Genomic DNA, 143,062 nt, shown 5'->3' with positions numbered 1-143,062 from the left:
ATTCTTGGTAAAACGTACCTACAAATAGTCATGGCAGTTAAATCAGTTACCACTATCCACAAAATATGGATAATTTGGATCTCAAAATAGAGTTCGGATTTGTGACCCTGACATCATTGCTCCTCCGGAAAAAATCATCTGTTGTGCACATCAAAGTGTAGATATTTACGACATAACAGGCTGAGATTTAAAGTTTGATTTTAAATTTGAATAATCCAAAATAGCCTTCTAGTTTCTTTGTTTTTTGGGCAAATTATTTGGCATATATGTGTAGTGTTGTGCATAGTAGATGATGTTTTTCCGTATTCCATAGATGCTTCTACCAACCCTGCATAATAAAATTTATATTTTTTTTTGTGTTTGAGGTTCATCTAGGCTAGCTTGCGCGCACCTCGATTACATCCTCAAAGGGAGCTCCATGACCTTTCTACTAAGAAGTATGGATCTTATTACTCTACCAACCCTGCATTGACTATATTTACTAGCACACCTCTACACTTTTAATCTAAACCGTTGGTTGCAAACATGATTGATTTGGTTCGAGTTAAACACTAGATGATTTAGATTCATTTGAAACAAAAACAATATACTCTCACTCAACTTGGTATTTACTATTTAGTATTTACTATTCAATGTAAATGGTGTTTTCCATCCAACCAAGGCTCCTGAATGACTTCCATGATTCCATCTAGCTGGTGTTCGGACGTGGCACTGCTCCATAGCAAAATCCAATGGAGTTGCGGTTCAAAAATGAATAAATTTTTGAATTTTATTTTTGTTTATTATTTTTTGGTAGAAAAATGATTGAATTTTATAATGGAAAATATATAAATAATAAATAGATAAATTACACTTTTCCATGAATATATGTTGAAATAATAAATATGCATTAAAATATTAGAGCTTTTCGAGGCAGATTCACAAAAAAACGTGCACTATAATGAAGTTCTAGAAGCTGAATTTTTGAAAGATGGATTGGTCATTGTTTTCAATATGGAGGCATGACTTATTGAAATGGAATCGGACTCCTGCCAAGCTATCTTGTTTTTTCATCCTTATTCGAAGATTCAAGGAAAGTTTGGGAACATTATTAATGACATCTGTTAAAGATTCATATCAAATGGACATGTGTGTTTCACCAACATTAGACGGGAAAGAAACCAAGTAGCCGATTGGTTTTCAAGGAAGTTCTGTGATGAAATGTAAATCTTGAAAATCCTACAAAAGCCACCTTTGAAATTAGAGGATTTTCTTCAGTTTGATATGTTAGTGTGGTGGGGCCAAATTAGTTTTTGTTTTGTTTTGTTTTCTGCTATGTCCTGAGTGACCCCGTTCTTTCTACCAAATAAAATTGCATTGACAGGAAAAAAAAAGGAAAAAAAAAAACATGGTTGTGAAATCTTTATTCTTTTTGGAAAACCAAAGAAAGACAGTTTTTGTTACAATTTCTTTCATGTAACTGTAGTGCAAAAGAGAAAAGCTCAGAAGTGGGTTGGACTCTGCTCTCAATGAACTAAATTTATATGAAAATAAAAGATGATTATTACTATGAAGGGTAGATAATCATAAGAGAGACAAATATTTTAATAGAAATATTAAAATAAAATAAAAATAAAAAGAGGAAAATTTTCAGAGCTACTTCTTGAGGTATCCTAGAATTAATGTCACCCCTTGAAGTATATAGTTTATTAGTCAAATCCCCTATTACTAAGAAGGTTAGTCTTCCCTTAAATTTTATTTTTAAATTTTCAATACTATCCTCACATTCTAATCAAATTTATTTTTTGAACCATTTTTGTGGAGAAGGGAAGATCAATGCAGGGCACTAATATATTTGAATTTCTAAACCCTACACCCATCGAGATGCATCGAACACACATATTTAGTAAGAGAAATAACTTTTATGCAATTGAAATGGAAGTAACGAAAAGAAAGATGAAGGATACTGCTTCGGTGTTGCGCATTAAACGTATAATACTGAGATGCTGAGATGTTTATGGTGAGGATAGAATGAGTGGTCGAGATTTTACCACTCATTTCATATGTTTCTCATCACTTAGGTTCCAAAGATGGGCGTTATAACATCTATGGTCACTTCTTCTTCTTCTTTTTCTTTTCTTATTTATATATTTTTTTAATATATATATTTATCTAGGGTCACTTCTTCTCTTCTTTTCTTTTTTTTTTGGGTAATTTTCATATGAACCCTCTGAGGTTTGGTCTATGTCATTTTTAGTCCAAAAAAATTGAGACTTTGCATATTCCTCCCCTGTGCTATATAAAGAGTCAATTTAAGGACAAATTATCGTTTCTATGACCAATTTGCCCTTTTTTTTTTTTTTTTTTTTTTTGGACAACTTTCATTTAAACCCCCTGAGGTTTGGTTTATGTCATTTTTAGTCCAAAAATGCTGAGATTTTGCATTTGTCTCCTCTATACTATAGAAAAGGTCAATTTAAAGACAAATTATCACTTTTATGACCAATTTGCCTTTATTTATTTATTTTTTTTAATTTAATTTTTTTTACATATCCATCCTACCTGTCATGAAACTCGTGACTCCCTTTTAATCCAAAAATTATAGAAAATAATAAATTTTAATATATGACCAAAATACATTTATATGTTAAAATCACTCAAGTACCCCTTAGCTTAAACCCTATTTTTGTACTAAAAGGGGAGTCACGAGTTTCATGGCACGTAGGATGTATATGTAAAAAATTAAATTAAAAAAAAGGGCAAATTGGTCATAAAAGTGATAATTTGTCCTTAAATTGACATTTTCTATAGTACAGGGAAGACAAATGCAAAGTCCCAAATTTTTTGGACTAAAAATGACACAAACAAAACCTCAGGGGGTCTAAATGAAATTTGCCCAAAAAAAAAAGAATAATGGCAAATTGGTCATAGAAACGATAATTGGTTATTAAATTGATTTTTTCTATAGCACAGGGAAGGCATATGCAAAGTTTCAATTTTTTTGGATTAAAAATGACATAGACCAAACCTCAGGGGTCCATACGAAAATTACCCTATTTTTTTTTTCAGTTTAAATAACATCATTTAATGGTGATTTCTAATGGTAATAATTTTAAGAGTAACTAAGGGGTATGTGAAAGTTTTCCAACGAAAGAACGTTTATAGAAATTGGTTTTCAAAAAAAAAAAAAAACCGTTTATAGAAATTGATTAAATGGAGCATTTGCTCGTTACAACTTCCAAGTCACAACATCTCTCTCCTATCTCTGTGAATGAGAAACAATGGGGGTGGTGGTGGCACTTAGCAAAAGAAGAAACTGGCTGCAACTGCGGTAAACCCGGTGACGGCAGAGAATCCCATGGAAGATGCACTACTCTTGCCGGGAGCAGGTGCGGGTGTGGCGGTGCCAGATGCGGCAGTGTTGGCTTCGGGGGTGCTGGCACCGTCCACACTAGGAGACAATGCACCTCCGGCAGGGGTGTCGGCGGTGGCAGCACCTTTGGCAGGAGCTGAAGCATTGCTACCCTTAGAACCGGCAGGAGACTTAGGTGCTGCCACGGCGGCGGCAGCACCTTTGGCAGGAGCTGAAGCATTAACGCTACCCTTAGAATCGGCGGGAGACTTAGTTGGTGCCGTAGCAGAGGATGCAACACCAACAATAGCGACGAAGATGAGAGCCAAAACAATGAACAATTGCCGTGCCATGCTGATGAAATTGATTAATGGATATGAATGAATTTAAAGTGAAGAAGAACAAGAAGAAGGGAAGTGTTGGTTATTCTGATTGAATATGAAAACCACCCGATTCCTTCAGCAGTTCTCTAGAAAGATGTAGAGAAACTATGAGAGGAATGAAGAGGTGTTTGAAGGATGAAGGTATTATATTGGCTGGGTAACCCAAGATCCTTTCTTTTCTCTATACCTAAAAATAGTCTTTTTCCTATTCTTGGTAAAACGTACCTACAAATAGTCATGGTAGTTAAATCAGTTACCACTATCCACAAAATATGGATAATTTGGATCTCAAAATAGAGTTCGGATTTGTGACCCTGACATCATTGCTCCTCCGAAAAAAATCATCTATTGTGCACGTCAAAGTGTAGATATATACCACGTAATAGGCTGAGATTTAAAGTTTGATTTTAAATTTGAATAATCCAAAATAGCCATGTAGTTTCTTTGTTTTTTGGGCCAATTATTTGGCATATATGTGTAGTGTTGTGCATAATAGATGATGTTTTTCCGTATTCCATAGATGCTTCTACCAACCCTGCATAATAAAATTTATATTTTTTTTGGTGTTTGAGGTTCATCTAGGCTAGCTTGCGCACACCTCGATTACATCCTCAAAGGGAGCTCCATGACCTTTCTTTTGAGAAGTATGGAGCTTATTACTCTACCAACCCTGCATTGGCTATATTTACTCACACACCTCTACACTTTTAATCTAAACCGTTGGTTGCAAACATGATTGATTTGGTTCGAGTTAAACACCAGATGATTTAGATTCATTTGAAACAAAAACAATATACTCTCACTCAACTTGGTATTTACTATTTAGTATTTACTATTCAATGTAAATGGTGTTTTCCATCCAACCAAGGCTCCTGAATGACTTCCATGATTCCATCTAGCTGGTGCTCGGACGTGGCACTGCTCCAAAGCAAAATCCAATGGAGTTGCGGTACAAAAATGAATAAATTTTTTAATTTTATTTTTGTTTATTATTTTTTTTTGTAGAAAAATGATTGAATTTTATAATGGAAAATATATAAATAATAAATAGATAAATTACACTATTCCGTGAATATATGTTGAAATAATAAATATGCATTAAAATATTAGAGCTTTCCGAGGTAGATTCAAAAAAAAAAATGTGCATTGTCATGAAGTTCTAGAAGCTAAACTTTTGGCATTGAAGGAAGGATTGGACATTGCTTTCAATATGGAGGCATGACTTATTAAAATGGAATCTGACTCCTGCCAGGCTATCTTGTTTTTTCATCCTTATTCGAAGATTCAAGGAAAGTTTGGGAATATTATTAATGACATTAGTTAAAAATTCATATCAAATGGACATGTGTGTTTTACCCACATTAAACGGAAAAGAAACCAAGTAGCCGATTGGTGTTCAAGGAAGTTCTGTGATGAAATGTAAATCTTGAAAATCCTACAAAAGCCACCTTCGAAATTAGAGGATTTTCTTCAGTTTGATATGTTGGTGGGGCCAAATTAGTTTTTCTTTTGTTTTGTTTTCTGTTATGTCCTGAGTGACCCCGTTCTTTCTACCCAAAAAAATTGCATTGAAAATAAAATAAAATAAACAAAAAACAATAAAACAAAACAAAACAAACCTTAGTTGCGAAATCTTTATTCTATTTGGAGAACCAAAGAAAGACAGTTTTGTTACAATTTCTTTCATGTAACTGTAGTGCAAAAGAGAAAAGCTCAGAAATGGGTTGGACTTGCTCTCAATGAACTAAATTTATATGAAAATAAAAGGTGATTATTACTATAAAGGGTAGATAATCATAAGAGAGAGACAAATATTTTAATAGAAATATTTTTTAAAAAAATGAATAAAAGAGGAAAACTTTTTAGAGCTACTTCTTGAGGTATCCTAGAATTAATGTCACCCCTTGAAGTATATAGTTTATTAGTCAGATCCCGTATCACTAAGAATGTTAGTCTTCACTTAAATTTTATTTTTAAATTTTCAATACTATCCTCACATTCTAATCAAATTTATTTTTTGAACCACTTTTGTGGAGAAGGGAAGATCAATGGAGGGCACTAATATATTTGAATTTCTAAACCCTACACCCATCAAGATGCATCATGAGAAAAGTTAAAGCATATTTAGTAAGAGAAATAACTTTTATGCAATTGAAATGAAAGTAACAAAAAGAAAGATGAAGGATACAGCTTCAGTGTTGCGCATTAAATGTATAATACTGAGATGCTGAGATGTTTATGGTGAGGATAGAATGAGTGGTCGAGATCAAAATCTCGACAACTCATTTCTTATGTTTCTCATCACTTAGGTTCCAAAGATTGGCGTTATAACATGTATGGTCACTTCTTCTTCTTCTTCTTCTTCTTTTTAATTTTTTACTTTTTTTAGTTTAAATAACAGCATTTAATGGTGATTTCTAATGGTAATAATTTTAAAAGTAGCTAAGGGCCGGGTATGAGAAAGTTTTCCAATGAAAGAAACTTTTATAGAAATTGGTTTACCAAAAACAAACGTTTATAGAAATTGATTAAATGGAGCATTTGCTCGCTACAACTTCCAAGTCACAACATCTCTCTCCTATCTTTGTGAATGAGAAACAATGGGGGGGGTGGTGGCGCTTAGCAAAAGAAGAAACCGGCGGTAACTGCGGCAAAACTGGTGACGGCGGAAAATCCCATGGAAGATGCACTACTCTTGCCAGGAGCAGGTGCGGGTGTGGCGGTGCTAGATGCGGCATCGGCGGCAGTGTTGGCTTCAGGGGTGCTGGCACCGTCCACGCTAGGAGACAATGCACCTCCAGCGGGGGTGTCGGCGGTGGCAGCACCTTTAGCAGGAGCTGAAGCATTGCTACCCTTAGAACCGGCGGGAGACTTAGGTGCTGCCACGGCAGCGGCGGCACCTTTGGCAGGAGCTGAAGCATTAACGCTACCCTTAGAATCGACGGGAGACTTTGTTGGTGCCGTGGCAGCGGATGCAACGCCAACGATGGCGACGAAGATGAGAGCCAAAACAATGAACAATTGCCGTGCCATGCTGATGAAATTGATTAATGGATATGAATGAATTTAAAGTGAAGAAGAACAAGAAGAAGGGAAGTGTTGGTTATTCTGATTGAATATGAAAACCACCCGATTCCTTCAGCAGTTCTCTAGAAAGATGTAGAGAAACTGTGAGAGGAATGAAGAGTTGTTGGGAGGATGAAGGTATTATATTGGCTGGGTAACCAAAGATCCTTTCTTTTCTCTGTACCAAAAAATAGTATTTTTCCTTTTTTTGGTAAATCGTACCTAAAAATAGTCATGGCAGTTAAATTTGTTACCACTAGCCACAAAATATGGATGAATTGGATCTCAAAATAGAGTTCGGATTTGTGACCCTGACATCATTGCTTCTCGGAAAAAAATCATCTGTTGTGCACATCAAAGTGCAGATATATCCCAAATAACCAGCTGAGATTTAAAGCTTGATTTTAAATTTGAATAATCCAAAATAGCCTTGTAGTTTCTTTGTTATTTCGGCCAATTATTTGGCATATATGTTTAGTGTTCTGCCTAGTAGATGATGTTTTTCCGTATTCCATAGATGCTTCTACCAACCCTGCATAATCAAATTTATAATTATTTTGGTGTCTGAGGTTCATCTGGGCTAGCTTGCGCGCACCTCGATTACATCCTCAGAGGGAGCTCCATGACTTTTCTACTGAGAAGTATGGATCTTATCACTCTACCAACCCTGCATTGACTATATTTACTCACACACCTCTGCACTTTTAATCTAAATTGTTGGTTGCAAACATGATTGATTTGGTTCGAGTTAAATTTCAGATGATTCTGGTTCGTTTGAAACAAAAACAACATACTCTCACTCAAGTTGGTATTTACTATTTAGTATTTACTATTCATTGTAAATGGTGTTTTCCATCCAACCAAGGCTCCTGAATGACTTCCATGATTCCATCTAGCTGGTGCTCGGATGTGGTATTGCTACAAAGCAAAATCCAATTGATTTGCGGTTCAAAAATGAATACATTTTTGAATTTTATTTTTGTTTATTATTTTTTGTAGAAAAATGATTGAATTTTATAATGGAAAGTATATAAATAATAAATAGATAAATTACACTATTCTGTGAATATATGTTGAAATTATAAATATGCATTAAAATATTAGAGATTTCCGAAGCAGATTCACAAAAAAATGTGCACTGTAATGAAGTTCTAGAAGCTGAACTTTTGGCATTGAAAGAAGGATTGGACATTGCTTTCAATATGGAGGCATGACTTATTGAAATGGAATCTGACTCTTGCCAGGCTATCCTGTTTTTTCATCCTTATTCGAAGATTCAAGGAAAGTTTGGTAACATTATTAATGACATCAGTTAAAGATTCATATCAAATGGACATGTGTGTTTCACCCACATTAGACGGGAAAGAAACCAAGTAGCCAATTGGTTTTCAAGGATGTTCTGTGATGAAATATAAATCTTGAAAATCCTACAAAAGTCACCTTCGAAATTAGAGGATTTTCTTCAGTTTGATATGTTGGTGGGGCCAAATTAGTTTTTGTTTTGTTTTGTTTTCTGTTATGTCTTGAGTGACCCCGTTCTTTCTACAAAAAGAAATTGCATTGACAGAAAGAAAAGAAGAAAAAAAAACAAAACTTAGTTGCGAAATCTTTATTCTGTTTGGAGAACCAAAGAAAGACTGTTTTGTTACAATTTCTTTCATGTAATTGTAGTGCAAAAGAGAAATTCTCAGTAGTGGGTTGGACTCTGCTCTCAATCAACTAAATTTATATGAAAATAAAAGATGATTATTACTATGAAGGGTAGATAATCATAAGAGAGGGACAAATATTTTAATAGAAATATTAAATAAAAAAACGAATAAAAGTGGAAAATTTTCAGAGCTACTTCTTGAGGTATCCTAGAATTAATGTCACCCCTTGAAGTATATAGTTTATTAGTCAGATACATTATTACTAAGAAGGTTAGACTTCACTTAAATTTTATTTTTAAAATTTCAATACTATCCTCACATTCTAATCAAATTCATTTTTTGAACCATTTTTGTGGAGAAGGGAAGATCAATGCAGGGCACTAATATATTTGAATTTCTAAACCCTACACCCATCGAGATGCATCATGAGAAAAGTTAAAGCATATTTAGTAAGAGAAATAACTTTTATGCAATTGAAATGGAAGTAACGAAAAGAAAGATGAAGGATACAGTTTCAGTGTTGCGCATTAAATGTATAATACTGAGAGTTGAGATGTTTATGGTGAGTATAGAATGAGTGGTCGAGATCAAAATCTCGACCACTCATTTCATATGTTTCTCATCACTTAGGTTCCAAAGATGGGCGTTATAACATTTGTTGATACGAAATCCTGCTCGTCCTTCCTTGTCACGTTCCTGCAAAACATGTGCTTGACCTTGGGGGGTGTAGGTACGTCTCCGACAAGCAAGTCAATACCAATGATATGATCTCAACTACTTAATAGAGAATTCAAGTAATTGATCACATAGAATATGAATACTTACTACATAAAGCCTACCTTATATAGCTTTAGATATCAGAGTTAGACTCCGAATATAACTCTAAGAAGAGTTTTGTTAGGAAAGTAACTCTAGAAAGAGTCTTTTACCTGACTTATCATTTCTAGGAAGTTGGCAGATGATAGAAGTTTATCCTGATCGGGTACTTTTGACACGATGGTCAGACCGCCCATTAACACTATGGTCGAGATAACTGTATTAAACCCGTTGGTCGGATCGATTAGGGTAGAATGACTATTTTAGTCATTAACAGAAGCCCCCCAGTCCATTGGAGTAGAGGACAGTGTGTTCGACCCAAGGGATTACATTACTCCCGTGCAAGGTGTCCTTGATTGATCCGAACAGGTACCTCCTTTATTTCTTCTTCTACATTTCTTCTTCTCTGCTTTTTCATTTCTGCGTTTCTTGAGAAAACAGAAGTTGCTATTGCCGCTACGGAAGCTCTTTCTTGCCTCTTATCTTGAGGTTTCTGCTTCGCTTTCCCATACCCAGACAAGTAAGTCCTTTGTTCTTATCTTTTTTCTCCACATTTTTCTGTGGTCGAAAAGTGTTATATACTTGTTCGAGAAGTCATCGTGTTTCTGTGGCTGAGAAGTAATGCTAAATAGCGAGGCGAAGAGTTGTTCAGCAAGCGAAATATTTGCATTAATGCTTGGGTTGGATCGACCACTTTTGTTTGCCAATCTTGCCCTTGGTCCTCTAATACTTTATTTAGTTGTAAAATTCCTTGATTAACCTTGATCATGATTTTCACATTTTTTGCAACTTTATCGGAGACTCCTTTGCTTTGTCTTCTTGACCCTGGTCGGTCTATTTGAGGTCGACCATAAGTCACTTGGTAACGGTGTTCCATGTTCGGACCAAGGGACTAGATTTTCCTCTTAATCAAGCTTTGATTTGGTTTGGTGATTTTGCTCTACCAAGGTTGCAAGTGGTGTATTTATGGGGATAAGATCTTTTGTATCATCTCTGTTTAAGCCATTGTTCTAGTTGAAATGCATCTTAATTTTCATAGTGCTCAAACCATTGATTTGGTCGTCGAACTGGTTGTGGTCGAGAAGAATCACCAACCTGGTCGAGCTCTTGAGCTTTCATTTGAAGTTGTTTGGTTGACCATGCATTGGCCAAGGATTATGCTAATTGTCTCTTCGGCTATTGAATTATCATTGATCGTCCTCTTCTTTAATTGAAGATTTTGCCAATTGCCATGGTTACCTGCCCGGTATATGTAGATATATGTTCGACTACTTCCTCCGAGCATGGTAACTTGTTGTATTTACACACCACGGTGTTCGTGATTTATTTGGACATTACGGTGTTCGTGACGTATTTGCACACTATGGTGCTCGTAACGTATTTGCAAACTACGATGCTCTTGACGTATTTGCTTACTATGTTGCTCGTCATAGATGTATTTGCACACTATGTTGTTGGAAGCCTAAATTTAGGTCTTATACCTTTTTTATTTTCGGAAGCCTAAAGTATCTTAGGTCATACACCTTTTTTGGAAGCCCAAAGTATCTTAGGTCTTACACCTTTTTTGGAAGCCCTTAGGTCTTACACCTTTTTTGGAAGCCCTTAGGTTTTACACCTTTTTTATTTTTAGAAGCCTAAAGTATCTTAGGTCTTACACATTTTTTGGAAGCCCTTAGGTCTTACACCTTTTTTGGAAGCCCTTAGGTTTTACACCTTTTCTGGAAGCCCTTAGGTCTTACACCCTTTCTGGAGGCCCTTAGGTCTTACATCTTTTTATGCCTATGGAACTTAGGTCTTTTTCTTCCCAATGCTGGTCAAGTAGAGTTATTGATCTGGTCGAGCAGTGTTCTTCCAATGTTGGTTGAGCAGAGTGATTGTTGTTGACTCATATGTTTCTAATATAGTAGTCTTTTAGACTTGTATATATAGACCTCTTTCGTCGAGCATGGCTACTTGTCACTTTTCAAGCCTTTTATGCTTTATGTACGAGGAGGTCAAGATGTGAGATGTTTATATCTCTCTCTACTCCCCCGAGCATGATAGGTCAAGTCTTTGTTGAGTTGTTATGCTTCATCCAGCTGAGAACTTTTGCTTATATATAGAACTCCTTTCTCTCGATCATGTATGGTCGATTATATCTCGAGCTTCGATACTTGTAATTTTGATGATATTTTGCTATCCACAAGCTCAAAGGCTTTGAAAATATTGTATATAAGACTTTTGTTATTGAAGCTAAATATACTGTTGAATTCCAGTGCTATATAGCTAGCTTAAAAGTAATATTGCTTGATATTCCACATTCAACTCTAGGTTGTATATGGCGAATAATTTCGATCATGCATTCTTCTAACGATCATATAGATAAATATGAATCTGAGAGAAAAAGTAGATCAGTGTGAGAAAATCAATTCAAAGATGAGCGACAATCATACTTATCTCGAAACCACAATCTATCGTGATTCGAGGAGTCTGGGCGGAAAATCTGCAGTTAGAGTTCGAATTGATCCATGATGTAATTGCCTGGTATCAACTCATCTCTATTTCAACTGAATCTTATATTCCACCGTTTCTTTGATATAGGAATCCGTAAACACCATGCTGAAGTAAATTAAATATTGAGAGGTAATTTTTTCTCTTCTGGGAAATCTGTGTCTTCATGATTCAAGAGATATGTCGATCATCAAAATTGGATTTTTCGCCATTTAAACATCTTCTACTTTGGAGGTCTTACCATTGTACTCCCATGATGAACTTGTCTCTTTTGGAGCGATATATTGCAATTCTCCGACTAAAATAAGCTGGGATGCTTCTTCGCAAGCAAGGACAAGCTGCTTTTGTTCTTGATTTTTTATGATTTCTTGGATCCAAACTGGTACTAATGTCATTAAAGCCTCAGACAACACTTGGGTTCAACGTGAAGTTCTTCTTGGAATGGTAATCGAGCAATGTTTGGTCTATTTGCAGGAGCGATAAAATCCTTCTGTTCAAATCATCTTTGGGCTTTTCAATCCGATTTATGATTAGTAAAACCCGTTTCTTGTGCTGCAGCAGCTTGTGACTGGCTTCAAGCCTTGAAATTCAACCTCCCCTTCCAGCTTGGTTCCTCGCTGCAACCTGGAGAGCTTTGGTAATCTGCTTCCTTCAAAGAAAAATAATTCTGATCGCGAACACCCTTTAACGTCATATAATGGAGCATGATGGTGAAGGACTGCTTAATTAGAATCGCCTGAATTGGAGTTAGATTGCAGCAGTTGCTCTCTCTTCTCTAGGTGCATCCCCTTTTTGCTTCAATTGGCATGGAATACATTTGTTGATGCCCGAACGAGTAGATTCATTCTTCATCGTTGTCTCTATAAATCTTCGAGCGATGATCATTGAAAACTCGGAGGCCCGAGCTTGTTTGAGTTTAGAGATGCATGATTTGCTTTCTAAAGATCTGGCTGCAAACTCAGATTTATTGTGGTTTCACCTAAAGAAGATGAAGGAGAATGGCGATTCTACCTTTGTCCTCCTCCAAAACGTGGCTGTGGTCTTCCATAGGAAATCCTAAAGCTCTTTGCCGCCTGGTCATGTTCTTTTATGCATGCAGTGCATTCGTTGTTCAAGATGTGGAATGCTTCGTCTTCAGAAAAAGAAAGAACCATGATTTCTTGTACATGAGAAATTTGGTTTTCGCTTTCTCTTTCTCTTTCTATTTCATTAAAGAACTCAAAATTGTTCAAAGATCTGTCAATGCCACAAGGAGCAAGGTCACAGTGTCAGTTAACAATCTATGATCTCCTACTCAGAAAAGCTATGTTTTCAGATTCCAGTGTAAGTGAGATAAGACTTTGTGACTTGCAGGCCTGTAAGGAGGCGATTGGTGGGCGGAAGAGCTTCCGAGCCTTGAGGTCGGCCTGTTCAATAGAATACTTTCTGCTATGAAACCCGGCCCGTGGAGCTAAAATCCAAACCTTGGCATCCGCTTTGATGATATACACTGAAATACTTCATACCGTCAATTTTACATCTTCTGATCCAAACGATTATGAGCTCAAGAATCAGCAACGTTATCTACAAGAGAAAGTGGTATTTTCAGTGAACTTCTTCTGCTGCTTGCTGGGTCGGCGATCTTCATGAGCATTTTGATAAGTTGCAGGAACGAGTTGGAGAAACGGATCTCTTCCGTAATGAAGCATGCATGTCATTGTAGACTGGTTTCTTAATGCAGGAATATTTCCTTGAGTTCAGAGTATTTAAGAGATCCCAATTTGCAAATAATGTAAACCATCATTTGAATCGCTCATTGAAAGAGGGCAACAACAAAGATGAAATTGAAATCAGTTTGAACTCATTTCACAGGTAAAGTGCAGAAAGACTGAAACATTATGTACAGATGATCAAAGAAGATGTCCTCTTCACAAACTTTCTCTACAGTTTTTTCTCACTGAAACAGTGATCGAGGGGATCCGGTTCCAGGGAAGTAAAAGAAACCCAGGCGGTAACCCAGTTAACGAGTATAGTGGACTTTTTTGATTTGCTAAGCACTCGGAGGATTTTCTCCGATTTTGTTGAGGAGGAGAAGAGCTTAACGATCTTCAACGCCGCCGGTGATCTCAGTGAGATTTGTTCCCAGGTCATTCAAGGGGTTGTGAAGACGGTGGATGCCTATCTTGATAAGATTGCAACCTATGGAGAACTCAGTACTTCCTTGAATTCGTTTTTGTTTTTGTTTCAGCCAAGTTTGATATGGTCAGAATAAAATTCGTAAATAAGAACGTTAAAACAAGATCAGTAAAGAACCTTCATTAAAGATATTCAGTTCTCCTTTCTCTTGTTTTTATCAGATCATCGCTAAGATTGAAATAATCAGGTATCTTTCGATCAGAAAACTAAAGAACAAACTAGACCTTGCCTATGGTTTTGGCAAGATCAGAATTTATAAATATCAATACGACTATAATGATGGCGATGCCGATCTCAAAAAAATCATTATAAAACCAAACAATTTTGGTTGAATGCAATTTCATCTGTTTACGGCACGTTGTTTCTTTATTGCATTAAAAGGAAACCAACTAAATTCATTGTGTTTTCCAAATCATTAGGCGACACCACAATGCACAGTAAATTAATCATGTTCTGGTGAATGAAAAACAGCTAGACCGTATAGTTGAATTACCCATAGAACGGGATTAAACGAATATACCTTTGAATCGCTGAAGAATTCGTCAATTGAAAAATAAAAATACCATAAGGTTGGTTTAGTATTCTTGATCTGATTTGCGCGATGGCTTTTTGATCAAAATTACCACAGACGGCGCCAATTGTATCATACGAAATCCTGCTCGTCCTTCCCTGTCTCCTACGAGCAAGTTAATACCAATGATATGATATCAACTACTCAATTGAAAATTCAAGTAATTGATCACACAGAATATGAATACTTACTATATAAAGTCTGCCTGAGGTGCTTACATAGCTTTAGATATCAGAGTTAGACTCCGAATATAACTCTAAGAAGAGTGGTGTTAGGAAAGTAACTCTAGAAAGAGTTTTTTACTTGACTTATCTTTTCTAAGAAATTGGCAAATGATAGAAGTTTATCTTGACCGGGTACTCTTGACACGATGGTCGGACCGTCCATTAACACTATGGTCAAGACAACTTTATTAAACCCGTTGGTCGGACCGGTCAGGGTAGAATGACTATTTTAGTCATTAACAACATCTATGGTCACTTCTTCTTCTCCTTTTTATTATTATTATTATTATTTTATTTATTTATTATCTAAGGTCACTTCTTCTCTTCTTTCCTTTTTTTTTTTTTTAAGTTTAAATAACAGCATTTAATGGTGATTTCTAATGGTAATAATTTTAAGAGTAGCTAATTAGGGGTATGTGAAAGTTTTCCAATGAAAGAATGTTTATAGAAATTGGTTTACCAAAAAAAAAAAAGTTTATAGAAATTGATTAAATGGAGCATTTGCTCCTTACAACTTCCAAGTCACAACATCTCTCTCCTATCTCTGTGAATGAAAAACAATGGGGGGTGGTGTTGGCGCTTAGCAAAAGAAGAAACCGGCGGCAACTGCGGCAAAACCGGTGACGGCGGAGAATCCCATGGAAGATGCACTACTCTTGCCAGGGGCAGGTGCGGATGCGACGGGGCCAGATGCAGCACTGTCGGCGGTGTTGCCTATGGGACCATCGGCGGCGGGGCCAGCGCCTTTACTGGGAGACAATGCGCCTTCAGTGGCTTGTGTAGGTGCAGTTGATGATGATGAGGCGGCAGTTTTATTTCCGGCAGGAGCTGAAGCATGGCCACCTGTGGAACCGACAGGGGACTTAGCTGTTGCGTTGGTGGCGGATTTATTTCCGGCAGGAGCTGAAGCATGGCCATCCGTGGAATTGACAGGAGACTTAGCTGGTGCTTTGGCGGCGGATGCAACACCGACAATGGCGACGAAGACAAGAGCCAAAACAACGATCATTTGACGCGCCATGTTGATGAAATTGAACTTTAAAGTGAAGAAGACGAAGGAGAAGGAAGGATAGAAGGGAGGTGTTGGTTTTATTTGATTGAATTCGAAACCCACCCGATCCCTTCAGCAATTCTCTAGAAAGATGCAGAGAAACTACTTAGGAATGAAGAGATGTTGGTAGGGTGAAGGTATTATATAGGCTGGGTAGCCCAACATCCTTCTCTCCCAGTACCCAACAATAGCCATGGTAGTTAAGTCTATTACCACAATCCATGGGATGGCCAAGTCTGCCGCATTAATTGCGTAGCACCTGCTGTCAAGATTGACCCAAATTTCAATCTCAATAGTCTGTCTCACAGGTGGTTGAAAGCTAGACAAACGACCGTTAGCAGCATAGTGTTGCGCATTAAAATAGAACTTGTCTACCGCACGCTCTTGTTTTTTCGGTTAATTTGAAAAGAGTAAGCTACATGTGAACCCCTGCATTTGCAATCAATTACATCTACAACTCTTGAAAAAATTCAATTACAAACTTACCCTTACTGTTAAAGATTAAATTTAAATAACAATCTCATCACTTACAAATGTTCAAAATTTAATTTTACCCTTCATTATCCAAGTACTTTTTACAATACCAGGTTTACCCTCATCACTCTACCCTATTTTGAATCCAGATCAACTCACCTGATAGCTATTCACCACAAATTATAGGGTAGCCCACAAGGTTTGGATGATGGTTTTTATTTATTTTATTTTTAAAAAAAAAATTTATGTTTTATTATTTTTTACCTGTGGATACTACACGATTTGTGGTTGTAATACCATTAGGGGAGCACAGGTATTTTTTTATGTTTTATTATTTTTTACTTGTAGGCCACACATGATTTGTGGTTGTAACACCGTCAGGGGAGCACTTTCCCTGACAGGGAGATGATCCACACTCCCCTATTCTATCTCTGCTTTCCATTCTCGTTTTTTAGTCCTTTAGCCATCGCTCACCATTGGGTTTAGGACAGTTGCATCTACACCCATTGGATTGCGTCCATTATGTACTCGTAGGCCGACCGGGAGGAATTCTTGAGCCATGTGGACGAGACTATGATCCAACTACCCGATACAATGATCTATTAGATCTTGTCCTTAGGCATCGTGATGCAATCATATCACATCTCAACTGGGCATGTATATTTTTAGGCTTTCACAATTTTGGTTTGTATATTCATAATGATACCATGAGTGCTTTAGGGTTCCCCAAGATATGTTTTCAGATACATAGAGGAGTCTGAAGCACCTACTCTGTTAGGGAAGAACAATGTGTTTTCCTGATATTTTTCACCACACAATATTAGTGGGGCCCACAAAAATTAAGTTTTAATGAGACCCACGTTGAATTCCACTCCTATTGTATGATTCAAAAGCGTCAGGGGAATTACCAAAAAAAAAAAAAAAACGTCAGGGGAGAACATCGGTTGCCAAAATGTCAGGGACTTCAAAGATTAAAGTGATGGTACTGACAAGGATTCGGACGAGTTTGAGTTGTTCTTAAAGGATCAATGGACTGAATGGAGCTTATTGGTGCTGATTGATTCGTCATCATCTATGTCTGATTCATATTTCAGACGCTCTGGTGAACCCAAAACTGATCTTTTTGGACCATTTGTAAAATAAATTTGCTCCAGTGAGTTGCAAATGTCAGACTGTTATACAAGCTGCTGCCACTGTTAAATACGGTTGTTTACCCAAAAATAAAAACAGAAAAAAAAAACTGTTAGTTACAATTGGTTCTTTGATCCGTCGACCCAAACCGATAAACACAACTTATCTCATCAAGACTGTTCAGCAAGTTAGTTGTGGGAGACAGGGAAGGATAAGGCGAAAGAACTGGAAGAGGACTTAGGAGAGAAGAAAATAAAGAGATGAGAGAAAAGTTGGTATTGTGAAAAAGTACTTTGGATGGATAAAGAAGGATAAAATTGATATTTTAAATATTTATTTCGTGATGATATAATCATTTAATTATTTTTTTTTTTACAAAGGGGCTTTATTAAGCCAAGGGATGGGGATATTAATATGCCTCGAGAGTCGAACCTACAACCTCTTCACTAAGAGATGTTGGTTTCAACCACTAGAACAGTTCTGTGTTGGCCATCATCATTTAACTTTGATCTTTAACATTAAAGATGAGGTAGTAATTGATTTTTTTAAAGATAGTAAACGTAATTGATTGCAAATGCAAGGGGTCAACATGTAATTTGATCAATTTTGAATGCTTGAGTGGATCGATTGGGCCAAAATTCTTAAAATCTCCTTCACGAATAAATATTAGATCAACTAAGCCCAAGTCAGGATATCGTGGCTCATGCCAGCCCAGTCTTGATTACTTTTGTCTTAAGGCAGGCTGGATTTTGGAGACGGTTGGTTCACCTGATTGGCTCTAGTTTCCTCTACTATTTTAGTATTATAATTTTAGGGTTAGGCCGATGTGAGTGAAGCTAAAGCAATTGCAGTAATATTTATATCATTTGTAGGCACCGGTAACTCTCTATGAAGTAACTGTATGATTTTCCAAGGCAAAAAAGCCGTTGACCAATTTAAATAAGAACATAGTTTCAATAAAGGGAACCCAATGACCATATTCTTCTCCAATTTGAGTTTTGTTAAAGTCTCGCATGAATTCAAGGACATATTCAAAGAAATTCTTACCATCGAACATAATGGTTTGTGGATTCTGAACAACCATAATGGTTGAACCTAATAAAGATAGCAACTACAACCCAATGAACTTGAAAACTTCCTATTTGCGAATAAAAATGTGAGCCTACTTTTATACTAGATATATCGCATAACCCTTTTAGTGTATTGACTAAACATAATAGAACATTCAAAAATAGAAGTATAGAACTAAAAAAGAATTATTTTGATTCAACGCTCTCTTTTTCAACTCACTTGATTTGCTTGAATAGTTGGAATTGAAATATTTGCGAGATCTAAGTCACAATTAGTATCAGTTAAACAAATTGTTGGAATTCCCAAAGTGACATTCTCAAAGAACCCTATATTCTTGTTCCTGTTCAATGATGATTACAATATTGGACAACCTAGTCATATATTGGATTCCACCCCAAATATGCTTGCAACTGAGATAGTTGTCTCTTCAATATTGCCACATCTCTTTTTGAAAGACAATTGAGTCTTTATGCCATTTGTTCTGCTTTCAAGTCTCTAAACTTATGAAGTCTCGTTTCTGTAATGGATCCAATTTGTTAACATACCACCGAACTATTTTTTATTAACATAATGATACAGAGTCCTCTTTGTGACCGATGCTATGAAATCACAAGCAAGCTTCTGATAAAAAGGGCACTTCTAGTAAGATTTGTAATATGAATAGCTTTACGCTTTGTATAAATGTAAGATGCCATTATAAGATTCAATTTTCCGAGTACCATGGCCAAAATGAACTCATGCTTGGATCATCTCTTCCAAATTGATGTTCTAATATCTTTTTGTCATTTTTCTATCGGATTTTTGAAATTTCATTTATTTTTATCTTTTTGTAGAAACATCTGAAATCTTATTAATGCATTTGAAATGTAGAGACTGGTGGATGTGTTTCTAAAAGAAATGTGCAGGGCAATTGAAAAATTATGATAAATAAATTTATTAATATGATAAAAAAAAATCATAAAAACACAAAGAATGATGTTTTATACATGTAGTGTATGATTCATTCGTGTATTTATTCTTGTAGAATTATCATATATGTTGGGAAGTTGGAAAGTATTTGAATCTGATATCTGATGAGCTTTTATAAAATAAAAGAATGTTAAAATGAAATTTTGAAATAAAATAGAAATAGATGAAACGGAGCATGCTTGCATGCCGCGTTACAAAACACAACATCTCATTTCTCTCCTATGATCTGTGAATTGGAAAAAAAAAAAAAAAATGGAGGTGGTGGCACTTAGAAGAAGTAACCGGCGGCAACTGCAGCAAAGCCGATGACGGCGGAGAATCCCATGTAAGATGCAGTGATCTTGCCGCTGGCACTAGGAGCAGGTGCAGGTGTGGCGGGGTCAGATGCAGCAGCACCGTCGGCGGCGGCGCCGGTGCTGGGAGACAATGCAGCTTCGGTAGGTGGGGATGCTGAGGCGGGGGTGTCGGCGGCTGGTTCATCTCCGGCAGGAGCTGTAGCATTGCCACCCTTGGCGGGGGTGGTGGCGTTGGCAGTGGAATTATCTGCAGGGGTGGTGGCGTTGGCAGTGGAATTATCTGCAGGGGTGGTGGCGTTGGCGGTGGAATTTTTTGCAGGGGTGGTGGCGTTGGCAGTGGAATTATCTGCAGGGGTGGCGGCGTTGGCGGTGGAATTATTTGCAGGGGTGGTGGCGTTGGCGGTGGAATTATCTGCAGGGGTGGTGGCGGCGGATGTGGAATTACCTGCAGGGGTGGCGGCGGTGGAATTATCTGCGGCGGATGCAACGCCGACGATGGCGACGAAGATGAGAGCCAAAACAACGATCATTTGACGTGCCATACTGATGATATCGAATTTGAAGTGAAGAAGATAGAAGATAGAAGATAAAAGGGAGGTGTTTGGTTTTATCGATAAAATTCAAAAACCAGCCGATTCCTTCAACAGTTCTCTAGAAGATGTAGAGAAGCTGCTTGAGGAATGAAGATATGTTGAGATGGTGGAGGTATTATATAGGCTGGGTTATCTAACAACCAAGATCCTTTCTTTTCTCTGTACCCAAGAATAGCCATGGCAGTTCAATCTGTTACAACGTTGTCCACAAAATATTGCAAATCTGAATCCCAAAATAGTTAATAACGATGGATGGAGCTGCATGAGGTTCAGAAATAAATTAGACGTAGGGAGGATGGAGGATTGGTTTGGAGAAAAAAAATTTAAAAGTTAGGTCATTAGGTGGATGATTGGAAGACAATTGTCCATTTTCTACTATTCTTTTTGATATTCTAAATAACGTTATAAAATCTTATTTAATTTTTAATTTTTTTTGAAAAATGCCCACACATTAGGTTGGTTGATTAATTCTTTTTTGAGTTTTGAAGAATTTCACTCTAATTATTACTTAGACCTTCTAAATTATTATTGCTATTAAAAATTCCTTTCTTTCAAGTTTATCTTTGGCAATGATTTTTTTTTTTTTTTTTTTTTGAGGTTTTTCCTAATTATATTTATATCACTTCAATTTCAGTTCTGTGATATTTATAGATTTATCATTCTTTTCTTATATTTGTCAAAAACTCCTTGAAAAATCCTAGTTTATTATCATATTGCTATTATTCCTTTAAATTGAGCTAATTTGATGATAATCACATGTAAAGCACATGAGGCGGAGATTAAAGATGCAAAAATTCAATGTCAATAAATATTGTCTACATTTTATGAACTCAACAGTGAGTTAAGTTGTTGCTATTGAAGTGTCTTTCTTCAGAGTTGTTAGAACTTGAATTCTGTCACCTTCCAAATTTTGTTTTTTACTATTGGCAATCTTCCAGATTTGGAGACTTAACACTATGCAGAACCTGATCTCTATTACCTTTAGAGATTAATTACCCATTATATTGATAGTCTTACACTTTAGAGATTTAACCTTGTTGTGGATTTGGCATTTGACCTATGCAAAACCTAATCTCTAACATTTTTGGAAAGTGTCCCTTGCTTTAGAAAAAATTTCCTTATCTTTGAAGATTTGTCATTTACCTTGGCAAAGTTTTCCTATGGAGATCTAAGATTGCAACAAATCTGAGTTTTATTTTTTACTGTTGTACCATGAGAGTTTTACCCCCTTAAATATATTTCTCCTAAGCTAGAGCAGTAATCGGCCTTCTCAATATTTGAAGATTTTATCTTCTTTTTTTGTTGTTCTTCCTTGGAGACCTAAAGTTGCAATGGAGATGATGATAAAGCAAGTGAAAAGTCCATCTATATTTTATCAAAAAAATTTGGAGGCAGACATAATCTATATGACATTAATGAAGGTTAACGGTCAAGTTGCAGATGTTTATCTGGACCATAGTAAATCCGCGTATTGATATGCATACTAAATGTCCAATTGAAAAGATGAACTTTTCCCAAGTATTAAGCCTACAATTGTTGCCGTACCCAACTTTGAAACCAACTTGTATCGATTTTCTTATTAATTGTTGTTTTAATTAGCTGTTAATTGACATATTGATCACTTTAATGCTTTATTTAACAAATAGAAATCCAAAATGTTCATGAAAAATCATTAATTTTTATATGTAGTTCGCAAAATCGTCATTCTTATTGTTTTTCATTGTTTTCTTCACTCATAAGTCACGAGATTTGCACCTTGCTCATCATCAACCGTCACCTTTGTTAGATGACTCAATCCATCTAAGTTATGTACATTTTTATAAGATGTCTTAAGTTAAAAAAAAAAACAAAAAGTTGAAATAGTTATGCAAAACATGATTTACTTCACATTTTAATGCTTTAAGCCCATTCATAATGTATAATTGTGGCATCATTAAAATGGAGGGCTTGTAGGCATTACAAGTCTCAATCGGGTGAAATGGTCACTAAAATAATACAGAATTCATGGTTTAGGGCAAATAAAAGGAATGTACTCAAGTTAGTCCATATTATAGTCGGTTGATGGTTTTTTTACAGTCTCTCGGGTGAAATGGTCACTAAAATAATGACTAGGGTTTCCCCAAGAACCTTTCATGGTTTAGGGCAAATAAAAGGAATGCATACTCAAAGTTAGTACCATTGATTATAGTCCTTCTCTTGATTGATGGTAAAGGAATAACAAGTCTATTTTCGTATGACGATATGCAAAAGGTAAGAAACATTATTATGGAACTTTACAATAAAGACATTGAAATTGTTTGATAGTAAGATAAAGAATTAAACAAAAAAAAATGCATCATGTACAAAAGATTTTTATATTTTCTTGTTTAAAACAATGCTTTGTGGATTATTTTAATGAGTTAAATGACAAATATTTTTTTATACATTTGTTTATCTTTGAAGTAGAGATACAAAAGAATAAAAAAGGGTCTCAAATTAGGCTTTTGTGTTATTATTATTTTTTGTGTGGAAGGTTTTGTTTATGGAGGCATGAAAATTCTGAAGTTAATTACAAAAAATCACTTCACTCTTGATTTTTACGGAGGCTAATCCTCCTCTCTTCCCGCTTGCTTTTTCCTCTGTACTTATTCAAATCAATCATATTAAACGCATAAAGTATAATTTCCGTACACGACTTATTGGGCCGAATTAATTGAAACGTACTACTTCATGTATGAATTGATTAATTGTCGGACGTATTCATACCCGAATTATTGTTGCACCTGAACTTACTAACTATGATCTAGACAAATGTTTTATCATATTTTGACCAAGTTGGACATATACAATATCTTAACCTCAACTTGAAGGGGAGTGTTGGAAGTATGATTGAGGTTCCTAATTAGAATAAGACTCTTTTAATTATACTTTTTGTTTTCTTATATTTTCTGTTTGATTGGTTTCCAATCGCACGTGCATATGCATGTGGACTTCTTACGGTAGAAGATGTTAGGATAGGTAGGAAACACTGAGAGAATTAAGGGGTGGTTCTTCCAAGCGAACAATACATTAATATTCTTTTTTATGTTTCTATGATAATGCTAGTATATCTCAAGGATGCGATCTTGAATGTGGAATGAAATGTTGGAGATCACTGGAGGAGATATAATCTAGAAGTCTCTAAGACTCATAGATTCCCCTTGTAACCTGTATTATCTTAGTCGAACAATAGATTTCTTCATTTTTCTATAAGACAATACCTATTACTTATTGGGTCTCACATTTTCTTCTGTAGTGGATACATATTATTTTAAAAATCAATGTAGCTACCCTACATCTGTAAGCTAATTCATTTTGCTTTAGCTTAAATGCTCAAGGTATGTGGAAGTTATATATTTGGTGCATAGAAACTCTTCTTATTAGAATAAGAAATCATAAAAATACATTCCCATGGTAAATCGTATGTTTAAAAATGTGAAACTGAAGTTCCAAACCAAGCAACATAGTATCACCACAAGACTTGACTAACATATATAGGATATTAATAGTATATGAAGGGAAGAGTTACTTAATGATGTTACTTTTTCTTGATTAGAGTTGTTTTGTAAAATTGCTTGGGTGCTACGCAATTCTTATAGCGAACAATCGAGGTCTCGATCTCAACCGCCCATTTTCAAAAAGTGTATTATCACACTGATACGAAACAGACAGTCAAGATCTCAATCTTGACCATTTGTAGCACAATACTGCATATCAAATGCGCAACACTGAAGTCGAGCTCAATTTGAAATATTACTTTATATTGTTTCAGGTAAGGTGGACATTCTAGTTCTTTATTGAAAAGAAAGAAGAAAAAAAAGGAAAAAAAGAAAGAAAAGAAAAAGAAAAAAGAGAAGAAGAAGAGAGAGAGAAAGAAAGAGAGCACCTTGCCTTCTACAATTTTTTTCACAGCATTCGAAAAAGACATCATCACGGATTATTGTGTCTTTATTTGTAATTAGAGTTGCAAATATATCTCCTCGTCGGTTGGAGTGCCATCTTCATTTCTCTGTTTTTCTTCTCTTGCAATTATAATATGAAGAACGGAAATAGCCACACTGGTTTTTCTTTAAATATTAAGAGTTATGCCTTTTTCATGGAGTTACGGATTTGTTTTGAAGGGATATGTTGTTCGGAGGGAGGGTATTTTGGTCTGTTAAGAAAACATACTATAATGAAATTGAAGTTTAATTTTTATACAGTAGTACTAATATTTAGTATGATATGATATGATATGTTGAAATAAGAAAATTTGCAAAAAGTAAAATTAATGACAGAACGCTTGGAATAAGATAAGATAGAAGACGGAGCATTGCCCGTTACAATTCACAACATCTCTCTCTCCTATGATCTATGATTTTTTAAAGAATGGGGTGGTGGTGGCGCTTAGAAGAAGAAGTAACCGGCGGCAACTGCGGCAAAGCCGGTGACGGCTGAGAATCCCATGGAAGATGCGCTGCTCTTGCCGCTGCCATCAGGACCAGGTGCGGGTGCGACAGGGCCGGATGCGGCATCGTCGGCGGTGTTGCCTACAGGACCATCGGCAGCGGGGCCAGATGAGGCGGCTCCACTGGGAGACAATGCACCTTCGGCGGCTTGGGGTGAGGCTGATGAGGCGGGGGTGGTGGCGTTGGATTTATCTGCGGCAGGAGCTGAAGCATTGGCACCCTTGGAAGCGGCGGGGGCGGGGGCGGGGGGGCTGGCGGTGGAATTACCTGAGGCGGGGGTGGTGGCGTTGGATTTATCTGCGGCAGGAGCTGAAGCATTGGCACCCTTGGAAGTGGCGGGGGCGGGGGCTGGGAGTGGAATTACCTGCGGCGGGGGTGGTAGTGGTGGAATTACCTGCGGCGGGGGTGGGAGTGGTGGAATTACCTGCCGCAGGGGTGGCAGTGGTGGAATTACCTGCGGCGGGGGTGGCAGTGGTGGAATTATCTGCGGCGGCGGATGCAACGCCGACGATGGCGACAAAGATGAGAGCCAAAACAACGATCATTTGGCGTGCCATTTTGTTGATGAAAATTGATGATTTCTGAATATAAAAATGAATTAAGGTGGAGGGAGGTGTTGGTTATTCTCTAGTTGAATCTGAAAACCACCCGATTCCTTAAGCAATTCTCTCGAAAGAAAGAAGATGCAGAGAAAATATTGAACTGCAAAAGGAATGAGAGAAACGTTGGGAGGATGAACGTATTATATAGGCTGGCTACTCCAAAATAGGCATGCCAATTTGTTAAGTCTGTTATAACACTATCCACAAATAGAAGAAAAAAACAGAAGAAAAGGAACCCAAAATAATAGAGTCCGGATCTGTGCTCCCCTGACAGCTTTACCACCATAAATTACAAGAGGTCAGGGATTGGGTAATGGTTTTTTTTTTTATATATATTTTTTTATGTTTTATTATTTTTTACCTGTGGATTCCACTGAATTTATGGTGGTAAAACCTGTGCTCCCTAACAAGGTGATGATCTGGATTTCAAAATAACCTAAAACTTCGTATCAATATTCTTTCACTTTATATTATTTTCGCAACCTTTGATAAATCTTTATTTTTTGGTAAATAAACTTCATTGAAGAAAATAAATGAAACAATCATGAACACCAATCTTGGAGAGATGTCAATCCATCAGACACAACCGCTCATACAACCTTCCTAACAAGAAAATTTAGCAAACCTATTGGCATTCCTTCGAGAAAAAAACAAAATTACATTGATCATATGGGAGAATAAGGGAAGAACATCATCCAAAATAAATTGAACCTCTTAGAGAGATATCTCCATGGTTAGAAGAGAGAAAGTCAGCAATGGTTAAAGCATGTGGCAAAAGCCTACCATCCCTTTGAGCTGGTTCGTGTAGGAGGCGATGGCATCCGCAAGGATTGAGACTCATAGGTACAAGGGATGAAAAGGAGAGGGTGTGGAAGGACAGAGGTTTGAACTTAAGACTTCCTTGGATGTACTATCTCTACTGCCACCATTGTGCTAAGAACACATTCGCATATAAATTTCATTATCACACTTGTGAATTGCATGATATATATATATATATATATATATATATATATATATATATATATATATATATATATATCACAGACATCTCAAAAATATATCAACTTGACAGAAACACCCCAAAATGTCTCTTAAAATTGTAACCGCCACATTTTTTCATTAGAATGGTAAATTGAATTAGAGGGGAAGACAAATACATCTTTAGTAGTATTTTTGTACTAAAATTTAAAATTACGACTCTACAGTAGAGTTATATTATGACTTTGAAGACCGATATATTGTTTGAGATGTCTAAAGATGTAGTCAAGGTGCACGTAAACTAGTCCCCCAATGAACCTCAGCTAAAAAATTAAAATAAAAAAAATTTCTTCAAAGTATTTTTTATTTTATTTTTTCTAAAAAGGTAAATTGAACTACGTAAAACAATTCCAAGCAATTTTTTTGGTAGACATACCATTCCAAGCATGAAACACAAGTAAATCAGATTGAAATTATTGGAGGAAAAAAAAAACCAGATTGAAACTAAGGTATCCATTTAAAATGGAGAATTCCAGTTCAATTCCAGAGAAAGCCAAACAAAGAACTCATCCAGATCCTGAAACCAAATGAGAAAGAAGAATAGCAAGTTAGGAATCATCATCTGAGTTTCTCCATCCCCCTTGATTTTCTCGACATGTCATTCAACTGGAGGTGTTAATGTTTCTTCTTCGTTTCTTGGAGGTATATGCTTCCCTCGAATTGAAGCTGCTATTTCTTCTTCTTCTTCTTCTTCTTCCTCCCTTGTTCTCTTGTAGCCAAGCAAAGACGTAGAATCCCGGAACACCCGTTCAACTGGTAAGAAAGAGGAGCTCCCTTGAGGAGGAGGAGGAGGAGGAAAAACCTGTTGGGTGAGGGTGAGGACCTGATCATGCAGGTGGTGCATTTTCCACATTTTCTTTCCCGTAAAAGCAAAGTTCTGCAGACGAGGGAGACAGAGAGAGATATAATTATTACACCGGAGAGATGAAGTAGAGAGCGATCGGCGGGTGAGGGAAGCTGAAACACGAAGATGACATGAAAGATGGAAGATGGAAGATGGAAGATGGAAGATGGAAGATAGGTGTTTTTCTATTTTTCTTTCAAAGGAGGAAGATTTTGGATAACGGACATCTATTAATTAATTGAAATTTATTGAATTAGGATGAAAATTCTAGTAAGGGCAACATTGTAAAATTATAATTAAATAAAACAGGTAATACTGTCAAGTTATGAGACATTAAGGACAATTTAGGAATTATGAATTATTTAAACATGACTTAAGGGAGTGTGGATCAGTGTACATTGTGTCGGTGATACATCGCCGAGACACATCACTGGGGGCGACACGATTCCCCCCAGCGACACAAAATAAACATAAAGTCGGCGATATTCGTCGATGGTTGACATGTCGTTTGATTTCTCCGACGCCAGCACCACCCACTATGGCACTATCCCGACAGGTCGACATGTCATTCATTTCTTCATCTATTTCTGCATCTTCCAACCCAGTTTCTCTGAGAAAGCAAGCATCTTCTCCTTCTGCTCCTGACTGAATTTCAACCTAAACCTCTTTCATCCATTAGGAGTTGTACAGCAGTCACTTGATGATTGTAATTATTAACCGGTTGATGGGAATCTGATGGAGCAGAGAGACCCGAGCTAAAATGTGAGGCATTGATGGGTAGTAAGAAGAAGAAAGTGGAGGTGGGGAAGGTGAACTGGGGCTTGGAGCATGAGTGGTGTTAGAACTTAGAAGGTGGTGGAGGGTGGTGGTGGTGGTGGTAGTGGAAGTCAAAGGGAAAGGAGGATTCTTCAGGTTCATGCACGGCGGTGGAAGTTGCGATGGCAACCACAAGCGGCACATTCGAGGAGAAGAAAAAGAAAACGAAACCTGCATTTGATATATCTTCAAAAGTCGCCCGACATGTTGACATGTGTCACCGTGTTGGGCGTGTCGTCGCCAGGCACCGAGAAGGCGACACAGGTCAACATATCAGACCTTGGTGTGGATCATCTCCCCGACTTGTGCTCTTCCAACGGCCTTACAACCACAAATTATGTGGGGGCCACAAGTAAAAAATAATAAAATATTAAAAATAAATAAATCCCATCACCTTAACCCTGTGGATCCCCTTGGAATTCATGGTCTAACATCAGTCAAGGGAGATCATCCGAAGGGCCTATTTGGTTACATGAATATAAAATCTCTGGATTCATTAATGCAAGATTTATACCCATTTGGTTGTGAAAATCCTGGATTTATGAAATCATCTGGAGATTCATCTTTTTACACTAAAAACATGAATCAGTAAAATTTATAGATATGAGGTGATTTCACCCCATACTATAAAAGCGCTAAACATTTGCACATTAACAAAAATCACAGATGAATCTACAAATTTCATTCCACATATTAGGTTAACCAAACAGTTAATTATATAAATTATGATTTCATAGATTTGAAATCTATAGATTTGAACTTATCTAGATATTTGAAATCTCCAGACTCATGTAATCAAACGGAATCTACTAAGAGAGCGTGTATCATTATGCCATTTTAAGAGACATTTTGAGATGTTCTTGAAATTTTCTCTTTTATTTTAAAAAGTATTAGACTAAAAAGATAAATAAAAAATTCCATGAATATATATATTCAGATAAATAATTTGCATTGGAAGAAAGCCCATGTTCCAACTTAGAACCCTTTTGATATATCATTGAAAAGTAGTTTCCAATATTTCTTGCTTCGAGAAGTTAAAAAGTTGCTTGAAAACCGTTTTGTTTCGCATGATTTTTGCAACATAAATTGAAACTTTTTGAAAGTTTTTGCCTTGAGAAACACTTTAGATGCAATAGTCATTTGTTGTTATGTATGTTTCTCCAAGGAAAATATGGTGCAGTTGGGTTTAAGTGAGACAATTTTAAAATGGGTATTTATGGAATTTGGCCTTCTAAACATAACAATGGTAAATTTTGTTAATTTCATTATAATTTTCAAATATTCTACTTCTAAATGCAAGTTTTATGAGACACCTAAAAAGGTGTTTCTGCTCTAGAACACACTAAGAACTGTTTATGGTGTTTCTCGAAACAAAAACACTTGGTGAGTTATTAAACGGGTTATTAGATCTCTTCATTTTGAGAGAAACAATTGGTGAGCTTTCAAACGGATCCTTAATTTTTTCATTTCTCACTCTTTGGAGAACCAAGAAAAAGATTATTGTCACAGCTTCTTTCATATAGTATTGTAGTTCAAAAGGAAAGAGAAGCTCGTAAGTGGACTAGGCTTTAATATCAATTTGGGCGCTTTTTTATGTCAATCTTATTCCTTATTTTGCTTATTTTAAAAAAAATAAATATAAGAATTTCCTTTTTATTAAAAATGAAAAATGATTTGGTTACTTTCTTTTAAAATATATTATGAAACAAAAAAAAATTTGGTATGTTTAAATTAAAAAGAAAAAGTGATTAAAAAATATCATAAGGGTGATTGTTTTGGGGGTTCTAATTTTTTAATAAAAAAATTCAAAAAATAGATACGAAACACATAATAATAATAACATAAAAATTATTAAAAATGAGAATAAGAATGGATACAAAAAGGCCCTAAACTAAATTTAAATGAAAATAAAAGGTGATTATTTGTAATAAGGGTGGATGAGCAAAAAAAAAGAAAAATTAGTAATAAAAGATAAAATAGAAATGGAAGAAACGGAGCATTGCCGTTACAAATCACAACATCTCTCCTATATATGATGATCTGTGACTGAGGAACAACGGGGGTTGGTTGTGGTTGTGGTTGCGGTTGTGGCGCTTAGAAGAAGAAGAGACCAGCAGCAACTGCGGCGAAGAATCCCATGGAAGATGCGGCGGTGATCTTGCCGCTGGCACTAGGAGCAGGTGCGGGTGCGGCGGGGCCAGATGCTGCAGCACCGTCAACAACGGGACCATCGGCGGCAGCGGGGGTGCTGGCGGGGGTGTCGGCAGCGGCGGTGGAATTACCTGCGGCAGGAGCTGGAGCATGGGCACCCTTGGATCCACCGGCAGGGGTGGTGGTGGTGGAATTACCTGCGGCGGTGGAATTATCACCCTTGGAACCACCGGCGGGGGTGGTGGTGGTGGAATTACCTGAAGCGGTGGAATTACCTGCAGCAGCGGTGGAACTACCTGGGACCATGGAATAATCAATGCCATTATCATGGCCACCATCGGAACCACCGGCGGTGGAATTATCTTCGGCGGCGGATGCAACGCCGACGATGGCGACGAAGATGAGAGCCAAAACAACGATCATTTGGCGTGCCATTTTGTTGATGAAAATTGATGATTTCTGAATATAAAAATGAATTCAAGGTGAAGGGAGGAGTTGGTTATTCTCTGGTTGAATCTGAAAACCACCCGATTCCTTGAGCAATTCTCTCGAAAGAAAGAAGATGAAGAGAAAATATTGAACTGCAAAAGGAATGAGAGAATATGTTGGGAGCATGAACGTCTTATATAGGCAGGCTGGGACTGGCTACCCAACAATCCAAAATACCCAAAAATAGCCATGCAAGTTAGTTAAGTCTGTTACAACACTATCCAAAAATACCCATAAATAGCCATGGCAGTTAAAGTCTGTTACACCACTTTCCACAAAATAGGAGAGACCAAGGAGTTGCCGGATTTCACGCCCAGCGCTAGCTGAAGCATGAACTGCTCGTCATCGACGACCGAAAGCTGCGGTCAATTGATCCAAGTGGAGGAAGAATAGAAGAAAAAAAAAAAAAAAAAGTTTTTCTAAGTGTGGGACCCTTTGATTTAGTGGACCATAAATTATTGTTGGGTCCCCTTAGTACAATATATGAATAACATCCTTGATTGCGGTTAAGCATATTTAAATTTCAAATGTGGAGAGACCAAAATGCCCCTCAGATTATTTAATACATTTTGTTAATATATGGTTTTAAAAAAGAGATAATTGATCATAAAACATTAATTATATATAACTTGAAGGGCATTTTGGTCATTCTAACAATGGCTAACCGTGTTAGTCTGGTTGGAATTCACATGTAATATATTATATATTTGTACTCAAAGGGATCCAACATTAGTTTAATTTCCACCAAAGGGGCCCATCCAAAAAAAAAACCAATTCTCTATTGTACAAAGTTAGGACTTGAGAGTTTAGGGCTGGGGTAAAAGTATGTGTAAACTGAACCAAGCGAACTTCTATCCCAAATACCAAATTTACGTTTCCTGTCTGGCTAATAATACTAGACTAGCATGAATCAAATTTACGTTTTGCAGAATTTGAATAAAACCCCACTAGTCATTTTGGAGTTACAAAGGATTCAAATGAATTCGTGGCACAAATGCAAACATTGCCACTAGAAAATTTGCATTGCTAGTTGGGCCTCTCTAAACTCCTGACAAAAACTATAGTTCTAAACTATACCAAAGAATCATGAGTGATATGGGAAAAATATCGTTGAACCGAGTCCGTCGTCCGATGTTCAACCCTCGACTCCGGTCGAGAACAAATCGATCGATTCAGACTTGAATCAACCAGGTTCAGAGATGGCGTATTCAAGAAGAAACAACGGCTATCAGTAGATATGCACGAGTCCGAGATTCCTAAGATGTATAACGGGTCAAAGCGACGGTTATCAACTCTCGCGGAATGAAAGATTGTGCCAACTTGAATAACGGTCACGATCATAGCTTCAAGATTGTGCAATCAGAGGAGGTTATCCATTACCCACTAACGGGTCTAATCGTTTGGATCTGAAGGTCATCAGAAGAAGGCACGTACAAATTCAACGAGTGGGATTAAGAGGTAAACTCTATATAAGTCAAAACCTACGTACAAAGAAGGTATCTAAATCGTATTCCCAATTATCGTATTCTTACTTTCGCTCTGCATCTAGTCAAAGCCTTTGTGATCAGTTCATCAACTGACTTAGCCATCGGAGGTGAACTCCCGATTCCCACGGTCGGGCCACATCTGACAATTGTTTTGCAAGTCATTCTTACGTGATCTAAGGGCTGAGCAGATTTTGGACGCATCAATGAGTATCATATTAATCAAGTGATTTTAAAAAACATATCTTTTCATATTGAGTATTAAATATACTGACCAATACATTTTGATACCATTCACTACTGCCCTCTAAAAATAAAAAAAAAAAAGACATTCCAATATGTATAGTATCACTTGTCAAATTGGAACTTGGGAGAAATTTTAGGGATTTACTAGTGGTAGTTTCTAATATAAATTTAATCTCCATCAGTTGGAGGTGCTATTTTACTTATTTGAAATAGCATGATTGGGGGATTCAAGAAAAAAATATTAATTTTTTTATTAAATTGAGTATTCTGATATTAAATGAAAAACCAAACCACACCAGCGAATTTAACCGGGTAAATGCTATGGATTTAAAACCCTAAGAATATTACCCAAAAAATAAAAGAACCCTATGAAACTTATCAAACAAAAAAAAGATGATCCCAAGAAAGAGGGATTATCCTTGAAGGCATTCAAATCGAACTACACTAATCGAGAGCTTCTTTCCATTCTTCTTCTTTTTTCAGTCAAAAGAGATAAAAGTCATTTATAATGAAATCAGGGAAACTCTTTGTCCTAACTAATTCTTATTCTTTTCCTATGAGGAGGTTTAAGCATTAATATGAAATTATTAAGAACCAAATAATAAGTATATTGAACTACTTGATTTTCATTTTGAATGAAGGAGAAGACTTCATTAATTAGGAGAAAATTGCATAATGGTACTACCCTCCATGATGCGAACTATTAGATTTTGATTTCAACATACAACCATATTAATATATTGGATTAAGTAAGATATCACAATAAGAATATAATGCATACACAAATCTTGGCTATCACTAAAATGATTCATGATTATTAGGTTACATATCAAGGCACCAAGGCACCAATTGAAATAATTCCCCATGACAAATGGCTCACGAGAATAGAATAGAACAATGAAAGGGTGGGCGCATATATAATATTATATACGAATGCAAGGGAAAATATAGAAAAAGCAATTTAATGTCCATATATATAAAGAGAACAATGTACTCTCTTAACATTTCTCAACCGCACTACAGTCCCACTGTTGTTGGTGTATTTGAGAAGCGTCAGTGTTCTCCCTTGACGAGGAGGTGATCTGTACTAAAAAACTTTGGGTCTAGCAAGACTAAAGTTGAAACCTCGCAATGGTTCAAGAGATTTGAGGGATCTAGATTTTAGAATATAGAAGACAAGGGGTGAGGTTGACAAAGGTATAATCAGGTTCCATAGTTGAGAATGAAGATCTTCAACGGACAAGATCCGTTTACAATAGAGTGAAGGAAATAGGTGAATCATCAAGGTTGACAAGAGGAGAAATGATTGCCCTAAAAGGAGTTGGTGTCGAAAAGGTAAAGAGGAGAGAGAAAGGATTTAACAACATAAAATCACATTTTATTTTCTCTTAATTTAAGAGATGGATTTTATTTTGTTTTTGGATTAAGAGCTTCTTATATACCGAGATGGGAATGATAATATTAATGCCGCCGAATGAGTGCAAACCCAAGACCTCCCCATGAGAGATTGGGCCTTTAACCGCTTTACTAACCCACTATTGAATTTTACTCTCTTAATTTTACAAGTTGGATTTTACCTTAGACAACTGTACCCAAATAAATGCAGCAGGAAAGTTAGTAAAATGAAACATCTAAGCAGACTAAACTACAGAACACCAGAACGACTAGAAGCATTAAGCAGAAAGTACCACTGATGGACAGTATTAATACATACACATTACACCACAGAGAAACCCTATAAGGAAACTCACAATAATTGTGGCACATCATTCAGGTTTGCATGCATTTACAATTTTACAAGGAACAGAAAAGTAGAAGGAAAGCAGTTCAGTAATTGCTGTAAGCTAACCATGAGCAGTCAAAAGTATAAAATTGCATATGGAGACTTCCTGAAGATTCACATACAAAGACCATCTTTTCTATATATACAGCATGATAACTTCTGGCCAGTTGTGTTTTCAATTCCATAACAACTAAGAAGTGTCCCAGCAGAACTTCAATAACACAGCTGAGGATTCACAGCCTTCAGTTAAGGATGCATTTCTGTAACAGCTAGAAAAACTTAAACATAGGCTTCTGATTCAATTATAACAGAGCCTAACTAGTTTGGTATTCTAATTTACATCACAAAAAAAAATCAAGATATGTTGAAAAGACCTTTCTAACCCACCAAATGTGACCCTATACAGTGAAGTCCCATTAAAAACTAAAACAGAGAAAGGTGGGAAAGAAAAGAAAAAAAGGGGGGATGGGGGATACAAGCGGAAGACCCACAGAAGCAGCCTCCAGAGTACAACACCTCAAACTCTTCCCAGGCCATACACAATGTTGCAATAACCATGTCTACAATGTAGATTCCTCAAAACAAGTCTCTTTACATTTTATCAAGAGAAAAAATCTGAAAGAACTTAATGCTTACAATGTAGAAACTTGACACGAAAGCACCAAGGAGTTTCTGAACCTCGTTAGTCGACGCCACTAATTACAAATGACAGGGAAACTCCCACATTTCAATGTACAGAACTCAATCCTGATTCTAGTCAAGGTGTAGAGTGATTGTATACAAGCTAAAACTTACCAACAATAAGCTGTACAAGGCTTACAAACAGAATGAAACACAAAAATACACCAAAAGATCAGTTGCATCTCCAAAAGCTAATGCACGGATCTACATAAAAATGCAATTTCATTGCATGGTTAATGGGTCCAACATTTATAGCTTCATAATGTTTTGACTCTTTATAGACTAATTCATGCAGTGAGCATTGCGAAGAGCTACAAAGCTAATAGTCTTTTATGATGGCATGAATAAAAATTAGAATGCCAACATCACTAACAACTTTTCATTCCTATGCTTGGCGGAGGCATCACCATCAAATCAGTAATCCAGTGAAGACACCAAATCCAAAACTGTCTTCTAGGTAGGCAACATAGGAAGACTTTACCACAAAATAAAGAAATGCCTGCTCCACTCCCTGGATCGACGATAAGAAGAAAAAGCTCATGTCAAAATACATGAAAAATGAGCCTACAAAAGGATGTCGTCCAACAAATTGTCTACCACCAATCATCACCAGCACCAAACTAATATATTAGAAAGGGATAGTATTATAAACATCAAATCTTGAAAATAGAGATGCCAGTGAAGTCTAAATTTTATTCTCTTTGCTATGTAGTAACTATGTAAAAACTTTTGAGTGCAGATTATTGGAGCAATCATCAGGAACCTAGTGATAAAGCTAGTAGGAAAGAAATTGACAGTAACCCCTATGCCATATTCTCTGCCAGAACAGATGTCACAGAATGGAAATTCTAACCTGCTGGAGGACTGTATCATCCATCTGCTTCTCTGATACACTTTCCACAGAGAGCACATCAGCAGATCAAACATATTCAACTGAAAATGGAACAGCATAATTGCCTCCAATAAACTATTCAAATAGCCTAATTGAGTTGGCCCGAGATAATCATTAATGAACTAGTCTATTTTGTTCAGTGTTGCAACAGCTTAAACAACAATGTGTTGTTGATCCAAACAGCAACCAATGCTGTAGCCTATAGTACCATATGTTGCAGGACACTCCTTGCAGCAGTCTCTGCAGAATCCAGGATGTATGAGAAGTTTTTCTCTGCACTTCAGCCATGGAAGAAGTAAATCGAAATATCCACCTTAACACCACCAATCCCCAACTCCCCCTGGGGGCTCTCTATTAAGAGAGCATTTTAGGATGTCATTATAACTTCCTCCACTCCATCCCTCTTCCCTTCTCACCCTTTCTCTATATTGTCAAAGTAAAGAAGCTAAATCCAGACCAACATATAGTCACAATATTATGAGTAATATCAACTCAATTCTTGTGAAAGTAAGCAAAGAAGCAGTATTGTAGTCATTGCATTTAATAATGACAATCCTATAGGAAAAAATATCTTTCAAAGGGATCACTGTTTACATTAAAAAACAGAGGAAAATAGGATCACTACCATATTGTTAACCACAACTTGCAGCCGTATTATTCCAGGATTGAAGTTGCGACAGTTTTTCTCATACAGATTCCCTCAATGGGTGGATGATAACTTGACAACCGGGCCCTCCTGGTCTTGGTGGCATGATCAGAAATTGTGACATGGAGGTCGTTGAAGCCTCAGCTCCTTATACAAAAGGTGAGGGTCGAGCTTCCTTGTTCAGCTGTTGTTTGGACTAGATTCTTCTACATGGTTTTGATAATGTTGCTGTGGCAAGGGACTAACCAGCATCATCCACCCAGCAGTACTAGGAGATTACCCACCTTATTGGGTGTAGAGATGACGCTCCTCTCACTGACTTCACGTTGAAGTGTGTAATCTAATGAAGCAAAAAGGGATTCATATAACTCTCTTTTTGGTTTGTACTCTATGTTGGTTATGCATTACTTTGCCAATATTAGAATAAGAAAACCAATAAACAAGAGAAGACGAAGAGAAGGGAGGAAGCTAGCAAGTCAACATCCGATGGCAGCTCCTCCGTTTCATAATTATTTATATAGACAAAACAGAGTACAGAAGCAGATTTCCAATTCAGACTAAAGAAAAGTAGCACGCTAGGAAGGCAGAAGGGGAGAAGAAAAAAAAGTATAATCCACAAATTTTTATTTTTTTTTTTTTTTTTTTTCTTTTTTTTGGGGGGGGGGAGGTTGGTTTACATGATAATAACCCCTATTTAAACACTCAAAACTAGAGCAGATAAATCATGCATGACTAGCTTGGAACATTAACAGTAGACCCAACGAGGACTCCTGAATGCTAAGGTAGTGACAATCAGGAAATAAACCAAAAGTTTCAAGGGAGCATTAGGTAAGTAAAGAGAAGATGATACAGTAGGGAGTATAAATATAAAAAACAGAGTAAATAACAACAGAATCCAATTTGTACTAAGACCTAAAGATAAAAATCATAAAATATAGAAAGAACACACATCAACTTAGGAACATTGTGAAAACTCCTGTACAAACTAGGACACCAAGACACCCAATATCAATAGAGGAAGGAGTTCCTCAATCGAGTTACAACTCAATGTACCCCACAACACATATAATTATCTGAGTTTTGCCTCAAGATCTTTAGAAATAGAAGACTACATCAAGAAACACACAAATTAGATTAATCAATTCCAGGATATTATTCACCCTAGGAAACCAATTTCAGGATATCACTCACCCAAGAAAACAAACTTCAGGACATTAACCCACATGGTATAGAGCTTTCAAGTTTCAACATAGAGATATGAAAGCTGGTCGTCACTTACAGGGGGAAGACACACTTGCCTTCATCTGAGTTGGTACTCAAAGAAGCTTGCTTCATCTTAGAGATCAAGGGGCAAATACTCCACAGAGTTATAGCTGATTACGAGCTAGTCCATAAAGGCAGAGAAAGATGATAACACGAAAATTAAACAGGAACCGATGTGGCTAATCCAGGTAAGAGTATTTGCTACAAAATCTTCATAGTGGCAATAAGAAAGTTCTCAAAATGACTATAAGCACATCCAAAGCAGAGTATGAGCAAAGTGAGATCATTAAAACATGTTCAATAAAAAGCTCAAATATATCGAGCCTTTCATCTACTTGTACCAATACTTCATGCAACTTTAACCAATATGTGAACACAAAAAGAATCAGTGACAATGTTTGAATATATAAATGTAATTCATGGTGCCCTATAAATTTAGTTATACCGCTAGTCTTCTCTTAAGCAGCAAAGAAGAAAGTTTCGTTGATGTAAACTCAAATGTATATACATTTATCTCACATATTCATATAAACAAGTTAACAACAAAACCCTTAAGCATATATATGAAGCATGCCTCAGGAAGCACTTGAAATAAAAGGACAGTTAGAACCAAAGGTGGGACAATGATGGATCTACGTATCAGGATACCAAAAACCTAACCTGAAAAGGAAATCCATAAGTGTGCCACCAAAAAGCTATACTAATTGTTTTTAAGAAAACGTGTAAATAAGTGTTGCTTCAAATGATGTTTCACAGGAAGTAGCACAAAAAAAGAAAGAGAAGTAATTCTCCCCCATGCCACACCAGGGAAAAACTTACTTTTTCCATCCAGAAACCACACCTCTGCATGTGCGTCCAGCAGAAACCAGAGCATGCAATTATGGATGTAGGGTTAGCCATCATGGAAGAGTAACACACAAAATATGAAACCAAGGCCTGCATTAGACCTTTTAAGTTACTTCCACGAGGAAAGATTAAAAGACCGAAATATTGTCACTCCGATGGTAGGCGTCGTCTCTTCCCATAGTCAGCGTCCCTCGTCCGGGACCTGCTATCTTCTTGCATCACACGGGACTTGCTCCTAGACCTTGAAGAAGTCTGCCCCCTATCCCAGTCATCCTCAGTTTGATAGTCACGTTCTTTCTGACGATTGTCCCTATAACCATCTTTCTCTTCTTTGTACCGGTACTCCCTATCAGACCTATCCCAGTCCTGGTCCCTCTCTTCACGATGCCTCCTCTCAGAGTTTCCTGACCACTCACGCTCAGAACCTCTATCCTTCTCGCGGGAGGCAGCATTTGACCTTCCCCCTCCCCTCTCATGGCTTGCCTCTCCATACCCATAGTCAGATGCCCCATTTTCACCACCATAACTTGACTCCCTAGCCCTCATCCCATGATCATCCCCTCCCCATCCACCCATATTTGGGTCAGTCCACATTCCCACATGCTGACCATCCATTCCACTAGTGCCCATCATTCCCATTCCATTTGTAGCCATTCCACGTACAAAGAAAGCCGGGTTGACATGTGGAGCAACACCAGGAAGTGGCATGGCATTAACAGCTTGAAATGGAGGAATCATCCCAGGGAAAGCATGACCTGAGAATCCCCCATAAGCACCTCCTCGACCCATGTAAGTTGGATCAAATCCTGCACCCATCATACTCTGAGGATGCATCATCCCCCCAGCTGGTCCTCCCATGGCAGGGCCTGCAAGGCCTTGCCCATAAGGGCCCCCAGTAGCAGTGGTTCCAACACCTGCAGTGCCTCCAATCATGTTTTTTGCTCCAACAGATCCTCTACCTCTCATTGGTCCTCCACCTCCAGGACCCCTATTGAGTAGTCCTTGGCCTCCTCGACCCCATCCAACCTTCCCAAAGTTCCTACCTGTTTCTCCAGCTGGATAATTCATTCCACCACCTCTTCCTACTCCATCATTCATAGGTCTTCGTGATTGCGGCTGTGACTGAACCTGTGCTTGGGTTTTGTTCATATAGGCAGCTCCTATCTGCTTCAAAGTCTGTGGAGTTGCAAAATTCACCACACAAGCTCGGCCATTGAAAACATAGCCATTCATCCCTTCTTTACATGCAGCTGTAGCAGTTGGATCAAAGAATTCCACTTGACAGTAGCCCTTTGATTTTCCACTAGCTCTCTCATCAAAGAATTTGATTTCCTTTACCCTCCCATATTGTGACAGCACACTTTCAAGCTCAGAATCAGTAGTCCACCAATGCAATTCACTCACAAAGAGCACGGTGCCACCATTCTCTACAGGCTGCCTGCTTGGATTTTCATTCATCACAGGACGGTTTATATTGACATGCATCCCTGTTCTGTTGACAGGCATCTGTGGAGCACTTCTTGGAGGACCAGCGCCTGAATCCTGCAATGACATAGGTCCACCAGCAAATTTCACCGGTATCTGACTAGAATCAGCACCAGCTTTAGGAGGCACGGGTGCTGACGCTCCGATCCCTGAGCTTCCAACTTGAACTTCAGAACCCATATCCACAATCCTGTCTTTCTGCGAATGCCCACCTGCGTAATCACCAGCTGCCCTTTCCAAGCCTTTGCCAGACAAAAATGTTCCCTTATTCTGCTCCGGAAAACTTGTTCCCATGTTGGAGTCTTTCCCCTCCAAGCCAACTCCAGGGATGGTAATGTCTTCTGACTCGCTTTGTTTTTGAACGACCCTTGGATTGAAAGCATCAAAATTTTGAGCTTTTGGTTCGCTTCCTGCAGCTCCCAAGACGGGTGTTTCGGTGCGATGCAGCTGCTGAAATCCTTCACCAACATTGACATCATTGTAGAGGTCATCGTACTCATCGTCCTCTCCCATCAACTCTTCTTCTGCGAGGGCAGATATAGCTCCGCCACCCTGATACTGCGTCTTCTGACTTCCACCATATTCTTCTTCACCGTAGTCCAATTGTTCTTCCGCCACAGGATCCATCTGTATGAACTCCAGATGAAAAACCTACAAACAGAAATCCCTAATCTCCAACTAATAGTAGGGAAAAACACAAAATAACATATCACACTCCCAACAAAGGATCATTCAACAATAGCAGAGAAATAATGGAAATTCTTAAAACCCACATACAAAACGTAACAATAGATAGAAAATCAACAGAATTTCGATCATCGCATAGTCGGAGATTCTTACCAGAAATTATAGGAAAGACATAGGGAAAGTGCACAGAAAAGGAAGGAAGATTATTGGGTATCCTCCGATGTCTGGATTTGATGAATAGATCGATAATGTTTAATGGGTCGTCTTGCTTTTCTTGCTCTTGGGACTGTTTTAAGAGCCTAGATCCTCAAGGTCATAGCAGCCATAGATCGAGAATGTCTGGTGCTTTTCGTACTCTTCTGCTCTGTTTTCAAGCTCTTGGACCCTCATGGATCATAGCTATGGGCCCTTAGACCAGGTTGCCCCTCTCTCTCCCTCTCTCTCTCTCTTCTCTTCTCTTCTATTCTCTTCTATTCTCGTCTCTCTCTCTCTCTCTCTGGGAAGTGGGAGCTCCTAAGTCCTAAGTCTTCATGTCCCACTCACTCATTCCGAGTTTTTCGACCTTCCCTTATGTGGAATTGCATGGATTTATCAAATTTCTAATTAAAATCCACGAGGAAGATCCACCTACCTCTTTTTCTCTTACCTCCTTGCTTTCTGCAGCTCTGTTCAGCTCCAAAGCTCTCGTGCTATTGGAAAGAAATTTTCTTTATCTCTTATCTTATATTTTTAAAGAAAAATATTTTTCCTTGTTCATTCCCAGTTTCATGTATCACCAAGTACCAATATTAAATTCTATATCTTGGGTTCGACTTCCCATATATCACTCAAAAAATGCAATTAAATAGATTGTAAAAATGACTTCCCAAAAGGTGTGAAACAAATTAATGTACAATCTGTTATTTTTCAATCCACAAATGGAAAAGTGTAATTCATGTTATTTATCCATACAAAGAACACAGTTATGACTTGTGTTCTTTGCAAATACACTGTCTTGTATAATTTTATCAATATTGGAAAGAAAGAGATCGATTTTAATGGAGTAGGAAAGTGAGCAGAAATTATTGTTTGTTACCGCGTAGGAGATGGCACGTGGCTATTTTAGAATTTGCACCATAAACTTTGGAATCACAGTTCGTATAAAGAAATATATGATGTAATAATCATATGATAAAGATACAGAGTCTTCTCCCTAGTTGATACAGTTTTATATGAAAACCTAACTACAACAATTGCTCCTTTTTTTTTTGGTTTGCCAACCCCAGTTTATAAATCGGTGTTCGACCCGCGTCACACACTTGGTTGTGGTGGGTGAGTCTCCGAGGGAATTTTTTGCATCCACAAGGATTCGATACCGAAACATTGCTTAAGCGGACCAAGGAATCAAAAGTCCCAAGTTTAATTGTACCTAGGCAAAGCCTTCCCCCATCCTCTCACCCTCACAGTTGGGTTGATACAGACCTGCCCATGATACAGAGATGAGAAGACAGGCTACCCACCTAAAGAGGATCTGGACTTTTGACTTTCAAATAAATAAGCTTTAAAAACAACTCTCAGAGCACCTTTCCAGTTGGCAATTTCATCTGAAAATGCATAAATTGAGTTTGGATCCTCTAGCCCTAACGAGTAGAAGTCTGCGTTTCTCTCATACTTAGCTGCCACATATTAAAATTCAGCTGTGGATTACCCTCCTAATGTGCGGTGAAATGGTGAAAAGGAGCACAAATTCATAGACCTCTACTGTGACGGATAGAGGATCCTGACCCGATAAAATGTGACTACTAAATGCAACGTCCCTGCTTGGCTGCTGATGAGTATGTGCATGCACAATTGCATGTTAATGGAATAAGAAATGAATAGCATGAAGAAAAAACGAATTGGTATTAAAATTTAAACATTTATAAATCGAAGCACTGAATTAATATACATTTTCAAAAAGTACCCATTTCCTTATCCCACCCATCAATGGCCACTCTAGAGGAATTTCTGTACCCCTCTTTCATTTTAACTGAAATAACTACATTTTGCATACATCAGATTGCTTACAAGGATCAAAGCAAGTTCCTGTAACACATGGAACTCGACTATTTTCAATGTGATCATGAGCTGTTGCAGGTGATAAATGAAGTACTAAAAGTGGTGACCAATATTGCTGCAAACAAATGAAAGGAAAAAACAAAAACTTAAAAGAATAATACTATCCTTTCATTTTTAAAAAAGAATGATATGATCCATCCGAGGATGAAATGAATACTCACTACAATATTACAAGAACATTAACTACCAACAGATATCCAAAAGGGGCAAAAATACATTAAAAACAAAAAAAAAACAAAATGTCTACGAACTCTAGTAAGCTGAATACTGTAAATGACCATCCAGCTTAGTTCATGGCTCACTAATCCAATACCTCTTCATCTTTTAAGAAGTCTCTTCAGTGACATCTGATAAAATCGGCAAGCTACCTTAATGAGTATCTTATGAGTACTTGAAACTGGAAAGGTTGGAAGACAGTTGAACGCTTTCCTTTAGCTGCTAAGGCATAGGCCCTATTTACTTCTGAAAGGATTCAGTTGATACTGACTACTAGTCCCAATCACTTGCAGATGACAGTTTACACTAATATCTATTATCATACAGCAGGCTCTCATTAGGTCAATCTTCTCGATGCACATGAGGAAGAGATTGAATCAAACCCAATAAACAATTTGGGCCTACATGATGCTGAAAAAAATCATCAGTAAGTTCATTGAGCATGTCAGCCAGGAATAACTTGGAGAGCAGTGAAGGGGGGAAAATATCCTGTTTTAATACATCCCCTTGAAGACAGGATTTGTACGGCAAATGCTAGCTCCATACTCCTCATATTCTGCTTTAGTATGGCAAGCCTACAGAGGAAAATTAGTTATAGCTTTATTCCCAGAAGTTGCAACAGTGTTGATGAAGCACAAATGCATTAAATATAACTCAACAGTGTTGATGAAGCACAAATGCATTAAATATAAGCTAGACCAGTCACACTGCTAGAAAGAGTTAAGGACAATGGTGGCAATGCTTTCTTATTCACCTGTCTTGATTGAAAATCATGTACCTCATTGCAAAGTAAGAAGCTACGACAGAACTTCAAGAGTCCATATAAAGTAAGACAGGCCTAAAGAGTATCCTATCCCTCACTAAGTAGAAAGGGAAGTGCCACGCCAACAGTATCCCAAGACCTAGACCAACAAGTATTTAACTACAACTGAGATGTGATGATTTCAATTTTATATTGCAAATGAAAAGTATAATTTCATTGCATTGCAGTAACCTCAGTGCACTAAAAACTGAACATTTGTGCGTGATCAGAATCCAGACTGTGATCATAAGGTAGATGATAGAATGAGTCAAAGCCGTCCTGGCTAACAAGACTCCGTTTGAATTTCAATTTTTCAAATTTGAATTTGAAATGTAATCTCCCATATGTAAAGAACTTCTTTTTCAGAGTCCATCCCATGGACAAACACCGTAATCTCTATGAACTCAATAGACGACCCACCAATGAAGATCACGGACTCAAGAATTGAAAAACAACAATAACTTTCTTGTTTTAGTAGAAACCTAATATAGAAGCATATATCTTGTTTTCTGATTGTACGAGTGCATACCGTATAAAATTCAGGTGTTGATGCCAGTACAGAGCCTCCAAACCAAACTGCAAACCTCTGTATCGGATGGCTGACTACATTAACTTCCACCGGTTGAGACTGCAGAAGAGAAATACAAGGTGACCCTTTTTCCTTTTGTGTTGATGGTACGGGTGGGGTTGGGGTTTGCAGAAGGGAAGGATCCCCATTGAGAAAATCAAAGAAATGCTTACTTTCAATTCTCCACCAAGCCGGGCATTAGATGCAAGAACCCGTGCATCCACAATCTTCTTCAGATCTCGCTGCAGTCTTCTATGGAAATCCTTGAACATGGTTGATCCCCCAGATAACACTATATTCTGTGCCAGATGATCACAAGATTAGAAGTTTTAAGGGGACAAGGCAAATAGAAACAGGAGACAACCTAATTATATTCTCTTTGATGGAAACTTCCACATGAGATGTAATGTAACTGAGTACATTCAAGATCATCGGAATATAAAAATAGCTAAAACCACCATATCAATAGTCTTACAAGAAGTTGTGCCATATATTAAATACAACCGCATTGCATGATAATAAATTAATAACATCTGAAGATTCTGAACTACCATCTAATTTCAGATGGTAAGATCTAATAAATGTACAGAAATAAAGGCTCATAAAAACATCCAAACTCAGCTGGATAAGGTGGATTTTTTGACCAAGCAAATCACTCTGGCTAACAGAAACTACCCATAAATACGTGACCAACAAATGTCAGTTTTGGTACATGTAAACTGTAATAAACCAGGAAAGAAGAAGAGCAGAAAACAGAGGACAAAGCAAGGACTGATAGTACGAGGACCCTCACTATTGTTGTGAGGATCTCCTACAGTCTGCTGCTTTATTTATAGAATCAATGTAAACTTACAGTTGATCTCAAAGATAGAAAGAAGAGTCAAAATGGACTCAAAAATCTCCCCAAAACCCAGCTCGAGATTAGCACAAGGTGCTAAATCTTGAGCCACATTTTCTCTCCCAAAATGGCATTCAACGGTGTACATTTCAATCCTGATAGAATTGTGCATAGTACCTTCCCATAAATTATTTTTAAGCTCTTTCATTCACCCAAAGGAAAAATTACAACAACGACGACAACAACTATCTTGGTTACTCCTCTTTATAACGGAAAACATTATGAAAAACAAAATGACAGCTATGGAGAGGATGTTCAAAGAAAACTACCCCCAGATAGGCTACAATTATAGATAATACTATGTAACGTTTTCCACACAAGGGAGGATAGTACTTAGGATGTGGAAGAAGACAATAACTGAAGCAATAATTTTCATTTGGACATCTGAGACCTAGAAAACAAAGAGCCACTCAACTAAATCCTGACTGAATGTTGTATACAAACCACTCATTAAGTCTAAACAAAATAACTAAAAGTCATGAAGTCCCATTAAGCAAATATTTTTTCTTTTCGGGATGAATGAAGAGTATCATTACCAAAACCCCAGAAACGGGAGAGAGAAAAGAATGTACAAGAAAGGAGAAAGAAGGAGGTGTTATAACCAACTAGCCAGTGGTACAAGAGAACCTAGACCCCAAGTAACAACAATCAGCTTGATTGGGTATCAAAAACTAGGGGATAGGGAAAGAGCCCTGAAGCCTAGCAGAAAAGTAAAAGCAAATGGCTTTCCAAGTAAAGTTTAAGGCTATGGAGTTGGAGGTCAATCCCCTATGGTTCCACTCCCATCAAATCGCTCTGAGGACAAACTTGCCAACCAGGTCACAGACCATTAAGCAAATTGTTCAGATGGTTGCTTTAAGTTGCTCCCATCACATGCCCTATTTTTTACATAATTACAAATTGATTAGTCAGCATAATAATTGTTTTTAGGTATTTGCCAGTTCAAATGTTGGTGTTCTTTCATCTACATGAATGTTTATTCGCAATGATGGAAGTAATAGGAAGACATTATGAATGTAGGTTAGTGGTTGGCTCACCCACCGTGGAATCTATAAATAACAGTTTTTTCTGCAGCTTCTGCCATGTGGTCATGTGAGGCCAAAGCTTTGTGGGCAGGTAGACACCAAATTCAGAGACTCACATGTCAAGACTCACCCTAGATAGGATTGGCAAGTGGTAAAATAAAATGTTCGAAAATCCAGGACTTCCAAGATGGTACACACAAATGCTTCGACTACATTGCAGGGTGTATGACTGAATTTGAAATTTGAAATTTAACACATGACCTATCTAGATTATTTTCCACATATCCAACAGTTGATTAGCGTATCACTCCCATGTGGCAGAACTATGAACAACTGTCCACAGTTTCTGCTGCAGGTGACCCATCATAAATCATTTGCCACAAAATAAATGAAATACTAGAATATATATTTCAAAAGAAAAGGCATATATTGTGTGTTCAATGCAAGTAATACCATTGATGCACAAGTCACAAGGAGGAAAGAGAACATCTTAACGGTTTTAGGCAAATTAAATGGCCAAAAAGTTTGCTCTTCAGGTGAAGCAGCCACATTGGCTTTGGGCAGATCAACCTACCCAAATGGAAGTTTTACTTACAAATAAATATGAGCTAAATCCTTGAAAAGATGGTGAACATTAACATCTGAGCGTAACCATCTTACCTTATAAAGGGACCTCCTTGTGTCAATTGGTGAAGATTGAATGCACTTGTCTATTATGGCGGGTAAAGGAGTTGCAAAATCATTGCTGTAAATCTCAGGATTAAAGAAAATCTGCATGAAATATTGGATATATTATCATCAAGAAGGCAGCAGAATAGACAGCTGCATAGAAAGACAAAACCACCACAAAGCACAAAAAGAAGACACGTCTTCACAATGATAGCCAACCCTTGTCACAGTCATATTTTTAGCAACCAAAAAAAAAAAGAAAGAAAAAAAAAGAGAAAGCAGAAGAGGTGATAAGGGGTCAGGGAGCTCAGAATTAATACAACTTATCATATTTCAAAAATGAAAAGTAAATAAACTACATAGGTTTATGATAAAACCCTAATAATATTTCCCAAAAATTCATATAAGAATGCAAGAAATAACAAGATAACATTGGTTTCTATGGCACCAGTCACCCCTCACACCTCACGGTGTTCCCTCAGCCTACGGCTGCCCACAAGACTCTTCAAAATATTCCCTCTCCCTCTCTTCTACCTCTATTTATCACCTCAACTAACCCTAACTAACCCTCATTCCACATGGCCTCATCCCTAGGGTAACCCTAACTAACCCTCGTTCCACATGGCCTCATCCCTAGGGTCCTAACACTACCGACCCCTCGAAAATCACCTTGTCCCCAAGGTGATGGAATTGTTGAAGTTTAGTCGTATGATGGTGCCGCATAACCGTAGTAATTCAATATCGTCCTCCCAGGCTGAATAACACACCCACTGCTCAAAATCAGACTTGGAGCGAAGTGCTTGGTCTGGAATTTTTTTTTTTTTTTTCGTCGTAATGGAGCATTGCATCTCCCCTTCAGTCGCTGCAGCCCCATCGTTGCCGCCTCCCTTTCCATTTTGCAGTCCAGAGGTTGAAGACGATGGATTTTCCTCTTCTTGGCTCGGTCGAACCGCTGGTTTGGTGAATCGTTGGTTTGAACTGAGCCTTGGGTTGAACCTTGGTCTGTTTGAGTTAATTGGGCCCAAATTAAAAATCAGAAGAAGTGGACTTTGGGGTAACAAAACGGGCCAGGCCCATGATAGATGTGTTAAATGGGTGGGGTCCAAATACAAACTATGGCTTATGATAAATGGGTGGGACGTTGGTTTGATGGGCTGGATTGGGTTGTGGGTCTTGAAAATGAAATGGATTAAGAAATATGGGTTAATAAAATGTGATGGGCTTGGGGTTAAAGAGATTGGTTGGGCCCAAGGAGGTTTCTTTGGGAACCAAGTGGCCCAATCTTTATATTTGGTTCGTTTGGGCCCTATGTGGGAGGATAAGTGTACTTGAGTTGGGCCCAATTTAGAAGAACCTAGGCTCTTAAGGGGTGAAACCAACCCACTGGGGTGAACCAAACCAACCCTAAAAACCCTCCAACTCCACCATCGTCTTCCCCAATTTTTGGGGATAGAAACTTCAGCCGCCATTTGCAGCTTTCCAACGAGTTTTGCTGGAGTACTTTGATCCTTCTTCTTCTTCGAATCATCAGCATGATCTCTCTCTTTCTCAACTTTGGGCTGGTAGGCATCGATACCTGAACTTCTCTCTCTCTTCTCTCTTCTCCATGCTCGGCGAGACACATCCCAACCGGCTGCAACTTCCACCGCTTTATCTATTGATTTTACAAAGTGGTTTTGCGATTCTTCCTCTCCAAGAACCAATACAGATTTGATAGGAGGATTCGTTGCAACCTTCCCGTTACCGAAATCGTTAACCAACACCTTCTTGATGTTTGTCCAAGTAAATTCCATCAAGTCCTTGCCATAGATCCAGTCGAGTGCTTCTCCTTCCAAATGTTGGATCGCCACTCCTAGCCACTGTTCTTCCTCGATTTGGTTCCCCCAGCAAAACAACATAATTTCTAGAATCCATCTCTGACTTTCTCCTTTGCCAGAAAATGAAGGCAATGCCATTACCTCCCTGGGATCGTGAATGCTCTGATGCCAATTGATAAAACCCTAATAATATTTCCCAAAAATTCATATAAGAATGCAAGAAATAACAAGATAACACTGGTTTCTATGGTGCCAATCACCCCTCACACCTCACAGTGTTCCCTCAGCCTACGGCTGCCCACAAGACTCTCCAAAATATTCCCTCTCCCTCTCTTCTACCTCTATTTATTACCTCAACTAACCCTAACTAACCCTCATTCCACATGGCCTCATCCCTAAGGTCCTAACAGTTTATCTTTCCATACTTCTACTCAATAGTTTACTTAAGAAACCCTTAAAATGATCGGATAATTTGTCCTTTCTGTAACTCTGTTTAGGAACTCAAAAGCCATATTCTCTTTTTGGACTTGCTCCTCATCCCAAATATTGACACAACGATGAAAATTGAGTTTTACTTCATTATAGAATAAAATCAGCAGTCTAAACTGGGGAAATTTATATAGTCACCCATCTTTTCCTTCGTGGCAATGAAATAATGGTACACCACCTTTTTGAGGAAAAGAATTGACGATCTGAGCTTTCTGTCACATTAAATAAAGTTTTTTTGGGAAATGTGCAGCCATATGCATTGTGGAAATGGTGAGTTCAAAGGTCAGAGAAATTCGGACATCTTCCACTTCAACTTTTGATTTTCCACAATTTAGAGTTGTCTCATACAGCTTAGAATTTTTCAATTGAATCATGTAGTAGACCCGTTAGACCTAGCGTTTCCAAAGCTGCACAAGTGACATGGCATTAAATATTACCATGATCTACATGCAAAGAAGCCTCGTAAAAAGAAACTGGGAAAAGCTACGATTTCTTGCTTTTCATTATCTAAATCATTATTTTATACATCCTTGCTTTTTGCATTAAATAAATCCAATCCTTCCATCTAGATTCCCTCTTGGAATTCCTAATGCTATTTCATCATAAACCCTACTTCTCAACTATAACCATACTTACTGAGAACTATGGAGCTCAAAGAAGCTATTAGCTCTCCTAATTAATCCTAGCCAAATTGCAATCTAAGGTTGCTTGGTGCCACATTTCGCTTTTTGTGGACTCATCTTGCAGTGGGACCCACAATTCTTTGTCATACATATGCAATAACCATTACACATCATGGTTTTACGACCTCAAGCTGGTTATGTGACCATCATGGTATAAGTGACACTGCAAGTACCCAACTAAAAGATTATAGAAACAATCAAAGTATCATGTGATATCACGACCCATCAGGTTAAAACATGGTTGCTTGGAAATTTTAAAATTTCCTAAATTTAGGAATTTCTCAACACAAAAACATATTTTACACATCTAAAAGACAAAAGAGGAGAGAAGGAAAATGCCAAAATAAAATGTATACCATCATTTCAGATAAAGAAGTAGTAGAAGAAATAGCAAAGCGAACCTCAGGGCCAAGAAAGCGTTCATAGCCAATGTCACATGAGTATGGGGCTCCTGTTTTAGGTTTAATACCTTTCCATTGCTTGATGTACTTCGATGGTTCCCGATCATGCTTATTGTACTCCTGAAACATGGAAGAATTCTGGATTATCACATGGATGCAGTACTTGTTCATGTCATATAAACCTCAAAGACTGCACAGAACATGAGGAGCTGTGAAGGTAGAAATGAATGATTTGTGTTGGAAAAATGAAACCGGAAAAGCATGTATGCTCCCATCAAATACCAGAAGACCTCACACTCTGGGAGTTGCTATAATAGAGTATAGGTTACCTTGACAATATCTGAAGAAGTATAGCAATACATTTCTTTCACCTTTCGAGCTACATCAAGTGAGTCCTCCGGGGGCACATGCTCTCCTCTTTCCTGTTTGAAAAAATGTTAAAAATGAGTGGTTAAGCAAAATTGTAGTAGTCATGCTGCTTTCATTATTTTTCGAAAGAGAAGAGCACAAATCTACTGATTTTGGAATAAAACTTTCCCATCAGTTTGTTTTAAGTGTTCATTCCGTCCACACTCTGAATTTGGTCGGGATTCCAGTTCTTCAATTTATGCCATATCAAGAATCAGAACCTAGTGCCTGACTATCACACTTGGGAGGACAAGCATCTGAAATTGGGAATGCTGAGCAGTGATTCTCGAGAGCAAGTTATAACGCCCAAAAACTGCAACTTCCTTGCAGATTCTCAGACAGAGAAATTTGGAATCCAGGACCTCAGGAATGCTGTACCTGCTCATCCTTCCAACTGACCGATCTTACATTTATAGATTTAGGAGATTCTCTACATTCCCCTTGATATTTTCTCTTTCTTTAGGAAATCTTTCTCCCTAATCCCCAGCACTGGTAAACCTTTTAAGACTGGGGAGGGAATCTGATGTAGATCCAGGGTTTTGAAAGCCAAATTAGATCACTTAGGGGCTAACCAAAGGGTTAAAGAACTCAAAACATAAGCAGAAGTGGCAAAACGGCAAGTATTGCTTCTTTTTCAGTAATGGTAATCGAGATGTCTAGGCCAGCTTACATGCAACTCAACTATTCCTCAGGTAGGAGCTTATATATTGAAAGGAAGGGAGAGAGAAACAAAGAAAAGCCTGGGGGTGGGAGGAGGGAAGAGATCTGAACTCATGTCCTCTTTTTTACGAGGTGTTGGTCTTTGTTAACTGAGCCAACCCCTAGGGTGTTTACAGTAAGGGAATTTTTTGTCAAAAGAACCTTACAAAGTAACAGTAAATGTTCAGATTGGATGGTGTATTTATCCAGCAAAGATTCTGTACCAGTACCACAGGGGGTACACAAGCAAAAATGCAAAAGTTTTGCATCTAATCTGCCTTCCACTATACCTCAGGGAGCCCAGATGAAAAGGGAAAAAAATGAAAAACCTATGAGAATAACACGTGACAGTTTTGAACTTATCCAGGTACTCGTTTCGGTACTAGTAACATATCCTCTCGATAGAAGTAAGATAAGCATGTTCTTGTTATGCAGATATCATTGGATGTGTCATCAACCACAACCGTCACATCTAACAGTGACAAGTTCCTTTCAATAGGAGGAGGTAATATGAATAAGACTAGGTAATACAAATCTAGAAGTTATGTACACACACACACAAAAGAACAAGATAAATCAAGTCAAATACACAGAAGTTGGAAGGCATAAACCAAGCATTACCCGCATAAGCTGCTGAATAAAGAGAGTGACATCTTTCCCAGAAATAGGAATAGATTTGATGCTGCCACCAATAACATAACCATCTGCAACAGGTACAACGTGAGTGGCCCCATCTCCAACATCCACGACCACACCTGTCATTTCACACTGTGGGAAGGTATACGTAAATGTAGAATGCAATGAATCAACAAAGATAGTAGATTGAATAGAAGCAACAAAATCAAGAATAGAGGAAAATGGGATACCACAGCATTTTTATTTTTTTTTTTTGGGGGGGGGGGGGGGAGAAGAGAAGATTATATATAGGTCACCAAGACATTTGAGAACCAAGAACCTGGAATGATGCTGCACCACTATGCTGGTGGCACAATCAGAAATTATTAGATCCCAGTTTTTGAATCCCTCCACAGAAACAGGAATCAAGAGCCAAAATCACCCAAGCTAATGCAATTTATAAATTCAAGCCTCATTCCCAAGCAGAAGTTTGAAATTACCATCTTTGCCAAGAAGTAAACTTCAGGCAAAAGAAAAGGGGGGGGGGGGCCGCATGAAAATCTTTCAAATTGTTCTTGTGGAGCTTAAAGGAACCATTAGGACATAAGGAAGGTTTAAGAGAAAAAAAAGGCAAAAATTTACAGCCAGCAGCAGCAGAGGCATGAAGCAACTGAGCTTCTCTATAAGCCTTCACAGTCACAAGAGAGAAAAGAAGATCCCATCCAGGGTTTCCTTAATACATACAGGTATGGAAAAAGTTTTCCAAAATACACCCATCAAGGTTCATAATGCTTCCCAACACCCCCCCCCCCCCCAAAACCAAAAAAATATGTATATGAAATCAATAATACCTCTTACCCAATACCATCTACACCACATCCAAACCCCTCCGTCAAGAGAGACTGAGGATGAAGGAAAACCACCTAGTATTAGTTGATTTTGTGTGGCTCTAACATGGGGACCCTAATGGTTTAATAAGCCACATTTCCTAATTTCCATCTACAATCAGGCTATCAGAGAGAAAGGGACCATCATAAAATCCTCCATCAAACAACTATATAATGTGGAGGCGTGTTATTGCACCTTTCTTTTTTTTAAGGTTGATGATCCCAAATTGAAGTAAATAATTTCTAAGATATTACTGCATCTATACCCAATTTTCAACTAATTGTCAAAAATCTGTATAGGAAGATGCTTCAGATTACATGTCTTCAGATTACTAGAAAGCTCTACTCCCATGGTCACAAGGAACATAGAAATCTGGAATTGCAACCAAATGGGCGATTTAGTTAACTTAGTATAAAGCACCCCTGCTCTTCTACTGTTGCGGCGCAAATCCTACGATGCAGTAACATCAGGAGTATAAATCATATCTGCTTATTAAGTTTGTCACAACAAATACCTCCTTTCTCCCAGCAGGAATAGTCAAGACTCTACCTGGTGCACACGGCTCTCACATTCAGCAGGGTCTGGAGATGGTTAAATGGCCTTATGGTCATTACACCTGTTCCCAGAGAGGCAGTTTCAAGGACACAAACCCATGACCAAAGTGTTTTAGAATATGAGCAATTGACCAACAACCCAAGCAAACATGCTCCAACCTTAAAATAACTAACAAAAAGGATAATGGTGTTATGAATTGACTTTATTGTTCATTTGTACTAATGTAATGTTTTGAGTATCGCCAATTTAGGCAGAGTTAGTTTTGAGTTGTTTTAATATGTTTTTAGATGTCTAAATTGAATCCAGGTATTCTAACTTTTCTTCAGGTAGATTACATGAGGTCAGAAGTAGCACATTTTGCATAATTTGGTATTGCATGACATATGGAAGTAGAAGCACTGATTAGCATCTACCTGTAGTAGCATTCCAATATTTCTGTCATAATTAGATATATGCAGTCATTGTACTTCAATTTATGATGATTAACAGAATACTGTATTCTTGCTCTGAATTATGCTTCTTTGCTTTAAACTTTAAATGCTGTGACAAACTTCTTAGTGTGATTCTAATAAGTAGCAACACAAAATATGATTGTCAATGTCTATTCTTCTGTTTGTCTCTCTTTTTATCTCATTTCCATGTCTCTCTTTTTATCTCATTTCCATGCATCCTCAATCACACACTGATCAAGCTTCAGGTCATCATTTAGCTGTACTACATCCTCATTTCACTGAGGCATAAAATGAGGTCCGGTGGTGTTCAGCTTCTAGCAGGGAAGGAAGAAATGCCAAGTTATCATGTCAACAATAAAAATGATAACTCAGCCTTATCCAACTAAACGGGTAGGCTATGTAGATCCCTGCCCACCAAAATAGTCCATTCAAGGTCATACTTGATATAAAGCCTATGCCATGCATGTCTTTTATCCCCACTTCACCCAACGTAATTCTAGGTCAGCCTCTAGCTCTTTGTTACTTGAAATGAGATCAAATACTCATCCGTAATTGAGCATCCAAAGGCCTTTGTTGAATATGGTCGCGCCACCTCAAACAAAATTCTCGTAGCTTATCATGTACTAGAGCTACTTCCAAACCAGCTATGATATGAACATTCCCCAATTTATCCTTAATAGTTTTGCCACTCATCAATCTCAACATCTTCATTTATGATGCACTGAGTTTATCTATGCAATGCTTTTGGACTACCGAACATTCTATACCATACCCAATAGCCGATCGGATGACTACTATATAAAATTATCCTCAAGATTCTTAAGGAATATGTTGATCACACATAACTCTGGAGGCACCTCTTCACTTCATCCACCTTGTTTTGATTCTTTGTGCATCATTGTCTCCCTATTTCACCTTCTTTATTTATGAATGAGCTAAGATAACTAATATAATCACTTGCAGAATCTCTCCCATATTAAGTTTCACCACTTTGCCATCTGTCCTAGTGTAACTAAAGTTACTCACCAAATACCTCATCCTCATTCTACTTAGCTTAAAACCTTTTAAATCCAAGGTTAATAATCTCCATAACTCTAGCTTGGGGTGTTACTATGTTAATCCCTGCTTTTATCTCATCTACTAAAAGAAAAATCTATTCAGCAAAAAGCATACACCAAGGAACCTCATCTTGAATGTCCTCAGTTAAATTATGCATAACAACTGTAAGCAAAAAAGGGCTTAGGCCTACACTATGGAACCTCTTCTTTTTTCTGTCATCAATACAGGTCTCTATGAGCAATTACAATCCAGTATTCATCACACACATTAGCAAAGAAATTTCCTACAATAGATCAAGAAAATTGGGTCCAGAAACCTACTCAGTAGGTTTGCTTCCAAATGGAGCCTAAAAAGTGAATCAACAGTTAAAACCAGTCCTACGAATACCAAATCATCAAAATCTATGAGAGCAACTAGACTGGCCTCCCTTTTCATTTCTCGAACAAACCAAAAAGATCTCTATATTCAACATCCGGGACATTTTGGAGATTTAGGTCATGGCTTTTAAGTTTGCATTTTTAATTTTTTTTTTACTTTTGTCAGTCTGATTATAAGTTAGGGCGCCTATTTTTAGTAATAAACAAGCTAGGACAAATACTCCCACCCACAAGCCATGGGAGGGACCATACACTAAGACTCTTACATCTGAAAACATCACGAAATTAAGATGGAACATTCCAGGGATCATCAAGTAAAGAAATAAAATCATGAAAACCAATCCTAGAATAAGTTCCCAGTACTCTGATTTGAGTGAACCAGAAGCACTCTAATCGCATGGCTTGGACTGAACCCCAAATTGGTTCACCTGAACTACCTGTTCGAAGTGGAACCAAAGACCCTTTGTTGGACTTGGCCTAGCTCCTATAGTATTTGTGATGATGCCTTTGATCTACATCAGAAATAGCAAAAGAAATGAAGAATGTTTTGAACATGAATATCTTCTATAAGCTCTTGGATTTTGTGTGTGCCCTTCATACCTAGGAGCTCCTTCCAAATCCTACTCTTTACCAGGTGGCATAAAGTTTTGAAAAATAGATTCAACGGTTTCTAGTACTTTTGCTCTTATTGGTTTATCCTTAGCAGCTTGAAGTTTTAACAATTGCTCCACTACTTTAGCCTCAAGGAGATCAATAAAATTCCTTCACTTACTCACAAAGACTAATAAAAGTTACCATCAAAGGAGAAGTTAACTAAACCTGAGAAACTAAAACCCATTACTCTGCCAAGAAGTTGACAAACCTACATTACATGCCTAATTAAGGCCTAATATGATGAATTTGCATGAGAAAACCAAGAGATGTATTTTTCCAGCAAACCAATGAGAACATAGACCATTTCCCATTCTACTCTGTGATAAGCTTAAGGGAGTTTGTATAAGATTATCAGTTAGCAGTAGACACCATAATTTGATCTTTGGAACAGTTTACAACTTGAATTGTTCTCAATTCCTGACACATAATTCAATGGTTCGACTGGTGTTACCATAAACTTTAATCCTCCAGATATAACTTTGACACTCCCACAAATACAAACACGGGAGAACTCCTCTCCCACGCAACAAGAGAGTTTTTGGCCAATTTTTTTTCTTCTCTTGAACGGCAATCTTTTAATGCAGTTACATTCAACCATCACATTATTCAGCCCAATCATTTTTAGGAAAATTGAAACGTACGAGCTCTCAACCTCGGCAGAAGAAAATGAAAAGGCAAAAATTCCAAAATGGAGAACCAAAGCTACCAACCTTTGAAGTTGTGTATCCAGCGGCAAGTGCAAGCACTGGCTGCACCGCAATATAAAGACCCGGGACATTAAAGGTCTCAAACATAATCTCGCCGGTGTACTCTCGACTCTCTGGAGCAGTGAGAGGAGACTCAGTAAGTAGGAAATAATGATCCTCCGGGTCACAACGCAAGTAATTGAAGATACACTGTTGCCAGAAACGCTCCATGGCATCCCAATCCTCCACCTGACCGTGACAAATCGGGTAATGAAGATTGTAAGTAGAACTTGATCGAGATCGAGCAGTCGCTTCGTCCCCAATGAAGTAATCAAGATCAGCCATCACGCCCGCGCTGTGCTGCGCAAGCCAATTACTACCCTTTACAGAACTCCTCGATTGGTTCGCAAATGATTCATTAACGGCAACCACGGTGGGAATGGTGAAACACGGTTCAACGTTACCGGCAAATCCCATCTTTGTATAGCTGAATTGCAGAAACGAAAAGTATAAGAAGAAGAAGAAAAAAAGAACAAAATTAAGAAAAGTAGGGGGTTTCTGTGGAAGAATAGCGTACCCAGTGCCGTTATCAATGACAACAGCGGGACGAGATGCGGCGGCGTCCATTAGAGCGGCAAATGAGAGAGGTGGATCTGCAACTGAGATCCAAGTAGGGTTTAAGAAGACATGCTACCATCGTATTAATCGATTCGATAAATGGCAAGAAGAAGATCTCAACGTCGATACCAAGCGAATGCGGCGAGTCAAAGCACACCCTCGTAGCTTCAATTGGATTGTTCCTTCGTCCATTTCAACAACGCACGTATGATTTGCAGACGAACATCATCACTGTGGCTACGAATTACGATTCCTTCCTTAGCGAAGTATCGAAAATTAACAAAGCTCTCTCTCTCTCTCTTCTCTCTCTCTCTTTCTCTCTCCTCTTGACTAGAGAAAAAGCTTGTTAGTGAAGAAGGTTTATTTCTTTCTTTGCGTCATGCGTGGGTGGGTTAATGGCTGGGCAGTGAGCTGTAGTGCCGTGATCGTTACTGTAAAAAATTATATTTTAATAACCGATCAGTAATAATTTGATATCATTGTAAACAACGGTCGGTGCTCCCGGTGAACAGCACGTCGGCGCGGCACGTTGTGGATGCAGACGATAACGGGTCTCCTGACCCATACAATCTACAAACGCAACCCCGAGGGGTGGCTCAGTTGGCTCAGAGTTCGAATTCTCTCGGGGCCAGGGGCGAAGCCTCGCCTATATTAATTATATTAAAAATACAGCCTCGCCTATATTAATTATATAAAAAACGCTTTGAGAATGTAATCGTGGTGCGCGCAAGCTGGCCCGGATGAACCTCATTCCAAAAAAAAAATAATCTACAACCGCGGGTAGTTTCACTTTCACATCTGTGATATGTGCCAAAAGCGATATATAACACCATTGGCTTTTCTTTTTCTTGTCTTCCAAACGTCACCTTCTTTGTTTTCTTTTCTCCTTCCCCCTTCTAACCGTTATTAAATAATAATATCACATATGCATTTTCTTCCTTCTTTCTTCCTTCTTCTTATTCTTACGTGCACCTCAATTATATCTTTGGAGAATTTTTATATAATTAATATAGACATAAATCACCTCTGGCCTCAAAGAGATTAGAACTTTGACCTCTTATATGGAAGCATTTGTCTTTTTCCATTAAACCAACCCTCGGGATTAGATTACATATATATTTTTTTATACATAGTGGATTACACATACATAGGTCCTCTAGTAGGAGATTAAAGATTTTCCTGCTTATATTTCTACACATCGCTTAGGTAAATGAAGGAAGATTTGTGATTTGAAGTGGCCAAAACATGTATTTTGGGTTTCTAATGTGAAAGTGATAAGTTTGAGAATCATATCAATTGGCCATCTTTTTTTGCCTAGGCAAGGGTAATAGCTCAAACACTTCAGTATTATCGCGCTAGATTTGTTTTTTTGTTTGTTTGTGAGATTGTTATTAGGTTGTTGGAATATCTCTATAGCAGGGGCATTTATGTCATTCTATTTTATAAGAGATATGTGTTATGTTTAACGTGTCTTGATGGACATTTTAGTCTTTTCATTTGCTGTAATTATAAACCCCCAAATGAGGGTTTAGGGTTTCATATTCGTGACTCTCTACTGCCTCTAGTTTGAGGCTCTTGTGGTGGATTTATCAGTTGTTTGAAGGCTTCTTAGCTTTTGGCTGGCCTTCTAGTGCTAGTTGACTCATAGGTGGCATATGAATCAAGTGAGATCATTTCATGGCTGTTGTTCTTGCTATGCCATGAGTTATTTTTGTATCTCTTGGGAGTTTCATTTCTAAGTTGTTGTATTAATTATTGAGAGTTTATTTTGTATCCAACTTAACATTGATATTAGTTGTGCATATTGATCCGCTGCATATTTGGGTTTATTCTCATGTAAGTAAAACCAAAGCAAATGTTTGGAAAAATAATAGAAAAAACAAATACCATCCCTTTCAATGTAAGTGAATAAATGAGGGGTCTAATGCTTTTGATCGTCCTCTCTTTCAAGCTAGAGATAGATTTGAGGAAACCAAAAAACTGAGAGTGGATAGGAGTTGACCTTTAAAATAGTAATTGCTCATGTCCTAGCCATGAAGGCGCTGTCAATTGTAGGCTCGACAATTTGGCCTTTATCCTTAACTATATCCTCGGTTTTTGCCCCGGTCTAATGAAACTTGTTACCAAAAAAAGAAAAAATAATTGACCAAATAAAACTATCCTAAAGCCATTTGGAATTAACAACCCTAAACCAGCAAGAATTTTATCTAGAAACAATGTTCCAGATATGCGCCATTAGAGCAACACTATTATCGTCACGGTTTGGCCAGACATTATTCCATACAAGCAAGGTTTAAAGTATCGGTATCGAGTATCGTATTGGTCAGATGATTTTAAGAGACGTATAGTCTTGTATTGAGTATTGTATCGCCATAGTTAAGGTATTTTAATATAATTTAATAGAGAGATGTATCGAGATGTATCGTATCAGTTGGGTCAAATATAGATACGTATCGGCTAGTATCATATGGTATCGTGGGATACTTTAAACCTTGCATACAAGTAATCAGCTTGTTGAAATTTTCATCACTAGTTCATCATAGTGTTTTTTTCTTTTTCTTTATTTCTTTCTTTTTCAAATATATAATTACATCGATACCATTTGACTACAAAACATAGACATAATAGACATAAAATGGGTAGAAAACAGTTATAACAAATACAAAAATATGTGTTTGAAAATCTTGTATACATTAGGAGTATCAAGTGTACCACTAATGACAAATATATTACATTAAAAAATGAGTATTATAATAAAATAATGATGGGCACCCTCAAAGTTTAACTCAATATTGACTAATGCTTTTTTGTGGAGAGTTCAAGTTTTTTTTTTTGGGTAGAAACATTGATTAAGAAGAAAGAGGCACAAGGGCTGGAGAAGGAATAGAGTCCTTTAACCAGCAAGTGGAAATAGGCCAATCTATCGCAGCCTCATGCGACAGGGATTCCTGGGTCAGGGAGTGAGCCACAGAGTTGGCACTCCTTGGAATAAAAGCTAAATTACATGAAATAGGGGCCATGGATAACTGACGGATATCCGATACTATATTCATCAAGGTTGTAGGGAGAGTTCAAGTTCAATCCTCCGAAGGAAAAAATAGACATTTCATATCTCACATTATTCTTAAAGGGGCCGTGAATTTTTTTTTTTATTTTTTTAATTTTTTTAATGAGGTTCATCCGGGTCAGTTAAAGATTTTTTTACCAAACAATATTCAAAATTTTGGATTTAACGTCTCATTTATATAAAAACACCACCACATACAACAAAGTACATTATTTCACCAAAAAAGATACGACAGACTACATTAAATATGACAAAGAAAAATCTATTTACAATGACAAAAGTTTTTGGAAAAAAAAAAAAAGAAAAAAAAAGACAAGAGTTGGGTCTCCCATTATGGGCCCAACAACTAAAAAGTAATTTAATTTTGTTTGGTAGAAACAACTACAGTAATTACAACAATTGCAATGGTAATATTCAAACCTAAAAGCATGTCTATAAAATTATTTAGCTGCAAACCAAATTTAATTGTTTTCTTTCGGAAATATGTATTTGTTATGGATCTTGATAAAGGACAATCTAATGTGACTTAGAGTTGATGAAGCAGATCAAGAAAGAAAAAAGAAAAGTTTTTTTTTTCCTTTTCTTTTCCAAATGATCAGATTTTAAAAAGATTCCTAATAAGATATTTAAAAAAATATTTTACTCACATAGATCCTATTTTTAAAAATGATTACTGAACTCTAAATTTCGTGATAATTTTTTCCCGTCTAACTAATATTCTACCATGAACTTTCAAAATTACCTTCAAGTCTTATATAAAAAAATTTATGAGAAGTACTTGTCATTTGTCAATTCCTTCAATATTCTGACAATTTTAGAGTCAACATCTTATGTTTTGTAACTCTCAGTGTGTCTTATCATTCGAGTTTCATTATAAGACTTTAAGGGCCTGTTTTGGTTACATGAGTTTGGAGATTTCAAATATCTAGAGATTTCAAATTTATAGATTTCAAATCCAATGGAGTTATAATTTATAAAATTAGATGTTTGGTTGTGGAATAAAATTTGTGTATTCATCCTAAAAAACTATTTGATCGACGTGATTTTTGTGAATGTGAAAATGTATAGCTTTTTTTGAAATCTCTGGATTTCACCCCTTACCCATAAATCTACAGATTCACGTTTTTTAGTGTAAAAATGTGAGTCTCTAGATTTCATGGATTTAGAGATTTTTACAACCAAACGGATATAATTCTCAGATTCATGATTCATGCAACCAAACAAGCCCTAAAGAAAATCCAAGAATAGAGATATGGATTAAATGCCTTCTTCCAAAGTCTGGTTCAATTGGACCATTGAATCCAACTATTATTGGTCATGTTGGTACTCAAAGCAGGGATCAAGGGGTTAAGCTGTCATGGAGTCCACCGGACAGAGGTTTCATCAAAATTAACTCAGATGCAGCTCTAAGGACAAACAATAGTAGTGGGATTGGATTCATAGCAAGGGATTGGAGAGGTGACCCAATAGCGGCAACATCTATGCCACTGTCTTGGCGGGGCGTTGGAGAGCTTGGGGATTAATTGGCTTTGGAAGTATTGAAGTTGCTTCTGTGACTTTGAATCGATTGCCTTGCGTGTGCGACTACTATCCCAACCATCGCTTCGGGTTCCGGCATACTTGATGAATGTTATATCGGATATAAGGAATTTAGCTCAAGCACCCATATCTTGTGATTTTGTTTTTATTCCAAGGAGTGCCAACACTGTGGCTCACTCTTTGGCTCAGGCGGCCCTAACGCTTGAGACTGCGTTGGATTGGCCAATTTCCACTTGCTGGCTAAAGGAGCATGTTCCTTCCCCAGTCTTTGTGTCTCAGTTTGCTTAGTATATCTTTATACCAAAAAAAAAAAAAAAGTACAAGTTTGGATCAACTCCCCTGGTGTACTTCTCTAGTTCAATGGTACCATTGAATAGATTTTGGCCTACTAAAGTACGAGTCTGGATCAACTCCCCTGATGTGCTTCTAAATTACAGGGGTTCCAAAGGATTAGAGAGATGAATTAAAAAAGAATAAGTTATTTTATTATTTTATTATTTATGGGCTTCCACATAGTTTGTGGTTGTAAAGCTGTTGGGAGAGCACAGAAAATTACCTGATTCTCCTCCTAAAAAAAATGATCACAAAATTCGAGATTTGATAATTAATTTCAAAAGTATTTTTGAGTAATTTTTTTTTAATATCTTATTAAGTAAATATTTTTTAAAATCTCACCATCGATAAATTTCCCCAAAAAAAAAAACCAAGAATCGAGATATGGGCCGGTCCAACCGATTCCAACCGGAATTGACGAAATCGATCTTTAATTGCAGTAGTTAGAAAATCGATAGTTTTAGGCCGGGTCCGTATATCAGATGCCTTTTTACAAAATATGATTCGAAGGGACCACATAAAAGATTTTACCCCACTAAAGTACCTGATTCTCTTTTGGCCCCACACCTACCTGATGCGCACATAGCAATCTTCGCACTCATTACGTTTCGAATCAGAAAATTAATGCGCTTAAAAGCTTAACCTACGCTTCCTCTATGCCCCATGGTTACCCCAGTGTCTTGAAAGCACCAATTAAGCAAAACAAAGTAGTATTGCGGACCTAGCAGGCAGTAGGGGTCCCACGCCACACTTTATTTATTTTTGTTCTAAGCAATTATTTTTATGTGACTGGCCTCACAGACTCTTCACCTTCTACGTTCCCTTCTAGTTTCAAAGTTCACACTGCACTGCTACTGCAGCAGCACACTGATCAGCTTTAATGGAGATTTTACGGCAGCTCTCACATCTTAATCGTCTGCAACTGCAAAGCTTAATTGCTATGGACTGTGACAACAGAGGATAATAGCTGTACCTTTCTCCTTCACTTCTCTCCTTTCAAACCCATCTGTGCTGATCCACTCCTTTTTGTTCACACAGTTGCGTTCTTATGTCATTTTCCACAAATTTCCTTGGGTTGACTCTCTTCGTCTCCGATCGGGTATTTTTTTCCAGCAGAGAGTACAGATATCGATCTCTACTTTCCTCAATCCAAGATTTATCGCATGTTGAGATGTACTGGAGATCGGTGTTCTTCCGCAACGGCATTTCCAGAGCAAATCCGATCAGATGAGACAGGATCCGGAGAAGTTTTTGTTTTGCTGTTTCGATTACACGATTAATTGATCTGTTTTAGCTGAGATGAATCCTCTCTGCTGCATTGCTCCTGTTTCGATCGATCGAGATCGTGGTAACCCTGCAATAACAAATCACACTACACAGCCACCGGTAGGGTTAGATAGCTCTGTTAGAAATGTGGGACTCGGTTCGAACAAACAGAGTTTGTCTACCCAAGTTTCGTCTTTGGGTACTGATTCTGATAATGCAACCTCTGTCACGGCGAATCATGAGATGGAAGAGAAAGGGGCTGAAGGAAGAGATTTTTCCAAGGGCTGCTGCGTTAGCAGCATTGCGAATGGCAGCGTAGCTGGGATTCTTTACAAGTGGGTAAATTACGGGAAGGGATGGAGATCTAGGTGGTTTGTGCTCGAGGATGGGGTGCTTTCCTATTATAAGGTACATGGGCCGGACAAAATCTCGATTAGTGGAAGAGAGAAGGGAGTTAAGGTGATTGGAGAGGATTCGTTGAGATATATGCGGAAGAGCAACTCCGGAAGTGCCTCCCTTGGATCCGTGAAACAGTGGAAGCCGTTCGGGGAGATTCACTTGAAGGTCTGATATATATATTTTTTCATTTTCTCTTTTACGATTTTTTCTTTTGAAATGAGAAAAAAATATATATACTGTATAAATTAGCTAAAATAAGAAATCCGTTTCTACTTTGTAGGAGAAACTTAAGATGAGTCTCTTTTGATTTGTTCTGGAGCTTGATAGATTTCCAGTTCATTATACAAAATTTAAAGTTTTGTAGTCACTATCTTGATATGTTTGGATAATTTATCAAAAATAAGAAAGAAAATATACACGTCTTTAGGCATTAAGGCCACCCCCTGCAACAAAAGAGAGTAAAAAAAAAAAAAAAAAAAAGAGTCGAGGCATTAAGGCCAAACAGTTTAGGATAGAAGATGAAGTCGTACGAGGATTTCCTTCTACCTTAATTTTCTTTCCTAATGCTACTTTATGTGCATGTGCCTCACTTCATATTTTTCCTTATTTTTTGCTTCTTTTTTTTTTTTTTGTGGGTGGGTGTTGGATATCCATTATCTTTAGATGATATCTAGATATATGAATTTGCTATGAGCATTGACATGGGTTTAACATTAAACGATTAGTAGAATAAGTAAGTCTATCATGGGAGCATGTTGGAATTTCTCATTGAATACTTTTGCTAATTCTGTAAAATATAATCATTTAGGGATGTGCCTGGGAATAATGTGAGGGTCATAGCTGTCACAACACCTATGCAAGGGCTAACATACAAGGCAACACTAACTAGGTGAGCAAGACATCCAAGCGCCCACCTAGGCAATCAAGGTGCCCATACCGACCAAAGCACCTGGATGCCAGGGTGCTGCCGTGACAAGTATGGTTAAGGTTGTTGCAGGTTCAAGACAGGAAACAACCTCTCTGCTAAGTGGGTTTCAGCTTGTGTGCATTATGATATGTTTTATTTTATTCTTAAATTTTTCCATTTGATAATTTCTTGACGTGTGCTTGATGGAGAATGAAACTGAGGCAGATTTGGCATATGGGAATTGTACAGCTATCAAACCAATGCAAATATGCAAGACAATGTTTGTTGGAAAAGGAAAAAAAATGTGCTCACCCTCACCAAAAAAATGAAAAAAAGAAAGGAAAAAGTACATTCTCTGAGCAAGGATTTTTTTGGTCATCATCAACCCAATCATAAGGGCGGGGAGTGGGGGAGGGGGAAAGGTGTGGAGGGATGGATGCTCAAACCTGAGACCTCCTTGGTCTCACTGCCTCTATACAGGAGGCTGCCACTGCCGTGCCAGAAGTGTGCCGACCTCTGAGCAAGGAATTGAGGAATAGTGTTAAGACCATATTTTATTGGGATTTGCTGAGGTTCATCTGGTAAAGCTTATGTTGGGTTAGGACGTAATCTGGATTTGCAGAGGCCAATTCCTCTTTGATCTTTATCTCTTGGTCCTTGTTTTGAGAGGTATTTTGTACCTGGTCCTTGCCATCCAAATATTAAAATCCAACTTTGAAAAGATAAATTAGACTTCATCTTATTGAAATAGTCTCCCCTTGTTATATTTCTGGGTTGTTGGAAAGAGACGCCAAAGGTTGTATGTACTATAGATTTGTAATGTTTCTGTTTGGCTCAACATATCTGTTGGTTGCATACACAAGAGAGTAGCAACCATTTTTCTGCTGCAAAATATTATAGATGTTCGATTTTAATATTTGTGAGTAAGATAAACTATAAAAGGGATTTTATTTTGCCTGATGTTGGCGATCCTTCAAGTGAAACTTGGGAAGCAAAGAGAGGCAAATACTGGAGAAAAGGCTATTGGAGTATGATTAATGCAGTTATGAATTATAGGAGTTAAGTGGATGGGGTTTGGAAATATCAGGCATGTTTGATTTTATACATTTGCATTTCTTTTATTTTTGACACTTATACTCTGTGTAGTCTGTAAGACTTAAATAATACACCATGCAGGTATCTTCAATTCGTGCAAGTAAGTCAGATGATAGAAGGCTTTCCATATTCTCAGGCACCAAAACTCTTCATTTGCGGTGTTCGTCAAGAGAGGACAGGGCCACGTGGATCGAGGCACTTGTGGCTGCCAAAGATCGTTTTCCCAGAGTTCTGACAAGCAGTGACTTTTCAACCTCTGAAGATATTGTTGTTTCAACTGAGAAGCTAAGATCACGGTTACTGCAGGAAGGGCTGAATGAAGCAGTCATCAAGGACTGTGAATCTATCATGCTTTCTGAACTCTCGCAGTTGCAAAATCAGTTAAAGGCTCTTCAACATAAACATGTTATCATCCTAGACACTTTGAGACAATTAGAGGTATTTCTCTTTCACTGCTCATTTTGTTCTTTGGACGCATTAGTACTGTAGGAGGAGGAAACAAGGAATGTCGAGATCCATTATGAGAACATTAATATTACATTCTTGTCTGATAGAAGACTACCGGATTGTATTCAGATTGGTTCTATTTGATTACAAACCAGTCAATTGGTTGACTAAATCTATTCAGGCATTTCAACTCATGTCCATCTGACATGTCTGAGTGCTTAGTCTGTTTACTTGTTCATTGATTTGTTTGTATATTTTTGTCAACATTCAATGATAACCACCCAGTGCAAATCTAGAATCATCCTCATCCATCAGTGAAGACCAATGGATCTGTAAGCAATCCTAATGTGAGAGATCTCTGCTATTCTGCTGTAGTGAAATGTGTTGTTCTTCTGGAGTCTGAAAAGGGTGTATGCAGTCCACAAGGCCCCACCCCTTGCTGGTTCTGGGGAGGATTGTACTTTTGCAGCCTTACCCCTGTTTTCCGAAAGTAGCTGTTTATAGATTCAAACCCATGACCACTTTGCCACAATTTACCAACCCTTACCGTTGCACCAGGTGTACACAGTTATCATGTTCTGCTGCTCTCTGAATGGACTGCTAGTCCTTGTTAGTCAGCATGGGGATAATCTGATGACTTTCTATGTCTTGACATTTAGGCACATTTTATGCCTCTAATATGTCGAGTGACAGATCTGATTAGCTGCTATCTTTTTAAAAATGTCCCTCATGTCTGCTGGATCATATTTCATTCCCCTATCATGTTGCTGTGCTTCACAGAAACTCTCCAAAATTCAACCGAACTTTCAATTTCCCAACTCGAGGAAAGTGGATGAGTGCGATACAATTTTCCAATTCTGTAATATAAAAATTAGATGAAAGGCCTAATCGCAAACTTGAAAATGCATATTGTATGAAGACATGAGTTGTTGGCATGCATAACACACGTTTGCAAAATATTGAGAAGTTTGCAGTTCTTCCATCTTCATTATACTTTTTTAGAAATGGTGAGCTGGTTTTGAAAATGTTGATGTTTCTGGTTGTATAATGTATTTTGACATTTTCGCACTGGATTGTATCTCTGATTTTTCTTTTGAGATCCTACCAAAGCAGAATATATAAGAGCTGCTGTATGCCTGTATGGAGGGACTCATTTTTGTCCTTTTTTTGGCAGACAGAAAAAGTAGAGCTGGAAAGAACTGTAGTGGATGAAACAAAGGAGCGAGAATCATACTTTGGACAAGGAAATGGAAGATTTAGTGGTCAGTGATGCTTTTAAATATCAATTGCATGCTTTGCCATCCTTTCTTTTATTTCAGCAGTGATATGTTAACAATTTGTTCATCAACTTTTCAAACTGGTTGGTGCTTCAAGTTCATGTTATTTTGAGGGTAAGGATGGATTTAGACAGAATGAACCATTGTGCTGAGCCAGCTTTCGGTCAAAATTCTTTTCTTTTATGGGTGCATGATTATCCCTTTATCTGAGAATTCTGCTACTAGATCATTGTTGCTGGTGATCAGATAAAAAAATGTCAGGATGCTATTTTAAGTTCTTTCCTCTTGCAAATTTGATAGAAGGGCGGGCCTGGCCCAATGGTGGAGTCTCTCCATTGTGTGCTGGAGGTTGCGGGTTCGAATCAGCCTCTCTGCAAAAAGCAGGGGTGTAAGGCTGCCTAGAAAGTCCCTTCCCCAGACCCCACAGTGTGGGAGCTTCGGCACTGGGTATGCCCTTTTTTTCCTCTTGCAAATTTGATAATTATTTAGAGAAATTTGAAACCACCGTTTAAGGACAGTTTGGTGTGTATGAGTGGTAGTTTGGACGTTTAATTTCTCCTCCATATTACCCATAACATGTAGTGCTGAACTGCTACTTTATGCCTCTACTAAAACCTTATGCAGCAAATAGGAGAGAGGAAGGAGAATTTAGTGGAGTTGAAGGAAACGTATGAAGCACATTTTCGTAAGATTAGAAAATATTTTTAAGTAACTATTCTCCTTAAAATGCAAGAATTGTCAAACTTGAGATTCTTTGTGGGACAGATGGTATTAGTTTTTCAAAGAAGCAACAGATAACATAGGCTTCATTCTACATGGAATGGGAGGTTTTGATTTTCTTAGGCCCATCCTGCTACCATAAGTTCATGGTTATCCTTGCCAGTGCCAGTCCACATGGAGGGGTTTTAGGATTGCCCATAAAGATCTTTTTTGTGAAGTCTATCACCCTTCCATAAGTTCATGCTCATCAATTCACTCAGATGGATTTAGGATGAAAATGTTTTTGTCATCAATTGCTGGAAATCTGCTTGGAAAATACATGTTGAAATTCTGCTTAAAATTCTTGGAAGTTTAATGATTTTCCTAATTCTCTACCTCCTTGTGAATGCCACAGATTTCCATTCGATCATGTCAGAATGTAGTTTAAGTGATTTTGATCCTGATAATGAGAGTCAAGATGGTGTAGATGCTGAAACAGATGAAGATGATGGAATATATTTTGATACAAGGGATTTCCTGTCTTCGGAGTCTCTAAGAAGTGCATCCTATCGTAGTAGAGAGAATATGGGGAAAGCTTGTAATTTGACATATGATAAGGATTTCTGCTTTCTAGAACATACATCTGAGGTTGATGTTGAGATCAAGACCATTGAATACCCCTATGTGAAAAGAAGGGACAGGTTGCCGGAACCGAAAGAAAAAGAGAAGCCTGTTGGCCTGTGGTCGATAATCAAAGAAAACATTGGAAAAGATCTATCTGGAGTTTGCCTTCCTGTCTACTTCAATGAACCACTTTCTTCTTTGCAAAAGTGCTTTGAGGATTTGGAGTATTCTTACCTGGTTGATCGAGCATTGGAATGGGGCAACCAGGTCAGGTCCTCAGCTGTGCTTTCTTTGTGGCAAAGCAGTTACTTAAAGCATGATCTGCTTGTTTCATTTTAATACAGGTAGTTAGTATTTTGGCCTAAGCATTCATTGTACATGTGACCTTTGGTTTTCACAATTTCTTTGTTATTTATTGTAGTCCCCCCCCCCCCCCCCCCAATGCTTTTGAGTGTGTTATATAGTCTTAAGTCGAGCATATCAGCCCTGATGTACCCTTGCAATTTTTTTTTTACTGTTTACCTTTTTTCGATGTATATTTCATCTCAGTGGAGACATTGATGACAGACTCTTTTTGCTGAAATTTGTTGCAAATGATTACACCTACTACTGGCTACTGAGTTGCGTGATTTTCTATATTCCAAACTAACAATTGCATTTTGTCATAGTCGCTGGTCGACAAGGCTTTTTGAGCAGTAACTCCCTTGTTCTTCCTCCCCTTCTGGTTAAAAAGAGCGTTTGAGCACATAAAGCTCCTGCTACTGCAGGGTCTCAGAGGGGAAAAAATTTACACAGCCTTGCCCCATCTCATGGAGAGGCCGTGTCCATGTTTCAAGCCATAACCTCCATCCTTATGGTGTAACCCTAACCATTGCCAAACACTTGCTAACCACAAATCTCTTCTTGTTCATAATATGAAAATAGACATTCACTGGCCAAGATGCAGCTTTTATTTTATTCTAAATACCATGAATGCATGGTGGTGTAAAACGTGAAGAATGTCGATTGTTGCAATCATAAAAGGAAGGTAATAGATATCTAGAAATAGAAGCAGGTAGACCTTGCATTCATTATTTGGTGGATAATTGACCGTTTCATTATTTTCTGACCCTTGGTTTGGGAAGTGAATATATAAATGAAGTGTTGGTTTCTCCTTTTTAGGGTTTCTTTGTTATTGACTAGATAACCAGGACCAGGCAGATTACATTCAATGAAACTTGTGCATTTGTATTCATGCTGAACTGATAAACTCGATACCCTTCAGCATCTTCAATTTCAAGTACTTTGAAACATATCATACAGCAAATTTGTATTAGAGCTAACATGAGAGTAGCTCTAGTACATGATAAGCTATAAGAAAGTTGTTTGAAGTGGTATGGCCTAGTTCAAAGGAGGCCTTTGGATGCTTCAGTCCAGATTTGATTCAGATTGAAGGAACAAAAAGAGCCTGGAGCAGACCTAAAATGGCCATAGGGGAGGAGGTGAGGAAAGACATGCATGGTATAGACTGCATATCAAGTTTGACTTGGAATAGTGCTGATCGGAGGCAACAATCCTTATTGTTGTTGATCCATTTAGTTGGGATAAGCCTGAGTTGTTTCTTGGTTTTTCATTAGGGAGGAGATCAATTCTGGATGTTTTTATAACTAATTAATTTATATTATATTTTCTACATATTCTTGGCTTGTTTAATAATTGTTTTTATATTTTCCGAATAATCACTTAGTTATTTTAGCGATATGAAGAGGACAAAATAATTGTTTTAAGCATACAGGGGGCTAGGCATGCATTTGTATTGCACATGGATTTGCATAATTTTCTTCTGTGGCCTATTTGATGTTCTGATGCTGGTGTTTCATGTACCATGGAAATAGTTTTTGTTTGGGCAGCAGTGTCAACATGTATGTAGTGCTTAGCAGTCTCATTGTGGCTCTAATTTGTGGAGTTCTGCTGGTCTCCATTCCAAATATCCTGCGTGAGATTAGAACTATATAGAGTACATTAACCATCTGCAGCCTTATTAGTTATTATAGTATCCACCACCTTTCACCTGTAAGGACCCTCAGTCTCTTTCTTCTCGGTTACCTTTTGTGTATACATTTTCTTGATAGAGGGGTGCTTTGGTAAAAGATTGGGTTTCCAGCATGAAGATATGGGTTTGACTCTAGGAGTCACCTCATTGTGCCCAAAAAAGAAAAGAAAAAAGAAATCTTTTGGGACAATGCAAGAGCTGGATGTGTGCTAGCTTACAGTCCTTTTTTCTTCATAACCTTTGGGATTAGGTATTGTGGTCCCTGGTTCAAGTTTCCAAAGCCTCTCTGCAAAAGCAGGTGTAAAGCTGCTTACATTATGATCCTCCCCAGACCACACCCTGGTGGAAGCCTCATGCACTGGATACGCATCTGTGATTTGGCATCCTTTAATTTTGTGCATAAATTTTTTGATATCTAATACTGAGATTCTAACCATTTCATCTCTTCTTGGTTTTTCATGGTATGATTTGGAATTTGGATTACAAATTCAACTTATGGTAGTAGAATTTGCAGATAATTGTTGTTCAAGAATATTTGTTATTTCTTTGTAAGATCATTGTAACATTGGGCGAGATGGGTCATGGCTGCCTCTAGTTGAATGCCATGACTGAGGTTTCAGTTGGTTTTATGTCTTTCAGGAGAATAGTTTGATGAGGATTCTGAACGTTGCGGCTTTTGCTGTCTCTGGCTATGCTTCAACAGAAGGTCGGCAGTGTAAGCCTTTTAACCCTTTGCTAGGAGAGACATATGAGGCTGACTATCCAGACAAAGGACTCCGCTTCTTCTCTGAAAAGGTTTACTTCCCTTTCTCAATTCATTTGACCTTCTGTAGATTTCTTCCTTTCGAGTGATTTATCAAGTTACTCTACTTCTACTGAAACAGATAATGTAAAATATCCAAGTGCTTATCAAATTTTTTTGCCTCTTCTTCTTTAGTATGTTCTTTTCATTTAGTAGTGCTGTCCTTTGCTCTAGTAAGTAAGAAATTGTTGCTGAGCCATTTCTGTGTGAGACCAGGAATACAATCATATCTTGTCTACGTGAGAATCTTTTTTTCTTGCAAATAGCATCTGTGGTAATTTGATGAAGTGGCTATGTTTCAGGTGAGTCACCACCCGATGATTGTTGCTTGCCACTGCGATGGCAGAGGCTGGAAATTCTGGGCAGACTCTAATCTAAAAGGCAAGTTCTGGGGCCGCTCAATCCAGCTTGATCCTGTTGGAGTCCTTACCCTTCAGTTTGAAGATGGGGAAACATATCAGTGGAGCAAGGTCACCACTTCTATATACAACATCATACTTGGTAAAATCTACTGTGACCACTATGGAACCATGCGTATTAAGGGCAGTGGCAATTACTCCTGCAAGCTCAAGTTCAAGGAGCAATCTATCATTGATCGAACACCTCACCAGGTACTTGATTATTAACTATTAAGCAGCTTATCGTAGGAGAGTTCAATATTATATCCCCAACCTGGATTCTACACCTAGTAAAGCTCTCATCTGGGAACACTTCCTGCCCTTGGATACAAGTAACGCTGATATGATAATTCTTTTGTGAGGCCCAATCAGGATGGGCTTTGTGTTGTGCCTCTCTTATTGTGCCACCTGGATGGTTGACACGTCTATTCTGAAATTAGCAGAGAGGACAAGGTTAAGATTATAAAGTTACTGACACGCCAAATTTTAGGGTTTAACACAAACTAATAACGTCTGTGACTTTGTTGGCATGGATCTCTGTGTACCCTTTTAACCCCTAAATCTTTTAAACCTTTACCTCACTTAGCATTTGGGTTGACATTTGATGTGAGCAAGGGACAGTGCAGTAGAACTCATCCGCATTCAAGTTATTCCATATTAAAAAAAAATTCAGAACTGATTCTGGTTCATATTGCTTTTGGTTTTGGGCGGCTAGGATAGCCAACCAGAACTCAACTGCTTAGGTGGTTGAGAGCATCCAGTGAGGATAATTGTCATTTAAACATTGTTTGCTGCTGTAATGATATATCATACAACTGGTAGTGGTAGGTGAATGGTTATTGGGAAGTACTTTCCTAATAAGTTTGACAGCTGGTCTTCAATCATGGTTATGTGGGTATAATTTCACTAGTCCGGGAAAAGCAGTGGTATTAGATTTATTGATATGTAACTGATTCGTACTCTGCTTTTTAAGACATCTCACATTGGTTTTATCCCCTTACCAAAGCTGAAAGTAACCTTTTTAACATGAATTGATGTCTAATTAAATTTATGCCCTACATTTTCCATTTACATGGTGAAGATGCCTTGTTGCAATGGTAAGGTTGCTCTATAGTGACCTTATGGTCAATGATGCAAATCTAGAACAGCCTCTCTGAGTCTCTGCAGGGCTGTATACACTATGACCCTCTTAGAATTTTTGTTTATTTATTTATTAATTATTATTATTATTATTGTTTTATTATTATTTTTATAACTAAGGTGTAGTCCTGGACAAATTTATTTTATTGTCTGTCAGATTATCATGATTCACTAACAATTTGTTAATTCGTCCATTTTCTGAATATAAAACCAGGATTTCTATTGCTGGTATAAGTCAACCTATGAGCTCAGAATGAGTTTCCAATTATGGCATTTGGTTATTGCTTCCTTATGTATACCAATTGTTTTAATGGGGTTGGATCACATGATAATTAGTCCAGCGATATATTCTGGATAACTTTACAGTTTATACTTGCTTGGTGGAACAAGTTTGCTTACTGGAAAATCTGTCACGACGGTCATGTTGTGAAGCTTAAGAGAAATAACTCAAGATACAACTGTGAACATGCAGGTGCAAGGATTTGTGCAAGATAACAGGACTGGACAAAAGGTGGCAATGTTGATTGGGAAGTGGGATGAAGCAATGTATTATGTATTGGGGGATCCAACTACAAAGCCAAAAGGGTATGATCCCATGTCAGAAGCTGTGCTACTGTGGGAACGAGACAAATCTGTTAACCAGACACGATACAACTTCACTCCTTTTGCAATTTCCTTGAATGAGTTGACATCTGGCCTAAGTGAAAAGTTGCCTCCGACTGATTCGAGACTCAGACCGGACCAGAGACATTTAGAGAATGGGGAATATGAACTGGCAAATGAAGAGAAGCTTAGGCTTGAGCAGTCACAGAGACAGGTAACTCTCTGATGCGTTTTTCCATGCTAATAGACAGGTAACTCTCTGATGCGTTTTTTTCAGCTTAGCATGGATCTGCTTATCTGCAGAAGTAAAGATTGTTGATGGTAGCCATGACTTTGGTAACCTAAATAAGTTTGCAACTAGGGTTTAATGCTGGAGGTACTCCTCTAGCATTAAGGTGTAAAAGAAGTCTCCAATTTCACCTATGCTTCCCCCCACCTTCCCCACAAAAATGAAAGAAAGAAAGGAAAATGGTTCTTATGTGGCTGTTTTAAGAACCTTTCCTATATGCGCACTCTAAATGTTCACTTTATAGATGGTGCAGCTATTCTGAATGTTTGATGGATAGATCATAGTCTGGTAGCCACATTTATAGCTGCAGGGCCTAGTTTGATCATTAGTACGTTGGCATGCTTCCTCATGTATGCCAGTGTACAGCTACGGGACTCTGACCATTACAGTGCATTCTCCTATACCCTTGAATTTCAAAGCTTTATTTTCCTCTTGGAAAACTCTCATTGGGCTCCTGGTTGACATGTGAGCAGGGAACTAGGGGTCTGTGTCCAGAAATGAAACTAGTGTGTATGAATCAAGTTCCCATAAGAAAAAGAAAACAAAATTTGACTTTATTCGCACCCACTTCAATCATATTTCTGTATCTTGAATAAAAAGGTGATATGAGTATTTCTGCCTCCTGTATGTGCTTACTGTGAGTTTCATAATCAAATCTCAGATAGTTATGCTTGAAAGAAGATAATTTTTTTTTAAAAAAATCTCAAGTGCTATATTTGCTGCCATAATTATGTTTAGATATTCTACACCAATGCTTTGCATTTATAATGAAGAGGAGGGGGAAAAAAGTGGCATCAGCATTGCCATGCCAGTACACTAATCTGACAGCCTTGACCTAGCTGGTTCTAGTCATCATCAATTTCATTCTAATCTTCCTCCTGGTTGTCTTGCACTGCTTTTCATCTTAACATCATGAGTCACATTCATGTACGCTTCCAAATCTTCAACAAATTATATAAGAATAAAGCACGATACTGTATATCCCTAATGTTCTTTCGTTAACATGCTTTTACAATGTTTAGTTCTATGATCCTGCGCTTGTTGCATCTTTGATCACAAGTTTTCTTATCTTGCTGGCATAGAGTAGCAGGGACACATTCACCACTATTCATTATTCTTTTAATCTTCTATACCATTCTCAGGTTTGGGATCACCATAAACAAACCATACTCTTTCAATACACACACACACATTATATATATATATATATATATATATATATATATATATATATATATATATATATATATATATATATAAAATTGGTGAAAACATTAACTTAGCTATTGTGAAATCAAGTGAAGCATGCCTTTCATGCTTTAGAGTTTGATTTAGTAAGTAGTGAACAAAATAGTCTAGCGTACTTGTGTTATTTAAAATTTTGTTATGTTCAAATACATTCTATTTTCAGTCAGCTCAAGATCCCACTTGTTGGGAGGCTGTGGAAGTGATTCATTGCTGGAATGCAGCGAGCGGATGTTCGCCATTGTTCACTGCTGAAGTTCTTTTTCTAATTGAGATCTGCTGAAGGAAGTTCTTTTTCTAATTGAGATCTGCTGAAGCCTTTTTTTGAAAATGCACTGCCAACCCCCCCCCCCCCCCCCCCAAAAAAAAAAAAAAAAAAAAAACCCTGCTCCTCCCTTCTCTTTTCTTTTCCCTCCTTTTTTTCATCGTTTCATGTGTGACTATTGCTTTTGATATTTTTACCCTAAGACCAACTTTGCATGAGATGATTTTATATTCAGAATGCTACTGAATTTCCGGACAGTTTTCAACTCCTTCCATTGTTGAAGTTGCCTGTCCCATGTATGGATGGGCACAGAAGTACCTTAGCCCACTCTTCTGTGATAAACAATTGAACTAAGAAATCGACTAGACCCAAGCATGACTTACAATACAATCCTGATGCAGCTATCTGTTAATAATCAGAAAGACTGGCTAAACATTACTTTCTTTTTATTTTTTAACCTTCTCCTTCCAAGAACTCTCTTTTTTGGGCAATCTTCAAAAAACTATCTACAGCTACTCATTTTGTGTAATTTGTGGCACACAGGCAAGGAAATTACAGGAGAGAGGATGGCAGCCGAGATGGTTCAGGAAGGATGAGGATGGCTGTTATCGTTATTCAGGTGGATATTGGGAAACGAGGGAGAAGGGAAAATGGGATGGGATTCCAGATATATTTGGACAGAACAGTGATATTTCTCAATGTTTAGAAGAAAGCTAGATTCCATTATTCCAAACTGCAGCAACCTTCTGCCCATATTTATTGTGGAACTGAATCATTATTTTCTGTTAAGATGAATACTTTTGATATTTAGTCAACATATAGTTGCTTGTGCCTGCTCTTAGGGTAATCAGGTTTAATAAAATTTAACTACTAGGAAATGTGATCATATGCTCCACCAGCTTCTCTGTTTGATCTAGATCATGTGCTGTTCAAAAAAAAAAAAAAAAATAAATAAATAAATAAAATTTAAGATCATGTGGACTCCTGCTTTTGATTTTTCTGAATCTAAATCATGTGTAAATTTCAAAGATCTTTTGTTTTTTGCCACTTTCTCTGTTCACTGTTAACTTTGAGATGTTGAAAGAAACTTTATGTTTTGTACAGTCAAAGCTAAACAGAAAGGAAAGTGAAAATAAATGAAAGGAAAAAGAAGAAATAACCCAAAGCCTGAAGCTATCTCGTAGGTTTAAATTCCACACTAGATCTATTGTCCAGATAGGCTGGTCGAAGATTAAAATGTATAAGCTTTACAGACTGAAAAAAACAATTTCAAGCATCACCAACTAACAGCTTCATCCAAATGTGGGGGATCTGCACAAAATATTCTCTACAATATCTACCAAAAAGATCATTATTCTGGAAGACAGAGCCTGAAATTGCTTCAGTTATGTGTATTTAGTGCACTTGACGGTCAAAATTTCGGTCGAGGTTTCATTTGCGACCGTTGAATTTCAATGGTCAAGATTTCGATATGATGGACCAAAGTGTTTCGTTTGACAGTCTTGCACATTAAATGCACAGGATTGAAGCAAAAGTTCAACTTTAGTGTTGGGAAATTAATGCCCAGATCTCGACCGTCCGTTTCTCAAAAATGTGAAAACATATTTTTCGAAAATGGACAGTCCTTCGCTGCAGTGCTGCCATTAATTGCGCAGCGTCCCAAGCAATTTCCCTTAAACAAGGTCCCAAAATGGCCATATGTCAGCAGGAAAAAAGATTGCTGGATTCTTCTTTAGTGGTAACAATTATAATAAATTGCTGCTTATAGCCACCCACACACAAGAAACTCGTTTACCATATAACCTACAAGATTGTCCGAATCTTGGGCTAGGTTAGGTTCCTAACCTATAAAATTCTGCAAATCTTAGGCTGAATCAGCCTAAATCAATATCTTATTTAAAGAACACGAATCTGACAAGGTGAATAGGATTGATTCTTGACTCATTCACTATCTGTTTATTAGTTGTTTCCTGTCTCAGACTTGGAAAGATTAAAGGGGATCATGTGGTGAAAGGACATGAGTCATCTTCCCCTAAATTGGGATTAGAACAAGAAAGACGAGTTTGGTAAGGGTGTCAAGCATGGAGCCATGGAGGTGGTGAACTTGACTAAGATGGTTTGTTTATCTGTTCTTCTTGCTTGATCAACAAAGAAACATTTGACAGACCACGTTTCTCAGTTATACAAACTGGAACCCTGTGTTCAAAAACACTAACAAGTAATACTTATGGCTGCTGCTCATCAAAACTTAAGACATATTCCATGAATGTGGTGTGTGCCAGTGTGGGTGTCCACCCTGAATTTAGCAGAACCAGTGATGGGTTTTGTGGATCAGCACCGTTCTCCCCTGAGAAGAAGACAAGGAACCAGTGATCGGTGGATCTATGTGGGTTCTGCCTTTTATATAATAATAAAAAAATGTTTGGTTTGTTTGTAGATTCTGTATTCATTCATGCAAGTGGATTTCAAGTTTCAAGAGACATGTTAAAATCATTAAATCCTTTTCACCTTTCCATCTTTCTTTCTTTCTTTTTAGGTGGCTTTGTCTCATATCTTCCTAACAATGACAAAGCAGCAGCTCATCCATTGGTTAAGGCTTCAAGGATGAAAGTGAAATGTGTAAGGCCAAGAGGGTATGGAAACAAGAGCAGCTGATGCTGACCCAAAAGGAAAACTCAGCCACCAACCTAGAAAGCTGATGCATTGAAAACAACTAAACAAAAGGATGGTGAACTCTAGATAGGGAGATTTCCTGAATTTTAAGTGCTTTGGGCAAAGTTTGCAGAGAACATAATTTGGAAAACAGGGCACCTTGAGTTGGGTATTTTTGGATAAATTAGTGGGTTTGCTTGAAACTCTCAATTCAATATTTATAGGATTAGTAGTAACTATTCATGATCATAAGACTTTGTTTGATCACAAATCTGGAGAAGTTATAGGATGTGAAGTAATTTTACAGGGTTTTTTTTCCCTTCTCTTATTGATACCCTGCATTGGCCATATAATTATTTGGTTTGAATTTGAATAAATTAAAATAATTCAGATTTTTACATGAAAAACATTAAAGATAATGACATTTCTTAATGATGAAATAATGGTAAAAATCACTTTCAAATAATTTTTTGGGTAAGTGATTATTGTTTGATTGAGAAACATCTACATCAAGATGTCAAATAATATTGATGCAATTTTAATTTTACAAGGAAACATTACTATGGTTCCAATTTTCATGCCCTCTTTTGTCTTGAAGCTGATGCCACTTGACTAGTTGCATTCTTTTTATTTAATTAAAGAGTCTTTGATTACGATTGATTTTAAAAGGTTAATAATGAAAAATAGAACACTGCAAGTAGCTGTGCTGCACATATATACAAGAAATATGAAATCACTATTCCCTCAAGTTTTTTCAGATGGTTCATGGGATGCAACAACTTCTTGTAGTGGTAGTGGAGGAATTATCAAGACATCCTTTGGGTCTTTTATAGCTGCTTATATGAAAGCAGGTCGGGCTCTATCTGCACCGCAGGCGGAGCTGGAAGTGATATATGATATCCTTCAACTTGCTTTCACTATAGGGATAAAGAATATCAAGCTTTTTTCTGATTGTGAGGCTGCAGTCTCCAGTTTACATGGTGCACCTAGTTCTTTGGATTGAAATTGTTTAAATTTGGTTCAGCTTATTAAGAACTTTTTGCTCGAGTTTGATACTTGTGTGATAGTTCATATTTCGAGATCAGACAATGTTTCTGCCGATCTATTAGTTAGAGGTGATCGTTTATTTGAATATTTCTAAAGTTTGATGGATGCAGCCACCACGAGGTCTTGATCCTTTGTACTCTATTCCTACTGGGAGAATTTCCCCAGACTTGTTTCTCTCAATGAATTTCTTTGTCTGCGTTTAGTAATAAAAAATAAAAAATAAAATAAAATAACCATTGAAAGTTGTGCATTTTTATGTTTGTGTCATATATGATTTCATACAGGTAATCCATTTTGGATATTTGATTGAAGTCATTAATTTTTATATTATTTTTAAAATTAATTTAACATTAATTGTCCAACATGGACAACAATCAATATTTTAGAGTTGAAATATGAGAAGTTTTCCAACACTATCTATCATTTTAAGTTTAAATAAATAAATAAATAAATAAAAATATATATATTTTATAGTTGAATTTTATACAATTGAATTAAAGATGATTATAATAGGTAGGATAATACAATATATCGTCTTATTATCTTATAATTAACCTAGTAAAGAAACAAATTGGTTTCGTATATATATTTTTTTCTAACAAAACTTTTAAAAAGATTAATCATCTTATTTTATTAACAAAATAGGAGAAAAGACTTGGGCATAAGAAGAGAAGTGGGCACCAACAACCCATAGATAAGGAGATCATTTATTTAGTAATTTCAACCCATAGACCACAAAAACCATACAACCCACATACATTAATTTTGGATAAGATCAAGAAAATTCTAAAGATCTCATGTATCATATGCTCCACTTATCAAGAATTCATATATATTTCATTTCCTCACAACCAAACAGAGCATTCATTAAGGCTGGTAGGTGAAGGTTGTTTGGCAGATTTGGCTCTTGGAATAAAGAAATGAAGGGTGGGAAAGCAACATGAGATATTAGAAATGTGCTCAGCTTCTCCGAAGGTTCTTTAAAGATCACACTAATGGCTAAAGAACAAAAAAATGTTTAAGAATCATCAAGGATTTTTCAAACAGAAATCCAAAATTCTTAGTTCCTGGGACTTTGCTTCAGTTAATGCGCAGGATGGTTAAGCAAAGCATTTCGGGCAATTAATCGTTTCAAATTCAACAATCGAAAGTAAATTTCGACCGTTTGGACCGGCTAAAATCTCTTTTGACGGTCATGCGCATTTACCTAAGCAAAATTACAATCTCTCAGCTCAGCTGTCTTTTTGTCGAAATTGGAAACGATAAATAAGGATATCCAATCAGTCCAATCCAGCCCAGCCCATCAATTTGTTTCTATATTTGACTTTTGTTCCACCTAACTAACGATCCCAAAAGAAAATACTAAATGGACGGTCCATAAACTTAGTTGGGGATCTCGTTTTCTTTCCCTGTCATTTTCCTATCTTATTTAGAGTCCGGATCAGCTCCCCCGACAGTTTCTGACCACACAAAGCAGTGGGGCCCACGGTGAAAACACTTTTTGGAAAAACACAAAAAAAAAAAATTTCATTTTACCCGTGGGCCCCACGTTTTGTGTGGTCAGGAACCCGTCGGGGAGCACTCTGTGCTACCCCGACAGGGTGATGATCCAGATTCTCTTATTTATGTGTTTGGATTCACTCCCCTCATGTCCCATGTGGTATGCATGGGGTTGGCTTTTATTTACTAAAAATGCTTAATAATAAAATCTAATGTTAAGTTTGATTTTGTAAACAACATTATACATAAAAAATATCTATTTTTAAAATAATAATAATTAAAAAAAGAAAACGAAATTGTCTAATGTCAATCCATGATGAAAGAAACTTCCTTTTATAAAAAGAAATAAAAATAAAAAAGAGTTTAAGAAAATATTATTAATTTGATTAATGATATAATTTTATTGTTTTAAGACGTGGTAATATCCTTTTGACTTAAATTGGGATGGCAAAGCTGACGTGTTTCCAGCTGGTCATACCAATTTATAAATTTAATTTTCAAAAATTTATCACCGTTACCATGAGCAATTTTTTTTTTTTTTTTAGAAATAGGTCTATATATTCATGCACAAATAAATAATAAATAAATAAATAAAGGAAGAAGAAGATGCTCAGCCGTTAAGAAAGCATAGTTAAGTGCGGATGTAAGTAAAGTAATTATTTAAAAGACAATAATACCCTTGAACGAAAAGGTCTAGATTCAGTTCATATTTCTATATCATCTATAACTATCATTGTATCTTTTAACATGATCTCTATTTTTTCAACAATTATATATATTATTTATTTATTTTTCTTCTACATTTTATTAGGTGAGGATATAGGGATAATATTGAAAATAAAAAAATAAAAATAGACTGCTATGTTGGATAACTCAGTTGATGACATTAATTTTAGGGGATTACTCAAGGGTAGCGGTGAAAATTATTAAACAGTCTTTTGATGAACCGAACCGAACCGAACCTGTACAATGTTTTGCACAAAAACACATTGGTTTGGTTCGTCTAAGATTGAACCACCCCGGTCCACTGCCAGCTCATTAGCTCAACATACTTTTAAGGTACCTAAAGTACGGATGCAATCCTGGAGAATAATTGGACTGTCGGTCCGACCATGTCCAGAAAAAAGTGCGACGCGACAAATAACAGCTGGAAGGATCAGAACGAGAGCTCCACGTATCCTCTAATTTGATCGAATCAAAGAATCTCTTCTCTTACCTAACTCACACACACCTTCATTTATTATTATGGCAAAAATGGAAATAAAAATCCAAAATTCAGGAAAAAAAAGAAAGAGCCGCGAACCACGTAAGTAATAAGCCTATCCATCTCTGACGTGTCGCCACCTGTACTCGTCAAAGAATCAATAAAACACGTGGTCATGCGTCGGATGATGATGCTCTTCCCTTTCTGTAAATAATTCACAACTGAAACTTAGTCCGTATTATCAGATTAACGCGTCTGTAACGTCTGTTTACAGCTGTACTATACTCCCGGCAAAACAGAAACCAAATGTCAACAACAGTTATAACGTTCTTTCCTTCCGTTAATCTCTTGCGTTAAAAATTATTTCTCCATTTCTCTGCCTATTTCATCTCCAATAAATGAATAAATAAATAAGATAAATAAAGCAGCTGACCTTTGACTTGAGCTTTACCTGCCAGAGCTATAATTCTATAAATAAGAGACGAACTCGAACTGGAGACGAACGGATTTACACGTTTCGAAGAACTCAGAAACAATTACTGAAGAAGAAGAAGAAGAAGAAAGAAGCAAATCCTCTCTCTCTCGTCTCGTTCGTTTCGTCTCGTCTCGTCTGGTCTCAATCTGTGTTGAATAATTTGTTGCATTTGAAATGGAAGACGGCCAAACAATGAAGGTTTCTCCGATCAAATTCTCCGACGATCACTGTAAATCTTCGGGTTGTTATTGTGGATTGTCGGCCGAAAAGGAAAAGTATTCTTTTTCGGAAGCCGATGTTCGGATCCTTACTTCTGGTGGATCAAGAATTCCGGTGCATGCTAGCGTTCTGGTGCGTTCTGTTTCATTTGAAATCATTAGAAGCCTGAGATATGATCACTGGTTATTAGGTTCTTGTTTTTTTTTTTTGCTAATTTTGCTTCGTTTGTGAATTTTTGATCTGGAATAGGCTTCGGCTTCATCTGTACTGGAGAATAACTTATATCGTCCACAAAAGGGTTACGAATCAAGGAAGATTGTCCCTATTTTGGGCGTTCCTAGCGATGCGGTGCTTGCGTTTGTCCGGTATCTCTATTCTTCCAGGTGAGCCTTCCATTTACTTGGAAGCAGTCATGTGTGAGCGAAGTCAAAATATATGTCCTCTGGTTCGACAGTTTTTCTAGAATATCCTTCTCTCTTGCTTTCAATTAAAACGAAATTGTTTGGTGATCTGTTTTCGATCTTCAATTTTTTTGATCTCTATGTTTAATGAAAGTAGTAAAATGTGGAGAAAATTTCTTCACCAGATATATTCCATTGTAATAATTCTTTAACGAAATGCATGTTCCATGACATTACTGCAGATTCTCGGAGGAAGATATGGACAAGTACGGGATCCATTTGCTAGCACTGTCGCACGTTTACTCGATACGCCATCTCAAGCAGAGATGCATCAAAGAGTTAGCTGTGCGCTTGAACAGTGACAATGTGGTGGATATACTTCAGCTAGCAAGGCTCTGCGACGCGCCGGATCTTCGAGTTAAATGCATGAAGTTGCTCCGGAAGGACTTCAAAGCCGTCGAGATGACCGAAGCCTGGAAGTTCTTGCAGAGTCACGATGCCTCCCTCGAGCTCGAGATCCTTCAATTCCTTGACGAAGCCGAAACGGTGAGTGACGATGAATTAATCCAAAATCAATTGTGATTGACGATGAATTTTTAATCCAATTTCAATATACTCCTCCGATTTACTAATATATGAACGATAATGGAAATGCGAATTACAGAGGCGACAGCGAAGGAGAAGGGAGAAGGAGACGCAGAGTCTGTATCTGCAACTCAGCGAAGCGATGGAGTGCCTAGAACACATATGTACAGAAGGGTGTACAAATGTTGGACCGTACGACAAGGAGCCAACCTGGAGCAAGGAACCATGTCAGAGGTTCTCTACGTGTCAGGGCCTGCAACTTCTGATTAGGCATTTTGCCACTTGCAGCAAGAGGGTTCACGGTGGTTGCAGTAGGTGCAAGCGCATGTGGCAGCTCTTCCGACTCCATTCCTCCATCTGCGAGTGTGATCCGTCGGATTCCTGCAAGGTCCCTCTTTGCAGGTGAGAAATTCAATACTAGAATTCTCTGGAAGTAATTTGTTGAATAGGTGGAAAAAATGCTTCCAAATAATCTTGTATTTTTGCAAAATCATTCGGTCCCAAAACCCTAGAATTTAAGCCTTCGATCAGAAAATTATTTGATTCAGACTCAAAAACATTCGAGAATGGACCTCAAAGTACTAGAATTGAATTGCTCTGCCAAAATTGAAACTGATTACGGAAACAATGGTCTGAATTTGTCTTTCTCGCTTTCAAGCTTTGAATTAGATTGGGGTCGATTTGATATTGATGTTTTGATTGGATTTTTATATATGTTTGGGATTGACAGGCAATTCAAGTTGAAGAAGCAAGGGGTGAAAGGAGGTGATGATGCAAGGTGGAGATTACTTGTGAGGAAAGTGATGGCGGCCAAGGTCATGTCTTTGTTGTCCTTGTCCAGAAACCCAATGACAAAGCCCTGGGAATCGAAAAAATCGCAGTATCAGAAGGGGTGAGTCGGACAATGGAAATGAACTGTTTTGTCTCCTTCCATGCAAAATATATAAACCGATGTGACAATTGATCACAAAGAAGGAAGAGAAAAATTGCCATCTGTTCCTCATTTTCATGGCTTTGATGGCTTCGGTTAGATAGATGAAAGTGAAACCCAACTAATCAGAAAGGGAGGATCGTTGGGGAAGGATAGAATTTATACATTATTATGTAAACAGTTTTGTCCGTTATTTTTCAATTCAATGTTCTCAGGTCTTGAAATATCTCATTTCAGAATTGCTTAAATTTTTGGGGTTTGTGTAAATCCACCAAAATTCCTTGGATTGTCTATCATATGTTGTATATTTCTGTATTTAATTCTTTCTTCTCCCCTTCCCATAATTATCTCTTCTCTCTCGCATCTTTCCATGGTTTTCCATTCACTCATCTCCTTCCGTGTTTTCCTTTTTTTTTTTTTTCTTTTCATTTACGTGAAATCTGATTTGGAAAGTGAAAATTGAAATTCTCAAGGCTAAAACGGTGACATGAGGAATAGTGACATTTTTTTCTTCTATTTTTTAAGTTAATGGGTTAAGTTGGTAACTAAGGCAAATAATTCTCCCTTCTTTCTTTTCCTAAGCGAAAATAATAGATAGGATCAAACTCAAGTGAAATAATTAGATATTTGAATTTTGTTTTGCTTGTGATGGAAAAAGCTAAATTTTTTTTTTGTTTCTTTTGATAATCACAGTGATAATAGACACGTAGATAAAGGACAACGACGATTTTGTGTGGATGACTGAGTCCTCCAAAAAGTCTAAAAAGCTTCAAGAGCTCACCGATCCAAGGGCGCATCGAGCTGCGAATCTCTCTACTTGGAGATAAATTTCAGTGCAATTCATTGTTGTTGGGGCATTGGTGGTGGGTTTTTTTTGTCTGCTTGTGGAATGGTTTCTAGCAGGGTGGAAGACGGAGGAACTAATGTAGTTGATAAAATTGGCTATTGGGAGTACTTTTAGTCAATATCATATGTATTAAACACTGTGAGGGTAATTTGATCTCTCTACGTTTTAAATTTGAAAACATTGAATGAGAACATCGATGTTAATTTGTGTGAAATCCAGACGTGATATATTACATTAAAGAGACCCGATATTGGTTTAGAACCTACTAAAACAACCGACACATAAAAAGCTCTTATTATAAATTTGTAGAATAGATCAGTAACATGCCTCCTTATGAAACATGCCTAGAAATGAATACCTCCTTATGAAACATTCTAGAAATCTGTTCCGACAAAAAATCTTGTTTGGTAAATATTTGTGGCTCTCTATTATCTAGACCTATAGGGAATGTGACAATAACCATTAAATACAAGCTAAGGTTTTTTCGACGACTAAAAATATATGCATATGAAAACCAAGCTAAGATTCTCCTCAACCACCAAAATTTTATATGCATGGTAGGCTATCTTGGAGAAAGCATGGTCGGGTTGAACAGTGCTTCAAACATGTTATCATATTGAATGTAAAATCACCCATTTTTCAAATTGGATTCGACTAACCTGATCTTCGGAAGACTCATCTCTTAGATCTGGAAGTTTTGTTGCCGCACGCCTCTGCTGCCACACCATCCGGCAACCAATCTACTGCTGATGCACTTGCGCATTTGGCAATGGAACCTCCCTGCACGTGTCTCTTAGTCCTTGCGGCATGTATCTTTCTGCTCTTGCGCTGTGTCATGGTGGATGCATCTTTTGCATCTCTTGAACTTATATGTTGCTACTGTTTTTACAGCTTTTTTTTCTAAGGTTCTTATTGGGCTAGACCCATGCCTTAGCTTGGAAGATCCTATCTATTGCATGTATAACAGTTTTAGCAATTCTTCTCATTGGTTTCGGATTTCACTTTCAACCTTGTATTTGCATGCAACTTTCTTTTTGGGTGTGTTTTTATGATCGTTTGCAGTTTCAATGGATGAAGTTTACTTATTACCTAAGAAAAAAATAATAGACTATAGTTCCACACAACCCAATTAGTCTTGGACCCCTTGAATGGTGAAGACTCACTTTGATCCATGTAGTAACTGATCTCATTGGAGAGTAGAAGGGTAGTTATTAATATCTTTCCATATGTCATGTTAAGTGGTGGCTTGCAAGTTACAAAGCTTACTAGTGAAATACATTATAGAAAATTAGTTGTTTGAAATCTGACTTGCAAGTTATTAGACTTACAAGTGAAATACAGATTAGAAAATGCAAGTTTCAAATCTGTACTCTTGTATATATTAGGAAATGCTTGTTTGTAACTTACACTCTTATCCATATTTGGAAATGCTTGCTTGGAATCTATATATATTTCTTGAGAAATTAATAGTCAATTTTTTTTTCGATAAATAAATCTGTAGTTAGTCGAACATACATGAATGGGCAACTCTATAAGGTACTTAAATGTGGCTAAAGTTAACTAACCTATGACCAAGTAACATACTTGCATAAAGTCAAGATACACATTTTTTTTTGGCAACACTAAATACATACAATGATAAGAATATAAAATATAAATATTTATTGGGCCATATGGTAGACACCCCAAAATTAGATTTTCATTGGACACATTGTTTAATTTATCAATAAATTACTGTTTATTTTCTTTCAAATGCAAAAATATCCCTATCAAAATATGAAGGAGAAGGGGGGGGGGAACAACCAGGGACAAATTGGACTAACGTGTCCAATGAAAATCTTAAAGTTTGGTCAGGGTGGCTTTGATTAGGTTTAAGACTAAGTCAAAGTTGAGTGTTTGAGTAGGAATGAACCAGACTTTATGAGTTATTTTTGGTGAAAGTAGGACAATGAGAAGGCATGATACATTGTTTTATTGTTTTGTGATTAAGTCAAAATCAATGTCAAACATTAAGTATTTAACCTAACCCAGCTCAACCTGACCACGTAAAATCAAAATTAAGATTAGAGTCAAAATCAAAGACAAACTGCCATATCTAATATCAAATATCTAAGGTTTTAAGAAACCTAAAGCATTTAATCCTATTGCAGCCCTAATCATGTACTCCACTCATGCAGCTTTCTCTACTAAGGAGTCAACAATAGCATTACCATGGTGGCTAAACATCTAGGATGAGATTCAGAAATTAGTTTTTCGTTTTCTCTCAAGCTCTGTGGCTCTATGGTTTCTCAATTTCGATTTTCCTTATCTCAATCAGCTAATTATGACTTCCATACATGATCTTTCCTTCCAAAATCCTCATGAAAATTTAAAATGAAATTCATTTTAAAATTATAAAGAGAGAATTTTTCATGGGACCCATGAAAAACTCTCATGGGTTGACTAAAAGGTTAGAATTTTTATTATGTAAATTAAGTTAACAAAAGAAATTATATAAATTTTACAATATTTAAGCTTAAGTCTCATTCAAATACGTCTGATCTTATCCCCAACCAAAATAAAACAAATCAACAAATAAATAAAAGAAAAAGTCTTATTCAAATAGAAAGCTCTTAATGAAATATCAATATATGGATAATTCTTTTTTGGGTAAAAGTGTGGATGAAGTTTAAAACTTACATCTAAACATTTTCCCAATTATGACAAGAAGCAGTCATCTTCATGGCGTCATTTCGATATCATCACCTATAGAGTAAACCTTGTTTGCGTTTACGCTTTCTTCTATTGTACCTTTAAAGAATTAATTTGCTTGGAAAAAGAATTTTTTTTTCTTTCTTTTTCAAACACATTATAATAATCTATAGAGTTTTTTACATGCATCCTTCATTGCATTCTTCATTTTTGTAACGGAACTTGTTGTATGTATTAGTCTCAGTTATCCCACATCTAATAGAAGTAGGAGTTGTTATTCCACATCATAAAGAAGTGGGAGTTTTGTTAAGAGTTTTAGTCCCAGTTTCGAATAGATGTGGGAGAAGGTAGGATGGGGAGAGACTATAAAATGATGCCTCATCCTCCATATGTAATTCATCCCAAAATCTTCCCTCTTGTATATTTCTTTATCTATAGTGGAGTTTTTTCTCTTCGTGTGGTTTTTCCATTTTAAGGGTTTTCCACATAAATTTTTGTGTTCTTCTTTTCTCTTATTTGCTGATTGTTCTATTCGGTGGAATTTTCATAAGTCAACACTTGTGACATCATTGAAATCTAACAATGAAGTCCATGCTGTTAAACACTGTAAAGGATTATTTCCAATTAATGATTGAAAGTTTGAAACATGAATTCTTTAATATGATTAGAATACCCTACGTGTGAAGATGACTCGAATGCCCTATAATTTAAACTCTATTTTCAATGTTGAACCTTAAATCTTTGCACCATTGGTATCAGACCAATCTTATTGGGTTTACTAGCCAACCAATGTCGATTGCAAGAATCAGTTTCTTTGAGAAAATTGATCCAAACAAATTCTATCACTTGAATTATACCGCACATTAATGTCAAAATTGTAATTCGTAACTGGAAAATCTAGATGGCAAACTTGTTACCCCTAACAGGTCCAAAACCTAAGCTCATGCTTACATATCAAATGGAATTTTATCAGGTCCATTTCTCTCAAAGAACAGACCATCAATTTTCCTTTAGATGAAGGACACATGTCCATCAATCACATCTAAATGTTCAAATTAAATTAAAATAAAGAGTTTTCACTTTAAAAATAACTCAACCTATGTGGAAAGAACATGTGCATTTATCCATAAGGAAGATTGCCAAAACACCTGCCTGCCATTGTTTTCAGCCAAAGATTTAGGTTAGCTTGGATTCCAACACAAACTTTTGGGCTCCAAAGGAAATGGGCCTGATCCAGGTGCAGCCCACTTTGTCAGCTCCATCGATCTTTAAAGAAATGCCTAACCAACCTGCAAGTGTCTTTCAAAAGCCAAAAATTGTTTCACCGCGACTGACTCGAGACGATGTGGAAGATTTTTTTCCCCAATAATTATACTACAGAAATGCACCACCATTAATAGAAATGAAGCTCGCTTGGAATATTTTTGAAAGCCAAAGCAGAAAAGTTGACAAAAATACAAAAGAAATAAGAATAATAATATACATGTGTTCGACTTTGTAGCCTTGATGTCAATCAAGGCATCAAAAACAGCCTTTCCAGCAAAAATTGTTGGGGTAAGACTATATAGGAAAACTGCCTCCCCCCTTCCAGGGCGAACTCTACTTGTGCGGAAGCCTTTGACACCAGATTCGCCATTTATTGTGTTTCAATCATATCATGAGGAAGCATTTCTTCCTACAAATCCACGGAAAATTGAGGTAGAACTCACTTCCAGGCTTTCTTACCCCGGAACTGTTTACCAGCACTGCGTTGTAGTTTCTTTTTGGCTTCACGGGTCCTTGAGACCTTGGCTCTCTTTGCAGCAAGAGGCATTGCCTTCTTGTGCTCCTTTTGGCGATTACTCAAACCTCCTTTCTGTTATTTTTACAAATAAAATTCATTTAGACAATACAAAAGAAAAGAACCTCAGAACTACCAACAACAAACATCACATGCCATTTCTGCCTAGAGCATAGCAGATGGAACTTTTACAAGGAAGGTGCTAGAGTTTATCGACAGGACCACAAGCTTCATAAAGTAGACTCAAACCTATTGCACCGCTTAAAGTATACACTATCAAAGTTGGTGAATTCTATACATTGGACCCCATGTTTGGAGTTCAAACGACTTAGTTGAACTACAAGAGCTTACAAAAAAACAGTAGGTACTGCAATTTCTCAATTTGAAGGAACATTATTCTTAGACTAATCATCCACTCTCTGGGAGTTTAGGTCATTTTAAAAATGTTCCAACAGTAGCAGTACTTACCTGTGCGCCTTCATTGCACCCCATTCTGAGGGTAGAGGCATGTGCTTTCATTTTTCTAATGGTAAAATATTCTAAGTTCTCCAAGTGCATGGTCCACAAAAACAGGCGAAGCATAAAAGAGCTACCAAAGTCATGCATATTAAAATAGTCACAAAATACCTTTTTCTGCTTCACAGCTGCTCGGGCTTGGTACTTCCCTCTCTCCTCCCTCCCAGCTTTCACTAATGCCAACTTTTCCTCCTTGGTTATCCTTTGTTTAATGTTTACCTACAGAGTAAAGATGCAAGTAGAACATACTATAGTAAAAAGAAGGATTTTCAAAAACACCAAATTGTGCCAGAAATTGATGACATGAAAACAAATAAAATAAATGCATAAGGTAGCATGGTTTAAGTGTTTGAACTGGATCAGGGATTTTTCCGTAGATAAGTAGATTCTTCAATAAGATCAGCCAAACCAAAATGGCAAGGACCATAAATTTGGGTGGACTTGGATAAAATTCACAGGCACAGCCCCAATCTCATTAGTTGATTCCAGCCCAAAATGACCACATCAGGTGACTCCACTGGATGTCCAGAGTAAAAGATACAATGATATGTACTCCACCAAAGGCCATTTTTTCTCCCTTTTATTTATAGATTGGAACCCATTTTGAACCAAATAAGTTTTCATTTGGACTGAAATACAACCAGTAAATGGGTTTTAGATCCTCTATCAAATTGAACCACTTGTGTCCACCACCATTCATGTAAACAAAGACATAGAGAGAGCGAGGAGGGTGCAGGAGTACTTACCTCAAGTTTGGACGGATCCACTCTTTTGATACTCAACTGTTCAGAACTAGGAATCTTAAAAGTTGCTGACTTTGGATCCGAACCCTTTCTTAACAGCCCATGTTTCCTTAGAGCAAGCTTCGCTTCTTCCTTTGCCTAATTAATTTGAATTAGATGCAATTAGTAGAAAGTAGCAACAAACATACATACAGATTCTATTGAAACAGGACCCTACTCTGGAGGGTTACTTCAGCACTTCCTATGAGACTTTTCAACTAATCTGATTGAAGCTTATCATGCTATGAGTTCAATTCAGAACTAAAGCTATTTCTCATCCGTTGAAGACTTGGGATTTTTTTCAAAATTTAGAATCTAGATTTTTGTATTGTGGATTAACTTTCTGAATGTCATCCATAGAAGACCAAAATGCCATTCATTGATGTTTATTACCATACACAAATAGAATTGAAAAAATTACCACGGATTAATTGAATCAATTATTATTAGGCATAGGGAGAGAAAACATGCCTTCAATTGTTTTATCTTCTGGAAATCTTCATTCGAAAGAAAAGCATCAGCTAAGTCTGATGAAGTAGGCTGTGTCTTAGCTCCTGCTAATCTCTTTAGAGCCCGTAGACTTGTATCAGCAGCATTCAGTTGTCCATCTAAATCAAATGACTTTCTCTTCCGTGATTTTATTTTTTCCTTTCCTTGTTCCTCCGCCATGTCTCTCGCCTCATCCTCACTATCAACATTGTCAAGACTAATCAATTGTTCCCTCATTTCTCCCTCCATTTTGTCCTCACACTCCTCATCAATATCATCATCCCCAGAATCACTACCTTCTGCTTCACTATCTTCCTCTTCTGTTTCTGTATTGGCATCATCCTCATTTGAAGAATCGCTACCTTGTTCATTATTTTCATCTTCTGCTTCAGTATTGGCATCATCCTCACCCTCAGAATCCCCACAAGATGACTGTTGTAGTTCATCGTCACTAACACACTTCTCCCCATCATCACTGCTACATTCTTCATCATCATCATCACCACTACCACCACCACCATGTTGTAACAATTCAATACCAGGAACATCGCTGATAACATGAACTTCTCCAAAAGCTTTTGGCCTTGCCTTTGGGTCAGTAGGGCGTCCCCGGTCCTTCTTAACAAGCAGCGAAGGGCATACCTGAGCCAATCAAATATATTGGTCACTGACTCAACAAGTCAAACGAGAAAAAGGAACAGGAGAAATGCAGATAAGAGCACCACACTACCTCTCTGAATAAAGTAATCAAAGAACGTGCCGCGCAAGAAACAGCTTTCTCATGTGATTTCTTATACAAAACAAGGTCTTGCAACAACTCTTCTGTCATCAACTAGACACCATGAAGAAGGATTAAGAATTAAGAAACACCAACTCGTTGGGTAAATTGTTTATAAAAAGAATCAAAAGCAGGAAAAAGAAACAAGCGGAGGATAAACTGATAGGAAAATCATCTAAACAGTTAAACAGACATGCATCACAACAGAAATGGGAAATCTACAATAGCTTACACAATGCATCTATAATTCTGTGCTCTATAACAGCTCATATGTCAACAAGAAACAGTACAATGGAAAAGAGAAACATACCAAAGGCATACGTAAGCATATCTCTCTTACAGTATTCAATCCCACAGCAATTGCCTGCAAAGTAAAGTGTATGTCATGAAACAATTAGACAATCAAAGAAATAGTCATCCAACTCAATAGAATATTAGAAGCACCTCTGTGCGAGAACGATCATGCACAAATTGATTTACTATTTGTCTGAATAGCATTTCAACTGCATCTGGAGGCACCTATTCACATAAAGCCAGCCAATTCATTGAAGTGATGAGACAAAAAAATGAATAAAATAACTTGAGTACAAACAAAATGCAGAAGAAATTAGAAACATTAAAGCTGAACAATAGAAAGGAAGACCATATCATGGCAGGCATCAATTGCTGCAGCCAGTAATTCTGTGATATCACGTTGGTGGGGCTGGAACCAAAAGAAGGAAAAAAACACACTTGAGCTTATTGTTTGAAGTATGAAAAAGCATAAATACTTTCAAGCAGCAATGACATGAAATACCTGAACATATTTCTGAAGAAAAGGATAGAAATTTAACAAAATCAAGCGGTGAAGTCCAATGGTTCGAGCGATTACTTTCAACATCATCATCTTAACCTGAAAAACCCAAATAGGTGCAAAGTGGAAGCCAATAACAATTTATTAGCAGAAGTCAAGGAAGAAAAGCCACCAAGTCTGCAACAGGGGTTGTTTGGCTAAATAGATGGAGGAAATGATTAGAGTTACAATCCCAAGCTACACATCAATTACAACAATGAAGAGTCCTTCAAGGTATCACCATGTGTCGTTAAGTACATTTCACTATTTTTCATTGCCAGTACAAGGATTATTCCATGCAATGGACTGAATGGAGGACCAAAGTACATCTCAACGGTCATATTGTAGTCCAATTGTCCAAGCAATGAAAATTGCTCAAACTCTGATTTGCAGTTTTGCTAAAACTATCAAAATGTCATCAAACAGACATGAATAAAAGATACAAAAAAATGACAACTATTTGTACTGTTAGTTATTTCCTCTATTCATTTCAAGCTGAAATTGTACCAACAAGATGTTTGCCTCGTCCTCTATCAGATTAATTCTATAAGGACTCTACCATAAACTTTGTAGGTCATCAAGACCAAATGAAGATCCTCCTTGTAAAGTATAAATCTTTCCATTAATCTCATATATGGATAGCTTATATCTTGGATCTTCTAAACATAAAACCAACTATAAGCTATACCTGAATTCGTCTCAACCCATCATACTCAAACTGCCAAAAAAAGTGGAACTCTCAAATTGGAAAAGGGGAGCACAGAGATCTTAGTATCAAACCAAAGTCATCCTTCCACCAGATGGAAAATACATAGCAACCAGAGAAGGAAGAAAGAGCTGTAAATGAAGATTTCATCAGTGAACTCTTGTCTCAGTTGGATTTGAATAACCATCTCCCGTGATTTCATAATTTATTAGGTTCATCTCTCACTATGCATCTGACACCCATAATCCAAAATTTTAAATTGCATCATCATTTTTCTGTTTTTGCAAAAGTAATGTCCTTCAAGGTCCAAGATTTTCCCTTGAATGGGGAACAAGACAAAATCTAAAGATAAAAGTTTCCCGAATATTCTCACCTTGGAACCTCCTTCGTACCATGGTGGGAGATCTCGCGAGATATCTCGCTTTTTCAAAGAAGCGAGACAAGATGGAGATTGAGAGCAGAGAGTTTGGATATCCCGCTTGAGATCTCACAATATCTCGTTAAATCTCGCCTGGATTTCACCATATCTCGCTGGAACTCTCAATTTTTGTCATTTTTTTTGCAGATTTCAACTGAATTTTCACTTGCAACTACTCTTAGCACATCTACAACATTGAAGGAAGATCAATCATTCTCTGCTTGTCTTATGAACTCGTGACTTAATGACTTATATAGAACTTCTAATGGTTATATAATTTTATTATTCTATTCTTGAAAATTGAGATTGTGATACTCATGTGGATGGAATTTTGATGACAATTAGGTTATTTGATGCATTTGATACACTTGCTTTTCATTTATAGGCCTTAAGGGTTCTATATTACAAATTGTATAACCTTGCATTCCCTAATCATACAACATTTTGGTTTCACACCATGGGTAGACTTAGAAACCATACTTAGGGTTATTTTCTGACAAATCTAGGGCCACTAATGTGTTTAAAATGCCTTAAATAGGCTAAATACCAAGTTTCATCCCAATTGGGACCCTAAAACCCACCGAGATGGGCCACCGAGTTGACGCCAAAAAATTGCATATCCTAACCGAGATCTTGCCGAGATGGTCAAGATCTTGGTTTTTCAAGTTGGCGAGATCTCGTTCTCGAGCTGAGATCTTCTACGCCCCCCTTGGCCCCCCTAGTTTGGTTCAAAGGCCACATTTGCCGTCATTCTCTCACTCTTTGGAGGGCTCTCGACCTTGCCCTCCTCACCTAACCCTTCCTCATTGACCACTACATCCCAGCTAGCCCAAGCTGCATTCTATGTTAGAATGGTTCAGAGGACCAAGAGCACCTATTTTTTTCTTGCCCTTTTTTCAGTTCCCTCTAGGGAAAAGCCCTTGCTTCCATTTGGCCCGATCGAGTTGCTCCTTTGGCTTTACTTGAGATTGTTCCTGGATTTTGAGAAACTTTTCTGGCTCTTCCATTTGTAACTGAATTGGTAAGCTAGTCTTATGTGCCACCATCCACCATCTGTGGTGGGAGCACAATCTTTGAAGATAGACTTCCAAATCCTACTCTTTAGACACGATTTGGAATGACATCTATTTTGATGTTTCAGCTAGGCTCATTTTCATTCCACACCCCCCGGGTTGTTGATTCCTCAAGGAACATACTCATTGTTGTCTCTTGGGGTCTCAGTTCTTCTTTCCGGTCTTCCTCTTGTAGGCTGGTTTTCTCTTGTTCCTTCGTTTGTTCAAATACAATTATTTATTCATCCAAAAAGAAAAAACTTCCCCGAATATTCTCACATTGCCCTCCCAATATATTATCCACTTTTGAGTAATGATGAAATTTTCCTGCATATATTTTTACATTGTTTGTTTAGTTTTGATATTTATAGACAAATGGATGACCTAAGCTATACTCACTAATATCTTGGAACTTTTGGATAGTAAGAATTCCTATGCTTTTATCCCAAAAGAAAGCTTTTGCCATTCTTCTAAGTGGTGATTACATCAAGTATCTGAGGGAGAGTGTAACCTAACTCTTTATTAGTTTATTATTGAGGAAACCTAAGTAACCCATGTGTACAGAAGTGAAAATGAGAGTGCCAAATTTACATGTTAATTGAATTTGAGACTCCCTTGAGAACATATATTCATAATAAATACATACATCCTATCTCTAAACTATCCACAAATGTTTATATACATATAAACCAATAAAAAAAATATTGATGGAACATACATAATAAATATTTTTTGCAAAATACATTGATCTTTTCCTTCAAATTTGTGCACGTGTATGTATTACATAAAATAAATCAAGAAAGTCTAAGTCACAGGAAAAAAAATTACGATACTAACTGAAAACAAAAGTGAGCAGACTTGGGGAGAGGTGGGCCATAGTGTTTGGGAATTAGAAGTCGATTAGTCTAGGAAGAGAAGTGAGCCACCGTTTCAGGGGCTGCGGCAACCTCATGGGTAACAGGGGAGTAGTAGCTGGGAAAGGAGCAAGGAAGAAAGACGAACACGTAAATACTATATAAAGGATATTTAAGATAACAGAACCCTGTTCCAATGGAAGTGGGTGGGTTCAGCAACTGTAAATGGCCATGAGAAATTTGTCTTGGGGCAGGGTTGAGTGAGCAAAACAGAAAATAACACATTGATCCGTTAAATTTGTGAATCTTCCTTTCAATCTGCATCTAAACATTTAAAATCCACTTTTTCAATTGCACTACTGGCCTTAAGGGTGATCTGAGAACCCCCCTGGCGAATCCACCAGGGCACTGAGAGCTGAGCCAAACTAATAGGATGGTTGGCTAAGGCAAAGAAACCACCTTGTTCAACTTGTAAAGTCTTTGGGATTATCTAAATAACAGTATCATGCAAGACAGTCCATGTGCTACAGTAGAATATATCTGTGCCAGTATAACATCAGAAGATCTTACCATTTTAGGCTCCCAACAAAATTTATTTTACATCAGACACTAGAAGAAAGAGAGAATGCAGAAATGCAGAATATACAAAGAAAAAGGAAGTTGCACGTTGTATACCTCAAAACGTTCATTGCAAGCTTGAAGACGAGAAAACAGCTTCTCAGCAAATCCCTACATGCACCATGCAAGTTAGAATACATAACAATGCAATACATTATAAATAGGCTGGAATTGAAACAACTAACCTGTGCATCTTTCAAATGACTTAATGGTGAATAATAACTTGAATTTTTGGTTTGCGAAATTCTCTGCTGCCTTTCCAGGCTTCGGGTGGCACGCTTCAGTTTTGCTAACTTTTTTTTCTTGCTTCTAGTTGTACCTTTGTTATGAGCCTGTAGGTGAGGGAACCACAACATGGTTATAGAATGACTATAATGGCTTATATGAAGTTGAGGATCTAAAAGGTGTGCTTCATGAGAATAAGCTGATAGAAAACAAAATTTCCATTCATTAGGTACTGACTGCAAACAAATGAACTCCAAATACTGTTTTACAAGGAAGTTCAGTCATTCTTCCAAGATCCAAGTCCTCAAGGACATCAATAGGAGGAAGAAATGGTTTCATCAATAGAGGGGGCATGCATTGCAAGGGAAGTGAGAGGCAAGAGAATGATCTTTTTCCCAAAAATAAAAGAATGGGAAAGCAGATCCACCCAACCTCCAAAGACAAAAAATAAAGAGGAACTATAGCAGTTCACAAATGACCTTGTAGACATCCTCCTTGCTAATAACAATATGGGGCTTTTCAGAAGTCATATCATCTTCACTGCTGGAGTCTTCACTGTCATCATCTTCAATCTTCTCATAACCAAGAAGGAAAGATAGAGCAGCAATCATTATCCTGAAAAATTCAGGATTAACTTTTCATCTCATTGTTCTAGAGTGACAATAACAACAGAATATGTGATATTTGTACCTTGAAGATGGATGAAAACATGCAGTGCAAATTGCATTTGCTGTCCTATCATCAAACCAGACCCTTCTTCTATGAAGATCACAGAGTACTGTCAGGGACCTTTTAGCTTTTGATTCATCTTCTTGCTGATGCAATATAAAGTTCTTGATTTAGTATGACTCGGCGTTTGTTAAAATCAAGCCAAAAAAAGAAAAAAACAAGAGACCTGACCAGAAGCATTGAAATTACATATATCATGACATGAAAAAGCTGAGAAGTATTAGCAGAGAGGGGGAAAATTCATAAACTTATGTTTCAGTCTCGTTTGGCCAAGCTGCCAAAACAGTGCACTATCTTTTTTGGGGCAAAACCTACCTGTAACAGTGCAAATAGAACATTCTGAAGTTTCCGATTGTTGGCTTCATTCTTATGCTTCTGGTTCATGCGCCTGATACTATGAATAACATGAGAGAATGCCAGTTTTTTTACAACCCTGTCCCCTAAAGTTTGAAGTTCCATGAATAAACCAAGATTGTCTCCAATATCAACCACCTGTTAAAGAAGAAATGTGACATTGCTCAGGAAGTACACACAAAAGAATGTGAGCTAAATAAATCTCCAGTTGTATTTACAAGTCATCTAGCTACTGTATGTAGCTCCACATCCCACAATCTGAAAAACTTTTGAACGGTTGAACGAAAAAATCAACATAGAATATGGAATTGGGACTGAATCAGTCAAATACCATTCTGATCTGGATGGTGATTTGCTGATCATAATCAGGTGATTAACTGATTCGATTCCCAAATCTTGAAAACCTTGGAATGGAGAGAAAGAAAACACATATTCTTGGTGTCCAATTAGCCTTGAATGAAACAGGGTGACATTGCTTTACAATATTTGGTTTTTGGTTAGTAATTGCCCATTTCCTTGCCCAGCTCAACTGTTCTGAGCTTAACTTAAACAAGCATATTATGTCTTTACCAATTCACTGAATGTTAATGCAGGTTTTAGGGGTTCATATACAGCCAATAGGACCATGAGTAAAAATTCTTTTGGATGTCAATTGCAAATAGGGTAGCCATTGGCATTTGAATTCATCCACAACAGAAGAAATTCAATTGACACTAGCAGAGATTTACAACGACTGAATAATAAGTGGTGATGTGACCCTAGATACACCAATCTCAGCTTATGATGTTTCAGTTTAAGTACTAGATGGAAATCGGGCAATACCTTTCGGTTAACAAGGAGAATAAGGGCTTGTACAACGTGAACGCGGAGAGACGACGGTAACCGAGAGGCAGAGCGGAGTAAGTCGGCAAGCTGCTTGGGGAATTGGGAGAGTTGCTTTGGGTAGAAGGGAGTGACGTGAGCGAGGAACATGACCATGTCACCGAGATTCTTGGCGACGGAGAGATCACTGCTAACACCACCTATGGAATTATAATTGAGAGCAGCTTGTTGTTCGAAAAGTTGCAGAGACGAATCGAAGTGGCGGTAGAGAAGGAGTAGCTCGGACTCGTAGCCCTCAGGGTCGCATTTCATCTTTGCTTGCAGGGATGGAAGACTGAACTTCTCTGCGCTTCTACCAGACGCGACAAGTGAGTCCGGAGATAAATCCGGAAGCCCATGGCAAGAAGAAGACATGGTTTCTTCTCTTTCGAGCCTCACAGTGTGGAAAACCAGACAATACAATGCAGAGTTTTAATTAATAAGCAACGGTGGTTTGCGCGGTAAGCGATGGTTTAGGGTTTAGAAGGGCGTTGCAGCGGCGAGTGAGGGTAGGGTTGGGGTGGGGAGAGTCCGGCTCCGCTACCCACTTGGCCCGTTGTGGGGTGGGGTGGGGGACTGATCCGGCCGTCCATAGGACATGGTCCCACACCCATGGGGTGGGGCCTTTACACCCTTTTCCGTTAAATAGTATTCTTTTATTCTTTACTTATTTTTACTTTAAAAAAAAGAATAAACTATATAAAAACCCCTTAGTCCGTTAAATTGTTGGACTTCAAAGTTCAAACGCATCCTTAGATTTATATTGATTTGTTTTTTCTCGGTTGGGATAATAATGAAATCATCATTTAGCATTTATCTTTAACGGTAAGGATGCGTTTGTAATTAAAAATTTTCAGAGATAATATGTAATTGATTATAAATCTAAGGGTCTGTATATAATTTACTCTAAATTTGAAGACCTTAGGCGAAGAAACAAAGAAAAGAAACATCACCATTTGAGGCCGCATATGAAGTCCCTTCCAAGTTCCAACCAAAATTGAAAATCCTGCCGTGCTTGGCCGCGGGAGATAACCGATTCAAAGTTCTAAGCGTCCAGCTTCATCAACACACGATGAGACTCCAACAGTTTCCAAGAAATCCGGTGGTGTCCACTATGAAGGACGAGCTTCTTTCCAAGGCATTTTCGAACAGCTCCAAGGTACTTTTATCCCAACCGTTACAATGGTGGTTTACAACATTTCTGGGTATTCATAACACCCAATGTCAAAGAACGAGTTATTTCAAAACCTAATTGTCTGGAAGAAACCCTTCTTGGTTTTAATTGGTTAAACCCAAGGAGCATGTTGCTTGTTCCACTGTTAAGTTTGAGTTCTCAGTTGGAATCTGTTTGGTTAATCTTGTAATCGAATCAGCAATCCTTAAATTAGATATAAGGCACCCTTAAATCGAGTTAAAGGTCTTAACTATGTCTTGCATCGACTTCTATTAACTTATAATTTAATGGGTTTTCCTAATTCTTTGGCAAAAGCATATAGTCGAACAGATGTTTGATGAAAGTTCTCTTTTACCATCAGGACATTCCTAAATCAAAGCATTGTGGTAAATCCTTTATGTCAGAATTGCTTGCTAGAAAATGGGCATTGGCTAGTCCAGATACAAAAATTCACCAGATAAAACTGTCTGAGATGCAATTACAGCGAGGAGGAACGGCACCTGTCAGGTTTACATTTTCGAAAAATACACAACCATCCTTTGGTGACATGATGGAGAAGAACAAGGACGGACAATCCTTTTATATTGTGAGGGATGATTTGTTGCATCCTTTGGTGAATGGTAATAAAGCGAGAAAACTGGATGGCTTGCTTCCAATTTTGGAACGTCTCTTGGTTACTGATGTGGTGAGATTCTATTCCCTGGGCACCCAAATCTCTAAATGGGCCAGGCTTCAGATTCTATGATTCTATTACCTTCCAAATTCAGTAGTCTGTGAATGTTCTCCCTGCTCGTATTCATGTTTAAGTTCTCTTATGTGTATTCTCTGAGAGTATGATCTTGCAAAAGTAAATGTGTGGTGCATTCAGTTAAGTTTGGACAATTTCACCTTAATATGGTCTTAAGGGCAAAAGAGAAAAGAAAAAGGGGTCTCGAGTTAGCATCAGGACTGGGTTTTGGAATTCATTTCAGCATGTTTTATTTTATGTTTGTTTCCTATTCTGAGTGTAATGCTGGCTGGATATCTATAAACGATAAGGTTAAGTATTAGTGAGCCTCATGGCTAACTTGAGGCCTCCTTGGCTGTTAGCAACTTCTTCTTTTTCCTCCTCCCTCTGTATTTGCAAGATGCCTAATGTGGAATATACTGCTCTGTCTTCTTCTTCTTCTTTTTCTTTTCTTTTTTTTTTTTTTGGGGGGGGGGTGGTGGATGAATAAGCATATTGCTACTTGTATGACTATAGCTATATCCTGTGCTGCTTTACTCTGGGGAAGATATGGGCCTATGAATAATCCATAAATTCATGTTTTCAGTTTATATGCTAAAATGGAACTCTTTCTCTCCCAACTTTTCAACCTTCAATCATCTACCCATTCTTCCTAGATTATTTTTCTTATTTCAAATGTTAAAGGACCTGAAATTGTATTTTCTCATTTATTTATATTTTGAGTTTTCTCAATTACAAGTCAATATTGAATCTGATATTTCACTTTCTCTTTCTCTCTAGTTCATATTCAGTCCATGAATGCCTGGAAGTCCCCTTTGACTTTCTCAATTCCTTGTTTTCTTTGTAACTTGTGCATACATAACACCATTCCATGTATGTTTTAATTATGAAGATTTCTTTCTTTTGGTAGGAAAGACAAATGACATCATTGACGATGTCCATATTGGTTTAGGGATGTCCAAACACAAATAACATCCTCTTGGGCCATTTCTTAGGTCACATGCGGAGGATGTCAGAGTGCACACACAGCAGCTGTTGGTAGGAGATCCCCATATCTTGTTTTCCATTGTGTGGCCTTTATTTTCTCACAGTGAAATTCATATCACTAAGAAAATTAACTTTACATGTCGTGTAGCTGTTTCTTGTGCTGAGAGAGGACTGAAGTCACATTTACTTCTACGAGGAGAACAACCTGAGGTCCTGACTGGCTACAACCTGATATCTACTATGTACGGGAACGTAACTTACATTCCAAGGTCAATATATGCAAAGAGAGCAGAAATGCTTGAAAGGCATGCTAATTTTGTTGCAAATGGTGGTTCTGTGATGCGGTTAACTGATGTACTCAATACATCTTTTGCTTCTTGGAACTCAGAGGAAGCAACCTTTGCAGAAGTTGACAGTTTGAGAAGCACTGTTACATCTTTTTCAGCTGGAAAATATCCTAGAAGAGTTACTATAATTAATGAAGGTGCAGGGGATGCCATAGGATTATTAGGTAGGATAGTTTCTGGGTATATTGATGGTATTCTTTCTTTACGTATAAATGTATTTTAGAGTGTGTGTTTTCTTATATGCTCATAAATACCAGTGTAGTGCATGGAAATCAGTCATCTGTATGAACTGCAAGTAAGAGATACCATTTGCAATCAAGGGGACCCACTAAATGATTCTAACTGTATCATCTTTTCATTCTTTGGTCAATTACAAATACTGTGAATTTTCCATTGTGGGTTGATCAGTGAAAATCTACCATCGTTATTCCATCAAGTAGTTTTTCTTTGGGTTGTAGTTTCATTATCATCATTCTACGCCCATGTTATTGCCCAACATAGATCTCATTTTGATTTATGGATTTGAGTTTGCTGATGAGATGACGATTTATTTCTACATTATGATTCATAAATGTTCCCTCTGGCAGGTGTCATTCGCCTTGTGGAGTACCTCTCCCAAAGTCATTTACTTGGGAGCGAACAGCCTATAAAGCTGGTTGTGGATGCTGGCACTGGGACAACAGCAATTGGTTTAGGGATTGGAGCCAGATGTTTAGGGTTTGTTCCAGTTTGCCTTAAATATCTCTAGTATTTGAGCTGGAAGAATTTCGTCTTTCTGTGCCTTTCTTTTGTTAAGTTTGTATGTGGAAGCATTCAATTGGAGCAGCACTAAGCATGTCTAATAGTAATGTTGCTTCATGTCAGGCTGCCATGGGAAGTAACTGCAGTGATGCTGGCGGATTCTATTGAAGGATACAAGAAGCAGGAGGAACACTTGATTTCTAAATTTAAGATGAATTGTGCTTTGCTTCCTGCTGACCATGCTTTTGATTGTCTGGATGGTGGAATTGTGCATTGGGTAGAACGTATCCACCAAAGAAAGTAAACTGTTTTCAACCTTACTATTCATTTCAGTATAGTTTTTGTTTTTTCTCACTGTTTTACTTTCCATCTAATCTGCCTAAGTTCATTAATGTGTTGACTACACATCTGGAATACTTGATACCATAATCAGCAAATAACAACAACAGATATGTTGACATTACAATCCTATTGAACATCAGAATTATCATTGGGTTACTCATCTGGATATAATGACCTGTCAACCAGAAAAGGAACACTATCTAGCAAATATGTCTTGTATGAGTGGAGGGGATTATAGCACTAAGCAGCCAGTCTTGCTCAATCAATGTATAACCTTTTGTTGTCAAGAAATTTTGACCGTCTTAATTGGAGATGGAAGCCAAAGATCTGATTTGTCTAGACATTTTAACGCTTAAAAAGGCCAAATATTTGTGAGACCATTTAAAACTACCCCTGTGTAGTCGTGATGTACATTTCATGCCCATCCCACCTCCTTTCCAGCTAATTCTCAAGTAATGACTGACCGTCAAATTGCCACTCTGGTTGACATTTCAAACTCGATAACAAGGTCTTTTGAGGGCGAGTGATATAGTCTTGATGATAAGAATTTAATGCGCACTCTGCTTCCTACCGTTCTTCCAATGCACTTCTAATGGCCTCTTTTTCAAATGCGCTCTTTTTAAGACATTTGCTATGTTATATTTGGTGGTTCTTTTCCGGTGCTCTACTCTAATGGCTCTCCCTCCCTCCTTAAATATGAGTCTTTTGGTTTAGAAGTTTAGAGTTGATGAATTGACTTTATGAGCTTTTGGATGTGTGTCATGTGCCATGGTGAGACCCTCCATCTGAAGCCCTCTAATTGTGAGTGAGACTCACACATAGTAAGCCTGTACTTTTCTCTAATATCTGGCTTGTTTTGAACTCCTTTTGAGTTGCATCATCTTTGGATCTCATACACGGTAAAAGATGCTGCATAAACATATGTATCACAGTTTTATGCAGCTGAAGGAAGTCTATTCTGGTGATACTCATGTGCTTAGCACATTTGCTGAATTGTGACTACTAGTTGCCAGCGATGTAGCTGTCAGCTTGCCACTTTGAAGTCCCTTTTAAGGATGAAGTGTTTCTTTAGTAGCCTTATTATGCATCACAACTTTATTAGATGTTCAGAGTGATTTATTGTCAAATATCTTGATTTCTGTTACTGCTGAAGTTTATTGTGTTGTTTTTCTATGACCAACTGTCTTATTTGAAATGTTGAAGTTAAGCACGTGTTTTTGATGAATGGTGGCTCATATGAGACTTTTATATTGAACGAGAGGTTGTGTACTTTCTAGGTTTGGCAATGTATTGGAGGGGGAAGTAGAGGCATGTCAACAAATTGCAAAGCAAACTGGTGTTCTTGTGGATCCTATCTACACCTTGGCTGCTTGGGAACATGCAACACACCTTTGCCAGGAGACTAATGATAAGGATGCGAAAGTGGTGATGCTTCACACGGGGGGAACGCTTGGAATGTTTGGATTAGCACAAAGGTACAAATCTTATTTCCAATCACTCAAAGACACAAATACCAATTCCATTTGATAGGGTAAGTTTTATGTTATTAGTACATTGTAACAAATTGTCAACATGATTATGTCAATGTAAATGTCTCAATTAGCATTTCTGAAATAGTTTGCTATTGAAGGGGATCCCATCTACCAGTGATCTTGATACTTTAGAGTTTTGCTTTGCAGCCAGCAGTTCCCTGTTGCGGGGGGTGCTAGGTGTGGGGCCATGGTTTTGGTTTTGGTTTTGTTGATCCTTCACATTCAGTGGTCTTGTGAAGGAGGACCTCACTAATTCAATGGATGAACTATTTTGTTCCCCTCAAAAAATAGCATGTCTATTACTCTTTAAGTGCTAATGAATAATTCTATTACTCTTTAAGTGCTAATGAATAGTTCTATTACTCTTTAAGTGCTAATGAATAGTTAAACCCTCGAACTTATTAGAGAGGCAGGGCTAGCTGGAGGTAGACCAGATTGTGACTGAAACAAGAGAGATAAGCATGAAACCAAACTTATTTAAAATTTGTTGAAGACCCACCATGTTCGTCTGCTGGCTGACTTGGCATTTTCCAATTGACCCGTCCACTTGTTGTAACACTATGTTGGCTATTCCTGAAAAAATCATGTCACACACTCTATCCACAAACTCTGTGTGTTTCTTATTTTGGAATCTCTCTTGCAATCTTACTGTCACTGTCCTTCTCAAACTGATGAAAATGTGAAGTGATAATATACCCAAGAAATTTTACTAGTTTTGCCCCACCTGACTCAAGAAAAATCCATTCAATATATGAGGTCTTGCTCTCTTGTTGCTTGCCAAATGTTTGATAGTTTTGAAATAAAAAAAACGTCTCATTTGTCTCCTATTTACAAATGAAGAAGATTGACAGAGAAGATAATATGGCTAAAATCATATTAGACACTGAGTTCAATCTTTTCACCTGGAAACTGGGTTGATTGAGGCTTGTGCAGACGATGGCGAGTGCCCTCATCCTCTTCTGATGTATCTGCTACTTCGTTTCAATGTTATCAATTGCATATTTATGATGCCGCAGCTGACAATGACAAAGGTATGGAAACGTTTTCCATCCATAAATGCTAATAGTGAAATGTGTTCCGAAGTTTTAATTTTCTGCAAGTGGGGATTTTTATTTACTGTAGTGGCTGGAGCCTGCAATGAACCGTCATTATCTTGCCATGCATACAATAATGAATCTAACGTTCATAAATCAAAACACTGTGACTTAAGTGAAAATTAATTTTTTTTAAAGAATTTACTTGTTTCAGGGAGCGAAAATTAAGGAAAAAGAAAGAATGAGGAACGGATTTTGCAGAATTAAATATAAATGAGGACTTGTGCACTTGCAATAGTTAACATAAATGAAATTTTTATTGTCATCAAAACATGATTTGAATATGATAATGTCAGGCCCCACCAAGGGGCTGGGTTAAGGTTAATTCAGATGTGGGTTGGGTCTAGTGGCCCGTAATAATCTTGGTGAAGTTTTCATGGTTGTTTCAAACTGACTTGTTTTGGATCGGCTTTAGTGGGTGAGGCTTTAGGTTTGAGGACCGTGATGCTCTATGCAATCCAAGAAGACCGGCAATTGGTGATTTTTGAATTTGAAAACCTTGAGTTAATTCAATGCTACTTAGGGAAGATTATTCACCTGCTGTGTGTATTGATCCCATTGTGCAGGATATTAGACATGGTTGTTACTTGTTTTGAGAAGTGTAGTTTTCCTTTTATTGCTAGAACCCGCAACGCCCTAGCGGACGTCCTATCTAGGAAGCTCAGTTGGTAGAAGTCCCAAATTGTTAGCCAATTTTTACTCACTATATGACTTAGTGATTGTATCCCTGTAGTCTCAGTTCCTCCTCAATAAATTTGTTTACTACTAAAAAAAATGACAATGTCAACATCCAATGAATATTTAAGATTTTAACCTTTTTTTTTTTTTCCTTTCCCAAATGTATATAAACTATTTTACCATTATGACTGTTGACAAAGGCCAAAAAAAAAGAAAAAAATAAGAAAAAGAAAATCTTATAAGAAGCTAATACAAATTTTTTTTTTGGAAGGAAAAAAAAAACTGGTTAGGCCACCTGGCTGTCTACAGTCCTAGACTAGTGTCACTTTAGACAGGCCTCTCAGGAAAGGACGACTTATACCTAAATCCGTCGGTCCAAGTGCCAAATCCCATATCTTTGCCTTGTCATCATCACTCTGTAATCCAATTGCTGAATCAGATCCGATTTCACGTCCACATTCATGAAAGGGTAAAAATGGTACTTACGGGTTACAGGTCTGGTACGGTTTAAATAATAAACAAATCTGTAACGGCCAGTTGATTTGATTTGTATTTAACAGGAACTGACAGGTTCATTTTGGAGTGTTGAAGGACGAGACGAAGGAAGGAAGACCAGACAAATCAACAATGGCGAGCATCACAAAGACGAAGGAGAATCCAAAAACTTCAGCGGCGCTTGATCTCGATACAGATCAAACGGAGCGACCAGGTCTCGAGTTCGCGCAGTTCGGCGCCGGGTGCTTCTGGGGAGTGGAGCTCGCATTTCAACGCGTTGAAGGGGTGGTGAAGACGGAGGTTGGATATTCACAGGGTCACGTTCCAGATCCCTCATACGAACTGGTTTGCAGCGGAACCACCAACCATGCCGAGATCGTTAGGGTTCAATTCGATCCCGCTGTGTGTCTCTACACCACCCTTCTCTCTGTTTTCTGGTCTCGCCATGATCCTACTACTCCGAATCGCCAGGTACAAAATCGCTTCATAACCTACTAAGACTATCATTATTATTATTATTTTTAATCGCAACTGTGGAGGATTTCAAGTTTTCAACCCTACCTACCTATGCCTGCTTCTTCTGACTCTAAAACTAAGAAAGTGAGAACTGCGGCGGCGGTCCGGTGGTGTTCCGGCAGTCTTATTGGTATATTGTTATCGGAATGCGGTGGAGGACAGTGAGCCACCCGTAGGGGGCGGGATTTGCGGATCATGGATCACACGGTCACACGTAAGTGGCAACCACGATGGTCAAGTGAACCGTATCCGGATCCGTGTCGGGTAGAAAATTTGTACTTCCTTTCACTTCTATGCCACATATTTAGGAATCCGGATCAGCTATCCGGTCCACCATAATACAAGGACCCAGGGGTTGGGTGATGGGATTTTTTATTTTATTATTTTTTATCTGTGGGCCCCACAAGATTTGTGGTGATAAAGCCGTCGGGCTTCGTGAAGGGGTGATGATCTGGATTCCATATTTAGGAGGGTCCCACTTCTGATCATTTATGGTCTATTTTATTTTAATGTTCAGAAGTCAATGCCCTCATAAATTTGTGGTAAAAAGAATGTAGGTGGAGTCTCGATCCTCTACTCATTGAGGCAGACTTAAATGTTGCAGTCTCTGTTGTCAATTGTCAAGATCGAAATTTCGGTTCTCGACTATTGATAGCACAGTCAATGGACAACACCTGCAGCAAATGGTCCAGATCGAGATTCCGACCGTTCATCTCTGTAAATTGTGTTTTCACACTTTTGAGAAATAGATGTTGATATCAAAATCTCGGTCGAGACAGTGTTTCGCAATTAAGTCGAGCTCCATAAAAAACTTGCATAGTAACATATTAAACAATAAATAATATAAATTTTAGTGACTTGGATTGTGTTTTCTAGTAGATTGCTTAGAAAGTAACGTTTAATACTTCTTAATAAAGAGGCGAGTTCGAAAATACCTTTTAGTGAAAAGATCATAATTTATATTTGACTCTCTTTGATGCTATGTATAATAGCGAGAGAAAAAAAAAACTTTGCAATGCATATCTCCATTTTCTATATATAAAGAGACTAGTACAAAAAAAAAAAAAAAAAAAAAAGGGTTTGGATTGTTGTTTCGAATTTAGAGCAAAAAAAAGGTTGTTCATTTAGCCATCATTTCATGAATCTATGAATGTAAACTTGTAGGGTGGTGATGTGGGCTCACAGTATCGATCTGGAATCTACTACTACAATGAAACCCAAGCTCGGCTGGCCCAGGAATCAAAGGAAGCAATGCAGAAGGAGAAAACTGGGAAAAAGATTGTCACAGAGATCCTTCCAGCGAAGAGGTTCTACCGTGCAGAAGAGTATCATCAGCAATATCTGGAGAGCGGGGCTGCAAACGGTTCAAAGCAATCTTCTGGGAAAGGTTGCACTGATCCCATCAGATGCTATGGTTGATGGTCTTTACTCTGTTTTAATGTTCCTGCATCTTTTCCTTAATTTCATTCTCGAATCTAGATTTCCAGTCTCCATCATGAACCTTTTATGTATAATAATAAGATTTCAATGCTAATATCTACATGGATTGGTTTTGGTTGGTTAAAAATTAGAATTTTAATTTTCAGAAACAGTTTTTATCCAGATTACTAGCTAGATGAGCTTTGGTTGTTGTTTTATAATATTTTTGATGATTGAGGAGGAGAAGAAAGCGATGGGCTTTGTATGGTGATTGTCAATTTGTCATATTCCTTTCTTCTCCTTCTCTGTTCTGTCAAAGCTCTCGTTCTGTCTGCCTTCATGTGGTAAGAACTAAGGAACATCTGTTTTCTTTGTTAGTTTTCCTTCTGGGTTGCTGGAAGATAAAAATAGAAATTGTTTTTCTTTTGGAAAATGTTTAGGAGAGGGTTTTTCCTTGTGGAGAGTGGATAAATTTTCTGTGGAATAATCTACTTCATAACCGTTTTGGATGGTGATCTAATTTCTCAACAAAAATATCACGACAGGATGAAAGAGTTACTTGGTTAACAATGATCAATATCTCTTGGTGAAAAGTGATGGTATACTCTAATAAAATTGTCCGCTCCAAAAAAATAACCACTTTATTACCAAAAGAAAATAAAAATAACTGCTTTCCCATATGAAAAACAACACAAGCAGATGGCTAGGATGCAACATTCTAGCTAATAGTTCCATTATAGATCCATTCTAGCCAATAGTTCCATATGAAAAACAACACAATCGCTTTGTTGGTCAGCACAGATAGACAATTCACTAAAAAATCCTCCAGCATTGTACCCCACCAAGCCGTCCAGTAAAATATTCTACACAGCCATCAAATGTTGATTGAGATTTTAATCTCGATAGTTGAGATCAAAATTTAGTTCCAATAATTTAAAATTTTGCAAGAGACTAAAGCTTTTTCATACCAAGCATAACAAGTTGTACCCTATTATTCCTGCGCACTTGTTGACAATCTAGATTTTGGTGAACAAGAGAACCAACAAATTAGGTTGAGATATCGGAATATAAGACCTAGATTGATTAATTTAAACCCCCTTCACCACCAAAAGGCATAAAGGCATAGATCTGGTGACAAAATGTTCCCACCTCAGCTATTCACTCCTTCCCAAATATCATATCCATGTATCATATCGGAATATCCATATATGTCTTCACATTTTTTTCTAATATCTTTTCCATGAACACCATTTTGCATTTGCTTATCAAGAAGAAAAAAAAAAACCTTCTATTTCTGCAATCGATATTTGCAGAATTGCAGCATTTTATTTATTTCCCTTTTTTGGGTTATAAAGTCAGAACTAGAGGGTTGAGAGAGTGATATAAAAAAAAAAAAAAAAGCAACTCAAACAATATGTTAAAGCTACTGCTGCCAAGGCTCTGATTACTGTACTCACCTTTACTGTTAACAACAGCTGCAGCAGCAGAGCTAGCGAACCATATGTAGACTAAGAGAGAGAATGATTCACCGAACATCACCATCAAACCTCAAGTCGTCCTGTCCTCATCACCACCTTCACTTCTATCATCAGTATCGTTCCATCCCATTAGCATTGAGAAGAGTTTGAACTCCAAACTTCATCTTTTTCATCAGCTCTCACCGTCTCGTTCACGGCCTTGAAGGTGCAGTGAGCTGCTTACCATCTCGAGGTGGTATAAATACCGCTGACGAGTACTCTTCCACCATGTTAGCAAACGGTGCATTCTTGAAGTTTTCCCTCGACTCTTCCAAACCCTAAAATGCTCCCATCAATTTATTTAATCAAAACCAGCTGACAAAGAAAAACAAACCCACTACACGAATCGTGACAACATTACCTGTATCCGAGCGTAAGCAATTTCACAAATTTTCTTCGAGTTGAAAACCTCCCATGGCTTCATGTGATAGGCATTGTAGAATCTCAGAACCGCTTGGGGAGAAGTGAAGTTCACAAATCCAAATCCCGTATTGCACTTGTTCCTATTGTGGATATATAAAATTGAAAATTAACCCAAGTTTTACCATAACTATTAAGATTAAAATACCCAAACTAAATCAGAGAAGACTCATACCCGTAATCGATTGGTAGATAGACGAAGTCATAAGAAGACAAAGGCTGCCCATCGCCGTCGGCAATCTGCTCGTTGCAGTGCTTACAGTGGTTGTCCAGCATGTCCAAGAGCAGCTTCTTACTGCACCAGAGAACCCAGAAAACTATATAATGTTGTTTTTGATAAACAATATAATATGGAAAATGAGTAGCGAAGAAAAATAAAAGCACCTGTACTTGTTGGGTATATTCTTGATCATTACGGTGGTCCTCATATCTTTGATACTTGATTCTATTAATGCCTCTTCTTTTATCAGGAAAATATCATAGTTGGAATTCTCAGGTCTACCTCTTCGAAATTTACTCGTGGACTGCATTGTAGTTGCTGAAAGGTTATTGCAATGGCCATTACCATTCCCCTCTCTGCTGCTGCTGCTACCAATTTCCCAACTAACGAATTTCCGTTCCTCACAAAAGTGTTGAGAGTTTAACCCACCCAACAACCTTGGAGGAAGTAGTGGCGGAGTTCTTGGATGTATGGGTCTACTGTAAAGAAATTAAGAGAAAATGTCAAAGATGAGTGGCATTAAAATTAGTTAAAATTAAGAAAATATGTCAAAGACGAGTTAAAAGTACTTTCTATCATGGGTGATCGGGCGACTGAACTCAATTGCTACTTTGTTGCCGTGAATTTCTTTGCCATTCATAACTGAAAGCGCATGGTCTGCATCTCTGATATCAAAGAACTCCACAAACCGGGGGTTCCGCTTTGTTGTCTCTCTCACTTCCATCACAGTCCCGATTTAGAGAATTTGGATTCAATATGAGGATAGGGAAAAAGAAGAAATAAATCTGATTGAATAACAATAAACCCTAAGCTCTAAACCCAGGGGCGGAACCAGAATTCAATATTGGGGGGGGGGCAAATAATAGAAGTCCAGATGGGGAAGCACCAATGTTTTTTTCCGACACATATTAGGCCCTATTGTGTGGGCCCTTATAAGATCCATTGGAGGTCTCACCTATGAATTATTTTATATATTAAATAATACGCCCGCATATGTTGTGGGGTCCATATATTTGACAAAAATAGGTAAATTATTGGTAATGATATTTTTTTCCACCCAGGCTAAATTAAAGCATCAGTTCAAAAAAAAAAATACACATGCCTTCAACCCTAAAAAGTTGTTTGCAAACCAAAAAAATTTTTTAGGTAAGAAATGCAAGCCAATGGTAGTTAGTTACCTAATTAACTATAGACATTTACAATATAAAATTAAATAATAAAAATTGCAAAAGAAATAAGGAAACAAAAAATAAAGAATTACATAAAGAAAGAAAAAAAAAGTAAAACAGAAATAATAAATAAATTGAGAAGAGAACCTACTTGTGGGAAAAAAATTTCCCCAATTTTCCTTAATCCGTTTATAGAATAAATTGAATATAGGGATTTTAATTTGCGCAGCCAAGCCAACGGCTGGATTTTTGCCACATAGTCCAAAATGAATTGAACGGCTCAGATTACAAAACGATGGGGTTAAATGCAAATATAAAATTATTGTTTTACAAAACTTATTTTTAAGTATTTTAAATTTAAAATATTATACCCTCTGAATCAACGAACTCTTTGGGTCTTCTTGTCTTAATCTGTGCTCGGGGAGCGTTTGGTTTGGTTTGGTTTGGTAGTTCTATTGAGAATATCTCTGTAGAACCCTGATCCAATTTCATTATTTAAAACCGTTCAGTGCAGGTTGTGTTGATTTCCTGTAGGATTATCTAAACTCATAGAATGAGATCCATGTCTCATGGAAAGAGAATTAAGCATAAAGAGTTGTAATTCCTGAACCCTCTTTCATAGGTAATGCAAATCGTGATGTAACTGGGTTCGGCATAAAAGCCTATTCTCCCATATCCTAGTTTCTGGCGGATTTAACTTGACGACGAGACGAGAGAATAAATAGGGAATGAGGAGTTAGTTTTCATATGAAATTTTGAATATTTAAAAATAAATTTTTTTTTCAAAAGTTTCTCTTAATCCCGTTTATAGAAGGAGAATAAATTGAATATTTAATTTTTTTTTCAAAAATTTCTCTTAACCTAGAAGGAGAATAAGTAGGAAAAAAATATATGAGAGAGAAGAGAGGGGAAAATAAATAGGGATTGAGGAGATAGTTTCCATTCAAAAATACATTTTGAATATTTAAAAATATTTTTTTCAAAAATTTCCCTTAATCCCGTTTATAGAAGGAGAATAAATAGGAATAAAAGATGTGAGAGAAAAGAGAAGGGAGAATAAATAGAGATTGATAAGTTATTTTTTAATTTGGAATGATATTTATATCCATTATTCTACCTTTAAAATTTATTCTCAATTTGGGAGGTCAAATATTGATATTTCACATGTGAGATGAGAATGAGATGAGAAAAAAATTGAAAAAAATAAAGAAAATTAATATAAAAATGCAAAAGTTAAGAAGTTATTAAACCGTACCAGAAACTTCAAAAATTTCTCCGAGCTCGCTGGAAGAGATTTCTTGATTCAAATTGAAAACGACAAGCGATCCTTGATTATGGCCGTCTGGCAGTGAGGATATCTGAGGTACCGTAAATTGAGCCCATATAACATGGCCGGCGAGAACTCCAAATACTCGTGGAGGCAAAGGTGGGGCGACATTGTCAAACCCTAGTGACAAATTTATTCGATGATTTTGTAGAGCAATGGAGTATTGTCTCAACCTGCCTTGGTGTTGAAAGTGTAGCTTTTGTATCTCCACCAACGCCGCTCTGGCATCTCTCAAATCGTAAAAGTGAACAATGACGATTCCTTCTTGTAATCTCTCCATCTGTACTGATCTTACTTCTCCAAAAACTCCTAATTGATAACGAATCATAGTTTCAGTTATTTGCCTTGGCACCAAAGTCAAAAGCAAAGCTCTAGTAGGCATTGGTAAAGGTCGGAAAACCGTAGGCGGTGGTGGTGAAGGTGGTGGCACCCACATTGGCCTGGTGTAAGAAGACATTATTGGAATCTCAGGAATCCCAATAACTGTGGGTGGATAGAAACTAAAAGAAGGAGTGGGTGGATAGAAACTAGAAGAAGGAGGAGGGTAGCCATTGTATATGGGCTGCGGCAGAAGCTGAGTCTGAGTCGCGGGAATGAATTCCGGTGCCCTAGGATCTAAATTTCCGAAGGTTTCTTCCATGGAGATGGAAGAACTAGAATAGAAATTCTCACAAATATATGCTTTTCAAGGAAAGAGATAGAGAGACAGGAGTCCTTGGTCGGTACTTTGAATTCCTATTTTCCTGAACAATTTCAAGGTATTGCAGCCTTGCTGACCTACTGGTTCAGCCAAGAACTAGAAACCGAATGAAGAAGCTCTGCCGTGGAGTGGAGAAGAGGCTATGGTGGAGGTGAATGGGTTGAAATTCTGGGAACGACTTGTACATCAAATTGAAACTTTACCCATATATATAGATGAAGAACTAGTCATAGATTCAGTTGAATTCTATTTTCTCTTATTTATTTTTTTTTCGTTTTCTTCATAATTTGAATTTCTAGTCGAACTCTACTTTGAAGGATATTTTTTATTATTTTTTTTTTTAAAATAATTATCTGGTAAGAAAGGAGTTTTACAATGCGAAGACTTCTCCAAAGAGATATGATTGTATTCAACTAAAAAACCTAAAACAGATCAAGATTGGAGTTACATAGATATATTCCTACTATAAAAAAGAATAATTTACATAAATACATATACAAAAGAGTTTTTACAAAATTAAAAGACTCTAACCATGTTGTTCAATCAATAATAACCAGCATCTCTTAACAAAGAAGTCAGGGTTTTGATACTCTTCTTGTATAAGTAATAATCCTCTGTCCACACATCAAATTAAAATAACAAAATCACTTATTATTTAGGGCTGTTCTTTTCCGTAGATGTAGAATCATTTTCCAGTCAAAGGAGCAGATATGTTTTCTCTTGAGTTATTTTACCACACAATTGGAGTGGAGTCTACTAAAAATCCACTAGAAATTTTATTTTTAATTTATTTTATTAGTATTTAGAGATAAACTTCACCTCTATTTGATTTGGAAGGATGAGAGACATCATGTCATGGGTTACTAGGAAATATATGAAGTGGTGTATTCTATATGAGTCCTCCTCCATCCCTACATGTAAATTTGAAATCATATCCACCAGGTGGGGAGGAAGGAGGGGATAAATCTACACCATACATTAAATGGGGAGAGTTCACTTATGTAAGATGGGGATTTGTCCCCTCCCTCCCCTGAGCATGGCCTGACGGACAAGATTAATGGGTCAGAGTCCCGGGTTTTCGTAGATACCCATTAAGGTTTGAACTTTGGGGTCCATAAGTTTCTAGCTGGGCCTGAACTTAATATTTGTACTTCTCTCTCTCCAAAGTGGTTTATGGGCCAAGATGAATGCTTAAGTTTCAGCCCATTTGGGCAGTTAAGATTTCATTTACATGACATCAACTTGGGCCGGGATTATGGGCCAGTTTACCCGATTCCTCAACTTTTGACCCATAATTAGTTTTTTTATTTTTTATTTTATTATTATTATTTTTTTAATACGTGTGGGTCTCTTTAGTGAACCACAAGCTAATGTTGGATTTTTTTAGTGCAATATATTACATGTGCGTCCCAACTAGGCTAACACTATTAACCGCCGTTAAGTATATTCAATGTGGAGGGACTAAAATGCCCATCAAGTCCCAATATATATATTTTTAACTATATAATTAATGCTTATTGAACCAATTACCCCCTTTTTTTTTTTTTGGTGAAGAATTACCCCTTTTCAAAACTATATATTAATACGATTATTAAATAATCTAAGGGCATTTGGTCCCTCTGTTGATTTGAATATATTTCCGACATGTGTTAGTTTGTTGGGCCCCGTAATATATTGCACTAAAAGGACCCAACATTAGTTTGTGGTCTATTAAACGGACCCACACGTAAAAAAATTATTTCTTATTTTTTCTCATGGAGAAATATCTAATTAAATTTGAACAATTTGCATGTCGGTTAATTAAACAGAGAACAGTGAATCTATGCCGTAGCTATATCGAACAGGTGCATTGCTCCCAAGCAAAATCCCTATGCCTCATGAATTGTACAAGACAAGCAACCTAATGCGTTAAGTGCAGCATAACGTATGTTCATGTTTCTTATATGATTTCTTAGGAAAGAAGCCTAAAATTAACAATCGATTTTGTTATTAAAAAGAAAGAAAAAAAGTGTCCATATTATACCTTGGATGTCCCCACACGCAAAATCATAACCCAAAACCCATTTTAAATTATGTATATGCATGGATGGCACCATTTCTGCATTTGGTTCTAATTAATCCCAGATATGCTTTTCATGTCTAATAAATAAATCGCTAAGTAGGTGTTAACCATTAACTTTTTGCCAATATTAGTCTGTACTGGTAAGTAGATAAAGTCTTCTAGTGAAGTCTTCCAAGATTAGAATCTTTCAAGGTTGGGTCTTCCAAGATTAGAAATTAAATTGCAAGTATTATTGTAATATATTTTTCTGAATCTCACTCCTGCAATCTATATGAAAGAATGTAAACTTAGTCATGCACATGAGCTTCAAATATTTTTATCCAACATTTTTATTCAACTCTTCCTCATAGAAATCAAGAGTTTTCATTCATGATCTAAGAACCCCTAACAACCAAAACAACTAAAACATGATCAAGTAACAGAGAACTAATTATCTAAATGTCTAGTCTTCTTCAGAGTTCATCTTTGAGAGAGGCAACTTTTGCAGCAACATTAGGAGAGTTTTTGATAGGATAAGAAGCCTGCAAAGCTATGCCACACAGTCCTCCTATGTCAAACATTCCACGTTTCATTCTAATGTAACCATGTTCTCCCCAATCTGCTCCCCAAGAGTTCTTCACGATCCAATACCTGGTTCCATCAAGAGTTGTTCCGTAACCAACTGCTGCTACTCCATGATCCAGCTCTACTCCACAAGGTCCAGTGAATACTCCCTGTTCATCATTGATCATCTCAATCACAATCTATCTATGATTCTCATATGTTGCAATAATTTTAGTAGTTGATTCATCACATACCTCTGAGTAGAATTGGAAAGCTTGACCACTAGCATCAATGGCAACTGAGACAGGCTGGTTTGCAACAGCTTTCATCAAAGAAATCTCGAAAGGAGGAACATTCTGATGTCCATCAATTGTCACCAGAGGAGCATTCACCTGCAAAATCTTAATTCTTAGCATTGAAGTTCCATCTCACCCTCTCTTTAATGGATAGTTATAAAGGAAAGATCAGTTCTACCTTGGATAAAGCACAACTGGTATTTGTGGCTGTGTAAGCATAACTCTCCTCAGTAGTGATTCCTCCAACCTTCTTGATGTACTCAAAGGCATGATCCATTAAACCTCCATTGCAGCCTTGGTTACCATCTCCTGTGTCACAATCAACTAGTTGCTGTTCTGACAAGGACAACAGTTTCTTGGTTTTGATTTGGTTTATGCCCTCAACAGCAACAACAGTTGAAAAGGTCCAGCAACTTCCTGTAATAAAAACACAGAAAGTAATAAAAGATCAGTCTATTATCTAATAACAAAACCCAAAAACCCATTTGAACTGTTCTTGATTTATTACCACATTGGCCCTGGTTCTTGACAGGGGTGACAGCACCTCTTTCTCTCCAATCAACAGAAGCAGGGAACTTATCGAAATTCTCATACATGAATCCTTCAGAGGCTGCAGGTGAAGACCCTCTCATCATTTTGTGGTGCTTTACCTTGGAACCTGCATAGAGATTTCTGAACTCATAGTTGGTTAGATCTGTAAACTTGTTAAGCTTCAACTTGTAAGGATGATCTTCCTGGTTGAATTCATGAATGAACTTGACGTTCTCTTTGAACACATTGAAACGCTTGGGTTTCTCAGAAAGATCTCGAGAGACAGTGTGTTGACTCCTCCACCTCTCATACAAGTTCCAGAGACTGTGATCAGTCTCCAGATCTTTCTCAGTGAAATCTATGCTCTGGGCTAAACCCAGAAACAGACCAAAGGATAGAACAATAATAAGAACACTGCTTTTCTTCATCTCCATAGATTTGATGGAAACTTTGAGATCATGAAACTAGTTTATATAGAGAAATTAAAGCATGGTGGATCTAGAGAAACCTCCTTGTTTCTTCCGTGTATCACAATAATTAAACTGAGCCATCTTTCCTTAAAATAAAAGCAGCAGTAGGGGACACGTCTTGATAATAATTTAATTGACAACTACACTCATATAATAATTAATTTAAGATTGTTCAGTTTAACTGATCTGTAACCTAGCAGTTGCAGTAACGTGAGGTTCTAGGTCAGATATTGTCTTCGAAGTTCTTGGTTTCCAGCTATAGTATATATCTCAAGGACATTATCCAGAATTGAGTATATAATCTCTACATGGCCACCGCAGTTAAAAACACTGGACGGAAAAGAAGATCACAGGCGACCATGAGGATGAGTTGCAGTAATGAGACAAAGAGGATAAAGGTAAGAGACTAGAGGTTGTTAGATTTCTTTCACACCCTCCATGAGGTGTGGGGAATCTAGATCGTCTACCTTGACTGGTCGAGGTATATGCTCCTCTCATACTTCTCCAACACAGCAAATGACTGAGACCCACGCTTTACGTAAACGAAGTTGTTATTGTATGGTGAAAAAGTACGAGGTTAGCACAAACATTAGAGGATTCAGACTCAGGTGTGGGCCCGATCTCTTCCTCTTAGACGGAATATGAATACGCAAATCTGTCAATTGTGACTAATATAGAATTCGGACTTGGGTGTGGGGATCTATATCTTTTCTTGGACGGAAAATGAATATGATATGACCTAACTTAATTGAATCTTTTTTAAGATACGTTTTTAATAAATTTTTTAAAGATGTGAGGTGTCCACCCTAGCTTTCACACACCTTAATCATTTCTTGGGGGATTTGAACTCTTGACACAACGTTTGGTCATTTACCAGTTGAACTAACGACTTGAGATTTAACGTACATGGTCTACTTACATCTACTATAATTGATGCCTAGAATATCGACAAACATACATGGAAATACACGACATGCATGCCACACCTATGAATTCTAACTTTTTTTAAATAACTATAAATTTAAAATTTAGAGCTCATTAAGGAATAAATACCTTCATTTAGTTGCCCCTTGCTTGGTCCCAAAAGTTCTTTAAGATTACTTATACAAGTATTTTCAAAAATAAGTTGAAAGTGAAACATCATCCTTACCAGTTTTTATATGTACATCTTTCATTTTCACATATGAAATGATACTATTAACCTTTCTGAAAGAATTATATTATATTTAAAAGAAAAAAATAAAGTAAAATTACAAATTATTTGACCCTTTGGAGGATACCACTTCAAATCAATTAGAAGAAATTTTAAAAGAAGCTTATCCTTCTAATTTATTTTATAAGTCAGGCTTTTCTGACCTTCCATGAAGCATGCCATTTGGAAACACTATTTTTCTACTTTCTTTTGACCATAAAGAAACCAAAGATCTATGGATAGCTACCATTGCATTTATTAGTCATTTACAGATCAATGACTATAAAAATTTTATTTCATTGTTTTCCAAATCGAGGAGATTACACAGTAACCAACCTTGTGCAAGGTGGCTAATAGAAGATATATAGATCCAATTCTTTACTTTGTTCTGAAGGAACTAATTAAAATTAAGAACCAAAAGTGCTTAAAGGATATTTGTTGAGATGAAACAAGAAGTCCTCATCACATCAGAGTTCGTCCTTGAGAGGGAAAGAATCATCCTCAGCCAAAGGATTAGCAGAAGTTTTGATGGGATAAGAGGGCTCCATGGCTATACCACAGAGTCCATGTGAGGCCTTGATGCCTCTCTGCATTCTAATGTATCCTTGCTCTCCCCAGCCTGTTCCCCATGAGTTTTTCACAATCCAATACTTGGTTCCATCAAGAGCTGTTCCATACCCAACAACTGCTACTCCATGATCAAGCTCTGTTCCACAGTATCCAGTGAATACACCCTGTTCATCAACAATCAACACCACAAGTACTGTAGTTAATTGAAGTGATCCTTCTCAATTAAACTTAAATATAATATCAATTAAGTGCTTTTAATTGCTCACCGATGAGTAAAATTGGAAGCTAAAACCACTTGCTTCAATGGCAACAGAAATAGGTTGGTTTGCAGCAGCTTTCATTAGGGCATTCTCATTGTTAGCAGGAACATCTTGGTGTCCATCAATTGTCACCACAGGTGTAGTTTTCTTCTGCAAAATCATGACAATATTCTATATGTTAATCCAAATGATTCTTTGAAAATTTTGAGACCCAGACCAACTTCTTGGTGTGCAAGCTTACACAAGATCCATCTTGAGCTGTGTAGGGATAGGATTGCTCTGCTGTAAGCCCTCCAATACTCTTGATATAATCGTATGCATAATCCATGAGTCCTCCATTACAACCTTCATTCACAGAGGTATCACAATCTACCAGTTGCTGCTCAGATAAGGAGACCAGCTTCTTGGTTTTGATTTGGTTGATACCCTCAACTCCAACCACAGTTGAAAAAGCCCAGCAACTACCTGCAACAATACAACAAAGAAGACATTAAGTTACTTGGACATCATTGATGTTTTAGAATCCAACCCAATAGCTTGGGAATTTTTAAAACTCACCCTGTCACACAATGATAAACAAGAGAACAAGAAAAAAAACAAGAAAACAAGAAAACAAGCAAAGTTTTATATGGTTTGGCTTCTAGTCTGGAGAACCTATGTATACGATATGAAAGCCCTCATCTCATCAAGTTATTCATGACGGATACTAATTATCTTTAAATAAAAGATACAAGGTAGAGTGCCTTAAAGGATACTAACCGCATTGGCCTTGGTCCTTGATAGGGGTGACAGCACCTTTGGTCCTCCAATCGATAGAAGCCGGGACGCTTTCGACGTCGGCATACATGAAGTCACCGGTGGCACGTGAAGCACCTCGCCTCATGCTGTGGTGCCTCACTTTGGAGCCTGCATAGGTCTTCTTGAACTCGACATTGGTCATGTCTGCAAACTTGTTTATTGCCAACTTGTAGGGTTCATCCTTCTTGTTGAATTCATGAATGTTCTTGACATTCTCTTTAAACACATTGAAACGCGTTTGCTTCTCAGAGAGGTCTCTTGAAACTGTGTGAAGGCTTCTCCATCTTTCATATAAGTTCCAGAGGCTGTCTTCAGTCTCCAGATCCCTTTCAGTGAAATCAATGCTCTGGGCTGAACCCAAAAACAAAGCAAAGGATAGAGAAAGAACAACAAGAAGTTTCATCTCCATCTCTATTGCTTTGATGCTTTGATGGTAGTGAATCTAGGTTTCCTTAAGCAGCTGGTTTATATAGAAGATCAAGATCGATCCTCATATCATCCTGGATTCTGGATCATCTAGCTAGGAGTCACCATCATTATTGGAAATGAAAACAAGTAACAATAAACGTAGGTGATGAAGGTATCTTCCGGGCAACAAGCATCGATATTAATTATATTAATGAAGAAGATTACCAAAACATGTCAATTCTTTGGGGATTATTGAGGGACCAAAAGCTGTTTTCTTGAGGTTTAAAAATTCAATCAAAGTAAACGAAAATCGATTTTTATCGTTCAGTTGCAGATGTCATGACCATGTATGCCATTTTGGATAATATTAAACTGAACTCGATCGATCATCTTCATACATTCCAAACACGCTAACCTGTTGAGATGTGTTAAAAAAGCTGATAGGGTAGGTTACTTCCATGCCATGGAGACTTCAGGAACACGACTTCCTTCTAGTTTGAAGAGAAGAAAGACCTCCTGTAACCATCGATCATGCCATCCAAACAAAACGAAAGCAATGCCTTCTGCCTATTTGAAAAGACCATTATTTCATTTGTAAAGTTTGTTTTCGATCGTTGTTTACCAAGAAAAATATCAGCAAGGATTCAAGAATATTACGTGCCCGAAGGGACCTGCTTCATACAAGGATTTAGTATATTTCATCAACTTCAAAGCTTTTGGCGCACTGGTCAAGTACATATAACATACGATATCAAAGCTAACAGTTCCATCAGTTTCGAAACTTTTGACACACTAGTCAAATATCCAATGTAAAGGGGTTTAATTTCTTCATTCTTGTCAGGTAAATTATGATTGATCTTAATTTGGCATGATTCCATAATAAAAAAAGATGAATGAACAAAACCCAGATGAGATATGATGTCCAGATCAATTATTTGAGATACATTTAATTTGATTGTCCCACCCACCCAGAAAGCAATGTAATAATGGTAGTCCAAATTAAAACTTAAACAGATGAGGATCCTCACCAAAATAAATCCATCACTTGAATGTGATTAAATATTGAGTCAATGCCTAATTATACCTAATTTTACATTTTTTTTTAGTTATTAAACCATCATAAAGGGCACATCTCATGCCTCTATAAGTAATCTAATTATTTTATATTTTATATTTTTTATGGCAGTAATCCAATAACTTCACATATATCTTATACATTAGGTCATCTTTTAAAAAAATATTGATACTCAAAGAGTATTAGGATCTAGTCCTTCTATTAGATATATAATGGATTCTGGATGATGTATTGCAATGAAGTATACAGTTTCCTAATTAGCAAGACAATCTTCTGAAGCAATCAATCAAAGGAAAACATGTTACTTTCAATTTCTCTTTATTAATGATTCTAGAAACTCCAATGTTTGAGAATGCAAATAACCCTAGATTCCAAAATATATGTTTCTATGGAGGGCTAGAACCTATGATAATTTTAGAGATTATTATCCGAAAAATGTCCTCGAATCTTTGAAAGAATTAGATACCTTCTTGCATATATACATTTTTTTTAATGAAGAAGAACATAGAAAGCATGCATCTTAATTTATCCTTGCCAACATTAATTGTTCATTCAATACAATGAAAGTAAAAATAATATAAAATATAAAATAAATAACAAAAGGAGGTCATGATCATTAAAAGTTGAAAATTACTCAAAATATGGAATATTTTGTCATTTAAAAAAAAAAGGAGTTGATGGAAAGATGAAAACTTAATTTCTTGAATTGATTTAGAGGATAAAGTATCTACATCCTCTATGGAATCTCATTATAAAACTAATGGAATATTTGGAGATAAAGAATCAAAGAAATCTTTTTCTTAACCATTTATAAGATATCTTGGAGCATTATTTTTAGAATGACTTTCTTGTTGGAAAGAAAATTTTGAAATTAAAAAGGAAGAACCAAAAGAGTTGTTAGTTGTTGTTTTGGGACCAATTCTGAAACTACACAAAGGAGAAAAAGAAATTCAAATTAAACAAATACATATGCATGATGTTGTGGGAGACATGTAGTGATGATAGATATATGAATTACATATTTGATAATGGGCATGGTTGAAAGAGTTTAAAAATAAATTTGATTTCTTCATGGTATCCATTTTCTTTTGAGTTCTTCTTTTCTTATGTGACCAATACTACAGGGAACTAGACAAGCATTTCACAGACATAACTTCAGTTCAAAATGAATTAAAAAAAAAAAAACTATAGGTAAAAGATTACAGAAGATGCCATTAATATTTACTTCGATCATCTCCATTTGATGTAACTTTGATACATAATTTTGTTTAAAGTTTGAACAACTTTTCTTTTTCCGTTTCATTTTAGACTTAAATTGAATCATTGAAGCATGAGCAAAGTCCTCTCTTATCATGTGGAGTAATCCATATACATACTGTTAAGTTGAAATCCCAAAACATTTCGATTCACTAGGCATAGTGACACTAAAAAGAAACAATATTTGATCTTGTGTTTGCTTGGAAGGATTGGGTTTTGGGATAGCTACATTACTCAATAGATTAATTATATTAAGGCAATACTCATTATGGTCAACTTAGCAGATGATGAATCATAAGATAAAAATTTAAGTCATTGCCGTGCTACCCACCCCTTTTAAAGTACTTTAAACAACAAATTAATCAAAAAAAAAAAACAAACATTGAGAGAAATCACATCTATTTTTTAATAACTGGGTTAAGATTAATTTGCGTTTATTATAAGTAGTTGATCAGTTGTGTTTAGATCAGATCGAGATTTATTTTAGTAAGTGTTATAGCTTAAGGGGCAAGTCAGAGAGTTGTGATTTGATGTGGATTTGTGTTGGTTTTCTTAAAAAGGTAGACTTCTTCTAAATAAGCATTATGGAGTATAGGTAAGGTTGCCCAAAGTATAGTTTAAAATTTAAATTGACTATCACCATCTTGCATATTTTCTGAATGCCCTTGTGAAATGACAATGTGTAAATTTCTGTAATGTTACAGTTACTTGACAGATTTAAGGGATCCATTCAATTGGGAATTTCTTACAATTTTTTGTAAGTCCATGATTGTCTTATTTTAAGGTAGTTCGAATTGGTTTTGAAAAAAAATCCAACCTCAGTCAATCTCTCTTTCTCTCTCAGTCTCCATTTATTTTATTTTTATTTTTATTTTAAATGGACTTGGTTATGAGAATAGAAAAGAGAGATGCTACTCAGGGGCGGAGCCAGGATTCAATATGGGGGGCCAAAGACTAGAAGTCCAGATTGAGAAAATACTAATATTTATTTATTCTCAATACCTCTCCATTGAGAAGTATAGATCTTTACCACTCAACCAACCCTGCATTGGCTTAAATATTAGTAATGGTGAGCACTAATGTTTTTTCCGCTACACATATTGTGTGAGCCCTTATAAGACCCATTGAGGGTCTTACATATGAATTATTTTATTATATTAAATAATAGATCTATATATATTTTGTGGGGCCTATACATATTTGACAACAATATGTAAATTATTGATAATTTTTTTATATATATAAAAAAAAAAAAATAAATAAAATATTTATATATATATATATATATATATATATATATATATATATATATATATATATATATATATATATATATATATATATATATATATATATATATATATATATATATATATATATATATATATATATATATATTATATATATTTTTATATATTATATATATATATACACATATGACTCCAACCCTTAAAAGTCGGATGCAAACTCAAAATGTTTTTTATATAAGAGATGCAAATCAATAGTAGTTAGTTACCTTACTAATTATAGACATTTTATTCACAATATAAAATCAAATTACAAAAATTACAGAAGAAATAAAAAAACAAATAATATAAAATTAAATGAAGAATAACAAAAAAAAAAATGAGAAAAAAAAACAATAAATAAATTGAGAAAGAGAAAGATTCTTTAATTGTGGAGAAGATTTTTTTCCCGAATTTTACTTAACCCACACGCTTATAGAAAGGGAAGAATAAATAGGAAAAAAAATCTATCAAAAAAGTAGAAAGAAAGAAATGGAAGAGAATAAATAGGAAGAAAAGAGGAGGGAGTAGATATGAGGGAATAAATAGGGATTGAGGAGTTAGATTCTCATTAAAAATGACATTTTGAATATCTAATAAGATTTTTTTCAAAATTTTCTTTTAACCCATGTTTATAGAAAGAGAAGAGAATAAGTAAGAAGAAAAGATGTGAGAGAGAAAAGAGGGGAGAATAAATAGGGATTGAGGAGTTAGTTTTTAAATAGGGATAACATTTATACCTATTATTTTACCTTTAAAAATTATTTTCAATATTGAGAGGGAGGACAAATAGTGATATTTCACATGTGAGAAGAGAAAAAAAGTGGAAGAATGAAGGAAATTAAAAAAAAAATACAAACATTAAAGAAATTATAATAAAATTTGAAAACTTCGGGGGACCGGTCCCTGGATAGCCAAGAGCACCATGAGGGTTGGAATTTTCCTCTCAATGTAAATAGAAGATCGGGACTCTGGAGAGATGCATGGGTTATGATAGCCAAGGGAGAAAATTTTCGACTTTCTCACAGCAGTTTCAATGTAGCAAGGTGATGAGTCCGGATCCTCAACCGGTCGAGGGAGCCTCCCCCGACCACTTTACCACCACAAATTATAGGAGGCCCAGGGGTTTGGTGATGGGACTTTTTTTAAATATTTTTTTTCTATGGGGCCCACCGATTTTGTGGTGGTAAAACCGTCTCTGTTCTCCCTTGACGAGGTGATGATCTGGATTCCAATTTCCAAGGTGATGGTCTATTTAGAGTCACGAACCACTATTTGTTCAATCTTGGGTGTCTATCGTCCACACTAGGGGGATTTTGGATTTGCTTGAAGATATTTACTAGCTGCAAATAACTTCTTCATGTATTATTTCTTCCATGAAGTTAAGAAGATTAATAGATGCATGGATTTTCTTGTTGGGCTTTTTTCGTAGAACAAAAAGTCCTTCTCGAATAAATTGGCCTTCCAGATCTTCTCAAAGCTTTTGTTCTAGAGGAACGGCATGGTCATCGGTTTCATAGGTTATATAACATGCTTGTAGGTTTTCTTTTTCTGCTTTTTTTTAATAAAGTCCCTCTTTTCTCTTCTTTTTTTTTTTTTTTTTTTTATTTTAATAATTTATATTTATTTATCAATTTTCAATAAGATCAAATATATATTATGCAAGTTGTTATTTTCATATTGATATGTTCTATAATATAATGTGTGACGACTAGACTTTATAATATATAAAAATAACTATTGATGTGATCTCTTTGTATTATAGCTTAAATATTAATGAAACTTTACTTCATATATGATGTTGTTAAGGGTTGAATGTAATATCCATTTTACACTTTGTTATAATTAAGAAATCAAAAAATAATATTATCTTTATTTTGGATACTTAAATGAAAGTACCAATTTTGCCCTTATAATATTATTGTCATTTTTGCCTCTCAAAGATTTGGATCCTAATGAAATGAATAAGTAATAAGTGTAAATCTCAAGATTTTGGAGGAAGGGGTGTTTTGGCACATCACCCGTCTTTACCGTTCATATTTCACTTCTAATGAAGAGGTATGAATAAGATAATATTAAAAAGAATAAGATATCCCCCAAAAAAATTCAAAACTTTAGAGAATAAGATAATAACTAAATCATAATAAATAAAAAAAAATGAAAACTATATTTAAAGAGACCATTAGTAATTATCTTAAAATGATGTGTTTACCAAAAAATAAAAAATAATAAAAAACTTAAAATGGTGTGGGCTTAGTTTGAAGAGGCCTTAAACCAAGCTTAGCCCAACGTTGATTTTAATTGGGCCAAAAATTACCAGCCGTGACTTGTCCTCAACTTCTTGTACATAGGGCCAAGGAATCAAAAAAATCCTAGGCAATTATAAGTATTGGGCCGGCGCAATTGTTTAATAATATCATAATAATACAATTGTATTAATCTTTGCTAAGTCTTATTTAATATATATTTGTATCCTATAATACAATTGTATTATATACACAGCTCAATTAAGGGAGAATCTAGCTGCATGCTATTAATGATCAATAATACCAATATTTAATACAATTGTATTAATCTTTGCTAAGTCTTATTTAATATTTGTATCCGTTCTTTGTTTCATACGACATAATACATGATATACACCACATTTCCCTCAATTCAATGTAAACACATGATTTCTGAATGAAATTAAAGTCAGCTAGGCTGGTGATCACATGTTCAATTGAGTTGGGCACCGTCTTAAATCGAGATTCGAGACTGAATTGAAAAATCTAACCGTCTTCTTCTTCTTCCATGTTCAATTTTTAGTTGTTGGGTTTAGTTTAAGAGACTATTCCTTAAAACTTGTGACATATATCGATTCTTTCCATTGACATTTAACCATCAGAGTTTATATCGTTTTTATGCTCGATCCAAGTATTGGTATTGATCGACGATTCATGGAAGCTTGATATAAAAAATAAAAAAAACAACGAGATGTAGACTTACTTAAAGTGACATATATCTGTTAAGTACTTGATCAGTGCATCAAAAGCTTCGAAATTAATGGAACATGTTGGATCAAGTTGTTTAACCTATCTCATATTAGACTAATCCAAACTAACACTCTTACATGGATCATTAAGCACATAGCAATATCATCAGAAAACATTAAAAAATTTTCCTTCATCATTTTGGATCTTATCTTTATCATGTGTACTGCTAACTGGCATGTATATCGATCTAGTACCAGCTTGGAGGGCGCTGAGACTAACAATTTTTAATGATTACTCACTTGGTTTTATCGATTCAATTTTTATTGCTTGTTTCCACAAATTGATTCTGTTTGTCTCTCATTGAGGTTTTCACATTGGGCTTTAATTTTTTCTATATAAACCAAACTTCATGAGGCTAACTTCATCGATAATCCCATCAAACTTAGCTTAAGATCTATTGTAATGGAGAAGAAGGTTTTCGTTGTTGTTGCTTTGTGGTTTGCTTTTTTGGGTTTAGCCCAGAGCCAATTCCTTTTCCATGAAAAGGATTTGGAGACAGAAGATAGCCTTTTGGATCTGTACGAGAAATGGAGGAGTCATCATACAGTGACTAGAGATATCTCAGAGAAGAGAAAGCGTTTCAATGTGTTCAAAGAGAATGTCAAGTTCATCCATGAGTTCAACAAGAAGGATAAATCCTTCAAGTTGAAGCTCAACAAGTTCGCAGATATGACCAATCAAGAGTTTAGAAGTACCTATGCAGGTTCCAAAGTGAAGCATCATAGCATGCTGCGTGGAGCTTCAAGTGGAACTGGTGATTTCACATACCAGAAGTTCAAAGATCTCCCCACTTCCATTGATTGGAGGACCAAAGGTGCTGTCACCCCTGTTAAGGACCAAGGCCAATGTGGTAAGAACTCAATTTAAATGATTATCATTAAACCCATCAACCTCAAATGATTTGAATGCAACTAATGGATTTTAGGGTTTGATCACACTTGATCATCCACACAATTTAAATTATTTGTTTGATGTTATCTATCACAGGAAGTTGCTGGGCTTTTTCAACTATAGTTGCTGTTGAGGGCATCAACCAAATCAAAACCCAAAACCTGATATCCTTGTCTGAGCAGCAGCTGGTGGATTGTGATGTTGGAGAGAACCAAGGTTGTAATGGAGGACTGATGGAATATGCATTTGAGTACATCAAGAGGAATGGAGGGATCACTACAGAGCTTAGTTATCCCTACTCAGCCCAACAAGAAGCCTGTGATGTATCAAAGGTAACTGATTTTTTTTTTTTAAATAGAACATTGATCTTTTTCTTTATGGAAGAATTGAGCTTAAATGATCATGGATTTGTAGCAAAATGCTCCAATGGTTACAATTGATGGACATGTAAATGTACCTTCAAACAACGAAGATGCCTTGATGCAAGCAGTCGCAAATCAACCTATATCTGTGGCCATAGAAGCAAGTGGTTATCCATTCCAATTCTACTCAGAGGTAAGCAACTAATTATAGAAAAAGAGATAGGAATAAATAATAGTAATTTTTGAATCTAGTTCGATCAAATGATATAAAATTCATGAACAGGGAGTGTTCACTGGACCTTGCGGGACAGAACTAGACCATGGAGTTGCAATTGTAGGGTATGGAACGACTACTGATGGTACCAAATACTGGATTGTGAAAAACTCATGGGGAGCTGGCTGGGGAGAACAAGGTTATATAAGGATGGAACGTGAAATTCCAGCTAAGGAAGGGCGATGTGGCATTGCCATGGAAGCTTCTTATCCCATCAAAAACTCCATTAATCATGATGTTCTCAAGGACGAACTTTGAGGAAGAAGAAGGCTCATCTGTTTTTATTTAAAGGTTATTGAGCTTAGAGGCTTGGTAGAAACTCTTGAGACAGCCTCAAGACAATGTTAAATAAAGTTTTGAAAAATTTCTTTCGGAAATGAATAAAATATCTACATCTTTCCTATATTTACAATATAGCAAATTAATTATAAATAATTTCTACAATCAAAAAAATTATGAATATTTTTATGGGCAACAAAATTTCGCTGGACTGTCTAGAAATTGTCAATCTACAAAAAGGGAAAATGAGGAGGAAAAATTACTCTATCGAAATTATTTTATAAAATCTTTTCTTTTAAGGAATTTGTTGTAAGACTTTAATTAAAGTCACACATTGATTTATTTTCATAATACAACAACTTAACAAGTGGATTTGTAGTATCGGGCACATGATTGGTCATTAGTTTCTCAAAATTTACTGGAATAAGGCTATCAATTTGCTACTATATATAAATTAACAATTTCAAATGGTATTATACAACTAAATTATTTAGTATAAGGCGACAAGTGCTACATTATATATATGCTCAATACAAAGATATAAAATACACTTACCAATTAGAGGAAGATATAAAAATACAAGTACAGCTAAATCTAAATTTTGATATGCAATATTCATTATATATAAGGCGACAAGTGCCTTTAATTGTTTGTTGCAAAATGAGGCAACGTTATTTATGTTTGGACTTTCAAAATTAAAATTGGATTTGAATAAGCCCATTTGAGAAATTTTTGCCAACTTTCACATAGGCAAGATGTAGAGAAAACTTGTTCTATCCAAATTATCTCTAAAACTTTTTCTTTTAAGAAATTTATTTTAAGACTTTTATATATTAAGACCGCACATTTGATTCCTTTTCATAATACATTAACTTTCCAAGTGGATTTACAGTATCTGCCACATGATTGGTCAATGATTTCTCAAAATTTGCTCGAGTAGGGCTATGGGTGTGCCAGCTACATATATATATATTAAAAATGAAGTGCTTCATTATATATATGTTGGATATGAAAATAGAAAATATAATGCATATACATAGGAGAGTATAAATCTTTTAAAATTTATTGATATCTGACTAATTAATATTATATAAATAGGATTTGAAAATTTCTAGAATATGGTTTTTTTTTGGATAGAAATTCAAGAATATGAAGAGCTATGTCTACGAGAGATGAAGAGCCTTCCACTATGTAGTAGAAGAAAACAATAGAGATTTCTCAACCAATTGACAGAATGACGCAACAAATCTCTCAATTAAAAACCGTAAGACAAATTTCGCCGGTCTCACACTGTGATCTCATAGGAGAATGTATGATATATATATATAATTGATAGAAGTCAGAAGAACCTTTCAGCCCTGAAAATCCAATTGGATGGGTTTCGTCCATCAAAACGTGGAAACTCTAGCTTCATCGATACACGGTTCTGACCGGAATTTTGGGATGGAGATCCAGTTGGACACGAGTTACCTGAGAAGGTAGAGATCTCCGTCACCGTAGATGCTCATTGGGTTTGGGACATCTGACCACTGAGAGCCATCACTTGTGTGACCAGTTGTGACATTGTGGTCTTTTGCTCCATCATCGCTGCCTGCAACTGACTCATCGAATCCTTTTGTTCTCCGAAGGCAGCCTGCAACGAATTTAACTTCTCTCCCTGTTCAGACGAGACCGTGCTCAAATGCTTCAATAACTCATCCATCGTTCTCCAGCGGGTTCCCTCAGCCATCCGGCAGGTCGGACGAATGTCTTTGTGGCTTAGCTTTTTGTTACTTTGCTTGATGTCTATAAAACCCAATGGGGGAATTTCTTTGTGGCTTAGCTTTTTGGTTGTTTGATTTCGAATGTAATGTTTTGTAGAAAAGAAGCAAAACTATCAAACTATGTTCTACTCCAGATCTAAAAGCTTTGAAGTTAAATTTCATGTAAGCTGTTGTTGTTTGAGTATGGTTGAATGGGATGGACAAATGCAAAGGAGGATTTGGGATTTAAGTTAGGAATATTGGGTTATCCGAATTGCTTTTGGATCTTTGTGATTATGTGTCGAGCTGAACTTGAAACAATGCCTTTAATTTTTATGTGGTCTATTTAAGATGTTTTGTGTTTTTTAATTTTCTATAAGTGCATAGTATTGATTGTTCACTATGATTATATATAACGGTATATTCTCCTCATATAAGGTTCCCAATTACATATGTTAAACGAATTGTGTACTCACTCAAGACACCATCTCTATTATGAAGCACTAATGAGCAAACACCCAACCAGTTATATTTGTCTTTAAACTTTTTAAATATATTAGGGGTGTAAACTTTTGCCGCTTGTGTCACGATGGACGTTTCTGATTTCAACTTAGGAAGTGTATTCCTTGCTTGAAATTCATCATTCAATTCATTGGCACGTTTATCTTCCACTAATCTTTCAAAATAATTAAAAAAATTGTATTAGACCCAAATGTGGTTTCAAATACCTCTTCAAATCAACACTAATACTTGCACTAAGTTGTGTGCTCCTCACACCTAGAGTGAAAGTATTTTTCATGTAACAAGCTATCCATTTCTCTTTAATTCCATAAAGTCAATCTAATCATAAATTATTTTGGACTTAAAAATCATATTAAGCTTTTTCTAGGCATTCTCAAAGTCTTCTTCAACTTTATAACCATAAATGCACTTCGTAAAATCCTTGAAAAATGATAATCCATTCTTCATTAGACTACCAAGTTGTGCAACCCCATTTTGCATTATATATGTCATGTGCACAATCCATGCCATGTCTCAGGTAAGAGTTCACTTATAGCTTTTGCAGTAAAAATGGTTATGGGTTTCTTTTGACAATTTGCTTTCAAGAATGCCTCAAACAACCATTTGAAAGACTCAGCTGTCTCATCATATAGTAGTGCAGCTCCAAATATACTCCTTTAGCAAAAATACCAAATGGCTTGCATTCTTTATTAGTGCAAAATGTTAATTGTATCAAATACAATAACATCACCAAATAATGCTTAATCAATAATCATCATTGGGTCTGCCCAAAATATGTTTGTTATTTGTTCTTCATTATCTAATTGCAAAGATGATAGGTTAAGCCTTGTCTACTTTTGGAAATATGTTAACAAACTCCCAGCTTCACCATAAGCCAAATGTCGTTGGCGTTTAGTTCGAAGATAATTTTGTATATCTTCCCTGGTATAATCTAGGTTTTCTCTACCCCTTGCTTGCCTACTCAAAATATCATAATTTGCTTTGGTCATAATATTGGAGTCATCAGCCAAATCTATTGCATATACAGAAATATCTGTGATTTTACGCTGAGATCGCATTAAATGAGTAGTAGAAGGTGTATGGAGTAAATGATTGTGATTATCATCAAAATCTCGACATTCATGAAGCCCGTTATCCAACTTAGAAATGCATATTCTTGCAGGACATTCAGTTCTAGTTTCTGCACAAGGCTTGATTGTGCATTTATGTCTCTTGTCCTCATTCCGGTGTCCTTTATTACATGAAAATCTCCTCTACATTATGGTTGTTTTATCTTTCTTACTCTTATGTGCATAATTTCTCTTAATATTAAAACCAACTAGTCTTCCATACTGGTTGTAAAATTCGTATGCCTCATTATATGAAGTAAAAGTCAAATCAATCTATGGCTTATAATCAGCATAATTACCTTCAATAGACAATATTCCTGGATTTTTCATATCCAATGTAATTCACAAAAGATACAACAATAACATCCCTTTAGCTTTATATAACTAATCTTATAAAGAAAATGAACTATTTTATAAGATGGTCGTTATAAGTTAGCATAAATAGGGGCGTATGCATAAGAAAACTCAAATTATACTTGGATTACCAAAATAGTAAATGACAAGGGCATATTCTACCAAAAAAGATGATAAGAATAAATGATTAAGTTTTAGTACATATCTAATCAAGCACAAATATTGCATCACCAATTCAAATAGCATAGTTAAATGAATCACCTATAGGTGTTACTATTTAAAAAATAATAAATACTAATATAAAATAAAGACAAAGCTTCTCCCATTTAATAGAACTCACTTCGATCTCCACATAGAGGTTACCCAAAATGTTTTCCTAATTTTAGTCCTCTTTTCATTCTTATAAGCTGAATCACAGTTATGTTTAACTTACATCCGAACAATTCCATCGAAATTTGGTTTCATCTCTCAACTTCTTTCTGAACTCTGTATTCTGGTGTGACCCATCAAAAGAGGCAGCCATAGATTGAGAGGTAGTTGATTATAAGAAATTCATTATAAGAAATTGAGTGGATGGTTGGGTTCTGTGATTCCAAACTAAGAATGGGCTTCAGTTGAATTTCAAACCATCAATCTATGCTGATATTTTGGCAAGAACAAAATCCTAAAATCATTGATTCCGCAAGAGCTATTGAATGAGAAGGAAAAAACTGATTCATATACATGTCATGCCATTAAAACCTTACAGCTAATAAATATGCAATTTCCAAATTTGAATAATCAAACAGAATATATGAGTAAACCAGAAAACCATCATTGTAGACACAGCTATCCAACCTAAAACAAAGTTGTTTTTGCAAATTAAAGATCAAGTCTTTATCAAATTAGTAATACATCTATTCTATACTGTACCAAATGCTCGTACACCAAAACCCATCTACTAGAATTTAAGGCACAACTGATTTTCATCCCTTTGATCATCAAGCTTTTAAAGCTCTAAGTTGTTGGTACGTCCATGTCATTACTACATGATTAATTCTCACGAACCCCTAACTTAAAATTTGGTTACCTTCCAAAAATGTTTTCTAAATTTAGGGTTCTTGATCAACCCAGACCCCTTTGTTAAGTTTTAACTTGTGGGTCCATTTCGTTCTTACTTTGGGAGTCATTTCAGTATATATGTAGTTACCAGAACAAAATCCTAAAATCATTAATTCCAAAAAAGCTATTAAATGAGAAGGCAAAAACTGATTCCTATACATGTCATTACCATTAAAACCTTACACCTAATAAATATGCAATTTCCAAATTGAATAACCAAATAGAATACATCAGTCATCACTAAACTAGAAAACCATCATTGCAAACACAGCTGTCCAACCTAAAATTAAATTTTTACAAATCAAAGTTTCCCTGAGGATGTAATCGTGGTGTGCACAATCTGGTCCAGATGAACCTCAGATCCCAAAAAAAAAAAAAAAAAAAAAATATTTTTACAAATCAATGATCAAGTCATCATCAAATTAGTAATAAACCCATCTAGAAGAATTAAAGGCGCGACTGATTATCACCCCTTTGATCACCAAGCTTTTAAAGCTCTAAGTTGTTGGTAAGTCCATGCAGGGACGGACCTATAATGGGGCCGGCCCCTGATTTTTCTTTAAATTTTTATTAATTCCTTAATTTTTTCAGTTTTTATAATAATTCCTTTATTTATTTATTTTTCTTGTTTTTTCTCTTCCCACGTGTGAAATATCACTACTTGGTCCTCCTCCAAATATTGAGAACAATTTTTAAAGGTAAAATAATGAGTATAAATGTCATTCCTAATTTAAAACTAACTTCTCAATCCCTATTTATTCTCCACTCTCTCCTCTCTCCTCTTTTTTTCCTATTTATTCTCTTCCCTTTCTACAAGTGTGGGTTAAGGAAAAATTGGGGAAAAAATCTTCTCCACAATTAGATACTATTTCTCAATTTATTTATTTTTTATCTTTTTATTTTTATTTGATTTTATATTATCTGTTTCTTTATTTCTTTTGCAATTTTTGTTATTTGATTTTGTATTGTGAATAAAAATGTCTAGTAAGGTAAAACTGCCATTGGTTTGCATCTCTTAACTTAAAAGTTGATTTGCATCTCCTGCCAAAGAAAATTTTGGTTTGCATATAACTTTCTAGGGTTGAATTATGTGTGTTTTTTTTTTTCGTATTGTTGCTTTAATTTATCTATATTTTGTCTAAAAAAAAATATTATCAATAATTTACTTTTTTTTTAAATGTGTGGGCCCCACAAAATATATGTGGACCTATTCTTTAATATAATAAAATAATTCAGAGGTGGAACCCCCAATGGGTTTTATAAGAACACACACAATATGTGTAGCGCAAAAGCATTAGTGTTTCCGCAACGGGGATGCTATCTAGACTTTCATTCTTCGGCCCCCCCAATGTTGAATCCTGGGTCCGCCCTACGTCCATGTTTTTACTACATTAATTCTACCCTTAGCTTAAAATTTGTTACCTTCCAAAAATGTTTTCTAAATTTAGGGTTCTTGATCAACCCCGGCCCCTCTGTTAAGTTTAAACTTTTGGGTCGATTTCATTCTTACTTTGGGAGTCATTTCAGTATGTACTTAGAGCTAATTATACCCATCACATTTGAGGGGAAGGGTTTCTAATGCCTATCAGTTCATCTTGATGGTAAAACAATTCGAGCATTCTTATCTAGAGTCTATTGCAACTTAAGGATCAATCAATAACAAGAAAAAGAAAAATGAAGCAATTTCTTCATACCGATGATGCTTTCTAATCCATATAGTAAAATAAAAGGAATGCAATCAAGAATACAAGAAGGAAACTCTTTCATACTTGAGGATTAAACAATCAATAATAACAATGACCTTCACTCCGGAAACTGAATATGTCTTCGTTGACTCTGGTACGAAAGACTGAGATGTCATGGGAGGAGAGTAGAGACGAGAGCCCTTGAGGAAGGTAATGGTTAAAGAAAGCGTCATCATACTGGTTATATATGGTACTTGGTACTCCTAACTGGATTTGGAGTCGGAGTTGGATTAAATACGGTAATCCTGATTGTTTCCCTTGGGGATTCGATGGATTTAGGTTTTCTTTTTGAACACTAATGGTCGAATCGCAGACTAGGTTTTAGATAGAATAAGATTTAGGATTTCAGTCAAGATAGAAGAAGATGAGGTCGATCGATTTAGGATTTCAATCAAATGACTCACAGGAGAAAAATGTACCATGTCTGAACAAGGGCTGATAAAAATCCCTGATGGATTCTTGTTCTTCAACAGACCTTATCATCAAAAGAGAGAGAGAGAGAGGAAGGAAAACATGGATGAAAATCCGTGTTGCTGTTGATGCATTTTACGGAGTTGGACAAAGAAGGCTGTTGATTCATTTTTAGGTTTTTTTTAATGAATAACCCGGTTTGGTTTAACTATATCGGTTCATTCATTCAAACTGCATTCTTTGTAATTGGTTAATGGGATATAAGTGGAAAATCTTCAAATGGCTCTGATTTTTTATTCTGACACGTGGCACACATTTGGAGTGACAACTCAATGGCTGCTCCTCTGTGGGCCGCAAAGGATTTGAACCCCGCCTGTACACCCTTTCTCAACTCACACTCTCAATTCTTGAAGAGTTTCAAACCCACTACTCCAACATAGATACACTTCACTCAGCTCTCAAAACTCTGTACTTGATGAGTTCTCTCGTGAGTTCTTTCGCTCACTTGCACATTCTCAGGAAAATGGGGAGGGGGCAGTAGAGGAAGAGAGAAAACTTCTCTCTCCTCATTAATTCCACATTTTCGATGCATGTGAGAGGAATAGTGAGTGATTTACCCTCTCTCCTCAATTGTATTCATCTCATTTATTATTTTTGGCTTTCGTCAAATAATAAATGAGACTATAATATATATATATATGGTAAGAAATTTCCATTAACCGAAAGAAAGAAGAAAAAAAACAACCTGCGAAACAGCCTAGGCAACTGGAGAGCATAACTCCTGAAGCCAAGGAATGGAAATAGGCCAAACTGTCGTACACGGGATCGACAGGGCCCTCCTTGCAAGAGCATCCGCAATTGCTTTTGTCGCTCTTGGAATAAAGCAAAAGGAGCATGAGAGGAAAGATAAGCTTAACTCCCTAATATCCTCCACCAGAGGAGCTAAGCATAGGGGAGGGGAGCTAGAAGCATTGTTTATGTATTGGACCAGTATTTAAAATCAGACTCAATCAGAAGATGATTATAGTCTTCTGAAAGTGCAAACATCAATCCAGCTCTCATAGCTAGAGCTTCCCCTTCCACCACTGAGTTGCATAGCACCGGTTCAGAGACTGCCTGTAAAATTCCTCCTTTATGATTTCGCAGAACATAGCCGACACCACCTTTGCCACTTCCTTTACACCAAGACACGTTTGAATTCAACTTTAATTTACCTTGAGGCGGAGGTTCCCATTGCTGTTGATTCTCATCAGGTTGAATATTATTTATCACTTCCCCACCTCCTGTTGTCTTGATTTTCTCAAATTCAACATGTTCTTTTTGGACTACCTCAATAATTTCTTTTGGGGTAGTTTGTTTTCTCCCAAAAATCTTGTTGTTTCTTGCAATCCAAAGGTGCCAACATCAATCCAGAAGATGATTATAGTCTTCCGAAAGTGCAAACATCAATCCAGCTCTCATAGCTAAAGCTTCCCCCTCCACCACTGAGTTGCATAGCACCGGTTCAAAGACTGCCTGTAAAATTCCTCCTTTATGATTTCGCAGAACATAGCCGACACCACCTTTGCCACTTCCTTTACACCAAGACACGTCTGAATTCAACTTTAATTTACCTTGAGGCGGAGGTTCCCATTGCTGTTGATTCTCATCAGGTTGAATATTATTTATCACTTCCCCACCTCCTGTTGTCTTGATTGCCTCAAATTAAGCATGTTCTTTTTGGGCTGCCTCAATAATTTCTTTTGCGGTAGTTTGTTTTCTCCCAAAAATCCTATTGTTTCTTGCAATCCAAATGTGCCAAACAATAAAGGAACATAGGTTGAGTATTGATTTGCTTACCTCCTTTCCGATCACTTTTATAGCGGACCAACTTTTAATCCATTCTGTTAGTAATGGGGCTTCCTCAGGTGGAATGTATGTAAGTGAGCTACCAAACCATACCTGTTTTGCAATCGGACACTCAAAAACAATGTGATCCATAGTTTCCAGACTGCACCCACAATACGAACATGAAGGATCAATTTGAATTTGCCTTCTAACCAGCTCTTCACCCGTTGCTACACCTCGTGCACACACTCTCCATAGGAAATTTCTAATCTTTGGAAGTGTCTGGCAGCTCCAAATATTTTTCCATACAACATCTTCAGCTGGTCTCTGACTTCTAGATGTGCTCGGTTGGTTTTCTAGCTTTTCCTCCTCAAGATTCTTTAATAGATGATATGCGGATTTACACGAGAAAAGTCCATTCTTTGCTGCCCCCCACACCAACTGATCATCTTGATGGAATATGCTTAGCCTAATTCCTTGAATTGCCTTACTTTCCTCGGGAGAAAAGAGTGAATTGAGTAGATCAATCTTCCAACATCTGTGATCTTGGTCAATCAGTTCTGAGACACGTTCAATTGAACACCCTGATGGTCGCTTGATCTCCAAAGAAACTCTCCTCCCTTCCACTGGTATCCATGGGTCTTCCCACACCTTTATATTGACCCCATCTCCCACTCTCTATCTGAGACCTTTTAATAGCATGTTTTTTGCTTGGACAATCCCTCTCCACGCCCATGAAGGGTTTTCCCCTAACCTTGCAGATAAAAAATCTGAGTTTGGATAGTAAATCCCTTCCATCAACTTAGACCAGTAAGATTTCGGAGTTTGAAAAAGTTTCCAAGCCAGTTTCATTAAAAAGGCCATGTTCTGTAATTTTGAGTCTCTGAATCCCAAACCCCCTTTCTCCTTGGATTTGCTAAGTCTCTCCCAGCTTACCCAATGGAGTTTATTCTTTCCTTCCTTATCTCCCCAAAAAAAATTTGTAGCCTTTTGTCGTGCTTGCTTATGAAATGAAGAAGGTAATAGAAAATGTGATCCAACATAGTTTGGAAGAGCAAATGCTACTGATTTTAACAACACTTCCTTACCATTTTGACTTAAAAGCTTACCCTTCCAGCCTTGAATCTTGTGGGAGAGATTATCCTGAATAAACTGAAAAGACTGTGCTTTGTCACTCCCAATGCTTATGGGAAGTCCCAAATATTTTGAAGGGGGGGGGGGGGGAACTATACTTTATCTTGAGCACACGGGAGAACCACCTCTTTAAACGGGAATGGGTATTGGCACTAAACATCAATGACGATTTTGATAAATTCACCGACTGCCCACTTGCCGCACAAAATTTTTCCAGGCATTCTTTCAAATTGAATATTGCATCAAGATTCAACTTGGAGAACATAAGGCAATCATCAGCAAATAGTAGATGAGTTAGAGCCATACCTCTATTTTGGATTCTCATTCCCTCAATCTGACCAGTATGCTCAGACTCTTGAATAATAGCAGATAGAGCTTGGGTGCAAAGAATGAAAATGAAAGGGGAAATAGGATCCCCTTGCCGCACCCCCCTCGATGGTTTGAGATACCCTTCCACACACCCATTAATCAAGAAGTGGTATGATGTAGTTGAGATACATTCCATGGTCAAATTCACCCACTGTTCAGAAAATCCCATCCGAAGGAGCACCATCTCTATAAATTTCCATTCCAGGCGATCATACACTTTCCGCATATCAAGCTTCAAGCCAATGAACCGTTGTTTACCTTTCTTTTTGTTCCGTAGGAAGTGGAAGGCTGCATGAGCGGATAATACATTATCAGATATGGATCTTGAAGGGACGAAAGTTGACTGTGATGGGGAGATCAGTGGCTCTAGGAATTTCTTAAGTCTCTCAGCCATAGTTTTTGTGATCACTTTGAAGGCCACTCCACATAGACTAATCGGACGAAAGTGTTCAACTTTTTTTGGATGTTTTATCTTAGGAACAAGACAAACATAAGTCTCATTCATTGCAAGACTCACTTTCCTAGAGTTAAACACATCTCTAACAAACCTGCAAAGATCAGCTTCAATGAGATTCCAAAACCTCTGGAAAAACCCTGAAGGGAATCCGTCAGGGCCCGGGGATTTTTAAGGCTTCATCGCAAATAAAGCTTTTTTTTATCTCAATTGTTTCAGGAGATTTCATCAATTCCTCGTTTGTATCTGCCGAAATCATAGGATGGATACATTGCAATGTCTGTTCTAATGCTTGTTCATCCACGCCTTCTGAAGAGAAAGCTTTCTTGTAGTGATTAAGCACTTCATCTGTGATTTCCTCCCCAGAGGTTGTCCACCCCCCGTCCTCTTTGCACAATCTGAATATTTTGTTTGAGCTTCTTCTTTGGAGTGTAGTTTGGTGGAAGAAACTAGTATTCCTATCACCCGCTTGAAGCCATTGTACACGTGACTTTTGGCTGCCACGAATCTCCTCTCGAGCCAATTGTTCATCAAGGGCAATAGCAATTTCTTCTCTTCTTCTGTCTACCCAATCAGAGGGAGCAATGCTATTTAGGACATCCAATTCAGATATAAGACCTGCAATATTCTTTTCAACTCTTCCAAAGGTTTCATTGTTCCACTGCCTCAGATTTAGCCCTAATCTTAGCCTTGATCTAGGCCCATGATTTTGGCCCTAATTTGATTATGGACCCTCCACGCATATGGAGAGGAATTAATTATAATCCACATGGGTGAATATTTGACATGTGTCAAATTTTAAAAACATGATCATGTTTTGTAAAAAATTAATAAAAATAAATTATATCTTCATTACCAATGTAGTAAGCATCCACCTAATTTTGGCCCGATCCTGACCCTAATTTTGGCTGATCATGTATTAGATTTTTACCCTAATCTTCACATTTACATTGATATAATTATAAGTCTCGACTTTGATCTTCATTTTGATCATATTAGACTATGAGTTCACTTTTTATATTATTTTTAAGGTAATTTTTATTTTTCGAACTAAGTCATTTTTAGTTCAAAAAAATCATTGATTTTTTTTTTTGGGACTAAGATGAGATAATATATTATAAACAATAAAAGCTAGTATATAGAGAATTAATATCTAACAAATCTACACCCGAACTTCTCATCATGAATATTGTTGTCGTTTTTTGCCTCCAATATGATATTTCAGAAAGGAAAAAAAATTATTAAGGACAGATAGCTATGTTTGTAACTAAAATATAATTTTCTTTAACTACGAAAAAAATATCAATACTAAATTATCGTTGATTTACTTGTTAACAAAGTGTTGAATATGATTTTTATTATTATTCTTATTATTTATTATTATTATTTTTGAATAAGGATATCAATGGGAGGGGTTTTCAATTTCCATCACCAAAGTAATGGAAGAGGTTTTCAATTTCCATCATCAAAGCAATGAGAGACTTTCAGAGATCAATATAGAATTATGGAGTATGAATTTATTTATGTTTAAAGCAACACTATTAACTTATTGACTATTTTATCATTTTGTATGAGCTTGAATCATGTTATACTTCTATGAATTTTATTTTTAGTTTACTTATGGTACTTTTATTATTATTATTATTATTATTATTATTATTATTATTATTATTATTAGTTTACATTTGATATTTTAGGTCCAAGGATATGACCAATTAAGGCTAGGGCCAATATAGGGTCGATCAGGGCTAGGGACAAGGCTAATAAGGGTCAAAGCCAATTAGGGCTAATCAGGGCCAATCAAGGCTAGGGACATGACCAATCAAGATTAATCAAGGTCAGGGCCAATCAGGATCAGGGTCAGGGCCAGGGCCAATCAGGGTTAGGGCCAGGGCCATGGCCAATTAGGGCCAATCAAGGCCAACCCATCCAGACA

At 36.9% G+C, this 143,062-nt stretch overlaps 11 protein-coding genes across 15 annotated transcripts; 5 read left to right on the top strand and 6 right to left on the bottom strand.

Annotated features, from left to right (window-relative positions):
* Window positions 1–33,360: 33,360 nt before the first annotated feature.
* On the bottom strand, window positions 33,361–41,402 carry LOC149007231 (RNA-binding (RRM/RBD/RNP motifs) family protein). 3 transcript variants are annotated; one of them, XR_016175104.1, is made up of 3 exons: window positions 40,869–41,330; window positions 38,517–40,706; window positions 33,361–35,407 (listed from the first exon to the last, which is right to left on the bottom strand). XR_016175104.1 is itself a non-coding variant. In XM_089166045.1 (2 exons), exon 2 carries the CDS (start codon window positions 40,653–40,655, stop codon window positions 38,691–38,693), a length of 1,965 nt encoding a protein of 654 aa, XP_089022171.1. In that variant the 5' UTR covers window positions 40,656–40,706; window positions 41,347–41,402; the 3' UTR covers window positions 37,099–38,690. The 3 variants fall into 3 exon arrangements, 2 of the variants coding, with proteins under 2 accessions (XP_089022171.1, XP_089022170.1); XM_089166045.1 differs by lacking the exons at window positions 33,361–35,407; window positions 40,869–41,330 and adding an exon at window positions 41,347–41,402 and having other exon boundaries at window positions 37,099–40,706; XM_089166044.1 differs by lacking the exon at window positions 33,361–35,407 and having other exon boundaries at window positions 37,099–40,706.
* Window positions 41,403–42,691: 1,289 nt separating this feature from the next.
* DIS1 (Actin-like ATPase superfamily protein) lies at window positions 42,692–57,781 on the bottom strand. Of its 2 annotated transcripts, XM_089165064.1 has the most exons (10): window positions 57,521–57,781; window positions 57,351–57,432; window positions 56,798–57,260; window positions 52,109–52,255; window positions 50,710–50,802; window positions 50,381–50,500; window positions 46,982–47,092; window positions 44,572–44,697; window positions 44,360–44,458; window positions 42,692–43,603 (listed from the first exon to the last, which is right to left on the bottom strand). In XM_089165064.1, exons 2-10 carry the CDS (start codon window positions 57,398–57,400, stop codon window positions 43,523–43,525), a joined length of 1,290 nt encoding a protein of 429 aa, XP_089021190.1. In that variant the 5' UTR covers window positions 57,401–57,432; window positions 57,521–57,781; the 3' UTR covers window positions 42,692–43,522. The 2 variants fall into 2 exon arrangements, with proteins under 2 accessions (XP_089021190.1, XP_089021189.1); XM_089165063.1 differs by having other exon boundaries at window positions 57,351–57,781.
* A 5,330-nt stretch (window positions 57,782–63,111) lies between these two features.
* Window positions 63,112–76,755, top strand: ORP1D (OSBP(oxysterol binding protein)-related protein 1D). Its single transcript, XM_089164776.1, has 8 exons — window positions 63,112–64,160; window positions 66,079–66,435; window positions 67,619–67,706; window positions 68,836–69,311; window positions 71,716–71,871; window positions 72,181–72,489; window positions 73,889–74,233; window positions 76,362–76,755. The coding sequence occupies exons 1-8, from the start codon at window positions 63,630–63,632 to the stop codon at window positions 76,533–76,535; spliced, it is 2,436 nt and encodes an 811-aa protein (XP_089020902.1). The 5' UTR covers window positions 63,112–63,629; the 3' UTR covers window positions 76,536–76,755.
* Window positions 76,756–82,694: 5,939 nt separating this feature from the next.
* Window positions 82,695–85,932, top strand: LOC149007228 (BTB/POZ and TAZ domain-containing protein 1-like). 2 transcript variants are annotated; one of them, XM_089167273.1, is made up of 6 exons: window positions 82,695–83,047; window positions 83,165–83,298; window positions 83,559–83,862; window positions 83,981–84,303; window positions 84,632–84,793; window positions 85,535–85,932. In XM_089167273.1, the coding sequence occupies exons 1-6, from the start codon at window positions 82,871–82,873 to the stop codon at window positions 85,575–85,577; spliced, it is 1,143 nt and encodes a 380-aa protein (XP_089023399.1). In that variant the 5' UTR covers window positions 82,695–82,870; the 3' UTR covers window positions 85,578–85,932. The 2 variants fall into 2 exon arrangements, with proteins under 2 accessions (XP_089023399.1, XP_089023398.1); XM_089167272.1 differs by having other exon boundaries at window positions 85,526–85,931.
* A 3,611-nt stretch (window positions 85,933–89,543) lies between these two features.
* On the bottom strand, window positions 89,544–99,892 carry LOC149007227 (ARM repeat superfamily protein). Its single transcript, XM_089165702.1, has 15 exons — window positions 99,326–99,892; window positions 98,465–98,641; window positions 98,111–98,235; window positions 97,900–98,035; window positions 97,381–97,527; window positions 97,253–97,306; window positions 93,512–93,607; window positions 93,359–93,418; window positions 93,160–93,234; window positions 93,026–93,079; window positions 92,668–92,769; window positions 91,920–92,579; window positions 91,413–91,547; window positions 90,778–90,885; window positions 89,544–90,225 (listed from the first exon to the last, which is right to left on the bottom strand). Exons 1-15 carry the CDS (start codon window positions 99,737–99,739, stop codon window positions 90,076–90,078), a joined length of 2,493 nt encoding a protein of 830 aa, XP_089021828.1. The 5' UTR covers window positions 99,740–99,892; the 3' UTR covers window positions 89,544–90,075.
* Window positions 99,893–100,298: 406 nt separating this feature from the next.
* On the top strand, window positions 100,299–105,527 carry LOC149007226 (Pyridoxal-5'-phosphate-dependent enzyme family protein). Its single transcript, XM_089165039.1, has 7 exons — window positions 100,299–100,523; window positions 100,900–101,223; window positions 102,261–102,303; window positions 102,401–102,763; window positions 103,187–103,316; window positions 103,464–103,640; window positions 104,960–105,527. Exons 1-7 carry the CDS (start codon window positions 100,437–100,439, stop codon window positions 105,207–105,209), a joined length of 1,374 nt encoding a protein of 457 aa, XP_089021165.1. The 5' UTR covers window positions 100,299–100,436; the 3' UTR covers window positions 105,210–105,527.
* Window positions 105,528–107,533: 2,006 nt separating this feature from the next.
* Window positions 107,534–109,694, top strand: LOC149007225 (peptide methionine sulfoxide reductase-like). Its single transcript, XM_089165038.1, has 2 exons — window positions 107,534–107,952; window positions 109,162–109,694. The coding sequence occupies exons 1-2, from the start codon at window positions 107,614–107,616 to the stop codon at window positions 109,414–109,416; spliced, it is 594 nt and encodes a 197-aa protein (XP_089021164.1). The 5' UTR covers window positions 107,534–107,613; the 3' UTR covers window positions 109,417–109,694.
* A 1,391-nt stretch (window positions 109,695–111,085) lies between these two features.
* On the bottom strand, window positions 111,086–114,709 carry LOC149007224 (protein terminal ear1 homolog). The gene is made up of 6 exons (XM_089167029.1): window positions 114,001–114,709; window positions 112,134–112,308; window positions 111,738–112,052; window positions 111,529–111,648; window positions 111,295–111,436; window positions 111,086–111,211 (listed from the first exon to the last, which is right to left on the bottom strand). The coding sequence occupies exons 1-6, from the start codon at window positions 114,707–114,709 to the stop codon at window positions 111,086–111,088; spliced, it is 1,587 nt and encodes a 528-aa protein (XP_089023155.1).
* A 2,322-nt stretch (window positions 114,710–117,031) lies between these two features.
* LOC149007223 (vignain-like) lies at window positions 117,032–118,694 on the bottom strand. The gene is made up of 4 exons (XM_089165037.1): window positions 118,179–118,694; window positions 117,849–118,087; window positions 117,629–117,766; window positions 117,032–117,544 (listed from the first exon to the last, which is right to left on the bottom strand). The coding sequence occupies exons 1-4, from the start codon at window positions 118,633–118,635 to the stop codon at window positions 117,284–117,286; spliced, it is 1,095 nt and encodes a 364-aa protein (XP_089021163.1). The 5' UTR covers window positions 118,636–118,694; the 3' UTR covers window positions 117,032–117,283.
* A 1,391-nt stretch (window positions 118,695–120,085) lies between these two features.
* Window positions 120,086–122,037, bottom strand: LOC149007222 (thiol protease SEN102-like). The gene is made up of 4 exons (XM_089165113.1): window positions 121,453–122,037; window positions 120,935–121,158; window positions 120,700–120,843; window positions 120,086–120,597 (listed from the first exon to the last, which is right to left on the bottom strand). Exons 1-4 carry the CDS (start codon window positions 121,898–121,900, stop codon window positions 120,331–120,333), a joined length of 1,083 nt encoding a protein of 360 aa, XP_089021239.1. The 5' UTR covers window positions 121,901–122,037; the 3' UTR covers window positions 120,086–120,330.
* Window positions 122,038–128,933: 6,896 nt separating this feature from the next.
* LOC149007221 (vignain-like) lies at window positions 128,934–130,502 on the top strand. The gene is made up of 4 exons (XM_089165340.1): window positions 128,934–129,402; window positions 129,540–129,775; window positions 129,858–129,998; window positions 130,089–130,502. Exons 1-4 carry the CDS (start codon window positions 128,955–128,957, stop codon window positions 130,335–130,337), a joined length of 1,074 nt encoding a protein of 357 aa, XP_089021466.1. The 5' UTR covers window positions 128,934–128,954; the 3' UTR covers window positions 130,338–130,502.
* Window positions 130,503–143,062: the final 12,560 nt, after the last annotated feature.

The sequence above is a fragment of the Hakea prostrata genome, chromosome 8, assembly GCF_041222555.1.
Source record: "Hakea prostrata isolate BN-2017 chromosome 8, UWA_Hpros_2, whole genome shotgun sequence".
In the NCBI taxonomy this organism is placed as follows: Eukaryota; Viridiplantae; Streptophyta; class Magnoliopsida; order Proteales; family Proteaceae; genus Hakea; species Hakea prostrata.
The sequence above is the reverse complement of the archived record's forward strand: the minus strand, read 5'-3'. Positions and strand labels throughout refer to the sequence as shown.

Bases quoted from the DNA above. Each gene is read 5' to 3' on its own strand.
- DIS1 (XM_089165063.1), bottom strand. From the start codon at position 57,400: ATGGACGCCGCCGCATCTCGTCCCGCTGTTGTCATTGATAACGGCACT. The intron at 50,501-50,709 runs GTAACCTATACT...TCCATGTTTCAG, and splicing joins CTTCTTCAGATATTGTCAAG to GAGTACAATAAGCATGATCG. The intron at 47,093-50,380 runs GTTCGCTTTGCT...TATTTCATGCAG, and splicing joins AACGCTTTCTTGGCCCTGAG to ATTTTCTTTAATCCTGAGAT.
- LOC149007231 (XM_089166045.1), bottom strand. From the start codon at position 40,655: ATGGATCCTGTGGCGGAAGAACAATTGGACTACGGTGAAGAAGAATAT.
- LOC149007226 (XM_089165039.1), top strand. From the start codon at position 100,437: ATGAGACTCCAACAGTTTCCAAGAAATCCGGTGGTGTCCACTATGAAG. The intron at 101,224-102,260 runs GTGAGATTCTAT...GCCATTTCTTAG, and splicing joins GTCTCTTGGTTACTGATGTG to GTCACATGCGGAGGATGTCA. The intron at 103,641-104,959 runs GTAAACTGTTTT...TGTACTTTCTAG, and splicing joins GAACGTATCCACCAAAGAAA to GTTTGGCAATGTATTGGAGG.
- LOC149007228 (XM_089167272.1), top strand. From the start codon at position 82,871: ATGGAAGACGGCCAAACAATGAAGGTTTCTCCGATCAAATTCTCCGAC. The intron at 83,299-83,558 runs GTGAGCCTTCCA...ACATTACTGCAG, and splicing joins CGGTATCTCTATTCTTCCAG to ATTCTCGGAGGAAGATATGG. The intron at 83,863-83,980 runs GTGAGTGACGAT...TGCGAATTACAG, and splicing joins TCCTTGACGAAGCCGAAACG to AGGCGACAGCGAAGGAGAAG.
- LOC149007222 (XM_089165113.1), bottom strand. From the start codon at position 121,900: ATGGAGATGAAACTTCTTGTTGTTCTTTCTCTATCCTTTGCTTTGTTT. The intron at 121,159-121,452 runs GTTAGTATCCTT...GTATTGTTGCAG, and splicing joins CAAGGACCAAGGCCAATGCG to GTAGTTGCTGGGCTTTTTCA. The intron at 120,598-120,699 runs GTGAGCAATTAA...GTTGATGAACAG, and splicing joins GCTTCCAATTTTACTCATCG to GGTGTATTCACTGGATACTG.
- ORP1D (XM_089164776.1), top strand. From the start codon at position 63,630: ATGAATCCTCTCTGCTGCATTGCTCCTGTTTCGATCGATCGAGATCGT. The intron at 66,436-67,618 runs GTATTTCTCTTT...TTTTTTTGGCAG, and splicing joins ACACTTTGAGACAATTAGAG to ACAGAAAAAGTAGAGCTGGA. The intron at 67,707-68,835 runs GTCAGTGATGCT...TGAATGCCACAG, and splicing joins AGGAAATGGAAGATTTAGTG to ATTTCCATTCGATCATGTCA.
- LOC149007223 (XM_089165037.1), bottom strand. From the start codon at position 118,635: ATGGAGATGAAGAAAAGCAGTGTTCTTATTATTGTTCTATCCTTTGGT. The intron at 118,088-118,178 runs GTAATAAATCAA...TTTTTATTACAG, and splicing joins CAAGAACCAGGGCCAATGTG to GAAGTTGCTGGACCTTTTCA. The intron at 117,767-117,848 runs GTAGAACTGATC...AAGATTTTGCAG, and splicing joins CCAGTTGTGCTTTATCCAAG to GTGAATGCTCCTCTGGTGAC.
- LOC149007224 (XM_089167029.1), bottom strand. From the start codon at position 114,709: ATGGAAGAAACCTTCGGAAATTTAGATCCTAGGGCACCGGAATTCATT. The intron at 111,649-111,737 runs GTGCTTTTATTT...TCTCTGGTGCAG, and splicing joins AATATACCCAACAAGTACAG to TAAGAAGCTGCTCTTGGACA. The intron at 111,437-111,528 runs GTATGAGTCTTC...TATCCACAATAG, and splicing joins TATCTACCAATCGATTACGG to GAACAAGTGCAATACGGGAT.
- LOC149007225 (XM_089165038.1), top strand. From the start codon at position 107,614: ATGGCGAGCATCACAAAGACGAAGGAGAATCCAAAAACTTCAGCGGCG. The intron at 107,953-109,161 runs GTACAAAATCGC...GTAAACTTGTAG, and splicing joins CTACTACTCCGAATCGCCAG to GGTGGTGATGTGGGCTCACA.
- LOC149007221 (XM_089165340.1), top strand. From the start codon at position 128,955: ATGGAGAAGAAGGTTTTCGTTGTTGTTGCTTTGTGGTTTGCTTTTTTG. The intron at 129,403-129,539 runs GTAAGAACTCAA...TATCTATCACAG, and splicing joins TAAGGACCAAGGCCAATGTG to GAAGTTGCTGGGCTTTTTCA. The intron at 129,776-129,857 runs GTAACTGATTTT...ATGGATTTGTAG, and splicing joins AAGCCTGTGATGTATCAAAG to CAAAATGCTCCAATGGTTAC.
- LOC149007227 (XM_089165702.1), bottom strand. From the start codon at position 99,739: ATGTCTTCTTCTTGCCATGGGCTTCCGGATTTATCTCCGGACTCACTT. The intron at 92,770-93,025 runs GTATGTTTCTCT...CATGGTGTCTAG, and splicing joins TATGCTTACGTATGCCTTTG to TTGATGACAGAAGAGTTGTT. The intron at 90,226-90,777 runs GTATTTTGTGAC...TAAAAATAACAG, and splicing joins CAGCTGTGAAGCAGAAAAAG to AAAGGAGGTTTGAGTAATCG.